A 144,179-nucleotide genomic window follows, 5' to 3' on the forward strand; every position below is an offset into this window, starting at 1 on the left:
AGCGGCCGGCTGCACAAGTGCCCGCAGTGGGGACAGCCTTGTTGGCCCCTGAGCTTCGCTCGTAGAGGCCGTGGCGCGGGCCCCGCCGCGTCCCCCAGCCGGCGCGGGCGGCCCTACGCGCCCGCCACTCCGCTGAGCTGCCAGCACAACATTCCGTTTAAAAATAACACCCACGTGCGCTGGTAAACAAGCGCGCGCTGCTGCTGGTGCCGCGCTCCCAGAGCGAGCCTGTGAGGCGCGCGCGCGCGCGCGCTCGCCCGCCCTCCTCCCGCACGTGTCTGCCGGCTCCGCCCGAGCTGCGCTAGCGCGGCCCAGTCTCCGCCCCTTCGGCGGGCCGCTCACCACCCAGGAGGCCCGAGACCGGCCGCTGCCGGGCCCTAGCGCCCCCCGTATTACCAGGCGTGCCCCGCAGAATGCTCTCCAACTTTCCTTCCCTGATGCCACCTCATCGCGGCTGGACACATCGTCTCAGGTCTGCTCCTTCCCTCCCCTCCCCGGTCTTCTCACGTCCCTCTCCTTTTAACTCTCCCTCCCATCAGCGCGCGGAGGATTGCCTTCTGGTTCGCCCTCTCTCTATCCTCTCCTCCTTCCTTCCTTCGAATTTTACTCGATTGTTTATTATTTGTTGGGGGGCGGAGGCGGGGGGCGGAGAGGGGCGTCTGGGGCCTGGTGACGGGTGGCCGCGGCCAGTCAGCGCGCGGCGTGGCTTGACGAGTAAGCGGCGCGGCTTGACGAGTAAGCGGCGCAGCGAATGGCGACGCGGCGCAGAGATCCCGGGTCACGCGCTTGTGGATACAATGACATCATCTGTTTGTACGCGTCGAACTAGCTTGGTGCAGGGGCGGGGCCTCGCGTCACTTGAGTGACGGGTCCTACGCAAAGCCCGGAGCCTGGATTCGGCCGGGTGGGCGGATTCCTGGGTACGCGGGGTTGGACCTTTTTGTGTATAGGGTTGTTGCGGAGTCCGCTTTGGACTCCAAGATATTTCTAGTGACTTGGAACGATTTGGGGGGTGGGGGCGGGGAAAGATATTTATAAACCAAAGCGGATAGAATTTTGGTGTGCGTGTCGCATGTCTTGCATTCTTAGTGCACAAATGAACGACTTTGGGTACTGATCGTAGGATAAGGAGTTGTGAAGATATTTTTCTAAACCTAAACGAGTAGCTTTCTTTTAAAAGTAAAAAATGCACAATTAGGTATTTCGCCGTCATTTAAAAATTAGACTAATTATTTCCCATTAACAGTTGTTCAGAATTTGTTCTTGCATTTAGGAATGTGGAATAATCTGCTTTTCTCCCGAGTTACACTTCTCCCCTCGTTTGCCGTGAAATTCACGAAAAGTGAAACACGATTGCGGTCAAGCGTCCTAGGTTAGTGCAAACCTCTTGGTGCCTGATCAAATCTGAGGGCATCGGTTTATCGAAGTCCTGAGGGCACCAACATCTTCGCTTGCCAGTATTTTCACGCTGAGGTAACCCTTGCCATCTACGGTCAGCATCTTATCTCGGGTGTTACCTGGTGTCGGGTTCTAATGGGGAACCGGACACCAGGGCGGGCGCAGAGCCTGGCGGAGGGACGCGCTAGCTGAGGACCCCCGGTTCCAGGCGCCCTGCTCCGAGTCAGGGAGGCCACGCGACTGCGCTGGTGGAGGGTTTGGGGCTCTGCGGCCCCCCTCCCCTTCTCCTGGGCCAGCGCCGCGCTTTGTTGTCGTTGAGGCTCGCGGGAGAGAGGAGGAGCCCGGCGGGGACCGCTGCTGGAGCCTGCGGAGTCCCGGCCCCCGGCGCGCGGCCTCACACCCAAGCCAAGGGCTCCGCGGGGCCGGGTCGCGCAGGCGCGCGCGCGCACAGAGACACGCGCGCACACACACGCACACCAGCACACCCGGACCCGCCGCCCAGCCCTCCCCCTGGGCGGGGACCCGCCCGCCCGCCGTCAGCTTAGGTTGAGGCACACTGCGTGTGTCTATAACTTTGTGCTGCTGCCGCGGCCGCCCTGCTCGTGGAAGGGAGGAGGAGGAATGTGGAAGGCAGCAGCGCGCAGGCTGACAGGCGGTTCTTCAGGCGGGCTGCGGCGGCGGCCGGAGCGCCTCTTCTTGGCCGGGGTTGCGCGCCCCCTCCTCGCCCTGCCCCGGCCCCGCGCGGGATTGTGAGTCCTCCCCCCTCGTTCCTGAAGAGAAGGAACCCAGGTAGGCGCCGGAGCTGTGCAGCGGGTCGGCCGCCTTCCCGGTGACTCCGGATCTGCTTCTGAGCTGGGCCAGGCGCTTCCCTTTTCCCTCCCCGTGACTCGGTGTGCGCGCCGCTCTTCTCTCCCGCTAGTGTTTTTAAAGGACTTGAGTGAAGGGGGGAAACTGTCAAGATGGCAGCAGCGGGAGCCAGGAGGTGATGAACGTGCTGGTCCGGGTTTTCTGGCGGCCCGGGAGACTTGGTGCTTCCCGACCTGTTGGAAGATTGACGTTCCGACTTGCCCCCTCCTCTCGCTCTTACAAGGAAGGGGGTGGAGTACACGACGCCCGCGGGAAAATAAACCACACAAACCCCCAAAGTGGCCGTTGCTGCTCGGCTCGACCCTTTGCAAATACCCGCCGAGCTGCTTGCCCCCCTTCTTCCCTCTTTCCTTTTTTTCTGGAAGTGACAAGGGCCCGTTTGCTCTCGGACCCACGTTCACCCTCTCAGCCCGCGGGCGAAGAGGGGAGAAGGGAGATGCCCGCGCCTTCTCCGGGCTTGGGCCCTCCGTTAGGAGGGGGGGTGGCAGGGGGCGCGGAGGCGGCAGGGCCAGGGACTGGGAGAAGACCCGAAGAGGCCACAGACTTTGGCGGCGTCGCCGCGGGAAGCACTTGAGCGGGCTGGAGCGAAACATAAACAAACGCACGCCCGCCCAAGACTCGGGCTCCGACCACGGCTGGGCTGCGCCAGCTCCGGCTGCTGCCCGCTTTAAAGGCGCGGCCCGCGCCCCTCCCCCTTCTTCCCCGCCCCTCCCCCTTCTTCCCCGCCCCGCCACCTAGCCCAGGAGAGACCTGCAGCTTCCGCGGCGGCGGCGGGGGGAGTGGGGAGTGCCCCTTGAGAGCCTGTCCATTCGCTCCAGTCTCCCCAGCGGCCTGGTAGGGGGGCCGCGTCTGCTGCGCCAGGTCCGCGGGACGCACGTCTCCAGGTCTGCCTGCTCCTGGGAGGCGGGCGCGGTGCGATCGGGAAGCGGTGGCCGCGGCGGCGGCGGGCGAGGACTGGGTTGCAGCCCGGGATAACCAACTCTCCTTCTCTCTTCTCTCGTGCTTCCCCAGGCGGCGGCAGTAGCGGCGACGGCGGCGCCCGGGAGCCCGAGTCTTCGCGGCGCCCCCGTCCCTCCCCCGCCGCACCCCGCCCCGGCGCGAGAGGAGAGCGCGAGAGCCCGAGCCGCGGTCGGGCGGGCGGCGAAGATGGCAGAGGCGCCGGCCTCCCCGGCCCCGCTCTCTCCGCTCGAAGTGGAGCTGGACCCGGAGTTCGAGCCCCAAAGCCGGCCGCGCTCCTGTACGTGGCCCCTGCAGAGGCCGGAGCTCCAGGGGAGCCCGGCCAAGCCCTCGGGGGAGGCGGCCGCTGACTCCATGATCCCCGAGGAGGAGGACGATGAAGACGACGAGGACGGCGGCGGTAGGGCCGGCTCGGCCATGGCGATCGGCGGCGGCGCGGGCGGCCGGCTGGGCTCAGGGCTGCTCCTGGAGGACTCGGCTCGGCTGCTAGCTCCGGGAGGGCAGGACCCCGGGTCCGGGCCAGCCCCCGCGGCGGGCGCGCTTAGCGGGGGGACGCAGACGCCGCTGCAGCCTCAGCAGACACTGCCACCGCCGCAGCCGGGGGCGGCTGGGGGCTCCGGGCAGCCGAGGAAATGCTCGTCGCGGCGGAACGCCTGGGGGAACCTGTCATACGCTGACCTGATCACTCGCGCCATCGAGAGCTCCCCGGACAAACGTCTCACTCTGTCCCAGATCTACGAGTGGATGGTGCGCTGCGTGCCCTACTTCAAGGATAAGGGCGACAGCAACAGCTCTGCCGGCTGGAAGGTGCGTACTCACCTGGGGCGGGCGGCCAGACCCGCCGGGCCTCCTGCGCACTGCGAGATGTGCCTTCGATTCGTCGGAGCGCGCCTGCGGGCGCCGGGGAAAGGGGTTGGCAGGGAAAGCCTCCGCTGTGAGGCTTTGGGGGTTCTGTGTGACCCGGGAGGAGGGGAACCCGGGGATGGCAGCGCAGGCGGCGGGAGGGGGAGAGGAGGCTCCTGGGGAAGCCTCGGGCATGGCCAGGTGAGGAGAGGGCGCGAGGGACGCTGGCGAGGGAAGGACAGACGAACAGGAGTGCATTTGCCGGATTCCTGGGTCATCGCAGAGGAGGTAGGTCCTCGGCCAACTTTGGAGTCGATTTCCCGGTAGTGGGTGCACGCGAGGCCGCTGCGGGTGGAGTGAGGGGACGTGTTTGGGAATCGGTGCCCGGAGGTGAGGTTGGATGTGTGGTTTCCAGTAGGTCGCAGGAGCATGGTGTGTTGTGACTAGCTGGATGAGAACCCTTGTGTCCAAGTTTCGGGGTTGTGGGTGTTAATTAATTCCCACAGGCACATCGATCCCATGACAAAAAGCAGTGGTTGTAAACCTTTTCTTGGCCGGTTCTCTTTCCTTGCCTGTGTTGACACCTTTATTCCTCAGAGATGTCTCAACAGCAAACCTGCCTCGGAGTAGCCTCTGAGATGATTTGGGACCTGGAACGGGCCAGCCCTGCCACCTCGACAGGGACTAGCTGCACCTGCTGCTTCCCCTCTGAGGCCTGGACTCTGGCCCTGTCTGAGGCAGGGGGTCCAGGTGTGGAGGACTGGGGCCTGGCGCTTCACCTAAGCCTTTGGGAGGGAGGTTTGCTGGCAGGGCTGGACTGTAATGGCTTCTACCTATTATTATAAGTGAACCCGAAGAGAGGCTCTCTACTGCTCCTTTTCTGCCTCTTGGGGCACTGGACACGTGGTAGGGAGAGAGGTGTGGAAAGGCCTATGATGTAATGACTTCCTGCAGTTGGGCATCCAAAGAGATTAACTCCTGTCCCCCTGCGGGGCTGCTGATACCCAGCTGCTTTGCTCTTGCACCTCATCCTCCTGGTCCCGTCTGCTAAGATATGAATGTGTACCAGGCAAAAGAGAGCCCTGTGCCTTGTGCAGTTGGAGATACATATCGTTTGTCAGTTGCTTCTATTAACAAGTTAGCTTTTTTTTTTTTTTAATTAAAGAGGTAGTTGCTTTCTCCTTCTGTCCTTTCCTTCGTTGTCTTTGGGGAGCCCTGAACTTCCTGGGTTCCAGTGGGTGTGTAAAATAAGAATAATCTGACATTAGGCAGAGAACTGAAACACTGTAGAAGAGTCAGTGTATGAAAAAGCTAAAGAATTTAGTGTTATTAACTTTTAATTCGCTTTAAAAAAATCTTGCAAAGTGCCTTTAAAAATTTTTTTTTGTGGCTAGTATTGGGAAGGGCTTGTTTAGATACTTTAAAAGCAAAATGTGTGCTTTGATATTATTCCACAGATCTAGCTCATCCTTGAACAAATGCTGATATTATGAATTTTACATTTGATTTAATTTTATTGCTTTGCAAAGGAATATGAGTTGTGTGATATGAGAGACATTTATGAAACAGATGAGAGTTCCGTTTCAAAACAGTGCTAATGTGATACCTTTAAAAATTGAGTTTCCAAGTGGATAGTAAGGGTTAATCTCAAGGTTCAGTGTTAGGAAAGGGTGAATTTATGGGATCTAAGAAGATGGATTTTGGGGGGTGGTGGGATATTTTCCAAATTTCTCACACTTGAAATTTAGTTCTGCATATTTTGAATTTGGCAGAAAATCTGTTAGTTAAAAGTTAGCTTTAAGTTAGTTTAAAAGTTAACATAGGAAGGGTCTTTACCTTTCTTATTATTTTTAAGATTATGAAAGTAATTTAAACTCCACAAATAATGTTTCTTGCATCGTGTTTATAGTTAAAGATAATACCAGTTTATAGTATTTGAATTTTTTATAGTATCTGAATTTAAGATTTATGTGAGGAAGTGGTATTACCAAAAGTAGCCATGAGTTGAGACTGGATTAATTATGTTTTCATGTAGCTTGCAGGATTTGCAATAGAGATTTTGGACCTAGTCATAAACTTTGTGGTTTTCTGTCCTATTTTTGGTCTCATGGTTTCTTTTTTCCTTCTCTGTTATCTCATCTTTCTTTAACTAAAATCCTATTAAATATTGTGAATTGAAACTGCCCAGCCCTAATATGTTTAATACAGGGCACATATTCTATGAGTAGTTTTACTTGAAAATTTTACACCAATTCTGTTTCTGAGTATCACACAAAAACTAATCCTTGAAGACTATAGGGATATAATTTAGTTGAAGAATTTTTGTAAGATGACCTTTATCAAAAGATGCAGCCATGCAGGAACTTCCAAATCTTTGATGATGGAGAATGCCCTTTGAAACTGGGGCTGCTGGTTTCACATTCCGATTATGACTAATAGCCAAGCTTTTTTGTGCTTGTGGTTTAGTGGGGGGTGGAAAAAGAGGGACAAGGGAGAGGTCAGGAGCTAATTGTGACCCATTTCCATGCATCCGAGTTTCAGGAGTTGATTTCTATCATGATTATTCATTTTGGAAGCATGCATGTGCATTTAAACCACACTACTTTCATTCTGAGTTATGCATGCAGGTTTTTAACTTCTAAAAATGTCTAGAATTCAGGTTAACCTCTCCTAGTCATGTGTGCACATAGGCATAATATGCAGGGTCTAGGCCTTACTTCTTTTGTAGCTTTTTGGGCTATTGTATTATGAGATCTTTTAACCAGAATTATCACTCTAAGATCGTAGACTGAATTAGAAAAGAGGCCTTAGAGATCAGAATTGAGACCAGTGGCTCAAAATCCTGGTTGCATGTTAGAATTACCTGGGAGCTTTTAAAAAATACCAGTGCCCAGAGAACCTGATTTAACTGGGCTGATGTATGGGCATTGGTTGGTGGGGTTGTTTTAGTTTTATTTTGAAGTTTCTCAGGTGATTTTAATGTACAGCCTGGATGAGGTTTGCAGATCTCCTTCAACCCCCTTATTTTATAGGTGAAGAACTTGATTCTTCAAGTTAATGACTTTTCTAAGGTCACACAGCTAGTTAGTACAGAGGTAGTTAGTAGCCGTGGTTCCAGAGATCTTTTTCACACTGTTTTTCTCTTTAAATTGATCCTTTTTAAAGGTTATTTATTAAATACTGAGTAGTCTTATGTAAGTAGAAGTTGTTTTCCTGAAAAGCATATTTGCCTCTCAATCTAAAAAATCTTGGTTATTGTTTCAGCATCGGAAGATGGATGATTATTGATGGAGGCTGAGTGAGTGCACAGTGTTTTTAAAGCTGTCTGGTGCCTATCAGGATGGGTACTTAGGAACTATGAAGTGACGAAGGAGGCAAAAAAGAGAGCATTTTAACAAAAGGAGGAAGCTCTTGGTTAACTGAAGTTTGTCGGATGCAAACTGTGCCAGGGAGAAAGGTGGTGGCTATCTTGCAGGTTCCCTTACTTCGGGCATGAAAGTAGAAATGAATAATCAGATGTGGTTAAGAGGGGAAAAGGTTACATTTCCTTTAATTCAGATTCAGCTTACTTGCATGGCACCTGTAATTGAGCTGGTGAGTTGTCTGTTTCCACCTGTCTCAGGCAGACCTCTAGGACTCCAGGGTTTACCTGGTAAGGCCCATTTGTTACTGATTCTCCTACACACGCCCACGCATCTGTGGTTCCCGTGGGTCAGGGCACAGTCACGTTAGGCAGCCATGGGTTTCTGTGGTGGTTCCTACGATTTCATAAGCGTGAGATGCTGTGTGAGGACTTCGGCTGCTGCTGCAGAGGATGGTCCTTCAAGAGACTGAGGCTTCCTTCACGTGAGAATGTGTCCTCTCACCAATACTTCCCAAGGTTGGAAGATGAGGGCTGACCTGCCGCCTAAAGCTTGCTCACGTCCTCACTGTTCTAGCTTTTTAGATGAACGCACCCAGTTCCTTTTCAACACACTGTGTTTAAAAAATGTTATTTTAACTGCAACTTTGACGTTTAAAAATATTTTTAACAATTTCAAAATGACAGACTCATAATAATTCCATTTTGGCCTCTAATTTTGACCTCAGTCACCTTTTGGAGTAAAGGGCCAGTTACGGTCATGCCATGTATGAGGAATCTGTCTTCAGCTTGGCCCCTGTTGCTAAAATGCTGTTTTGTAATTTCCTTTGGCAGCACTGTCTTCGTCAGTGATTCTCAACTAACATACTTCCTCTTTCTACAGCAGCAGTACACCAGGGGGACTGTTTTTCTTCTTTTTCAAAGCTGTGTCATCGACCTGTGAGGTGAAGAAATTGGCCCTTTTAGACTTTGATCGGTGAGCCCCGTGTAGCAGAGAGACTCTTTTAAAAAGAAGCTGTTTGTTTTGATATGTTTATCTCCTTCTTCGAAAATGAAATGAAACTATGCAGACTTATTTTTAGGAGTTTTTAGGAGGGTTCTATTTTAAGAGAATGACACCATAGAAGAACATCTTGTAGTTAAACTTTTTAATACTCGTGATGCTTACTTAAAACCTGCAAGGTACTTTTATTTGGAAAATTAATGAAGAAGCCTTGTCCCACTAAAAAGTCATTTACTTGGTTTGCAAAAAGTTTAGCAGATACCATTCATCCAAGGATCTTTATAAAAATGCAAAGATAAGACTTTCTAGGCCAGTGCCTTCTGGGGAGGTACCCAAATTACCCATTGCTGATCAGATTCCAGATTCCCTGGGCTGGAGAGAATATGGGAATTTGTTTTGTTTTCGTGCTCATTCATCTTGTCTGTGAGGAACAGACTTGCTCCTATTTTTGACTCCTCATTTTTCTCCTCACCGTTTCCTGTATCACAAATGGAGGAGCCCTGAAGACCACTTTGGCTTTTTGCTGCTATAGAAGGAGCTGGCGATGACACATATGTAGGTGGGTTAGTATCAGTGGTTGATACAGCTGGCGTACAGTAAGCGAGTAAAAGATTGGAAAGAGAAAACCTTTTTACCCGTTTGCATTTCACGCCGTTTGATTCATTCAGCAAGTATGTATCAACGGCATACAGTGTGCAGGGCGTTCTGCCCGGCCCACGGATGTAGTGGTAGCACAAGGCAGATAAGGTTCCAGTTCATAGGAGTTTGTGTTCTCTTGGGGGAAGACAGAAAATAAACATGCAAATCTGTGCTCTGTAGACTTGTCCCTTCTCTTTGCCTTTTTTCCCCTCTGTACTTCTACTTTCCTTAGTGCTTCGGCTCTCTGCAGAGAAGTTACCAGCAAACAGAAAAGTCGAAGTTGAGATCTGGCTTGGAGCTGGCTTTTAGCTCTCTGCAGATCATCTTCAGCTTGCTTTGGAGATGCAAGACCGCTGTCATGTGGCTCCTGCAGTTTGGGTCTGATTGGGAGAAGCTGGGGCCTTCCCAGGCCCACCCGGATTAGAGCATGCCTGTGGCCCTGGACTAATCTGGGGCCCCCAGTTCTGTCTCGTGGGGCTGTGGTATAGGACCGGCCTCTCGGAGTGGATGTGGAGCCTTGATGCAGTCGAATCATCTGTATTGCTTCTTGCCTCAAATTCAGAACTAAACGAAGTCTTAAAAATCATATAACTACTTCATTTTGCAAGTGAGGAAACAGGCCAGGAGCATGTGAGGGACTGCCTCAGGGACCCACAGCTAGCAGGGGTGGAGTTAAGAATGTCTGTGTGAACTGAACCCAGGGCACTAGTGTTCTGTAATATCTGTTACTAACCGTTGTGGTTTCACAGCTGTTCTAGTCATCTCCATTTCTGCAAACTCTTACTTCATTTTCTCTCCTCTGCTTCCCCTCCCCCATCCTCTAGGCTGGCTGGCAGGACAGTAGCTGTGTTTCTCTTTGCATTCTGCATCAGCACTCTCCGTTCACCTTGCTGGAAAAACCTACTCTCTCAACCCAACCCTACCCTGCCCGCCCTCTGACTCCTGTCTGTTCCTTTTGCCATTTTTCTGTGACTCCTGTATATTCTCAACTACAGTGTAAAAGCCTTGAAAGCAAGGAAGGTGTCTAACAGACAAAAGCATTTCTGATGCTGGGATCTGCTCTTGGGATCATTATGCCCTCAGCCCATGAGCCTAGCCTTGTTCTGGGATGGTAACATTGAAAGGGGATGACGTGACTCAGGAGTGGGGTGACGTCATGTGTGGAATCTTTTGGAGACTTGTAGCTATGAAGGTGGCCCAGACTTCCTAGCGTTGGTGTCGATATGATGTAGTGTAATTATGAAATGATGCTCTGCTATCTAAGGCATTTCTTGTAGTGTCTTATTTCTGCAGTTCTAGTGTAGAGGTCCTTGAAAACTTCATCAGTGCCAGTCACTACCCATCACAGAAACTGAGGGAAACCTGATCTTCGGATGACTTTTCCTTAAGAGAAGGTTGAAATCAAGTCTTCCCTCTGTGTGTGGACCCCGCTTTATGCAGCATCAATATGACTGTCTAGAAAGAGTCACCATGGCATTGTTCAGCCTAAAATGTACATACTTACCCACTACAGGAGCAGAGCTGTGATGTAAAACTAAGTTGTCCATAATGTTCTGCATTTGGGGGTATAAATCCTAGATGTACTTGAAGTTTTTTATTTATGGATTGGAAAATAGAAGTCACATATGAAGGAAGAAGAGATACCGAGCAGTCTGAGCTGGACCTTTCCAGGGCTAGTCTGCAGCTCTTCCGAAGTAGTTTTCTGAATAGGTGGTTCAGATAGTGATTATCATAGAAGATCCCAATTCTGATCGCATCACTGCCCAGACAGGCTCCGCATCTAACCATTTCATTCTTGACTGAACAACTTTCATTTCTCAGTATTGCAGTTTCCCCAGTTGGAAAAAGTATAATAGCAAGCATCTGTAGAATATTGTGTTGTATCACTCCTTCCTGGTAAAACACAAATGTATAATTAGAGTATGTTTCAAGCTGGGCCTTTGTTTTTTCACCCAAGAGTGTGCATTTTCACTTGGACCTTTTTTTGTGGTTTTAATCTTGAGGCTTTTTCTCTGGAGTGTGTTAGTCCCTACTATGGGATAACATTACAAAGTGAAGTAGACTAAGTTCTCTGGTGGCCTGTGGTACCTGCACTAATTTGCTACTTCTATAATTGTCTGTGGTGAAGAAGCCAGGTTATCTTCTGGGGGCTCACTATGCCTGGGTGTCCAGATGCACCCCTGGCCTGCAGTGGAGAGGTGAGCTTAGAGCAAGGAAAGCTGTGGCATGCTTGTGGGGCAAAGCCAAGGTCGGAGGTGGCCCCTGCCGCACACAGATAAGCAAATGCATTAGCTTTCCTCTGGGGTGAACCCGTAATAAACCCAACAGATGCCTTTGGCAGTTTTCAGTATGTGTTTTGTAATTTCTTATTTATTTCTTCGAAGACTTCTGTGTGTGTATGTGTGGGAGAATCCACATCGTATTTTTCCTTGTGTTTGGATGTCTAGTGAAATTAATAACTTGGCTCCTGAAACCATTGAGAATTTTCTTTAAATTTAGAGCCAGCAGAGGGAGTACCCAAGCCTTTAAACTGATCTCAAGTTTTTTTTCCCCCACATAGCTAAAATAATACCTTGGTTAAAAACAACAAAAAAAAAGAACTCTAAAGTGCTTCCGTGTAGGCTTATGTCATTGTTAGAAAAGGATAATTTGGAGGAGGGAGTGTTTAAAAACCCGAGGTAACTTTTTAAAAAGGAAACTTTGGTCTTCTGAGACCCATGGTCCAATTCTCATCCCCAAATAGTTAAATGAAAGCATTTTTAACTGAAAAATGTCTTCCCCTGGCTTACATCTTTTTGCTACTCCACTCTTGATAATATATGTGAATGTTCATCTATACCTGATACCAAACTTCACAGTATGTCAAGTGTCTGGGTCAGTGGATGCTTCTGTGTTTTAGTGCTCTTTTGATTGAGACTTTTGATATTTTCCAAGATTTCATTTTCCTGTGGGTGAGAGAAAGGCAAAAGCTACATTATTCCCACTTCAGATTTAGTAGTTATGGATCCACTGGAGATGATAACTTTGACATTTTTATCATCTAAAGTTCTGTAGTTCTGTGAAGCTGTAATTTGTCATCTCCCTCCACTTTGCCCCATATTTTGGTGGTGGTGGTTTATTTTCATTTGGCAGCTGTACTGGGTTGAATAATGTCCCCCCCCCGCCCCCCCCACCCAATTCATGTCCACCTGGAACCTCAGAATGTAACCTTGTTTGGAAATAGCGTCTTTCCGGGGGTAGTTAGTTAAATTAAGATGAGGTCATATTGGATTAGTGTGGGCCCTAAATCCAATGACTTGTATCCTTATGAGGAGAAGAGAGGACATGGTAGATGCAGAGAAGGCTGCATGAAGGCTGAGGCAAAGGTTGGAGCAATGCAGTTACAAGCCAGGGAGCATCAGACTGCTGAGAGATACCAGAAGCTAGGCAGAGGCCAGGAAGGATCCTCCCCTGGAGTCTTCAGAGGGAGCATGGTGCCGCCCATACCTTGATTTTGGACTTCTAACCTCCAGCACTGTGAGAGAATAAGTTTTTGTTGTTTGAAGCCGCTCGCTCTAGGAAACAAACATAGGAGCACAGGGGTGGAAGAGAGGGACAGGAAGGGTTGTAGATAGAAGAGAAGAATAAAAACGTTTTATTTTATTTTTTTAAATTGAGATATAACTGACATACAATATTATTAGGGTCAGGTGTACAACATAATGATTTGGTATTTATATGTGTTGCAAAATGATCATCACCGTAAGTCTAGTTAACATTTCTTTTTCTTGTAATGAAAACTTTTAAGATTTACTATCTTAGCAACTTTCAGATATACAAATATTAACTACAGTCACCATGCTGTATATTAAATCCCTAGGACTTACTTATTTTATGACTGGAAATTTGTATCTTTTGACCCCCTTCACATATTTTGCCCCCCCCCCAAAAAAAAGGTTTTATTGAGATTAAAATTAAAATGTTAATCATTGATAGGCTACTTTCTGGTAATTTAAATTTCTTCTTTCTTCATCCTGCTTTGAGGCACAGAAGGGAGGCATGAATTCCCCTGATTTCCCAGTGAGAACTGCTACAACTCGTCCCTCCCTCCCTCCCGCTTAGCCTGTACTCTTGGCTCCCTCCCTAACCCTCCCACTCTCCTTACTCAATTTCTACTTTTTGGCTTCTTTCGTGAAGCTGGTGGAATGGCTGTGCTTGTGGAGTATGGACTTGAGGTTTACTCTAAGGCCCTGAGGTCTGGCTGAGCCATTTGGTCTAGGACCGTCAGTCTTTAAGGGCAGGGAGCAGCCTGGGTCCTCAGCGAAAGGAGAGTGAGTTTTGAAGAATTCTCTCTTCCCTGTCCCAGTCAGGCTTGAGAAGATGGAGCCCCATCAGTTTCACTGCCATCCATGGTGGCAGTAAGGCCAATCCAGAATCCCTCTGGAGTCCCCTCAGCTCCTCCTGTGCTTGGTTCAAGGCCTTTCAGAGTCTCAACACACTTGAGCCTTCAGGCTGCCGTCTCCTCTGTATACATTTATGTCCACAAAACCCAACAATTCCGACGGAGCATAGAACATAGAGTGGTTGTCCTCATCCAAGTAGCAGCAGGTATTTTCTAGGTACCTCGTAGGTGCTTGGGCTGAATTATTCAGAAGTATTTAAGAATCAGAATTGCATCTGTTTTTTTCTCATATTTCAAAATGATAATTTTGGGAAAGGGAGCCAGGGTTATAAGTCAACTGGAAGCACAGTTTTGTTTTTACAGTAAAAAGAGGAGTTGACACAAGATATTCTGAAGCCTAGTTATAATAATAATAGTAGTAGTAACTGTGATTTATTGAACACTTACTATGTGCCACTCAGCTAGGTTTTTTACATTGAATATTAATCCTACGTGATAGTCATTTAAATATAAATCCCAATTTAAAGGCAAGAAAATGGTTCAGAGAGGTTTCAGTAAATTGCTTGGGATTCAAACCCAGGTTTCTTTGAACTTTTGCCTTTTCTAGTATGTTCTGCTGCCTCCTGAGTGCGGGTGGGACTTTCGGTAGGGGTGAGACAGCAGTAAAATTAAATAGCTCCCATTTTGTAAGTTGCTACTGTGTGCCACATTCTTTATATATATTACCATCAATCCCATTATTAATCTTTCAGAATACTGTCTTGAATGTTTATCTTCCGAACTGTGGCTGACTCAGGGTAACTAGCACGTCTCTGTGTTGTTGGGGGAGTGGACGGAGACCCATGATTTAGGCTTCTGCCTCTGATTTTGCATGAGCTAATAATTTTAAGAATCCAGACAGTGCCTGGGCTTTTAGTGGGGGAGTTTGATTTGGGGATTCTCATTTCTGTTTGGACACTGCCTTGTGTAACCATGGTTTACTGTGGGTCAGATAAATACTGTATTAGTATTGAGAACTAACAGAGTGATACATGGTGTGTGGAAATCCTTTGGGTTGGGCTTTTGTCTCTGAGAAATTTCTGCCTTGGTAGAACAGAATATCACTGTTTCTGTAGGCTTTGGGTAGGTAGGTGGATGGAGGTAATACCACCAAGAAAAACGGATTTCAGGGGAAAAAAATAAAACATTTATAAGAAGTTTCTGGCGGAATTGTGGTTGCTGAGTCAGATCTCATAATTAAAGGTATTAAGCATATTTTGTGAGGTGGTCGACCCTTTGCAATGCAGTTACTAACAGGTTTAAAGGCAGGTACTAAGACAGAAACAGAAAATGTTGCATAATGCAAGTGGCTGGCCAGGTTAAAGTGTTTATCTTATTAAGGAGCTTACTGCTTTTGTCTTCAAGGTAAAATATGTATGAGTAGGACCTAAAATGATGCTTTTAATTGGCCATAGGAATGTAGCACCCATGCCCCCTGAGATAAAATATGGCTTGCAGAACACTAATCCCATGTGTGTGTTGGAAAAAATTTTAGAACTCTCAGTTTCACAGTAAAGATAGATGAGTAGTGTCTGGACAGTGTCCAGAAGATAGACTGAAACCCCGTGATAAACGTGGAGCAGGCAGAATGGCTCTGCCTGATAGCTGAACACAGCCAGGGTGTGGGGGAGGGTGACGGGGCCAGAGGCAGCTGCGCAGAAGGCGGCCTTGGCCTCTGTGGACTTTTAAAGGCACATCTCTGGGTATAGGCCTGAAGTTGAAGCAGGGCATAAAATTATATCCAGTACAACTTGTTAGATATCTTCTTGAAAATTGGTACTACATTAAAAAGATCAACTGGAGAGTTAAACCATTGATTCGCATAAATCAAATCTCAAAACTGCCTTTTTTCCTAAAGTGTCCTAATAATTAATTTCAAAAATGATAGTTCTTTCATCATAAATTATCTAGACAATTGCCTTGGTTCCGTATTTCACATTAAGCTTGTCTGAGTGATGTTTAAGTCCTCCTGCTCACCTTCCTGTCCTTTCTCTTTTCATTTTTAGTTTACTTAATTTTTTTTTAAAAACTCAGTATAGTTTTTCTTCTAATGCTGTAAGGTTTTCATAAAGTAAAAACACTTTCTCTAGATCTCTCCATTAGAACTTCTTGTTGGTAAATTCCTTAAAAAAATTCTACTTATGGGGATATATGTATTTCGCTTCGTTATAAAGCAGAAACTAACACACCATTGTAAAGCAATTATACTCCAATAAAGATGTTAAAAAAAATTCTACCTAATTTAAAACTCCGTTTTGCTGCATATTTCTTCTAGAATTTTTACCTTATATGATCGCTGTTCTGGGGCTGCGTGGCAGCCTTCATTTCCAAATCAAGGACTTGTTAATCGCACCCTTCATACTTTTTGTTTTTCTTCTTCTTTCCCCAGGCGGTAGGATGAGAAGGGACATACCATTATTCACTAGTTATTTGTCAGAATAGTCCCATTAACAGCATCCATTTGCCATTTATGAATATACCTATCATGTAAATAAACAGTGGCCTATAGAGTACATTTTAAGCAAGGTAATTTTTTTTAAAAAGTAAAAAATTGAAACTCTAGGTCCAAGCATTCTCCTGAATTTCTTTAAAAGAACAGTGATCATATATATACACCACTACTACTACTACTATGTATAAAATAGCTAACTAATGAGAACCTGCTGTATAGCACAGAGAATTGTACTCAATGCTCTGTGGTGACCTAAATGGGAAGGAAATCCAAAAAAGAGGGGATATATGTATACATATAGCTGATTCACTTTGCTGTACAGCAGAAACTAACACAACACTGTAAAGCAACTATACTCCAATAGAAATTAATTAATTAAAAAAAAAAGAACGATGATCAGTTACTTCAGGTGCATCATTTGTGTAACCCTGAGAAACCCGGAGTGTGCCTTGGAAATGTTGTGGGCCTGATTCTTTTAAAGTTGTCTTCCAGCTGACATGGGTGTGAGCATGCTTGCTTTAGCACACTTGGGCTCTTAAGCTCCTGATAGATAGCTTCCTAGGTGAGCTAGTATACTGTTTCTTGAAATTAGTGACCTCGATCAGGCCTTCTATCTACAACCCTGTCCAATACAGATAAGCTTACAGCCTTCTGTTTGAATAGATGCATGTCCTCTGCTGAACTGAATTATCTAAATCAGTCCTATTTAGTGCCCTTCCTTTCCAAGAAAGATCCTTTTTTTCAGGCTGAGAGTCTAGGTGATCTGGGCCATATGTTAGGCTTTACCACATTCAACCTTCATGTTAGTTGCCAAGGTGAAATTTAGCATCCGATATATTTTGGCCACGCTGCATGGCTTGCTGGATCTTAGTTCCCCAACCAGGGATTGAACCCGGGCCCTCGGCAGTGAAAGTGTGGAGTCCTAACCATTGGACTGCCAGGGGAATTCCCTGGCATCCGATTGTAGGCATCTCTTAGTAGGTGTTCTTTGGGAGAAGGGAGAGGTTTATTCTGATAGTCTCATAAAATCAGGGAAAGCTTCAAGTTAATTTGTGGGCAGTCAGTACTGAATTAGGTGAAGTACCATGTGTCAAATTAGGAAAGCTAACTTAAGGTGTTAGTGAAAGCTACCACCTTCCAAATTGATTTTAACATAATGACTTAACAAGTGAATGTTTTTATCAAAAATTACTATTCTCATTTTTAAGATGCAGATTTTCCCACATCTTGGTTTTTTAATCACATCAAAGGCTTTAAATTGATGGATAGTTTTAACTGTTAGCGCAGTGGGATAACATCTGGTTTTTCTCTCTGGGCTCCCAGTGTTTGTCCTGTTGTGAGCAAAGATAATTTTCACCTGACGTCTGTCTGCGTTACCTGCGCTGAGATTCCCTGCTCTGTCCACTGACCACCAACACTGCATTCTTCTACTGTCTGTTTTGTGTTCATCATTCTTCCTTAAAAAGGATCATAAAGCTTTCAGATATCTTTTCCGGCTTGTTACCTCATGCATCTGTGCTTAGTCAGGAAGGAAGAGGAGAAAATAACTCTCTCTTGGTTTTATCATCTGCATCACATGATTTTACAACTTTGAAAACTCACTTGTCAGTGTGGTTACTGGGGAGATAAGTTCGATTACCAAGGGCTCTGAGAGTTACTGCTGCAGTCTCTTCCCTCTTGCCTCCCCTTTGGAAAAGAAAAACATTTAACTTTGCTCAAGGATACCTTTTATTGTTTTTCCGGAGCATGATTTCAAAGTTGAACGTTTAGAGGATTTGTTTGTGAGACATTAAAAGCTCTTTGCCTCAAGTTCCTAGTTATTAACTCTTCTGAAAAAAAATAGTACCGTTTTAAAAAAGGTTTCCTGATATGTCCTTTGGACTGTTGCCATGTCTTTGGCAGTTGAGGGTACTTCCTTGATTATCTAGCTGTTTCTGGTTTTTGAACCTAAGACTGCCAGTGTTGGGTTGATCCTTAGATAGTCTCAGAATCTAAGAGCCTCAGTTTTACTTGTCCTAGGCGTTCCCAGCTACTTTCCCATTCTTTCTTGTTTTGTGTCATTAGACATTATCTAAAGAGGTCTTACTGCCCTTCTTCTTCTCTCTTTCCCATCACCCATTATTTCTCTGTGAACTTCCTTCTGCATCAGTGGTTTTCAATCTTGGCCGTATTTGAGAATCACGGGGAAGCTTTGGAAAACACCAGTGTCGAGGTCCCATCCAAAACCAATTAGGTCAGAACCTCTAGGTATGGAGCCTGGGCATCTATACTTTTTAAAGCTGCCACGTAGTTACAATGTACGGTTAGGGTTGAGAACACTGTCTTAGAAAAACGAGAGATTTTGGCTGTGGAAGCTATCAACCAATTTAGTAATGACTTTTTGGCCTATTTCCACCCTATTCTCCATAGGGAGATTACAAGGTAGACTTTGCTCCCTGGAAGCTCCATATAAAAAGGAAAGAGCACTATCAAATTGGGATCTAAGAGAACAGTTGGCTTCTAAGACACGGGCATCGTTATTTAATAAACTGTGTTTAACTAGGATTTCCTCTCTACTTTCTTTTGTGTAAATGAATGTGGTGTCTTTAAAATTTTCCAGCCCCCACTCATTTTTCTAGTCTCCACTGGACCTTAGTTAACTAATTTAAAGTTTTCAGGCATTCCTAAGAAGAGACAGTGCTATTTCGAGTCATTGTACGTTTCTTGAAATCTGAGACACAGAAACTCACTCTTTTGTGCACCCTAATCTGATATAATAGAGGGTTCTACCATGTTCTGACCCATTAAGCTAGTGCTTCTCAAAGCATGGTCTCCACACCAGCAGCATCACCTAGGAACCTGTTGGAAATTCAGATTCTTGGGCTCACCCCAAACATATTGAATCAGAAAGTCTGGACCCAGCAATCTGCACTGTCACAAGGTGTCCGGTAATTCTGCCGCAAGCTGAAGTTTGAGAACCACTGCTTTTAGACATTTGCTGAGTCCAGAATTCCGCTGGGTGCGGATTAGGAGTCAAAAATCAAACTTTTCGTGCCATCTTGACTTCAGAGGCCTGATAAGAGTAGGAAGAGATGAACAGAGAGCTTGCACTGGTATCTGTGGAGATGTAACAGAGTTCTCAGCCCTAGAATAGACTTTGCACAGATCCTTGTTGCTGTGTAGCTTTCTGCGCAGTCAAGGGCACCGACCTCTCCCCTCCCCCAGACAACAATAATAGACGATGCACTCAGGTGCACAGAGGAAGCCACGTGTTCATCCTAGTGTGTGTACTGTGTTCAGAGGACTCGTGTTTAGGTTGGATTCTTATTGTTTTGTGATCTTTTTCCCGTACTTGTTTGTTTTGGTCTTTGGGGAATGTTCCTAGTTTAAGACCAGCGTTGGACAGGGGGAGTAGTCAGTCGCCTGACTCACCCACAGATGGACGTGGGACATGTGGGAGAGAGATAAGATTAAAATGTGCTGGGCGTAATCAGTGTGAGAGGGCGAGTGAAGGGAAGGGGAAGGTGATGCTGCTTTCGTGCTGAGGTCGAGGCGAGGCATTGGTGAGGAGGCGCCACGCGCATATTGGCCCAGAGTCCTGCAGGACACACGGCCTCTCCCACCGCGAGGTGAAGCCAGGTAAAGAGCAAAAAACGAGTTATTGTTGCTTGACAGTATCCCTGGATTCTGGATCCACTAAACAGGGCCTCATGATCAGCCATATCAAACACAGCTGATGGCTTTAGGAATATAAATAGTGCGAAGAACAGTCGGTTGGCCGGGTCTTGGAAGTTCATTTCAGGACCTCCTAGCAGCTGCTTCAGAGTGTTGCCTGAGATTCATAAATGCTCTTATATCTGACACTTAAAAAACCCCAGCAAACCAGGATTCGTTTGGATTACGAATTCTTCTGCTGTTAGCAATACCTTTTCCTCCATGAAGCTCTATCCGAGATGACGTGGCTAGGGTGCTGAACTTCAGAGGGACAGTAATATGGGTTTTCTTCTTGGGAATGGGGAGGGCAGGCAAGTTAGTCTCCTCAGATTCACCAAGAGTCTTGGGAAGGAGCAAGAAGGCAGGCCCAGGTGCTGGAACATCAGAAGGTTCGCGCAGTGGTGGGGAAAGCTGCATTGGGAAACTTCACGTCTGGAGCCAGAGTTTGGAGGGGAGTCCGAAATACGGTGACCTTAACGCTGTGAGCAGAATTCAAAACTGGGCTCCGGGAGCGCGCAGGCCTTTCAAAGAAGTCAGAGGTCAGTCAGCTGGTGGGAACTTCAGTGCTTGCGACGGTGGGATGCTTCCCAAAGCGGCCACTGCTCACAGAGGAAATGCACATGTTAGTTCACTTCCATTTTGGTTTTCCTAAAGGATGGGCTGCTGCTTGCATGTTTGGGGGATGGGGTGGTGGTGGTGTATGTTGGAAAAAATTCTGCCATTAAGGATGCATTTACAGAGGAGCAAAGTGCCTTAAGGAACAACCTGGCTCACAAGAAAAAGCTTGCCTGGCAGCCGTGTAGAAGGCTTGGCTCCCAGCCCAAGGATCAGAGGGATCTGAGTCCTCAGCTCCTATGGCCCAGAACTGAAGATGGAAATCAGGGACATCAGTCTGCTCGACCTCTCTTCAGAAATCCCCTCTGGGAGGCTGTAGAGGAGGCCTTTGGTTTTGAGGATAAGGTCCCCGAGCCCTGACTTCTACGGGGAAGGTTGTAGTTGAAGTTAGAAAGCTTTTATCCCCTCCCCACAAAAAGGGCAAAAACAGTTGTATGTTAAAGCTGCATTGGTGCGAATGGGTGTGCTGTGTGCAGTCACAACCTTAGGTTGACCTATCATTTTCACGGCTGTAACTAAAAGCTACTGTTAATTGAACAGTTATTATGGGCCACGCGCTGCTGTGGGCTTTATGCTTATCAGCTCTTCTTTACAGACAGGGAGACTGAGGTACGGGGTGGCTTTGTAACTTAGCCAAGGCCATACACTTGGTAAGTGATAGAGGTGGGATACCTCTATCAGCATGCCTCTACTTTGACTAAATAAACTCCAAAATCAATAATTAATCCCAGCTTTAGGGATTTTGATTTCATAAAACTGCCTGAGGCCTCACTGGGCTCTTCTTTCCTACCATATCTCTTATTTTGGTTTAAGAGAGAAAGGAGGGGAGTTTGCATGATCTCTGTTAAAGATGAGGCAGTTGCGTTATACCTGGCTGGTCGCTCTTTCGGAACCCAGGAAGAACAGACTTGAGTGTGTGGTTGTAGACAAGCACCCACAGTGAATGCAGAAGCCTTTTAAGACTTGCACTCCTGTGAAGTGTAATTATTCTTCGGGATGGGACTCTCCGAACTGCCTGTTCTCTCCAGGCTGCAAAGCAGACGTAAGTGATGTTCCTTGCACTCTTCACTCCCAGAGGAAAAAGGAGATACCGCCTTTCTTTCTTTCTTTGTTGGTTTGGCATACGCCGTTTATTCACTAGCCACGGAAGCAAGTGCCTACCAGCTTCATTTAGATTAAATATAGGGCTCATCCTAAACACCTTGTTTTCCAGATGTGAGGGGCAGGCCCAGCAGGCTGTGACGTGTCCTGGTGAGTGGAAGTGATGGGGAAGCATGTGCTAAGAAGGCCACAGCACCCAGCCCCGTGTGCTGGTGGGAGATACTTTTTCATCCCAGAAGTCACGTGGAAGTCTTTGTATCTAGTTGGAAGAACTCAGAAACATCTCTTTTCTTAGTCGTTTGACTAGTAATATTTTTGAAAGAGGTTGGAATTTTTAAAAATGAAAATTTTGCATTCTGCATGTAAACAGAGATGTCCTAAGAGACCTAAAAGGAAATACATGAGGTGTTCGTGAGATAATGCATTTATCCTGTTTAACTTCACACCTTCCAGTTAGGTTTTTGTCGTGCACGTGATGAGTGACTCCTTCAGAGGATGTTAAGGAGTGGGGTTATTTCTTTTCTGAAGAGACAGTTTTTGGGACAGACTTTTGATATTCTCTTTTCCCCTTCTTCCTGGATATTAAGATAGGAAAGCCACGTCTGACCCCCAAAAAGCAGTGCAGTAGATCAAACCACCCCTCGAACTGTTATTCACCACCTGTGTGAGGTGTATCTGCCAGCCCGGTACTCCTGACTCTTAGTAGCGAGCCCACCCTTCTCGGCAGCTCCACTGTAGGTACCTAACATTCCCCTGTTCATCTCACCCGGGCCCTGTTTCCTTAGGGATTTTCTAGGGGAGGACTAATCCGAGAAGCAAATTAATGCTGAATTGATGACGGAACCTCTGAGTTCCGGAACTGAATGCCTTGGATGTCGTCTGACTTATCCCTTTATTTTCTGGGTGAGGAAATTGAGGATGAGAGATGTGAAGCACACAGGGAGGCTACCCTTAGTCGTGCGCTGCCTCAGTAGTCACCACAGTCACTTTTCTGGAGGACAGCCCTCTGCACCGTCTCACAAGGGTCTGTGCACCTGCCGGTACCTGCCTGGACAGGTTCCTCAGTTCAGACAGCCCTGCATTATTCTCTAGGGAGGAATAAGGTGTTTTATTTCACTGTGGCCAGTGTGAAGGCATTCTGTGGAAATGCACCTGTGGGAGACCCGCAGGCAGTCAAAATGCTGCCTTATAAACGTCCGGACCTTGAAGAATGACTGCCTGGTGGCAGCCCTATAATCAGGAGTTATGGGGCCTGAGTTTTCTTAAGCGGTTGTAACTTGGAGGCCTGTGACTTTGGGAGAGAGTTCCACTGCATGCAATGTTTCCAAGAATTAGTTACTTTGTGCCAGAGGAGTGGGCACAGTTAGCTGGAACAGTGGCTTTAACTGGCAGTGGTTTGCTGCAAGGGAAGCTCACGGTTCCATCAGTCTTAATGCTGAGCGGCCCATACGTTGCATACTATTGAGTAGACTTGGATATCTTTTATTGAGAATTAAGTCCCCAAAGCAGCTTTCTGTAACTATTAAAGTCTGATGGATAATGCTAAGTTCTGTTGTAGGCACTGGAGAAATTTGGTAGTCTTTGGAACAAGCAGTTTCTTTGGCTTTGGCCTTGAGAGCAAAAGTGCCACTTCTCGTCACTTTTAATGTTACCAGGAACTTTCAGACTCAGTACTGATTATTGACAGGTTTGTAGCAAATGGGATTTCTAATGTGGTGAATTAATCTACATGTGCCTTAAAGGTGAACTAAAACTACAGCAAATTATCTGAATAAAACTTACGTGAACATAATTTTTTTTAGTCACACAAATTGTTGGAAGCGCTGGTCCCTCCCCAGCAGGTTGCTGGCAGTGGTGCTAGCTTCTGTAGCTTGGGCCAGGGTCTGGGTCTTACCCCAGGGCTCACGTGACGTGGTCATTTAGGGGCAGGACAGTGGGAATGTGCTGCCTGGGTCACAGCCACGATGATTCATCTGCTTTCACTCAGCCAACGTGGTGATACGTGGAAGACCAAGAAGCGGGCATTGCCTCTATGAGTGTACAGTGTACCGAATGATAGGGATGTGCACAGAATGTTGCCCCTTCTCTTCGGAGGCTGCACTGAGGAAGCCCCCTGTGGGCCCAGCGTCTATCTTGCCTGGAAAGAGGGGAAGTCTTGCTGAGCTGTGCATCCTGGCATGTATTTCTGCCCATCCTTCATTATTTTCACCTCTGATAACGACACTTCTGACAGTACAGTGTGTTGCTGGAGTTCACTTTCTTTTGTTGATGAAAGTATTACAGTAATCAAAGAATTCCTTGCAGAACTTTTGCAACCCTCAAAGAAAAGTGATAAAACACAGACCCCGCTTGATAGATTGCAGGGTATGGGGAGGAGGGAGTTGTCCTTCCTTTCATTTTGGCTTGGCTGTTTGTGTAGCTGTGAAAAAACACTGAGTCTGCTTTTTGTAAAGGAGATAGCTTGGCTCATCCCTACCATGCAGAGTGTCGGGTGAATTAATGAGTGGAAGGCACATAATAATATGTGGCACTCATGTAGTCTTTTGATGATTTCACCTAGAATCTTGCCATCTGGAACTTGCATTTACTAGGACGCAGAGCCAATTTTGGCTGATACTGAGTCCAATGTGTACTTAAAAGTGGTTTAGATTTTCATTTGGCTAAAACCTAGGAGGTTGTAGACTAATAGAATAATAATAACGATAGCTTTTCCTAAGAAGCCCTGAATAGCCTCAGAAGCACTCTAATGGGAGGTAAAAGGCAGGAATCTTACTCTGTTTCATAGCAATGAAATAGAAACTTGGTAGCCTGCACAGGGTCATAGAGCTGTCCCTTTTGAAATGAGAAGTTGAATTCACGATCCCTGTGGCTTTGACTCTTGGCTTTGCCCCCAAGCATTGCTGTCTCCAGAGTTTCCAGACCATGAAGAATCTTTGCCGTTTTATTTTCCCAGTCCTCTGGAGTGAAGGTTTCCCACCTGGAGTTTGAATTCTGCTGAAGGTGCCTACATCCAAGCCTGATAGATCTCACAGTGGGTCGGGGTTCACGGGTCACTTGGCCTGGGGACCAGCTGCTGACTGTTGAGTTTGGAGCCCAGCTGGCAGTGCATCCATGACTCCCTCACTCTCCGGGAGGGCCCTCTGCACTTCTCAGCACTTCAGCAGGGTATGGCTGCGCTCTTTTTCCCAAGTCAGCTGAGAGCCTCTGCAAGGTGTGCCACCTGTTCTCCCCCGATTTAGAGATGCCTTTCACCTCCCATTAGAGCGCTTCTAAGGGCAACTTAGGAAAAGCTATCGTTATTATTTATTCTGTTAGTCTACAGTCTCCTCGGTTTTAGCCAAATGAAAATCTAAACTGCTTTACATACGCATTTGATTTGGTATCATCCCGAGCAGGCTTGTACAGAGTGATGGAGTGTGCTGCCCCAGGCATCCATGTCCCTTATGCTGGCCGCTGTCCTCATGCATCCTTTAGGGGTACATGGGAGAGAACTGAGGGGCACAGGCCTAAGTTTGCTTCCACCTCATTCCCATCCCACATTCTCAGCAGGCTCCTTGCCTTATTATTGTCGGTCTAAAAACCAACATAGATCTGCCATTTCCCGGGTGGACTCAAGCCTACGGAAAAGCAAAGACCACGTTTCCCTAAAGGTGTTAATTTCAAATTTAAGTTTGTTTATGCTCCTCTTATACCACAGTGGCAACTTAGAAAGACATCTGCAGTGTGAAAGGATGAAACCTGAGGGCAAAGGACGAGATAGTAGTTGACAGGTGCCGAAGTTAGGCCACACATGTGGCTCTTGAGTTTCACAGCAGCTGAAAAGAAAAGGGACTTAAGATCAGCTTCCAAATTTGTAATTGCCTTTAAATAAAAACAGATCCGTTTCACAGAAGAAGCATGGCTTTTTCTGTTACTGAGGAACTTTTTTCCCTAAGGATGTCATAAAGAGAACACTGATCTAATAGGTGACATTCTCCTATTTGAAACTTAGTTCTCAAAGGTAATGAGCCAGTCCGTTTGTTTTGAGTGTTCTCTCCTCACTGGTGTATTTGTGTGTCTGTCTGTCTAGCCTGGTAAATCCATTTCTGACATACCAGGAGTTTGGTTGGGTGTGTGTGGATCCAGACTTCGGGAGTGACTAGGACTTACAGACGAAGCCATATGGATCAGGTTCTTTGGGAAAGTCCTTGGAGTAGCCCAGGACGGGAAACTGAGGCTGGTGGGAAGACTGAGGAGTGAGGAGAGGCGGGCTGAAGGCAGATGTCTCAGTATAGGGGATTGCATCGACCAAGAAGTCGTCCAGGGACTTAGCAGAAGGGGAACGCCAGGGAACAGTTGGTGGAGTCTAGCCTCCGGCAGGACCTGGGCTGTGAAACCAGACTGGTGGTCAGGACGCAGGCCTCAGGGAAGGGACCAGGGAATCAGTAAGGAAAGCATGTTCAAGTTCATTGAGGACTGTCCTCGTGATGAACCTGAAGAGAAGATGATTCCTTTTTTAGTTGCTGAAGAAACTGAAGCTCAGAGCTGGGTCTGGCCCCAGATTTGTTCAGTGTGCATTTGGTGCACCCAGTCTGCCCCCTCCGCCTCCTGGCTCCCCCTTCTCTATCAGAGGTCCCTGTTATTTAGAACAGTTGCTCAGGGCTGGAATAAGCCTCTGGGTGACAGATGAAGGGATCCTGAGACGGCTTCTCTCTGGGCAAAGTTGGTCCCGGAACTGCTCAAGGGAGTGAGGTAGTTCCATGGAAAGGCGGCAGATACAGGGGTTGAGGGGGGTGGGGCGCCAGGCAGCACCCGGGGCTTTGTGTGCCCACTGGTGGTGCACGTATCGTGCTGATTCTTACAAAAATGTATACGTGTGTACACACAGACACACACACACACAAGTTCCGCAGCTTGCCTTTGAAGTGAAAGCCGGGGCTCGGTGCTGTCCTTGTTTTTCCTCCCCTCCATTTTGGGCCAATCCATGTTCCTGCGAACAGACAAGGCATTGTTGAAAGTACAGTGTGCTGTCCTGCTTTTGCATTGTCATCAGAAACCCTTGACGAAACATTTAATTTCTCTCTGAGGTTATCTGAACTTAGTCGACTTGCCTGATGGTACATTGGGTTCTGGAACCTGGAACTTTCTTTTTACCCACCCCTGTTTCGTTCAGTCATAGAACACAGAGATATTTTTATAGAAAACTTAAGGATTCCTGCACTAGGAGATGACTCAGACCAGTGTTTCCAAACTAGTAATATTAACTGGGATACATGCTGGAGAAGGGCTTCACCTTCTCTTCCCTGCTCTAGCTTTTCACTGGTCTAGCTGTCTGTCCTGTTACCCTGTTTGCAGTAGGGCCAAAGGGACCTGTCTCCTAAGTGTAAGGTTCCATTTAAAAGTGAAGATACTTTTTAAGGCTACTTTAACAGAGTTAAAAGCTTTTAAGTTCTTGTGACAATCTCCTAACCAGCTGCATTGCCTGTGACCTCATTTAAGAATGTTTTGTGTCATCATCTTTTGATAAATTCAACAAAGGTAGAGATGATAGGTGTGAGTTAAGTAGTTAAATTGCTTTTGAACTGTACATTTAAAAAAAATTCCATTCACTTTTTCCCCTCATTTGGGCTTACTCTTTTTGCAGGTGTGCGGATTCATCGGCATGGACCATGGACTGGATATCATAGTATTTTTTTAAGCTGGACTGTATGAAAACTTAAGATTTACAAAAAAAAAAAAAAATTAAAACCCCACATAACTGAGGTTGTTGTACAATTACATTTATTTAAGCAGCTGTTACATTAAAAAAAAATCAGATTTCAGAAATGCAGTTAGAGTCAACTTTACAAGAATGCATTTGTTATACAAAATGAGATGTGCATGCACAGACCCAGACCCAGTTTTCCCTTCTTGCCTGTGGTCAGCACTGCTGCTGCTTTATACCCCCCAGCCTCCCGCTTTCCCCCGCCCTAAGAGGCAGAGGCGAAGAAGAGACTAGAACGTCAGGGCACACGGAGACTGTCCTTGTAGTGTGTGGAGATGAAGCATCCTGCTGGCGGGGAGGCAGCGGTCTGGGCTGGGGAAACAAGCCAGCTCCATGGCGCCTTATGCTGGCGCTCGAAGCCTCCGCAGGGTGCTTTCTGCCCGGCTGGGGTGATTTTCTGCAACTAGGTGGAAGAAAGAAAGGGAGTTTGCTCTGGTGTGACTGGAAAATGGAAAAGCTTGAAGGGATGCTGACAGTTTTTGATGGGAAGTCATGACAGTATCTTAGTTCCTTAACATTTTTTAGGTAAACATAGTGTTGTAGGTTCCGCAGTAGAATAGTTAAAACTTGAAATCCCTGAGGATCATTCCTAAGACAAAACAGCCAACAATGTTTTTGGTCCCGTGGGGTGGGGTGGTTTGATCGGGGCACGTTTTGAGGAGAAGGAGGGGGTGGCACCGTGCGCAGTGCCTGGCACCATTCCTGTGGGCCACTCCACATGTAGCCGCTTGCCATGTTCCTGCTTTGCTGAACTTCTTCAGAAAATTACTGTTTTTGAAGAAAGAAAATCTGAGTGGTGGAGAGAAATATAGGCTGTATTTAAGCTGGCCTTTGTAATTTTTCCTGGGCACACACAGCCCATATTTTGGAGCTCCGTGACGTCAGCGCCCCTGCCTGGGGGTCGGGAGTCTTGACCAGTTAGGCCTTGGCCGCCCTGGGCCACACAGATGCATGCCTGAGCCGGGTCCTTGTTTACTTCCTCTTGATGCTGGGACATCGAGTACTAAGAAGGACCGCATGCCTGCACAAAAGCTCCTGCCAGCACGCTCAGCCCTGCCATTCCTGACTGTCTTGGAAAGCGCTCCATCCTCGAGGCAGGCTTTTGTTCTTCGAGTGCAGGCTTTTTTCCCCAGCTACATACCCTTTTCCAGATTCCAGAGCAGACCCCACGCCCACTCCCCTGCAGCCTAGCCCCCGCGCAGGATTCTTAGCTTCAGCGGCTGTGAACTCTCAGAGCAGGAGGAGGACAGGGTAATAACTTTCTCAGTGCTCTGTGGTGACCTAAATGGGAAGGAAATCCAAAAAAGAGGGGATACATGTATACATATAGCTGAGTCACTTTGCTGTACAGTAGAAACTAACACAACATTGTAAAGCAGCTATACTCCAATAAAGATTTTAAAAAAATACTTTAATTAGAGGAAAGGAAAGAGGTAATGGATAGACAAAATAAAAGTACTTATTTACAGACTATATTGGCCAAGGATTATGGATAGAGAATTGAGGCTGATGTTTCTGTCAAAATTTTGGATGCCATGTTCACAAATTCTATCATGGTTCAAAAAATGTGCAGCCTTTTCTCATTTTACTCTTGGCATTATTTTGGCTCTTTTATGAGACTCATATTACTGCTTTCAGACTGGAGAGAGTATTAGCATTCATTCTAGGCCGGCCTCCTCATTCGATAGAATAAACTGAGGCCTGCGACTTGGGGTGGGCACAGAGCACCCAGCTAGTGGCTTAGGCAGAGCCGGCAGGAAACTGAATTCTCACTCCAGGCCTTTCCTTTAGAATAAGTTGCTGCTTGCCTTTGTGACTGTTATAAAGACCTGCCAGGGGCATGGGTGGGGACTGGGGCCTGGGGGCAGGAGAGTTCCTTGTGCCTCTGGAGCATTTAGAGTTTCTCATTCACAGCCCAGGTGTAGCTGGGACTCACTGGGAGCTCTTTCAGAACCTCTATTTTTCTATTTAACTTTGCACCCAGTAGTGAGGGGCGAAGGGTGGTCCATTTACATTCAGGATGACCATACCCATTACAGCTGGGCAGCCCTCCTGAAGCTAAGTACCACGTGAGGGATGTTCTTTATATCTGTTAGAACAGTGTTTCCCAAACTGTATTCCCCTGAAAATAGTAGTAGGCTTCATGATTTGGGCAGTTAGGTTGAACAAAATTTAAGTGATATATTTTATTTTCTTTTCCTCATAGGACTTCTTGAGGCAGTCTCATCACACCCTTTTGGTGGTAAAGTCACTCGGGAGTCAGCTTGAAACCCCAAATTCTTAGTAATCAGAAGGATGAGAACCAAATATAACGTAGCCCTGAAGTTCACTTTTGGGTCAGGCATTCAGGAAGCAGCACATAAAAATTTGCTTGGATACAGTTTCCTCATAGTTCTTTCCTCATAGTTCTTCAGCAGCTTGAAATAACATCTCGAGGTGGCAGTAAACAAAAATCTCAGGTTATCATTTTTCTTTCCATCTGATTGAACAAGTTATTGTCGTAGGGAGGTGAAACAAAACAAAACTTTGTGTTCCTGAAGCCGAGATCTGCATTTCAGTTACTTGTACGTTCCAGTTACTTTGAAAGAAAGAAATATTGGTATTCTTAAAGAGTTTTATGTACATGTTTTAAAGTTCACCATTGCTGCCTTTTTATTTAGAAAAAAGTTTGGAAAATTGTGGTATCTTGATTCAAAGGAAATACTGCTCAGCAATAAAAAGGAACAGCCGCTGATACAAAACATGGATGACTGTCAAACATGCAGAAGGACATGCTGTTTGATTTCATTTATATGAAGTTCTAGAAAAGGCAAAACTAGCCCATGGCAGCAAAAAGCAGATCAGTGATTACCAGGGGCCATGGGGGTAGAGGACTGACTGCAAAAAGGGCATAAGGGAACTTTCTAGGGACATGAAAACGTTCTGTATAGTTGTGGCGGTGGTCACATTGGTGTACACATTTGCCACAATTCATCTGTCTAGCTGTGTGCTGAAAATGGGTGCATCTTTTGGTGTGCAAATTATATGTCAGTAAAGTTGATTTAAAAAGAAGAGAAAGTTTAGAAAGACTATGATTGGAATTTGTGTAGCTCGAAGAACAAATCGTGCATTTCGGCCAGTTTTTCAGCACTGTAATGTAAGCCTGGCCCTTTGCTTTCACATGTCTTCAGTCATTCCTGTGTTCACGAGGCTGCCCATCTCTTCTGCTTTCCTACTCCTTTTGCGATTTGAGCTTTAGAAATTCTTTCCTTTCAGGAACTTACAGTCTTTGTTCGTAGTCAGCAAAAATGCGTTTTAAATTCACCTGAAATTATTTTTCACCTAGGAGGTCGTGTAAGCATTAGTGGTTTTCTGGAATGGAGGTGTGGTGGAAGCATGAGTGTTTGCGTGTGGGAAGAGGGTATGTGTCCTTAGATAATTGTGCCATGGTTCCTCACACCTGTCTAAGCTTCTGTGTGAGTAGTAAAAGAAGGTGTCATGAACTTTGCTTCTGGCATTTGTCTGCCACAGCTGGGGCCTAGGGTTGCACATTTGTTGTGGTTTCTGAGTCTCTGAGAAGCCATTTGTTGAGAATGGTCGTGCGGCTGATAATTCAGCGGGTGAGGGGCGAAGGATGGTTCTCAGCGCTTTCACCATTCTCCAGTCTTGAATCTCAATCCCATTAGAAATGAGGGCATTTTCCTAGTGTGTTCACAGAGGAGTGGATGCATGCTTAGGAATGTATGATTTAGTGGGTAATTTGAACATCTAGGTATCAGGAATACTGTTGAGTGTTTTTAAAGTTCAAGTCCTCCGTGTATCATCAAACCGGGCTCTAAGAAAGAATGAGCTTGTTCTTAATGGATCACGTTAGCTGGATTTGGTTCAAGTGTTTTTTCTTAGAAGGGAGGATTACGCATTATAGTAACAAGATGTTCTTTTATTTCCTAGTTTATCCAAAGGTGTTGATTGTGAAATAGGGTGTGCAGATATTTTGGATCTTACTGTTTTTAAATAGATGAGTTCAAAAGAGCGAGAAAATGTTGTGTCAGAAGGTGAACTGTGCCAGAGGAGAACTAAATAATTGGGGTTGGGGGAGGGAAAAGGAAATATTCTTTTCCCTTGTTGTGTCTTTCTCTTGGACATCTATTGGTTGTGTGCTTGTGTTGTGTTTTTGTTAACTGGCTTTCTTAAGACTGCGAGGGCAGAGTGGAGAGGTGGTGCAGAGCTGTATGCAGATGTTCTTCCCTCTTTCTGGTTTTTCCCTCCCCAAAAAGTTGTTGGCAAATTAATTTCAAGGGAGCGGGGAGGGAAATGGGCCACTTGAGCTTTTTAGATTGGTGTGAGCTGTGTATTTGTTTACAAAATGAAAGCAGGTGAAGTTTGTGCAACTTTAGAGAAGAAAGGAGAGTCCCCTTTCTCCTCCTTCCCCTTCTCAGGAGAGTTGTTAGAAAATCGAAAGCTTATTTTATGCCCCTGTGGTTTAGAAGCCAAATAGAGAAAACTGCAGGCGAATGAGTGGAGTTTTGGCTTCTTATTAATATAATCAAGATGTGAACCGGCCTCCTGACCCCCGGCAGCGCCGTGCAGGTTCCTGGGGCTCCTGTAAGGTGAGCGGCCTCAGCCCCATTTCCCTCCGTGGGCTCGCCTCCCTCTCACGGCCCTTCTTCCCTGGGCTTGGCCCGGCTGATTTTGTACTCCTGCCCCAGACTCTTAAGAATGTGCATGGCAGACCGGGGCTCTGCGTCCCTGGTGGTGGCCCCGGGAGCCTCAGGGCCTGGCTGGCCTGTCGCAGTGACCAGGTGGGGGTAGTTCAGCACAGCCAGGCCCCGTCCCGAATCTGGCTTTGTTGGCGCTGGCAGAGACCCAGCTCTTTCCCAACCGCCTCCTGCCTCCCTTGTGCTGCGAGATAAGAACTAAGAACGGGCTTCACCTGAGCGGTTTTGTGCTTATACAAACCATTTCGGAACGTGGGTTAGTGGTCTGCAGTGTCAGGGAAAGTGTGTGATTTTGGTGGAGACATTTGGGATCCAGAGTATTTTCATGGTGGTTTCCCAAACAACACTAGCAAGAACTAAGAGTTCAGTTTATCCTCTTGGTATTTTAATATTGTTCTCAAGGAGATTTTTTTTTTTTTTTTTTTTTGAGGCGTGACTTCCATCCTTCCCACTCCCCTCTGCCCCAAGCAGCTGGGTTTTGCAAACCTTTGTCAAGCCACACGTTGTTGAGGTCAAAAGCCTGCTGCTTGTTTTTGCTGAATTTATGAGAGGTGTGAGCATGTAGTGTTTTTAGGTAGTGCTGTGGAATGCAAATTGAGTTGTCAAGAATACTGGAAGTATTTCTGAAGAAGGAGATAGGGTGAAAATACTTTTCATTATAACTGTCACCTCTCTAGCTCTTCAACTTGAGCTGAATTTAACAATATAGAAAAACTTTGGTGCTTATTATATTGAATTCATTTCCTAAGCACTGTCATTGTTTTATATGAAATACAGCATAAGTTTCGTTATTAAAAACTCAACAAATGCTGTTGGGTACGGGGGACGCTTTTGCCCTTTCATTATTTGATGTTTTCTCTGTCTCAGAAACATGTCTTTCTAGAGGGGAGGGCAAGTTTGTTAATGCAATTCCCAAAGATTGGCTATTTACTCTAGGACAGAAAGGCATAGTGAGAGCAGAAACGTCATAGAAATCAGCCTTCTTATGTTCTCCATTCCTAGGACTTCAGGATAAAACCTGCTTTTATGTTTACAGTAACTGCTGTCTAAGGGAGTTTTTGTACACATGTGAAATCATAATGACCTCTGTAAGACCACGTGTTATGAGTGCCTTGCTGGTGTTACCATGCCAAGCTGCCATTTTATCTTGTTAGTGATAAGCTTCATAGTTCTGCTGGAAATAGATTTTGTGTTAAGGCAAAATATAGGGTCAAGTATAGGATATTTCAAGATTCTAGTAAAATAAATATTTTATTTTACTTTTTAAATTTTTATTTATTTTTTGCCCGTGCTGTGTGGCTTGTGGGATCTTCGTTCCCCAACCAGGGCTTGAACCTGGGACACAGCAGTTGGAAGCGCCAAGTCCTAACCACTGGACCTCAGGGAACTCCCTAAAATAAATATTTTAATGGTGGCAGCCTGGTTCTCTGTCATTCTGTCAGACTCTGCCGAGACCCTGGTTCCTTCCTCCTGTCCTTTTTGTTTAAGCTAACCTTTTTGTTTTTTTTCCCCTGCAATGTTCTCTTTTTTTAGAATGCTCCCCAAACTTATAATCTGTCAGTATGTATTATTTTACCGTAAAGGTCAAATGCTTTATTTTCTACATGTCTCCTCTCCATTCCATTATCCCATAGCATTGAAAACATTTTTATAATACCATTTTTGCTATTTTTATGTATTATTAACAGAACCCTTTGAGAAAGTTGTACTGCCTACTGCAGAAAAATGTGGTTACATAAGACATTTTGCATGCAATTTGCATATAATTTCAGGGGTTTATGAATGCGCTAAGTCCCATCCGTGGACTTCTGGTTAATACCCTAATTTAAAAAAATACATTGCTCAAAGTAAAAGTAGGAATGTGGACTTGGAGATATAGGGGAAAAAAACCATGTCCAGATTACTTGAGAGTTATGGGTTGATGAACGATGAACATCTCAAGTATGTTTTGTAAGCAGGGAAGCAAAATGTTTGTTTGTGAAGGGGTGGGAAAATTTAAGCAGGAAATGGAAATCTCAGATAGGAGCACTGAGCAGGGCCATTCAGGGGAAAGAGGAGGTCACTGTGCACCTATCTAGAGGCAAAATTATAGGGTGTTTGGGAGAATCTAGAACCCTAGCCTAATCACACATTTTATTTTTTAAAAGATTTGTGGTTAGATGAGTTTGGAATATAATACACTATCACCCTTCAGGATCTTCAAGATACATACATATCAGCAGGTTGAAGTCCCGGAGGACTCCTGCAGTAAAGAACCCTGTTCTACATGGTTTAATCCACCATCTCCCAGACAGTTTTAGGTCCACAGGATGCTTTCTGCAGAAAACAGTTATCAGCAGAACACATGTTGGAAAGTGAAATACCGGACTAGATAAACGTGTCCTTTCTAAGTTTTAGAGTCTGAGGTGTGGACAGTATCCTGAACCACAGTAAGCAGAGAAAATCCCAAAAGATTAGAGAGAAAGTGTCACTGTGGAGGTGGCAGCAGCTAAGTGAGAACATAACTAGGCCATGCAGTTGTCTCTTCACATTGGCCCAAACGGGACGTGCTAGAATGTGGGTGATGCCGTCGGACTGTGTTGAGAGGCACACAGCCCAGAGGTTGTGCGAGTTCCCACCATGGCTCCCTGAGAAAGGGAGAGCAGACCTGAGAGTGTCCAGTTCCTTTAGAAACGATGTCACCCATTAAATCCAGAGTCCACCAGGCTGAGACTAGGTAATACACTAAGGTAGAAGAAAATTGCTTGTGACTCTGAGTGTAAAAGGCATTTTTCTTTTCAGCTGTGTGGATGCTCACGTAAGAGAAATTGCTTTCTTATTAAACAAAATGATTGTGCTGTGTTTAATGGGATCAGACATCTCCGTGCTGCCTTGTGGTGTTCATACTATTCTGGATAATGATTATGTGAAATTATGGATTCCGTGGGCTAAATTTAAGCCAAGCAGTACAGGACAAAGGGGTCCTTTGATTCTACTATGCATTGTTATCAGTCTCCTGGGTAGGTAACCCACGTTTTAATATGTTTCAAGGATTTTTTTTTTAACACAGATACTCTGCAGTATTAATAGGCTTTGGTGGCTCATACTGTACACCTGTATGTGGCTGGGTTCAGCCATACCATGGGTGGTAGCTGGAGAGCTTTTTTGGGAACAAACCTCATGTTTCCTCTAATTTTTAATAAGCACATAGGTCTGCCTGGCTCTTGAGATGTGTCACAGAGTCCATCACATGCCACCTACTACAGTTCTAAAGAGGTACTAAAATTAGAATTCATGCTTCTTTTTTTTTTTTTTTTAAGTTAGTGATTCTTCTTCCTTTGCTGAAACTACTCCTGGTCAGCAATATTTGTTAAATAACCTCTTCTAAACCCATAAATTCCGAGCTAGAGTTTGTGAACCTTCAACCTAAAGCAAGCAAGAAAAAACTTAATATAAACAATAGAAACAAAATTCCTCTCATAGAGTTTTGAGGTTCCCAATTATTTGGTGAGGCTTGTATTTCCCTTTAAGGATCTGGTTCCCAAGCAGTTCATAATAATTCAGTATTGTGGGTTCTCTCTGCTTTAATTCTTGCCTTCCTCTGGATCCTCCTTTCTTCTATCTCCCCCAATTTAGTGAGGGACCCCCCCCCACCACCTTGCTTCTCTCAGTTTGAAGCAGTCTTTTCGCCCCAGAATTGTGTTCTTCAGTGGATTCTTCATCTTCACTTGATGTGACTCTAATCTTAGTCCAGAGGAGGAAGGGATTGGCTGAATTCTGCTGACTCTTTGCTCCCCAGCTCTGTTGATACGGACACTCATAGGGTGGGGATGACAGGGGATTACCAAGCAGTTGCTGAGTGATAAACTGTAACTGAGGCAACCACAAGCAGGATGTGCAAAAAAGAGCCCCTGAGACACACTGACCCATTGCTCTGAACCAGCTCTCTGCGCTGGGCCTGCTGGGAAACAGGAGGAAAAATCTAGAGCTTTCTCTTGAGCAAAGTTGTTAAGTACAACATGAGTCAGAAGCGTAATTCCAAAAGGTTTGGGGCCATCCGGATTTGGGGGTGGGGTGGGGGAGGAGTGTTACACATTTTCTGGCGACTGACTTACTGGAAATTCACCATCATGGAAACAGAAATTTAGGGAAGGAATTCTGAATATTTTCTGGGAAGACTCCCATTCATGGAATTGGTTTGGCAGTCAAATGGCTTCCAGGAATGCCAACCAGATTTATAGCAAGATGAAGATGGTTGATAGTATCTTTTCCTTTTATTGCAACCTGGTGGTGGCTGGAAACCTCCAACCTAGGACAAGGGCCCTCTCTCTCCATACGTGAACCTCCACTTCTTTATTCTTGGCTTTTCACTATGGCCAGGGAGAGATTTCTCAGAGTCTCATCTGTGCACATTCTTTTTCTCTCCCTTTTCTTTTTAGATGCAATTAATAGAAAGATTACTAACAGTTATTATATAAGAAACTTGAGATGTAAACTCGAGATGTAATAAACTCTAATAAATTTGAGTTTATTAGAAAAATTGAATGAGACCTGTTTGCATATTCCTAGATCAGAATAACTTTGCAAGAGTAGGTTGTTTTTTATTTCCTGTCCACCATCTTCCTTTTACCCTGATATTATTCCAGTTAATAAGTAAATGACCCTTCTGAATTGCAGCAGGTTTGGGAATGTTCTTTAAAAGCATAACCTTTTTAAATGGGGATTTTGTTTTAAACAGGGCAGTTTTATATAAAAAGTATAATCCTGCTAGGTACTAACTTTATTGCTTATTTTAGGACCCCCAAATATTTAATTTGTATATATCTGTATGCTCTCAGCTATGTCTAGAATTGTGTGTGTGTTCTAGAAATTGTGTGTGTGTGTGTGTGTAGATATCACAACTAGAGTTTGTGGATTTAAGTTTTGAATTCAATAATTTTTCCTTTTTTGAATGGTGTTTACTATTTTGTTTAGGAAGTAGCATAAATATTTTGAGATTATAGGCTTTTCATAATGCTTCTCATAATGATCTTTTATGCAGTATGTGCCTTGCCCTGGAACTCGATGGGAATTTTGTGTTTCTACAAAGATGCTTCTGGTCTTTTCTCTTGGTGATCTGGAACAGAAGCCTTTCCCAAGTTTAATACATTTTTGACTGTATTTCAGTGGGTTTAGTTTTGTAAAACCCTTCTCCCACCCTCGAAAAATAAGTATCTGGGAAGCAAGCTCGCTCCACATCCGCCATATGAATTGTTTCTGTTAAGGGCTATCCCATTTCTTCAGACAGATTCCATCCTCTTCTTTCATCCCATTTATTTTTGACTGTGGTTGTGGATTGTCCCATTTCAAGTTTCCTTTCAGAGTGTAGCCACATTCCAGCAAGATGTTGGGTAGCTGGTTCTTTCCTAAAAGACCCACCTGGCTATACCAGCCCTCTGTTTGGGCAAAAGATTGAGTTGCTGCCCAGCACCACTTGCCCCTAGATATAGCTGTCTTTCCAGGCTTCTGAGGGGTAAGCCATTTACTTACTTAATTTTTTTTCTTTCTTTCTTTCTTATTGAGATATAATGGACATATAACATTGTATTAGTTTTAGGTGTACAACATAATGATCTGATATATGTATATCATTTTGAAATACTACCACAATAAGTTTAGTTAACTTCCATCACCATACATAGTTGTACTTTTTTTTTTTAAAGCCATTCACTTATTCAAGAGACTACTGACAAAACTGTATTACCTGGGAGGATTAGCTTAACACAAATTGGTACTGCAAAGATGTAAGCCTTTTAAAAGTTTATTCTCTTTCATTATTAAAATATATGTGTTCGTTGAAGAAAATGTGAAAGCCATAGATTGCAAAAATGAAGAAAATAAAAATCACCTGTAATACTGCAGTTTATTGTTAACATTTTAGTGTACTTATTTTCTGGTTGTTTGGTTGGCTAGTATTACGTATTATACCTATGGCCTTGAAACCTGGTTTTTCCTGCAAGCCTCAGGGACTTCGTGGTTTGATGTCTTGGTTAATTTTCATAAAAGGGGTGGAATTATTGATACTTTTCCGTGTCATTAACAATCCTTAATGACTTCATTTAAAAAATTAAACATCTTATTTTGAGATAATTGTAGACTCACATGCAGTTGTAAGAAATAATACAGAGACATCCCATGTGCCATTCCTAGATTCCCCAATGGCAATGTCTTGCAAAACTGTAGTGCACACAGCCAAGTTAGTGACATTGATAAGTCAAGCTATAGAATATTTCTATCACAAGGATTCCTCCTGTTACTCTTTCTTTTATAGCCATACCCACCTGCTTTTATCGTCTCCACCCTGACCCCTGGCAACCACTCATCTGTTCTCCCTTTTTATAATTTAGCCATTTCAATAATGTTATATTAGTGTATATAAGAACATATGTGTGAACATAAATTTTCATTTTACTGGGCTAACTGTCCAATGACTTCATTTTAATGATGGCATAATATTTCATTATCTCACATTGTTTTTCATTGTATGTTTTCACTTAGCATAATGCCCTCCAAATCTATCCATGTTGCTGCAAATGGCAAAATTTCATTCTTTTTTTTATGGCTGAGTAGTATTCCATTGTGTATATATACCACATCTTCTTTATCCACTCATCTGTGATGGACACTTAGGTTATTTCCATATCTTGGAAATTGTAAATAATGCTGCTGTTAACATTGGGGTGCAAGTATCTTTTAGAGTTATAGTTAAGTCTTTATGCACATCTCCTTTTATTTCTAAAAGTGGGATTGATGCATCAGACTATGCATAATTTTAAAGCTTTGCTTTTCTTCCTAGTATCTCTCTTTTTTTCTTTCATAAAAACCTGCTAGACTGTTACCAGCAATGCCCATTTCTCATGCCCTTGCCAACACGGAGCATTATTACTTTAAAAAAGTCTTTGTAAATTTCTACCTTACCCCGATAGCAGCGTAAACACAGCTTGACTGTTGGCTTTCCAGTCCCACTTGCCTAAGAAAGTCTTTTAGAATAACCAAGTCGCCACCAAGACCTTGTTCTGTGTGAGGTTTGGGAATCGGCTAAAGTGGTTTTGGAGAGCCTCAGAAGACTTGGTCTAAGATAGGTACAAAGAATTATAAGAAATCACTCTGAGTCCACTTGTTTCTATATGTTGTCTTCTGTTGTACCTCATATTCACCCAGAAGAACTAGACAGGACCTTAAGAAAAGAAAAACCTTTGAGATGTGAAGCACTGTTTATAAAAGCTGATAAACAATATAGGAGTATGTGTGTGTGTCTATGTGTGTTATGCCCATTTGAAGCTCTTAGAGATGAGATGAGATTTAAGGGAGCTGTTAAGTATATAGAGAGGTGAGATGCTTTTCTTTCTCCTTCTTACACTAAAGTATTTTCGTGTTTCTCTCAGTGTGACTAGGCAGTGATTTTCAGGGAATAAGATGAGGTTAAGAATATATATCTACTAAAACCCAGGAAATGTATTTGTGTCTTACTGAGATAAATGACATCTTTGGTTTGAAGATTACTTTCTGGTTGGAATGTGGCAAACTGACGTTCCTTCCAGTGTAAGACTTTTTTCCTTATTGTGTTCCAAGCTCTGTAGTTATTTGTTTTCTTCTTTACCGGTGGTACCATATATAAGATGAATCAGACTGATTTCAGTAAAAATTGTTTTACTCTTAGAATGGCAGATCACTCTTACAGAAGGTTGGGTGATTTCAGAAGAGATTGTGCCCACTAACTCATTTGGTGCTAAATTAATGTGACGAAGACAGACCCCATTCTTACAAATAAATGAATAAAGGAGGCTGGCAGAATCTGCCATTTCTCTTTTTAAAGTTATAAGAAGTTCTTATTCATTTTGCCATTTAAATACCTTATACAGCTTCATAGCTGAAGACTAGTAACGAGTGTAACAAAATGAGTAGATTAAGTAAAGTGACCTCCATGAAAACTGTTCACTTTTTCAGGGATGATAAAGAAAACGTTCTCTTTCCGTGTCATATTTTTCCAATTTATCATGATTCTTAACAGCATTGGTGATCTTAAAATTAAGTATCTAGAACATTCACATGCACTGTGGCCTAGGAAAGAAAATAGAGTATTGAACATCACGTGGTTTGTTCTTATCTCTAGGTATATATAACCTGAGAATGCAGGAAGGGGGCTCTGCTTAATGGGGGAGAGAGGGGTGATCCCTTGGGGAGTTTTGGGTAAAGTACAGCCTTTCCCAAATTGAGTGTGTATCATCATTTTCCTTCATGGCAGTAGGAGGAATCTGGAATCTATCAACTTAATTGAAGCTCAGAGCTTAGTTCTATTTTTGAAATTAAAATTTTTCTCTACATGGTACATTATAGGCAATTTAAAAATTTTAACAGAAGTATTTTTGTAATGATCATGAAAATATCTACAGGTCTGAGAACTCCTAGAAGAATCTTTGACTATGAAATTGACTAGGAATGGTGACTTAAGCTACCCTGAAAGAGTATGATTTGCTTTTGATCAAATGCAAACAGCAGTATCAGACTCTCAGACCATTTTGACTAAAATGATGATGTTTGATTCTAATCTGAGTGGTTATTAGGAGATGATTCAGCGTCATGCAGAATTAGTTTATTGAGGAGGTCAGAAGGTGCTAGAGGAGATGTATTATATAGATATTTCAGGAAAGTTTTGCTTATGAAAATCTAGAATTATGGTGGATGTAATAAGTAATAAAAAGGAATGGAAAGACAGCAGTACATATCTTGGTGACTAAATGAGGTAAAAATTTTTGTTTTCCTTTGACCTCTTCAGTGAGAGGTTAAATTGTTGTGGATTTTTGTACCTTTGGATGACTATGTGGAAGACTTCCTGACATATTTTTTTGTTCTTGAATTTAGGTAGCATTTAACAGCATCGTGCCTTTGCCTGAAGTGAGTGAATGAATAGTCCTGTTTTAAACTGTATTGGAGTGTGGAGGTTTCACATGATTTATTAGTACATCATGTTTGACATTGACCTATTTGTCAACAAGGAATATTCAGTTCACATTCATTGTTCATTATTGTGTTCGAACAACAAATAAATGTTACAGTTTTAGGGTCTGTGCTTGAACTGAAGTTGAACAACAGCCTGTGACTTCAGCCAGAGAAAACAGTATGTAGTATGAGGTTGAGGTAGGACAGAAAATTATGTTCAAAGGAGAAGTCACAAGATGCAATTATTTTGTAAAATGTGGTACTTTCATATCACTCAAAAGACCGGAGGACTTCCCTGGTGGCACAGTGGCTAAGAATCCACCTGCCAATGCAGGGGACATGGGTTCGAGCCCTGGTCCGGGAAGATCCCACATGCCGCGGAGCAACTAAGCCCGTGCGCCACAACTACTGAGCCTGCGCTCTAGAGCCCGCGAGCCACAACTACTGAGCCCACGTGCCACAACTACTGAAGCCCGCGCGCCTAGAGCCCGTGCTCTGTAACAAGAGAAGCCACTGCAATGAGAAGCCCACGCACCGCAACAGAGTAGCCCCCGCTCTCCACAATTAGAGACAAGTCCGTGCGCAGCAACAAAGACCCAATGCAGCCAAAAAAAAAGACCAGAAAAAAAGTTTTTTTAATCTTATAATGTGAACATGTGATGATTGATAATTAATTTGCTTTGCAGATTGTCTTTGGTAAAATGTTTTGGATTTTTTAAATATAAGAATTACAAGTAAATTAAGACAGTTTGTGTCTTAACAAACTTTGGTCCAGGCAAGTTTGGTCTGAAACGGAACAATATAAATTTAAGAGAGGTGGGGCAGGATGGGAACACAGCTAATTTGGTATTAAGGGTTTGAGGACCAGAATTCTGTGATCAAAGCCTCTTTCTTGGTTGTCAATGATGTTCTTCTCAGTTAATGACTAATTGCTGCTCTTGCCTAGAAATCCAGAAACTCTGGAGATGAGGAATTCTTTCTGAAACTAATTCCACAGTACATCACCCCTTTTGTTCACTGCCACGGACTGTACCCTGGCTTCTCTTCCCAAGGGCAGTTTGTTGTTGGCACGTCTGTCTGGGAGGGTGGTGTTTTCTGCATAGTAATCAGGCTTCTGCAATTGTGACCTTCCTCCCCCTCGCCTTAAACTCTTTGGGTTCTTGACACACACCTTATAAACTCTTCTGTTCTTGCCACGGGTAGAACAAAAATCAAAAGGAGAACAGGAGAAAAAAAGTTTTCTCAAATTTGATGTGTCTGCATAGTTCTGCCATGCTGTGATTAAGGAAACCCCATTAAAAACTTCCTTCTTCTTCTTCCCAGGAAGCAGCCTTGTGAACAGGCAGGTTCAGAAAGCCAGGGAGCCACAACTTTTTCCAGTGCTTTTACCAGCCAGTCCTACTTCTACCAAGGGTTTAGTGATCGTTCTGCATGTTTTAAGTAGTTAAAATGTGTATTTTGATCACCGTTAGCACCTGCTGATTTGCACAGCTGGCTACTTGGCCACTGTTGTGTGTGATTTTCATTTTTGTTACCCTCTGTGACACCAGGGGGTCAGGATGAGGGTCCCATAAAGATAGCTCAACGGGAGTATATTGAAGAGGCAATGGTAATTCAACCAGCAAGTGTTCATGTTGGGCTTTGTTTTTTGTTTTGCTATGTTTAAAAAACAAATGAACCCCCCCCAAGGTACTAGAATATTGAGGGGCAAGGTATTGTCATAGGTTTTCAGGCTCATGGAATTTAGAACTGGACTTTTTTTTTTTAATAATTTTTTTTTTAAAAGAAGATGTTGGGGGTAGGAGTTTATTAATTAATTTATTTATTTTTGCTGTTGGGTCTTCGTTTCTATGCGAGGGCTTCCTCTAAGTGTGGCAAGCGGGGGCCACTCTTCATCGCGGTGCGCGGGCCTCACTATCGCGGCCTCTCCTGTTGCGGAGCACAGGCTCCAGATGCACAGGCTCAGCAGCTGTGACTCACGGGCCCAGTTGCTCCACGGCATGTGGGATCCTCCCAGACCAGGGCTCGAACCCATGTCCTCTGCATTAGCAGGCAGATTCTCAACCGCTGCGCCACCAGGGAAGCCCTAGAACTGGACTTTAATTTATAGTATGTTTTGTCTTTCCTACCCAAAAGGACATACTTAGGAGATGAAAGGTTTGTTGTTTGTTTTTGTTTTTAAATCACTAGTTGAAATACTGTAGAAGAATAATATTTCCTACATTCCTTTATCAGAAACTTGTTTCGCTAATACCGTGTTTTCTGATCCTGGTAAGGTTTTATGTCTTGAAGATTGGATTGTAAGATGCTTTTGTTTCAAACCCTGTTTGTCTTGCTCTATTCAGATGCCCAGGTGACTGTGGATGAATTCTGCTCAGTCTCCAAAGCCTAAGGGAGGCTCCATATTCTTGTTTGTCTGCCATCCTGACATGTAGTAATATATAAACATCCTTTAACGGCTCACAGATTAAGTTCTCTGGATGCTTTACTTCAGATGTTAAGGGAGAAATTTATTCATTCACTCAATAAATGTTTATTGATGCCTACTATGTGGCAGGCACTGAAATGTGTATTCTTTGACAGTGGCTTATCCTGGAAGAACTAATCTTGATCATTACCAGTGTCTTGGTTCATGACAACAGCAGTTTGAGAGTTGATGGCAGGTCTGGCCTTCAGTACTGTTTATCCTATTTGCTGCCATTTTCCAAGGACCTTAGTATCATAGAATGTCATAGTTGAAAGATATGTAGAAATTCTAATCTAGTTCCCTCATTTTATTCATCAGGGGTAATGTAGAATTTCATAAGCGTGGTCCCAGTTGGCCTCAAGATCACCTTAAGTTTCTCTGTTTTAAGCATGTCTCTTTTATACTCAGAATCATCCTTAAAATGCTTCAGTTGAGTGAAATCTCTAGTTCAGCCTCTTGGAAAACTTGATGCGTGGATAAATGGGCACTCCTACTTAAACATGATTGAGAATTGGCTATCACAGACCTATTTTCTAGTATTACAAGTAGTTCTACCAAAGAGGCTTATTCTAACTGGGAATTATCTTTTTTCCTCCAGAGGGAAATGGAACATGGACTGGATTAGGAACACAGTCTGAACAAAAGTAGGAGGCTACTCAAAGAACTTTTCAGAACTTGGGTAAAGAAAAGAAAAGCCAGCCATTTTCTGATGCTCCTGCAGTTCTCCATCAAAAACACAATCCAGAAACAAAAATACCCTGACAGAAATCAGGAAACCAAATATCCTACCTGCTAGCCAACTCTAGAGGTTCTGAACAGAGTGTACCATTGAGGATCCCTTTTAGCTGTCTTTGGGTTTATTTGAAAACCACTCCAGTGTGTGTTTATAAGAGGAAAACAATTTAAAAGCTCTTCTTTTGGCCTTGATACTTTTATAGGGTTTAGCATTGCTAATCGTCAGTTCTTCAACGTTTGAAGAGAAGCATGCTATTCTCAGAGCAAAAAAAATAAAATAAGAAGCTTAACTTTTCCTTTACTTCTATCCTCCCAGGGTCAGAAACCTGGCCCTGAATTCCCTGGACAGATTTGTTTCAACCTCAGGATAGTAGCTTCGGCAGTTAATGCTCAGCAGTATAGTGTGTTTCCTTTTGTTAACACTGAAGTAGCCAGAGTGCTTCCTCCAGCTGTGAGTGTCTGTTCGCTGGACCTCAAGATTTTGCCATAATCCAAATGGACAGTTACCAGGGGACATGATGCAGAAGAGGTTATTGCAGGTTTGTTCTTCAATGTCTTTAAGATCAGCCTACCGTAATTCATATTCAGTAAAGCGGTGGTTTATAACTGGTAAGCTGAGTAAATGGATTATCTCTGAGCCTTATTATTTTTAGCTTTTCCCCCAAAATGAATTGTGAATCATCATGTCACTTCCAAAAGGTTTTGTTTCAGTGAGGGCTTAGAGACAAGACAGGTCCCTGGAGTTGTTCTGGAAGAAGGCGATGGGTAGGATTGGTGGTGCTGACTGGGGGTAGTGTCCACCATTCATGGAGAGTACCCCGGTGTCCACAGGGCTGGGTTCTAGGCCAGGCACAGCTGCTTGGTAGCTGAATGATCTCAGGCAGAGTTGTAAAGCGCTGGGTCTTGATCTCTTTAGGTTTTTTTTAGGGTTTTTTTTTTTGGTAATTTTATTTATTTATTTATTGGTTGCATTGGGTCTTTGTTGCTGCGCGCAGCTTTCTCTCTAGTTGCAGTGAGCGGGGGCTGCTCTTGGCTGCAGTGCGTGGGCTTCTCATTGCAGTGCCTTCTCTTGTTGTGGAGCATGGGCTCTAGGCACACGGGCTTCAGTAGTTGCAGCACGCAGGCTCAGTAGTTGTGGCTCACAGGCTCTAGAGTGCAGGCTCAGTAGTTGTGGCGCACAGGCTTAGTTGCTCCATGGCATGTGGGATCTTCCTGGACCAGGGATCAAACCCATGTCTCCTGCACTTTGCATTAACCACTGTGCCACCAGGGAAGTCCGTCTTTAGTTTTAACATTAGCCCAAACACTGTCCTGTCTATTTCTTTCAAGGTGGTGATGAGCATAGAGTATTGAGATTGAAGGTGGTTTTGTTAAGAAGGGAAGCAGAGGTACCAGAATAGGCAAGTGAATTTGTTCTCACTGTATCTCTCTCTAAATAACTTTATGGATCACTTTTAGGGTGGAGGTATTTGTGTTTCTGGGTCAGCCACATGGACCAACAAAGTGACCTCTTAATTTGGAAGCAGTGTTGTTCTCACCTGTTTCTTCATGTCAAACCCCTTTAGCAGTACACATCATCACAGGTTCTTCAGTTGTAGCTTAGGGCTGACAACATACGTACGTGCCGGTAACATGCCTAGAGGACTTGACTGTTGACCACAGGGATGCTTGTTGCCTAGGCTAGAGTCCTTTCGTTAAGCTCAGGAAACGTGCACCTTGGATTTAAAAAATATACGCACAGTCAGACAAAGACAAATACTGTATGATGTAATATATGGAATCTAAAAAATAAAACAAACTAGTGAATATAACAAAAAGGAAACAGATTCACAGATATAGAGAACAAACTAGTGGTCACCAGTGGAGAGAGGGATGGGGACCTGATAGGGGGAGAGGATTAAGAGGTACAAACTACTATGTATAAAAAAAAAAAAAATATATATATATATATATATATATACACACACATATGTACTGTACACTTTTGAGAAGAAAAATGTTGGGGTGGGGAACCTTTTATAACCCTCCTATTTTATGTGAGTTCCTTGCAGATTTGATCATATGCATATTAAATATTTACTTAGCTACATTAAGAGAGTTTGTTCTTTGTTTTATGTGTTTTGTTTTTATCCGTACGTGGGCATCATAATGACTTTTTTTTTTTTTTTTGCGGTAAGCGGGCCTCTCACCGTTGTGGCCTCTCCTGTTGCGGAGCACGGGCTCCGGACGCGCAGGCTCAGCGGCCATGGCTCACGGGCCCGGCCGCTCCGCGGCATGTGGGATCTTCCCGGACCGGGGCACGAACCCCTGTTCCCTGCATCGGCAGGCGGACTCTCAACCACTGCACCACCAGGGGAGCCGTTGACTATTTTAAATTATTACTTTAACAGGACAAGGATTGGATGGATTTATAATGTTTTTTAACTATTTCCCTGTTGGAGAGCCCTTGTTTTTTTCCCCTTTATTTTAGTATTCGTTAATATTATAGTTATTGTTTTTTGTAATTTTAAAATAAAAGGACTGCATCTAAGAGTCTTGTAAATTGCTAAGTTTCTAATTGGGGACTCCTGATCAGGAAATTAGCTGCAGGGCAATTTGGCCCACAAGAAACGCAGTAGAATTAAGAGAGGAGAATTCAGTGTTAAGTCTGTACAGATGAGAGTCATGAGACTGGACCTCTCAGCCTAACAGGCTGAGTCTCTTCACCTTTGTGCTCTGAGTCAAAGAGGAAAAGAGAATAGATAAAGGACTGGTGGCGGGGGGAGGGGGCAGGGGCGGGGGATGGTTTTTGAAAGAGAGAAATACTTTCCCGTTCTGTGTCCTTTACAAGTAGATATAAGGGATGGGGGTAGGGTGTGGGCATATAAGAGCAGTTCAAACAATTCAGAGAACAAGCCCCACATTTTTCTCGCATTCATGTTTTTTGTTCCTGTTCCCTAACGCCACTCCCCACCCGCACCTACACCAATTTGTGACCCAAGGAGGATAAAGATTTTTTTCCCTACCATCCTGCTGTTTGAAGTATTTGTATAATTTTACACTGAAATAAAATTCTCTCTTAAAAAACAAAAACCTATGGTGATTTAGTTTGAAATTCACCCATGGAAAAAATTCATCAAATGTATTGAGTTGTATAATTTGAATAAATTAAAACTTTAACAATTTAAGTGTAAAATTTGTGTTTTAATAAATGTGTACAGTTGTGTAACTAACATCACAATCGTGATGTAAAACATTTCAAACATTTTTATCAACCCCCAAAAGTCCCCTCATGCTCCTCCTTTTTTTGAGTCCCCTGCCCCTACTCCTGTCCCCTAGCAACATCTGAGCCTGCTTTTTGCTTTTTCTAGAATTTTATATAAACAGTCATACTGTATATAGCCTTTTGTGTTAGCTCCTTTCATTTAGCATAGTGCATTTGAGATTCATTCCTGTCTTTTATCAGTGGTTCATTCCTTTTAATTGCTAAGAAGTATTCCATTGTGTGAATATTCCATTATATAAATATAGCATAATATTTTATCCATTTACCAGTAGATGGACATTGGACGTTTGAGTTGTTTCCAGTGTTTTTTTTTTTTTTTTTTTTTTTTACTATTATGAATAAAGCTGCTAGGAATATTCATGTTCAAGTCTTTTTGAGGAACATGTTTTCATTTATTTGGGGTAAATAGCTAGGGAATAGGATTATGTATAGCGTATGCACCTTTATGAGAAACTGCCAAACTGCCAGACACCAAACCAGCCAAGTTTGAGAATTCTAGTTATTTCCCATCCTTTCCATCATTTAATTGTCAGTTATTTTACTTTTATCCATTGCAGAATGTACTAAGTGTGTAATGGTAGATATCCCATAGTTTTAATTTGCATTTGCTTAATTAATAATGTTAAGCATCTTTTCATGTGTTTATTTGTATTTCTTCTTTGCTCAAGTGTCTGTTGAGATCTTTGGCCGTTTTTAGAACTAGGAATATTTGTGTTTATACTATTCAGTTACAAGAGTTCCTTATATTTTTTAATACAATTTTTTTTTCAGAAATAAAATTTGCAGTTTTTTTCCTGTCTCTGATTGCTTGCTCATTTTCTTAACAGTGTCTTTTGAAGAACAAGTTTTTAATTTTGGGCAAGTCCAGTTTGTGCATTTTCTGTTGTAAGAAATTTTTGTCTAATCATGATGGTTTTTCTCTCTGTGTTTTTTTCAACGAGGTACATAGTTTTAGCTGTTAATTTTAAGTCTCTGATCCATTTGGAGTTAGTTTTAATGTATTGTTAATTTATCCATTGAGCTACCACCTTAGTGTATTTCTGGACTCTTTTTTTCTGTTTTATTGATGTACATATCTTATACCAATACCATACTGTCTTTATTACTGTGGCTTTATAATAAGTCTTGAAATCAGACAGTATAAGCCTTCCAAATTAGTTCTTTTTCAGAATTGTTTGGCTTTTTACTATTCTTTTGAGTTTTTTTTTCTTTTTAAAAATCATGATTGGATATTGAATTTTATCTGATGCTTTTCCCACATTTATTGAGATGATTTTATGGTTTTTCATTTTTAGTCTTTTAATATGATGCAATACATTGATTTTCAATGTTAAACCAACCTTGCATTCCTGAGTTAAATCCCACTTGGTCATGATATGTTATCTTTGTTGCTAGAGTCTCTAGCAACACAGAAAGGTAAATTTTGTTAAGAATTTTTGTCTCTGTTATGATGAGAGATATTGATCTGTAAGTTTCTTATACTATCTTTGTCTGATTTTGGTATCAGGGTAATGGTAATCTTGTAAAATGAGTTGGAAATTGTTCCCTCTTCTGCTTTCTGGTAGAATTTGTATTATCTTTTCCTAAAATGTTTGGCGGAATTCACCAGTGAATCCTTCAGAGCCTGGAGTTTTCTTTGTGAGGTTTTTAACTACTAATTTAATTTATCTAATAGACAGAGTTGCTATTATTGGCTTTTCTCTTTTTTCTTGAGTGAGTTTTGATAGTTTGTGTCTTTTCATAAATTTGTCCACTTCATCTGACTTGTCAAATTTTTGAGCATAAAGGTGTTTATACTATTCCATTATTATCCTTTTAATACATGTATGATCTGTAGTGTTTTTGTTTTCATTCCTGGTGTTGATAATTTGTCTCATCTTTCTCTTTTTATTAGTCTGGGCAGAGTCATATGATATTATTGCTCTTCTCAAAGAATCAGCATTTGGTATCACTGATTTTTCTCTGTTGCTTTTATGTTCCATACTTTCTGCTCTTTATTATTTGTTTCCTTTTGCTTGTAGGTTTAATTTGCTCTTTTTCTGATAACTTAAGATGGAAGCTTAGATCATTTATTTGAGACTTTTCTTCTTTCCTAATATAAACATTAAAAGATAATAAATTTCTTGCTAACACCTGCTTTAGCTGTATCTAACAATGTCTGTTTGTTTTTACACTCGGTTCAAACTATATTCTAATTTACCTTGTGATTTCTTCTTTGACCTATATAGTTTATTTAGAAGTGAATTTTTAAATTTCCAAGTGTTTGGAGGATTTTCCAGAAATCGTTCTATTATTGTTTTCTTAATCCTTTTGTGGTCAGAGAAACTACTTGGTATGATTTCAGTCCTTTTAAAATTTATTGCGAGTTGTTTCATGGCCTAGAATACGATCTCTCTTGGTGAATGTTTAATGTGTGCTTGAAAAGAATGTTATATGCTATTTTGACTGGTGTGTTCTATAATTGCCAATTAGATCAAGATGGTCAGCTTCATTTTGGACCTCTTGTTCTGTCAATTGCTGTGAAAAAATTTTTGAAATATCCAGCTGTAGTTGTGGGCTTGTCTCCTCTTTTCAGGTCTATCTGTTTTTGCTTCTAGTATTTTGAAATTCTATTACTGGCAAATAAACATTTAAGGTTATTATATCCTCTTGAAACGTTGACTCCTTTGTTATTATGGAATGTCCCTCTTCATCCTCACTATATATATATATATATATATATATATTTTTTTTTTTTTTTTGCGGTACGCGGGCCTCTCACTGTTGTGGCCTCTCCCGTTGAGGAGCACAGGCTCCGGACGCGCAGGCTCAGTGGCCGTGGCTCGCGGGCCCAGCCGCTCCGCGGCATGTGGGATCTTCCCGGACCGGGGCACGCACCCATGTCCCCTGCATCGGCAGGCGGACTCTCAACCACTGCACCACCTGGGAAGCCCCACAATATATATTTTTTAAAAATTTTTATTGGAGTATAGTTCCTTTACAATGTTGTGTTAGTTTCTACTGTACGGCAAAGTGAATCGGCTATACATATACATATATCCCCTTTGTTGGATTTCCTTCCCATTTAGGTCACCACAGAGCATTGATTAGAGTTCCCTATGCTATATACAGTAGGTTCTCATTAGTTATCTATTTTATACATAGTATCAATAGTGTATATATGTCAATCCCAATCTCCCAGTTCATCCCACCCCAATATTTTTTGAGCTGGTATTAATATAGTTACTTCAGCTTTCTTTTGATTAGTGTTTGTGTGATACAGCTTTTTTCACTCCTTATACTTTTAGCCTATCTGTGTCTTTGTATTTAATCTTTCTATATGTATGTAGATAGCATGTAGTTGGGTCTTGTTTTTGTTATTGCTGTTGTTTGATCCAATCTGACAATCTTTGCCTTTTATTTGGAGAGTTTTTTAAAAAGACCATTTCATATAATGTAATTATGACTTGTCTGGGTTTAAAGCTACCATGCTGTAATTAGTTTTCTATTTTCCTATATGTTCTTTGTGTCCTTTCCCCTCTTGCCTGCCTTCTTTAGAGTTGAGTTGTTGTTGTTTAAATGAATCCCTATTATCTCTACCCTTGGCTTTTTAGCTGTACCTCATTGTTATTTTATAACGGTTGCTGTAGGGTTTGTACATCTTTAACTGACTACAGTCAATCTTCAAATATACCACTTTACATAGAGTGTACGATCCTTGAAACAATAAAGTGCCTTTCTCCCTTCTATGTATGTTGTAAACCCCATAATATTGTTATTTTGCTTTAAATAGTCATTACCTTTTAAAAAGATTGAAAATGAGAAAAAAATCCTTCGTATTTACCCAAGTATTGATAATTTTTGCCTCTTCATTCCTTTGTTTAAATTCAAATGTCCATCTGTATGGTGTCATTTTCTTTTTGCTTGATGAACTTTCTTTTAACATTTCTTACAGTGCAGCTCTGCTGGCAGTGAACTCTCCCAGCTTCTGTTTGTCTGAATAAGTCTTATATTATCTTCATTTTTACTAGGTATAGAATTCTAGGATGACAGCTTTTCTCCCTCCTTTGTTAAGGATGTTCATTCATTGTCTCCTGTCTTAAAATAGTTTCTGAAAAGCAGTTTGCTCTTGTTCTTTCTTTATTCTTTTTAATGTGTCTTTTTTTCTGTTTTTAATTTTTTTCTTTATTGCTAGCTCTGATATGGTGTACTTTTGTGTGGTTTCCCTTATATTTATTCTATTTAGGGTTTGTTAAATTTTCTTGGATCTGTGGGATTATAGTTTTTAATCAAAATTTTTAAAAATTTAGCCATTATTTTAAAATTATTTTTCCTGCCCTTTCCCTCTCTCCTCTTTTCGACCCCGATTTCATGTATTGACAGCTTAATATGGTCCCACAGGTCACTGATACTCTGTTCACTGATACTCTGTTAATTTGTTTTTCCATCTTTTTCTCTCTCTCCGCTTCATTTTGGATAGTTTCTATTGTTGTGTCTTAAAGTTTACTGATCTTCTGCAATGTCTAATCTGCTATTAATCCCAACCAGTATATTTTTTATTTGAGATCTTATGTTTTTCTTCACTGGAAGTGCCACTGGATTTGTTTGCTTTGTATCTATCATTTCTCCACTTCCTTTTGCTCTGCCTTCCTACTACATGGAGTATGTTTATAATAACTTTTTAACAGCTTTGTTGAGGCATATTGCACACTGGTATATAATTTATCCACTTAAAGTGTAGAAATCAATGGATTTTAGTATATAAACAGAGTTGTGCAACCATTGCCACAATCAAGTTTTAGAAAATTTTCATCACCCCGCAAAGAAATTCTGTACCCATTAGCAGTCCCTCCCCATGTTGTCCTACTCCTCTCTGGTCAACCACTAATCTACATTCTGCCTCTGTACATTTGATTATTCAGGACACTTCATATAAATGGAGTCATATAATATATGGTCTTTTATGACTATTTTCTTTCACTTAGCATAATGGTTTCAAGGTTCATCCATGTTGTAGCATGTATCAGTACTTCATTCTTTTTATTGCTGAATAATATTCCATTGTATGGATAATTCCACATTTTACTCATGCATCAGTTGATGGACATTCGGATTGTTTCTACTTTTTAACTATTATTTATAATGCTGCTATGAACACTTGTGTACAAGTTTTTGTGTGGACATACAGTTTTATTTCTCTTGAGTATATGCCTAGGAGTGGAATTGCCGGGTCATATTGTAACTCTATGTTTAACCTTTTAAGAAACTGCCAAACTATTTTCTAAAGAAGCTATGCCAGTATAATAACTTGTTTAATGCTCTTATCTGCTAATTCCGTCATCTCTTGTCATTTCTGGGTCTGTTTCTATTGATTGATTTTTGTGCTGGTTATGGGTCATAATTTCTTCTTCGTTTGCCTGCCTGATGGTTTTTGCTTGGATATCAGACATATATTGTTTGGGTGATAGATTTTGTTGTACTTGTTTAAGTAGTGCTGGACTTTGTTCTGGCATGCAGTTAAGTTACTGGCACTTAGTTGTATCATTTTGAAGCCATCTTTTAGGCTTCGTTAGGGTGGGTCTGGAGCAGTTGTTAGATTAGGGATGATTTAGCGCCAGTACTAAGGTGATACTCTAATGAGGATTTTTTTCTGATGCCATGTGTATTATTAATGAATCACTGCCATTTTTGTTGGTGGAAACATGAACTATCCCTAGCCCTGTAGAGCTCTGGGACTTCTTAGACCAACTGCTTTCTGGTGCTTCTCTTCCCAACTTCAGGTAGTCTGCTGTCACACAGATCAGAACTCAACCTGACTCTAGGGGACCTCTGTGCTGCCCCTTCCTCCCAGGTGTGCTGCTCCCGCCTCCCAGGTGTGCTGCCCCTTCCTCCCAGGTGTGCTGCCCCACCAAATCTAGCCATCTTGGCCTCCCTGAATACTGATCTCTACCCTTTGACTCAATGTGACTACCATCTTCTGAGCTCCCCCTTCTCTGTGCTGTGGCTTGGAAGCTGCCTCCTAGCAATAAGTTCAGGCAATCATAGGGCTTGCCTCACTTGTTTCAGTCTTCTCAGGAATTAAGTTCTGTGCTGCCAGTTGTCCAGTGTCTGAAAACAGTTGTTTCATATATTCTGTCTGGTTTTCTAGGTTACTCCCTCATGGCTGGAATCCATGATAAATGTGATGTCTGTGCCAAAATCTTTTACTACATTAACTGTTCAGAGCAGAGCCTGTTATAGGGAATAAAAAAAGGAGTCAGTATCACTGTGGGCCCAAGGCAGAAAGCATTCCACCTATATACAGAAGTGGTACCTTCGCTTTCCAACTTAGGGCATTTGTGATTTAAAGAAGAGATACCTGGATCTTCAGTGTGCTAGTCATTGTTTGAGTAATGGCCTCTTTTAGTCATCCAACTAATATTTATTAAATACCCACTGAGTACTTGGTGCTCTGCTAGGCATTACTTCTCATTATTCCTACTTCTTAACAGTTAGAGTATAGCAAACAAATGAAATAAAAATAATTTTCCTATTCTGGTTACCAGTTGTATTCTTGGATTTATCTCTCAAGCTTTGACATTCAGAAACTGGAAGTGGAATATGGTATATTCTCAGCTGTAAAACTGATCTTATTTCTTCACTGGCCATCTGTTTATTTGTGTTCAAGAATAGCAAAAATTTCATAGCCACATCTGTACTATTTAATTACTTAGAACAATGAATGGGCTGGACCATGATTGCCCCACTTTTGAAACAATTCCTCCTATAGGCTGTTGAAGTAGGATGCTAATACCTCTGATGAAGAATAAAGACCAGACCTACATAAGCATATGTTGTATGACTGTATCTGAAGTCATGAGGGTGTGATTAATGGTCCTTAAGAGGGTTCTTTTTTGTTTTTTTCTCTTCAGTTCCTTTTTTTAAAAATTTATTTTATTATTTTATTTTTTTTAACATCTTTATTGGAGTATAATTGCTTTATAGTGGTGTGTTAGTTTCTGCTTTATAACAAAGTGACTTAAGAGTTTTACTTTGACATGTCTTACTCTTAAATCTCACTTAGGCTTGGTTGCAAAGCCTGACAGATGAGTCTTCCGTACATGCCAAGCTAAGACATGTCACTGCCTTCTTGGGATCCCATTTCCTAAACCCGCCTGGGTTTCTCACAGGTTAAATTTTAGGACCAAACTTGCACGGAGTCATAGGGAATCTCCACAGATCATTCTTAGAGCAGAATAGTTAAATAACATTCTTTGCATGAGAGCACGGTTTATTTCCCAAACCAATTCTAACAGTGTCCTCTGTTAGATCTTTAAGTTAATTAAATCCTTTCATTATATTTTTGAGTTAGAAAACAGACCATGCTTGTATTCAGGAGCCCAGAGATACACAGCATCATTGACTGATTCCTGTCTGAGAAGTCTTGCATGGTTTCATGTTGCCTTTTTTATTTGTTTTTATGTGTGAAACATTTTCCTTAACACATTTAACAGTACTTAGTTATTTTGCCTGTCCTTTTCCTTAAGTAGGAGGAAAATATTTGATGGTAAGTAGCCTCAGTTTATTCCATCTGGAATCTAGATGTTTCCCGTAGAAACTAAAGTTACCTGCTTTTTGCAGACAGGGCCCCTGTATTTCTTTACAGATGGAAGTACTTTATAGTGTTTTATAGGCGGAAGGGGCTGTGTGTGTTTGAAGGCATGATGCTCTTCTGGTGGAACTGGAATCATTTGTATTATGAAGCCGTGTTTCTGAGTCTGAGGATAGAACACCAAGTTATTTATCTTGGACAGAACTAGTAATTTGTTTATAGTAAGAGTCTTTTATTTTTCAATAGCAGCTGTTGTTGGCAGCTTATTACTAAAGATTTCAAGTTGTAGTCTTTAATTTGGGGTTGGAGTAGGAGAGAACAAAATTAAAATTATTAATGTTTTTACTTGATAAAAGTTGTTTTATTTGATACAGGGCCTAGCTGGTGTCTTTGTCACATAGTGTTTTATTACTGACACTCAGCAAATGATTCTGTCTGTGCCTGTGACCTGCCCCAGTATCCCAGATGTAGGCATTTCTTAAATGTTTGAATGAAGGATACAACCAAAACGATTAAAATGCTTATTAAAATCATGTCTTATTTATATCTCCACTTCCAAAGAAAATTTTGGGGATAACTAGTATTTCAGTTGTTCACTTAGGATAATTCTGTTTGGATGGAGAATCTATGTTCTTATGAAATTGGAGTTTATGAAATAAGATTGGGAAGAAATAGAGTGTATAGCTGGGCACATCCTGTACTGCTTAGTGAATCAGCAGACTGGTGTAATCGCCATTAAGCATTTTGGAAGCCAAGCTTGTATGTCCTTGCTCTGTCTGAATAGCTAGGAAGTTACCCATGAGGAGCAGCAGTTCATCCAGGATGTAGTTATCAGGGTGACGGAGTGGAGCTTCTGTTCATGTAAGCAAGCGGCTGCCTTACTCACTAACTGCTTGTGTGAGTCCCAGAGACATCAGATGCCATCAAAACCAAATCGGGGCCCTTCCTTGGTCATTTTTAAGGCCATGTCAGGAGTCACATTCAAAATACAATTTGCAAGGCAACACCCAGAAGAAAGAATTACATATATGTGTAGTGCATGATATACCTCAGCTACTACAGGGAAAAAAATCACTAGAATGAATCTCTCACCTCATTGGCCAAATTTAGTCCAGTACAGACCCGCTTTGGAAGGAGTAGATGGATCATTAGGAAGAAAATGCCTGAAAAAAGTGAAATCCAAACCTAGGGCCAAATTAGGGATTCATATCCTCCTGCCCTTGTAAAGTATAAAGCCTTTTAAGTGTTCTTAAATGGTATGCAGAAGACTGTGCACATGGACATTTTTCTGGGAAGTGGCGGTATAGCCTTCACCAGACTCTCAGAAGAGTCCATAACTCCACAGGATGAGGATCCACTGACCTAGAGCAATGGTGTGGTTGTGAGAAGAAAGTTAAAGCTTTGAGCCCATCAGAAAAATTTTGATTCCTTCCATTTATCCCTGGAAGAAAACCCAGCATTTATTGGCCTTCAGCTGTGCCTGCCTGCAGAAGCCCCTCATTCCAGCCTCTAAATCCTTTGAAGGAAAGACTATGATTTCCCTTGTGGGCAGCAACGTTTCCAATAGCTGATCAGGCTGCTGTGAGACAGGGAGCTAATTTTTAAAGACCTTTTTGCTTTGGAAGCACTTTTTCTTCTCCTTTGCCAACCCCAGTTCTTGGCTTTCCTTGAGAATCCTGGCAGTCTGCCAGTCCTCAGCGCTCTGGCCCTTTTGCACTCCTGCGGTGTTGTGGCCTTTAGCACAGCATTCATTGTACATTGGTTACATAGGAGTCTGGAATTAAAGGGATCCATATTTGAGACTCAGCTCCATCACATATCAGCTCTGTGACTTTGGGCAGGTAGTCACTTTGAACCTCAAGTTTTCAGCTATAGAAGGGAGATGGTAATACTCCCTATATTATAGTGATGTTGGGCAGGTAGTCACTTTGAACCTCAAGTTTTCAGCTATAGAAGGGAGATGTTAATACTCCCTATATTATAGTGATGTTGTAAGGATTGAAAGAGATAATGGACAAAGTGACTTGCACAGAGCTTGGGATTATAAGCTTCCAATAAACTTTAGCTGTTGCTGTTAGATGGTGATGACGATGAATGTGTAATTACCCTTTTCTTTTCTCAACTTGATTGTCAGCAACTTGAGGGCAGGAACCATGTTTTATCCTTTTGGATATCATGTAGAACTCCTAGAATAAGTTGCTTGTTGCTTATTCAGTGTGATTTTGCATCCCTGTGAGTCCACCATCAGAGTCATTCCACATCGTAGGCTTCCGTCTCACCTGTTCCAGTTTTCTCTGTGGGCACCAGGACGCTTGTCCAGGGCTCCTAGAGACAGTCCTCAGGCAGAATGTTGGAGTTGTTGGCTTTGTTTCAGTGGCCAGGTCCAGTTTCACCCTTTGGTCATGGGTGTTTGGTGAGGTTCAGACTTTCTGTAGTCCTGGAGCTTCTTACAGAGCCAAGCCTGTATTCCTTGGGTAAGACAGAGAGGTGGATTCCATTCTGTTCCCTTATAAATAGGGGGATAGGGAGAGTGGGAGGGAGGGAGACACGAGAGGGAAGAGATATGGAGATATATGTATATGTATAGCTGATTGACTTTGTTATAAAGCAGAAACTAACACACCATTGTAAAGCAATTATACTTCAATGAAGATGTTAAAAATTTTTTTTAAATAAAAAATATCAGAAAGCCCAATTAAAAGTTGATAAACTCACATAACAAAAAACTGAGAAAGGCAACCTGGGATTACTTACAATAAATAAATGAATGAATGAATGGAAAGCAGCTTCAAGTCCCTGCTGCTAATGGGGAGTCAGCTGTTTCTTTTTATACCGTGTTTCCTACTGATGGCATCTCCATTCCCACCTCCCCGCCTCAGCCCTGCCACAAAGGCCGAGCCCTCAGTGTAATTATGTCTTTGTCAGGCTGTACTCCTCTCAACAAAGATTAATTCACACTGGTCTTAGTCACTTGTAGCAGTTCATGTCTTACTTCTCCCCCTAAGAAAACAGGAATTTACAAAGAGAATACGCAGAAGTGATATCTTAAGCCAGTAGTTCTCAGCATGAGCAGGGGACCTGTGTGTGTTTGTCAGGGGAAGAGGTTTACCCCCAGGGGACATTTAGACACCTTTGATTGTCACAACTGAGGGACTGCTCCTGGAGTCTGTGGGTAGAGGCCAGGGGGGGCCGCTAAACATACTCCAGTGCACAGGACCACACCCTCACAATAGAGAATCCTCTAGCTCAAAATGTCAGTAGAGGGCTTCCCTGGTGGCACAGTGGTTGAGAGTCCGCCTGCCGATGCAGGGGACACGGGTCGTGCCCCAGTGCGGGAAGATCCCACATGCCGCGGAGCGGCTGGGCCCGTGAGCCATGGCCGCTGAGCCTGCGCGTCCGGAGGCTGTGCTCCGCAGCGGGAGAGGCCACAGCAGTGAGAGGCCCGCGTACCGCAAAAAAAAAAAAAAAAAAAAAAATGTCAGTAGTGCCAAGGCTGAGAAACCTTGCTTTACACCTGACAGGGGTCCAGGCTCTTTCACAACTCGTGGGGGAGAAAATTGGAGGCGAGAGGGCTTTAGCTCCCCACGGTCAGGCCACTCAGTGCTTGCCAGCCAGGCGATGCCTAATGGCAGGGCGTGCGAGGAAGACTTCTCCTGAATTTGGCTTCAGGCTCATGCAGTCAGGTTTATATGACATTAGGGATGGTCGTGGGCCTCATGCCACTGAGGAGTAAATCGCAAGTTCTGTCTGCAGAGTTGGGAAGAAGGAAGCAGAGGCATCTGAAGCTTTGAGGAGTGGTTGGGGCAGCTCTCCTTAATTTCCTCTTGGAGGGCAGGAGAGCTGGGGAGAGTGGAAACTTTCTGTCTTGAGGTTTGCTCTGTTCCTGAGAGTCCACTTGAATCAGCCAGGAGAAGGCAGAGGAAAGAAGAAGGAAGATGGATCTTGTCCAGTGTAATTTCTGCTTGGGATCAAATCAGAGGAAAGAGTCCCTGCCCCTTGGAGAGTTATGAGAATATGGTTGAGTTGAGATTATTTTCCCCACTAATATATTTTTTTTGGGTGTTTTTTGTTTTTCAATATCTCTCTCTCCTTCCCTTTCCTGGTATCTCCCCTGTTCCCCCTTCTCCCCATAACTACACAGGCATTGAGGGGAGCCTTTCTGCCCCTCTGGGGAAGGAACCAGCATGTGTGGAAGCAGCAGCAGGCATTCTTCCTGGACCACTCCTTCCCCGTTGCTGTGGTGATCACACATCCAGTTTCCACGGATGCTGTGTGGGTCCATTTGCCTTACTCGTTTACTCAGAGCAGGGGTGTCAGCAGCAGACGTAGATGAAGTGACTCACTTTGCAGATGTCTGTGGGAGAGCTGGGGCCTCCCGTGTGCTGTGTCTCCCATTCAGGCATTCTTTCAGAAGCGTGCTTCTCTGGAGTCCTAGAATCATGCGGGCCTTAAACTGGAAGTGTTTCCCCTTCCGGAGAGGCAGTGGAGGGCAGCAGGAGCATCGGCCGCTTCCCAGGTCTGAGAGGCCACAGAAGGAGTCTGAGACGGGCAAGTGCCACGTGCCCATCTCTGCTCTGTGGCGTGGTTCCCTTTCTCATTGTGGGCCCATCATAGGACCGAAGCATGCCTCAGAAGCCTACCAGAATCTGCGGATGCTTTCCACTGTCCAGTCTGGGGAGGATTCTGTGTGCTTCTGGGCTAGCCCCCAGGAGGGGTCAGGGCAGACATCCTGAGCCCTAGATGTCTCTGGAGTCTTCCTGACGAGCTTATAAGCTGTTTCTTGTCCTGGTTTCTGGGTCATTGGTGAGTGTGGATAGGAGTTGTAGGACATTCTGTGGGTGAGTAGAAGATACTTGTGGTAAGTAGGTTTTCGTGAACCCACCTGCACATGCAAAGCTTTCCTTAATGTCTCTCCTCCTCGCTTTGGGTGGAGACGCTTGCTACCTCCAGGTCCCTCCCTAAGGACAACTCAGCCCTGTCTCAGGCACCGAACTGACAGACACTGGCTCAGCCCCATTGTGGCCGCCGGGCCTGGCCCTTCAGTTGTGGAAAAGCCTGTTTTCACCCTGGGTAGGCCTCGTTAGACTTCTTGCTCCTGGGTATTTGCTTTTTTGATGTCATTAACAATAAGAAATCACAAAACCTTTTTCCAGGAAGGCAAAGGAATATACCCCTGTCTATCTTCTGCCCTTTGTAGAAAACACAGTTGTAACAAATCAGGTATTTATACGAGGTCGTGCTGATTCATTAAGGAGTAAAGAATATTGGCTAATAAAATTCAGATCTTAGGCTGTGGGTTCCTATACTGGTCTAAACAAGAAAAGTCTTCCTCCTTTCATGATATTGACTATTCTTAATGTTTCCTCTTCGGCGATCAGTTGATACAAGAGTTTCCTCCTTTCACCAAAAAAAAAAAAAAAAGAGAGAGAGAGAGAGAACGACCTGCAAGTTGCATTGGTTCGTTTGTGAAATGAATTTTGAAGTAATGGAGAAATCTGTATTCCTCAGTGAAGATAGGTACCAAGTTAATGGGCAGGTAGGAGCCATCATGCCACCAAGGTTTTGACATCCGGATTGCATACAAATGACAAAGACATCAGAGGCTAGTTAGTGTTAGAGCAGGGAAATTTCCTTCTTCCAGTGAGAACCTGTTTGGTATTTTGGGAATGTTCTGGGGAAAAAGTTCTCTCACTTGCTTGGAGAGCAAGATCCAGATCAGATCGTACCCGTGCTTCCCAGGCACTTGTGTCTGAGCTTGGAAGCCCATGGATGATGGAATTTAGGGTGTGTACCTCCTTTCCTTGTTTTGAAGAGACATTTTTTTAGGGTAGACTAATGGTAAAAAAAAATCTCTTGGTTTACTCTAGAAGGATTTACAGCTCTTTGGGCACAAATCCAAGGAAGTTCAAGTAAAAGGGTTAGGTTTTATATTTCAAGATGTGAAGGGGGAAATTATCAAGTTTATCAGACCAGTAGGTTGCTTGCTTAATAAATAGTGGCAAGAATGAAGCTATGGGTCTAGGATGAGTGCACTTTTTAGGAAAGATTCGTAGTTGCAGGGTAAATACTGTATGTGGACTTGGAAAGAAGAATTTACATTGCCACTTTATTTTGGCAGGAAATAATCAAAATGTAAAAAGTTAAAGTTGGTGTTGCATTTTGGTAAAGCTTTAGATGTGCTTTGATTTCTTAAAAAACTTTTTTTCTTTGTGTAAAAGTGAGGATCAAAGAAATCACAAGTGCGTCCTCAACTGAGTGGAATTGGGTGCCGGTGTTTCTCATGTTTATCATATTTTTTGCAGTTACTTAACATTTTTATAAGACCCCGACTAAAGAGTATTAACTGAACACATGCCGTGTGTAGAGGATTAAATATTTTATCTGGTATTTGTTACAATTTAATCAAGAGTATTGATAAAACTATCTATAATGAACTGGCATGTATGTGCAGTTATGCTTTTCTTAATTGTTGTTTAGTTTCCTGCGAAAAATTTAATTTCTAAATATTTTCATGCTTCTTGGTGAGTTTGCTCAATCTTAAAATAATGATTGAAGTAATAATTTTGTTAGGTTGTTAGGTGAGTGGTCTCCCCTTTTGTATGGTCATAGCAATTAGTTTCTTCCTTTAGGTTTATTGATGAAAACTACAGTGAAGATCCTAGGTTGTTCACAGCACCCCAGTTAAAGGTGCCTTCTTGTGTCTGGTCTGAGATACTTGTCTTCACTGTATTAATCATTGGTACTAGCCAATGACTTTTAACTTCTAAAAGGTACAACGATAAAAGGAATTCTTTCTCTAAAACTAAAGAAATCCTTACTCTGGGAGGTTGTGGTGAGAAGACTTCGAAGCTCTACAGCCTTTGTCAGGATCTTCTGGCGAGATCATCACTCCCCGGTGACTCACCTTTGGTGTAATAGAGGGGTGATGTGACTTGGAGTCAGAGCTGGGACCCAGCCCCACCCTGCCACCTACCAGCTGTGAGAGCTGGGGTGAGCTACCCACTTTGCCAGGACTCATTCATCTTCTCTCTGAAGTAGAATAGTATTGCTATGTGCTGGGCTGTTTAAATGGGGTTATGGAACGCTGAGATGGTGCCTCTCCTGCACGGGCGCTTCGTACATGATGGCTTCTTTCCCTGCCTCTTGCCTCCTTGTAAGGGAGATCAGAGCAGGTTGACTTAGAACTGTGTCCAGATTCAGCCGGTGTGTTGCATAAGCTTAGTTATCTGCTTTTCCTTTCAGTTCTTCCTAGGTAGACAGCTGGTGCGGGGGAGGTTGGCGGTGGGGGGAGGAAGCCGCTTGAAGCAGGCTCTGAGGAGGGGACATAGTATGAGGCTGTTTAGTGTAGGTGCACGCTTCAGTATGACCCTGGACATCCAGAAAGTGTTAATTTATGTCCAGTACACTCTCTTAAATTGGCTAACATTTTAATGTTTTGGCATTGAGAAGTAAACGTTAGTTTATGAAAATTTCACTTATGCGTGATCCCTGTATTTTCCTGTGGTATGAGATAGGTAAGGTATATCAGTTGGCCTGGGTAGAGTTTAAATCACTGTTAACTCCAAGGAGGTGATCTCCGAGGATGCTAGCTTTCTTTCCTGGGGTGTCAGAACTCATTGGTCGCGTTGCCAGCTCAGATACCCGTGGCACCTTGTCCTCCTAGCAAGTGGTCGCTGTTTTCTGGAATATCTGTCACTACCTTAAGGCACAAGCCCCATTATTTTAATCCATGTTCCTAGGTTACTTAATGACCTGAGCACATATATCAGAGATGCACAGGCAGGCCATTGATTTTTTTTTTTTCCTAATTAATTAATTAATTAATTTATTTATTTTTGGCTGTGTTGAGTCTTCATTTCTGTGCGAGGGCTTTCTCCAGTTGCGGCGAGCGGGGGCCACTCACTGTCGTGGCCTCTCCCGTTGCGGAGTACAGGCTCAGTAGTTGTGGCTCACGGGCTTCGTTGCTCCGCGGCCTGTGGGATCTTCCCAGACCAGAGCTCGAACCCGTGTCCCCTGCACTGGCAGGCAGATTCTCAACCACTGCGCCACCAGGGAAGTCCCGAGCCTTGAGTTTCTTTAGGTGAAGAGGATGGATAAGTTCCGTGAGGGCAAAGACTTTGCGTCTGTAGTTCACCCTGTATTTCCAGCCCCTTACAGACAACCTAGTGTATGGTGGGTGCTCCAGAAACAGTTGTCAAGGAGTAACAACCACAGACAAGTGGGAAGAAAGGGAACAGGTCCGCCCAAAGGTCAGGACAAAGGGTGTGTTCTTTATGCAACAGGGCAGGAATGGTCAGTAGATGCCCTCTTGCATGCTGACCTGCTGATTAATGGTGGCTTCTGAGGTCACTCCTGGACCTGGTGGGAGGGAGGGCTTCAAACTCTTGTGGACCTTGGGTGGGGGATGGAGCGGGATGGAGCAGACGTCCAGTTGCTGTGCATTGCTTCCCAGTGGATTAGAAACGGGGAGTAAAGGAATCTGACCTTTATGTTAGGCCAGTTGCAGTCTGTACCAGTCATCCTTCGCCTATCCCCAGAATGGGCCCAGGCAGGTCAGGAGGCTTTGGGGACTGCTGAGGTGGGAGGAGCTAGAGGCCTGGACCCAGGCAGTGGAGCTGAGTGAGGCACTCTCAGCAGTCAGATCCATCCCTCTGTTGCACCAGAGTCGATTACAGTTGACCCTTGAACAAGGCGGGCTTGCACTGCATGGGTCCACTTATATGCAGATATTTTTCGACAGTAAATATTGCAGTACTGTGTGGTCTGTGGTTGGTTGAATCCGAGAATTTGGAGGAACCATGGATTCAGAGAGCCAACTGTAAATTATACATGGATTAAACCACCCACCCCGCACGTTGTTCAAGGGTCAACTGTATTTACTGATGACTCTGCCTTAACCGGTTCATAATACTGATTGCTGAGTAGGATGTGTAGAGTGGTCCCTGTTCTCCAAGAGTTTGCAGTCTCATTGGAGAAATAACAGCAAAAAAAGAAAAAAGAAAGGTAAAACAAAAACCCAGGTAGTATGTTTTGCAGTATAGTTCAGCAACGAGAGCACAGATGGTGGAGCCATGAGTGCCTAGGTTTAAATCCTTTTATTTATCAGCTGTGTAACCTTGGTCAAGTGACTCCCTCAGTAAGTTTGCTCATCTCTTAATAGTATCACCTACTCCTTTAATCTTTACAGCAGGATTAAAGGAGTCAGTATATGCATATTTAAAGTGCCTGGCACACAGTAAGTGCTGTATAATTATGTTGGCGGTAGAGTCCCTAAGCCTCAGTTTCCTTTTTATAATAAGAACTTTACAGGGTTATGAAGGTTGAGTGAAAAATTGTCTATAAAGCATCTAGCACAGAGCTTGGAAGAGACCGAGTGCTCAGTCACCAGTAACCATTATCAGTCTTTGATACTTGCCCCTTGGTCCAAGTTTGTTTGGTTCTTCCTCCACAGAGATATGGGAAGATGCCATGTATTTTAGTTCTCTGTTTTTGCTTTCAGTTTCAGAATCTACTTTTCAGTACAAAATATGTGTCTTCGTGCTAAGAAAAACGACAAGATTACCTCTGTGTACTCTTCTCCCCTCCTCCAAAAGCCCTGTATGAACTTGAAGTCTCTGACTTGCATATTTAAGCATTAACTAAGATAAAGCATGAGCTCAGCAGGAGCTTTCTAATGGCTAATCCACAGTAACTCATTTCCTCAATCTTTTTCTCCTACACAAGAGAAGCGCTAGCGGGGGGAGAGGACATTTGTGTGGTCCTTTGAAAGGAATGTCACTCAAAGGGCTTGGGTGGGAGGAAGTGTGGCGTTTCACCATGGAGTTTTGTCACTTGGTTCATGACTCTTCTCTGGTCCATTTGCTTCATCCAGGACATGAGGTGGGACAGGGAGGAGGAAGGAGGCTCCATCAAAGTTCGAAGTAGGTGCCATGGCGTTGAAAGCATTTAAACCCACACTCTCCGCCAGCTGTAATTAGGAAGAGGTGGGACAGTCCTCTATTCTGGGTTGGGGTGGGGAAGACGCCTCCTTCCTCCCACACTGGGCATGGCAGGCAGAGGCAGAAGGTGGGAGGACCCATGGGTGGGTGAAAAAGTTTTCACACAATGAGTCTTCTGATCTTTAGGGGGCTTTGAACTTCTGCAGTTGGGATGGGGTCTTGGAGGATCCTTTTTGCCTAAGGTTGTGTCATGGTTTAGATTCTGGGCTTTAGGACATACCTGGGTTCCAGTCTGAACTCCTTGACTTGCTGGTAAGACCTTGAGCAAGTTCTATAACCTCTCTGTGCCCCCATTTCTCATAGCTAAAATCCCAATTGAGGATCACATTCAGGTTATGCAAATTAAGTGCTTAGCACAGTTCCTAGCAAAAAGTAATTCTTTACTCTTGGTGGTGAATAATAGTAATCGCCAACAGCAGTCTGAGGTGCCAAGGAGGGCAGATAGATCAGAAGAATCAAGCAGCATTTTCAAGGACGAGGGACCAGAGTTACCTTCTATCTAGATTGTGAAGGGCCCCTCTAAGACCTTCTCCCAGTTCAGCTCTGTAGGAAAGGCTAAGTAAGACTGAGGATGAGGGTTGTGTAATTTTCTGGCGCCATCTTACTGTGGTGTCTTAAGATCCGAGACACAGTGGAGTCATGTGGTAAAGTGGTGACGGGGTGGGGGGCTTGCAGGGGAGGACTGCCCATAGGTAGAGGTTTGCGGTATCAGTTTACAGGGAGGTTTTTTATTTTTTTCTCTCCTTTTACCGCCTTACCAGCGTATTGTACTTTGATGGCATTGCGAAGTCAAAGGACGATAATGTTACAAGCAAATATTCTATCTTTTCAGAAGGGATTAGGAGGAGGTAGAACATTTGCTTCATAGTAAAACCTCTCTTTCAGCGGTATTATTCTATGATCTTAAAAAACACCTATTTTGGGCTTCCCTGGTGGCGCAGTGGTTGAGAGTCCGCCTGCCGATGCGGGGGACACGGGTTCGTGCCCCAGTCCGGGAGGATCCCACATGCCGCGGAGCGGCTGGGCCCGTGAGCCATGGCCGCTGAGCCTGCGCGTCCGGAGCCTGTGCTCCGCAACGGGAGAGGCCACAACAGTGAGAGGCCCGCGTACCGCAAAAAAACAAAACAAAAAAAAAGAAAGAAAAAAAACACCTATTTTTTTTTCTAGCAGGAGACGTTAAGTAAGTGAGGTAACTGCTCTTTCTGTGCTTTTCTCAGGCTTCCTTGTGAATAAAGTAGCACTTGTCTTTAAGCACCTTTGAACGGAATTTATCAATAGATAATAAACCAGTGAAGAGAGATCTTTTCGTCTATAAATCCCTGTGGCCTTGATGGTGAACCCGTGATAAATGGGTTAGAAATGCAAACCAGGATATTAATTTGGATACATTTGCCTGGTTATATAAATTCTCCACTTCAGGCCCTAAAATTGGAAAAGCCCACCTGAAGCTTTGGGGGCCTTCTTACTACATCCAGGTCATCCTTGAAGATGTTAAAAACAATCTTTAACGTGACTAATTTTTAAATATTATATTGGTTTAAACCTCACGTTGGCCCTTTCTAGGAGAAGATTGTTTCCTCTGGTTTAGTCAGATGACAAGTGGCTTCAGAACTGGCTTCTAGGTATAGAATGGAGAAGAGGAGGAAGTGGCAGGGACAGAAAGTTCAAGTGGGAAACAGGAGTGGGAACCGTTGTAACACAAAGCATGAGAAAGGTCTGAAGAGGAGGGGACAGAGAAGAGGGGAGGAGAGGAGAGCAGGTTGGAAGGGAAAGGGACAAAGAGGGCAAAATGGTGAAAATAGGGAATACTGAACAACCCCGAGAGGATGGCCAGAGATGAGGTTGAGACAAAAGGGGTAGAGGTAGATAAATGCGGGGAGGGCAGGGGGAGATGAATGCATTAGATTTGAGGGAGATGGAGCCTGAGGGATGCCTTTGCGGCTGTGAGAGTTTCAAGAGAATTTGAACATTTTGGTGGGGAGGGTGACATTCAGAACCTGGTTGAACTAGGAAGTGGTGGGGCCTCTGTGCCTGATGGTATCACCTGCACTGCGCTTTGGAGTGGGGAGGAAACAGAAGAAGGCAGATCTGCCTATCCTTTTATGTTAATTTTCTTGTGATCTTGTGACTCAGGCCTATCTTGTTGGGTCAGCTAGCTCTACATTTCCACCTCCTAAGTTAGATCGATTTGTGCATAGGTCTTGCCACTTTTCTCTCTAACTCTTGCTGACTTGTTTCACTTTAAAAAGAAGAAAAAGCTTTATTAGACTTTCTCAAACTCTGCTATTCTTCCTTCTTTCTCACCTGTTACTATCAAGGAACTATTCCTCATATCCCTTCTCAGGGAGGCATTACAAAAAGACTGCATTTGTTAATTAATTGATTAGAATGCATAAAAGAATCATGAGCTTTAGGATCTTTTATTGCTTTTCATTGGATAGAGGTTTTTGTATGTGTGTATGTGTTTTAAAAGTATGTATAAGTGCCTAAGCCCATTTATTTTATACATTTTCATAGTCTTTCTAAAATATATTAAATTGTACAGCTTTCTTAAACTAAATCTATGGAACTTAGTTTATCATCATGGACATCAGTATTTTCTAAGCCTTCTGGTTTTGAGAGGACAGAAGACTGAGGTAGTTTGGACTGTAGCTATATTTACTCACATTCCTTTGAGTGTGTTATCTGCTGAGCACCTGGGGATATGTTGGTGAGTCTGTAAATTCTGAATGATGATGCAGACCAGTAAGGATGGAAACTATCGGTTTTACTTGTTAGGCTGTCTCCAGATAAATGGGGTATTTCTCTTTTTAGGGACCTGACTTACACATGTGGTCATTTCCACCTCTCTTCTGCAAACATCTAGCCTAGCTGACTTTCACATACCTGTACTCCCACTTTCTCCTTCCCTGAAGTCTTAGGGGTGAGGATCTATGAACAGTATGCCAGTTTAAGCTACTTCCCTGATAGGCGTGAAGATGCGGTCAGAGAGGTTTGGAAATATTTGCTTCATTTAGGCATAAAATTTTAAGTTACTGCTTTTGAGCCTCCTTAATTTAAAAACTCATGAAAAAGTTCAAACATGTTAAAAAATATGGAATATATATTCAGCAGTTATCAAGATTTTGCCTCATTTGCTTAATCTACCCTTTTTCTTTTTTCCTTTCTTGAGAATTTTAAAGCAGCTCCTAGGCCAGTTATTTCACGTCTACATACTTCAGGGTGCCTCTTGGAAAGACACAGACATTCTTACATAGCCACGGTGCCATTATCACAGTTATATTTATTGTATTCTTTGGTATCATCTAACACCCAGTTTATAAAAATATTTTTTGTGTGTGTTAAAAAAACGTTTTTTTCCTTTCTTTTTCTTTCTTTTTTTTACAGTTATTTTGTTAGACTCAGAATTCAAACAAGGTCCGCACATGGCATTTGGATGTTATGTCTCATAATCAAGACAGCCTCCACCTCCCCGCCCCCTTTCTTTTTTCAGGCCGTTGACTCGTTGCAGAAACTGGGTCAGTTGTCCTGCACAGTGTCCCACATTTTGGATATATCAGTTTTCTTGTGGTGTCATTATCTTGTTCCTCTATCGCCTGAATTTCCTGAAATTGGAAATTAGCTCTTGCTCTAGAGGCTGGATTCAGGTTCAACCTTCTTAGTAGTGCTGTGTCCTTCATGTTGCTTCACAGCAGGGAAAGCCTTCTTAATTTAATTAAAGATAAATTTTTATTAGTGAGCCCTGAGTTTGGTTTAGACACAGTACTAGGCACTCTGGGGACTGCAGAGATGCCTCACATTTTTCTTTGGAAGCAGACCCTGACCAGCAGCATGACACAGGGTAAGTAAAGTGTAGCCAGGGACCAGGAAGTCAAGAGTTAGGCGGTGAAACCTTGTATCAAGAGAAGCCTTAGAAGCCTTTGAAATTTTAGCACTCTGAAACAGTTAATACAGAAACATAATACTTTCTCCCATACAATAGCACCTACACTCTTTTCTACTGCTAGTTTTATTCCCTGTAAGTCTTTCTGAAGTAACTTTTATCTCTCCCTAACCCGCTGTGTATTGCATTATTCAAGGTACTGTAACTTTGCTGTAGCTGCCTTTTAGTGCATCTGGGACAGGCATCCCTATAACTTTGTGTATCTGGTCAGTGAGACACACAAAAGGCAAGTGAAGTTCACAGTAAAAGAGAAAGCTGGTGCCATGTTTTTTTGTTGTTGTTTTTTTTTGCGGTACGCGGGCCTCTCACTGTTGTGGCCTCTCCCGTTGCGGAGCACAGGCTCCGGACGCGCAGGCTCAGCGGCCATGGCTCATGGGCCCAGCCGCTCCGCGGCATGTGGGATCTTCCCGGACCGGGGCACGAACCTGTGTCCCCTGCATCGGCAGGCGGACTCTCAACCACTGCACCACCAGGGAAGCCCGTGGTGCCATGTTTGAACTGGAGATCCACCGGTGTCAACTGCCTCTGTTTCTCCACCTTGTCCTGCCCGACCCATGTAAATTCAGAGCACAGAAGCAGTACAGCATAAAAAACTTGCAACTTTCTAGTGAACACCCTCATATTTCTTTTCCTTCTTTCTCTTTTTTTGGAGGGATATTATGGAGAGGCTTACACTTTATCAAGAATGAAGCTGGAGGGGACTTCCCTGGCGGCCCAGTGGTTGAGAGTTAACCTTCCAACGCAGGGGGTGCGGGTTTGACCCCTGGTCGGGGAGCTGTCCCATATGCCTCGTGACCAAACAACCAAAAACATAAAACAGAAGCAATATTGTAACAAATTCAATAAAGACTTTAAAAAATGGTCCACATCAAAAAAAAATTGAAAAAACCTTAAAAAAAAAAATGAAGCTAGAGCTTTGAAACTGTTTATGTGGCCTTTATAGAACTGTCCTTTTAAACCCTATGAAAAAGTATCTGTTACCATATTATGATCTTTTTACCTGTCTCTACCCAATCTCCACCTCTTGTAAATTTTTCCCATGAGAAAGTAAAATTTCAACTGGATGTCCTCTCGACTGAGCTTTGTCAAGAACTTAAGCAAAAGAGCAAATTTCTCTATATATTCAAATTAAAAGCTCTCAAGGAGTATCTTGTTCACTGCTGTATTTCAGCATTTAACATAGTGGTCAATAAATGTTCATTGAATAAATAAAATGAGACATTGGTACAGTGGTGTGTACTCTTGTTTAGAAATTTCAAGTAAACAATATGACCACAGTGAAAAATCGTAGTCCATTTTGGATAAGGGACTTTGGCTTGGACACTAGGGGGTGGATAGGGAGGAGAGTGTGTGTGTGTGTGTGTGTGTGTGTGTGTGTGTGTGTGTGTGTGTTTTGCATTGGCAAATAGAAGGATTTATCTGCTGATTTTTTAAAAAAGATTGTATGTTTATAAACAACGCAGCATTATATATATATAAAAGCAGAAGCAATATTGTAACAAATTTTATGTTCCTAAAAAGCTGCTGAGTGAAATTCTGGATTTTGTTCTTAAAAGAAAAATGGCATTTCTCCCTTACAAACCAATTTCTGTTATGAATGACCCAAAATTGTTAGGGACCAAACTTGATGCATTTACTGCATGAAGGTCAAGTACTTAGATCATTATAATTCTGCCCCCTTTTGTGCCTGCATTACAGTGAGCTCTTTGATATGGCGATGCCCCATTCTCAAGATGAAGAAGGTCACGTGTTTTCAGGCATTAAGAGCATGATCTACTCTTTTTTCAGTTCCCTGTTATAAGTGGCTGTTGAGGGTAGAGTTGAAGGGGGAGGCTGGCCTCATGAATGGCTTTTATCTACCTATGTACTGTTTTTTAGTTTTCTTTCACGGAAGTCAATTTGATTGCAACCTCTTAAAAAGTTGAGTGTCGTGGAGCTGAGAAGTCCACAGATAGCCTTCAGTCTGGCTCAGTTACTCCAATTTTTATCACATACTTGCTAGTGGAGTTTTGATTGCCTCCAAATGTTCAAGCATGTGGCTTCTTTATATTGCACTGGAAACTGGTCCTTCTGCTAAGGAGGCCATGGGGGTTGTTATGTGGGCCCTGGAGCCATTCCACCTCGGTTCAATACATGGCTCCACTTGTTAGCTATTTGGCCATGGGGAGATTATTTAACTCCTCTGCTCAGTTTTCTCATCTGTAAAATGGGTTTAGTGCAACCTCAGGCATGAAAAAAATGCCTGGCACAAAGAAAGCACTTGGTAAACGCTAACAGCTATTGTTACATGTGTATGTGTAAATTTATTTAGAGATGCAGTTCAGACATTGAGCATGAGAAGGAGGGTGAGAATGGGGTTTCTCTCTAGGTGACAAGAGGATACTATCTTGAGCAGTTCAAGTATTCAGAGATAAGACTGAGCTGGGGTTGAAGGCAGTAGCACTGGAAAGGTTCAGGGATGACCTCCTCCCAACCTCACAGCCAATGGGAAGGGAGAAGCTTATGCTTTGACTGCTGGGCATTCTTTTTTGCCCTGTCAGATGCATTTGCTAATGATTTAAGCTATACAGTTGTCCCTCGGAATCCATGGGGGATAGGTTCCAGGACCCCCGCAGTTTCCAAAATCCACAGTTCCCAAAATCTGTGGATGCTCAAGTTCCTCATATAAAATGGCGTGCTATTTGCATGTAACCGTGGCACATCCTCCTGTAAACTTTAAATCATCTCTGGATTACTTATAATACCTAATACCATGTAAACGCTATATAAATAGTTGTAAATACCATATAAACCTTGTATAAATAGATGCTGGTGTGCAGCAAATACAAGTTTTGCTTTTTGGAACTTTCTGGAATTTTTTACTCCAAATATTTTTGATTCAAGGTTAGTTGAATCTGTAGATGCAGAATGCACAGGTAGGGAGGGTTGACTATAATTCCTAGAGTGGTTGAAACCAGGTTGTGTATTTGGATTTTTTTCCCCTTCTGCTTTGGCTTCTCTTTGGAACAAAAGCCAGCTCCAATAGAAACTAGACCGTTAAAAGTTGTGCATGTATGGGATTTGTTTCAGAGTAATTGGGGGTGGCAGAAGGGGGATTGAGTGGGTAGGGGATAGATATAATATATGTATACAGTATGATAAGATTGCTCATGAGGCTGGATGATGAGTAGGTAGGGGTTTATCATAACATTCTTTCTACTTTTGCATATGTTTGAAACTTTCCATAAGAGTTTTTTTAAAAAATTGAGCAAAAAGTGCAAGTTGCGCAACAATACAGACAGATACCATTTATATGAAGTTTTAAAATATGCAAAGAATATTATGTCATATTTATACATATATACTTATATAGTAAAAATTTAAACTTTTATAAAAAATAGTAAATACTAACTTTAGGATAGTGGTTAGCTCCAAGGGAGGTGGAAGAGAAGTGAAATGAGCAGGGGATACATGGTGTTTCACCTGTATCTGTAATGTTTTATTTATTTTTTAAAAAAAGTTATTTGAAGCAAGTATGGCAAAATATTAAGATTTGTTAAAGTTGAGCAGTGGGCACATGGGTGTTTGTTATATTCTGTGTAGCTTTTTTTTCCTGTTGAAAATATGTCACAATAAAAAGAATAATAATGCTATGATTCTGTATCAAGAAGTGTTCTTAGACATGTCAGGAACCAAGCTTCAACGGGGTTGAGCGGCGCTTTCCTTTCTGTTAGAGAAACACAGCCTGACACAGCATTTCACGTTGTGGCGGACATGGCCCCTCATATGGCTGCACAGGGGAGAAACCCTCATGAGTCAGGAGAGACAGACAGAGGTAGGGGATCGGAGTGAAAGGCGGTCCGCTATGGCACTGTTTTCTGGAACATGCTGACTTGTTGCCTTCATCAGAAAGTTTGGGCCAAGTCATGGGGGATGAGTTAGTTACAATGACTTGAGTGTTTAGAAGCAACAAAGAAAAGGGAGATTTTTTTAAAAAGCATATCTTTTGTGTATAATTTAATAACTGGTTCCCTTGATAAGACTTCTCAGTAAAAAAGAAAGCTGGTTCTACTACTGATTTGTTGTCTGAGTGGTAATCTTGTCAGCCTTTCCACACAAGGCAGGATTAAGCTGTGTCACTCCCTTGGCCTGGCAGGCAAGCCCTCAGTTTGGAGAGTAAGATCAATTGTTCTGAGGCCTGGGTTCATGGCCTACTTCCAAAATGTGACCCGCACCTCCATGCCTCCCCACCTGCTTCTGGGAAGGAAGGCTCGGAGATGGGAGCGATCCCTGTGCCCAGGTCTCATTCTGTGTGTGACTTAATGTATTTGTAGATGTTGGGGGTAGTGAGTGTGCAGTGTACACACGTAGAATGTTAACTTGGTCTCGAGGGGAATGCAGATGTAAGATGTTAATTGCTGTGGTATTTTTGTTCACTAAACCTATGAATAGGAGATCACTTGTTTCCTATGCTCAAGAGAGGAAAGGATAAACCCAACATGCCCTACAGGTTAAACTTTCTGCTAATAGAGCAAACGCTGTGTTAAGGCTGCATGGAGGTGGGGAAGGGGTGCATAGTAAGGGGACCAAGCATCTCAGAGACCCTGCTTTGAGCCCCGTGGGCTGGTATCCTGGAGTCTGAGGAGGGAGGTGACGAGAAGAGCAGAACAGCCCTTCACCACCCGTCTCGGGGAATAGCCTCCTCTAAATAGAGATGGAGGTCTCTAGTGTGTGTTCTGGAAGTTTGTGACGATGAACATAGATGTGAAGGGACCTCCCTTTGGTGTGTATTCCTGGCGAGAAAGCACAGGAAGCAAAGACTAGCAGCCACCAATGAGATCTGTGTTCCCAGGGAGGACTCACTTTATGTGCCGTACCTGTGCAGCCTTATTTGCATTCCCTGGAAGAATTTGAGAGGTTATGAGACCCAGGTGACATGGGCAGCTCTGCAACTTCCTCCCAGTCAGACCCAACGACCTGCCTCTGTTTAAATCCCAGCTGTTCCAAACGAACAGCCCTGTGGATGGATCTGAAGATCTGATGAGCAGAAATGGATGGGGTAGACTTCTGCAGAGTGAGGGGTCCCTTAGTGCTGGGCAGTGTTCTGCTACACTGCCTTTGTCCTTTATTTTAGTTTCCAGCTTTGTTGTCCTTTAATAACGTTTTCTTCAAAGCTGGCAAAAAATAAAATAAATCGCAGTATTAAAAGAACATACATATAATTGAGAGGTTATTTTGTGTTACCTATTTTTGTCTTCTGTAACTGTTTGGCCAGTAGTTTAGCACCACTTGGGAAAAAGTATATTTAAGTTTGATGAGTCCGTGTGAGCGTGCGAATCAGTAGCTTCCTGAGGTGCTGCTGGGTCCAGTGGCAACGTCTAGAACACAGTCAGAAAGCCAGAAGCCGCCCGGCACGAGGCAGCGGGCTTTGTCTTAGAGTCCTGCTCCTCTTGTACCTTGTTATGGATTTTAAAGTGTCTAAATCCAGCTGTTGGTTCTCTTCCAGAATAGTGGGGGCCATAACAGAATGGTGTAATTCACCTCTGAGTGTTTTCAGGGATGTATAAAAGTGGTATTAGATGAGTTAAGCCTGTATGGGTTTACTATACATATCAGACTCTCGATAAAGTTGGAAATAGTTCATTTTCCTGGAGGTGCGGTTCTCTAAGGCTGCCTTTCCACCAAGACTTTCCTAGCGCCGCTCTTTCTTTCCCGCTGAGTTTTTCTGTGAAAGTCGACGGTGTGTCCTGTCCTCTAGTCCTGGTCTTTTCCGCCTCCTCTTCAGTAACTTTTTGGTCGTCTGCTCCTTAGCTAATATTATCTCTGTTAAAAAATATCTTTTCCTCACTTCAGTTGAATGATTATAATGTCCAAGTTTTCTGACATATTTCCAAAGGTAGGCACTTATCAAAAACATTCTGAAATTCTTGTGTGTTCATAAAAATTTAATTTGTTAAGCAAATATATGTCCAATGCCAAGTCAGTAAAACAGGACAGAAAATTATGTTTTCAAATTTGTTAAACAAATATACTTAGAAGAAAACAATGAAAATAAAATACGTCGAACTGTCAGCAATGGTTATAAGTTAGCGTGGTTGGACTATGAGTAACCTCCTTCTGTTTTCTGCATGTTCAGGAGTCTCGTCATTTGTGTGCTTATATTTGCCACCAGTCCATCTGGCATTCTCCCGTGTGTGGGACAGTGGAGTGTAAGAGCAGTATTTTTCAAATGCAGTCCCAGGAGACCCCAGGGCTCCTCAGAGGAGCTGCAGGCCCGGAGAGAAGGCCGGGGCTGTGGGTAGGGCCTCCGGATCTTCTAGCCCCACTTTATCCAGAGGGTTGCCACTTCGATTTGCTCTGTGAATCAATGTTTGCCTAAGGTTTCATTTAGGGAAAGGATTCTATTGCTGAGCATAAGGTTTGAAAACCCCTGCTGTAGAGAGAAGAGCAAACCCTGGCATCGGAGCCGGGAACCCTGGGGGTGGGCCCTGGCCAGCTCTAACCAGCAGCAGGTGGCCTTGTGTGTCCCTTCAGTTCTCTTCACTCTGGTGTTCCCATCTCTGAGTTGAGGCGTTAGGGTGAGGTGGTGTCTGGAAGTCCCTTACGGCTCTGGCACCTCAGAACATTCCACACAGGTGATGTAAAAAAGGAAAAGGGAGGGCTTCCCTGGTGGCGCAGTGGTTGAGAGTCCGCCTGCCGATGCAGGGGACATGGGTTCGTACCCCGGTCTGGGAAGATCCCACATGCTGCAGAGCGGCTGGGCCCGTGAGCCATGGCCGCTGAGCCTGCGCGTCCGGAGCCTGTGCTCCGCAACGGGAGAGGCCACAACAGTGAGAGGCCCGCGTACGGCAAAAAAAAAAAAAGGAAAAGGGAAAGAGAGCCGTGATTCTCAGCCTCCTCCTGCTGCCCACACCTGGAGGACCAGAGACCCCTTTAGCAAGCGCCACGTTTGGGCGTTTGGGTTTTAGCTTGTGATTTGTTTTCTAATAGGAGTGTGTGGCTAAAGACGAGGGACAAGAGGAGCCAGCGCAGTGACGTGCGTTGCTGTTTTTAGATGAGAGGTCTGGGCTCTTTAGAGAAAGTGGATGGTGATTACTCTCAGTTTAAAGTTATTCCAAATTGACAGTAGGAAAGAGGCCAGAAACATGCACCTTGTCCTGGCTGACTGGTCTGGGGTGTTCATTTTCAGAATTCCTTCCTGCTGCTATGTCCATACTATCTAGATGGTCTCAGATGGGTGTGAGGAAGCTGCACTCCCTCTGACATGTGGGCTGTGACAGGAGACTTTTCACATTGATGGACCAGGAGGAAAGGTCACCTCAGGATCTGTCCTTTCTTGCTGGAGAGGCCTGGAGCCCAGGCACCAGCTTGCTCCTCTGACCTGAAGATAGGGCGCCCTCCGTCAGACCACCTCTCACAGCCACCTCAGGTGAGGCCCAGACCCTGCTTGCTTTCGCAGGCAAGGCATAATCTCTTCACCAGGAGCCCTCTGGGGAAGGAAGAAGGACCTCCATTGGTGGCTACGCTACTTATGCATTAGCTTTTTGACTTTGGGAAAAGCTTTCATCTCCATGGTGTTGTAAATAAAATCTAAAGTTCAGCTTGTTGGTCAGAAGTGCATTGGACTGAAATGTGAGAAAGCCAGGTGAGGCTGCCTTGTTTCTTACTCTACTGTGCTCAGAAAGCATTCCCTGGGACAGAAAACCCTGCTTAAGCGTGGGTGCAGCGACCCCCGGTGACAGCAATGACGGGGCCCTTCAGAAAGGAGCAAGTGAACCTGGACCCTGTTTCACGCAGGTTTGGGTTTGCTCCCAGGATAATTAACACTCCCTCCTATCCCTATCCCGTCCCCCCAGAAATCCAGCTACTGCAATTACCTAGGCACCGTTTTAAAAAATTTAATTTGAATAAATTAAGTATGGACTAACTCTCCCCGAAAAGTACAATGAATTTTAAGAGGACAAAACTTGGATCATCAATACATTGTGGTCTCCGTCCTATAGCACAGAATTTTACTGTAGATTTTACTTTCTAAATATTGCTCGAACACCACACTGCATTCATCAAACCATTGTCGGTCACTCTGAGGTACAGGAAGAGTAGAAAACTCACTTCTTGGCTCTCGGAGTTTACAATCTACTCGAAGAGGCAGCAGCAAACAAAACCATAGTTCAAAACTGAAAAGCACTGAGTATAAGATAGTTGCACTTTTAAATATGGAGTATCTGTCCTTGCAGGCCCACAGCAGTGATCTGAATGGGGTGGAGCCAGCCTTGCTGCGGGCAGTGAGCTCTGAGCTGGAATTTGAAGGAAGGATGAGTGTGAGGGGGCAGTGAGGCAGTGCTCCTGGAGGGATTTGTGGAAGGAAGCAAGCAGATTGCTTTCATTGGAGGAGGAAGGTAGAGGTGAGGTTGTGTGTTAATAAAAAAGGTTGAGGGTTTGAAAGCATGTGCACAACAGCTGAAAAGCTTAGCTGCACCACAGTAGACATTATGGTCATCTTTGGCAGGAGAATTTTTCAGGTGCCGTAATTTGGGCAGCAGTACATATAGGCTGAACTGAAATGGAGATACCCCTTAGCCCTCAGGTTGGCCATGTGCTTCCCCATGTAGGCCTCTTATGTTAGATCACCAAGTGCTTTAACAGCAACACACTGTACTTTTATGCACCTTCAGCACATATTAAATAAATTCACAAAGATATGCTTCATCAGTAACAAAAAATGACAGAATTTCATGTGGATGTAGTTCCGTTTATCCTGATGTTTAATTTTTTTCTATCATTTTCAGCTGTGTGAACTTCTTAGCATCCACTGTGTAGCCTGTTTAAGATATTTAATCAATTTGAGTTTTTTGGTCCTTCACAATTTCATATGTACAATTAGTAGATATGAAATTAGTTATTAATCATACAGCTCATGAATGCCTTCCAGACTTCCTTCCTACTTACTGCCTTGAATGATTTTACTCTTATGTGTTTGGTTTTTCTGCAGAGTTGATGGATCCCATTCATTCATAAAAGTTCATCCAACAAATATCTATTTGGCCCTACTGTGTGCTGAGCACTGCTCTAGGTATTGAGCTCCCAGTTGTTACTGATTAGAAACAAAACTCAGTATTTCAGTATGATAGGATTGTTTTAGCTCATGTTGGTTTCCTTATGATGCCTTTGAAGTTAAGCTATTGATTTATTTTGAAATATTTCATCTAATAGCAAAAAACAAGCAGTCTTACTAATGCTGTTAAAACATTTCTGAAAATGTTTTAGAAAGTAATCAATTTTGGTAAATTCGCCACATTGAGTGTTGGTGGGTTGGTCTGCTTCTCCCACCTAAGGCCCTAAAGAACCAGAACCTCTACGAATCCACTAAGCAGTTTGGACACAACTGGGTTAGCTGATCTCTGAAGTCCCTTCCCATTCTAAAATTCCATCTTAACTTCTTTGTGCCATTTTTCTCCTGTATTTAATAGGATAGGAATAACATTTAACTTACCAAGTAGACAGAGTTGTGATGACTACTTGATACAGACGTAAGGTGCCATTCCCCCTAATCCATTTTTGGGTCTTTTCCTCCGTATAGTGGCTTGGTTGCCCCCATAGCAGCAGGATGGGACCTGAGGACTGGGGAGTGCAGAAGCAGCCATGGAAACACGAGGATGTGGGGTGGAGGACATGCTCAGGTGTGCTGTGTGCGGTGGGTCTAGAGCAGTCCCCAAAAAGACAGAACAAGTAGTACCCTACAACCAAAATCCCTCATGTGCTTTGCTTGTAAAGGGTAAACTTTTCATTATACCTTGAATACAGATGCCATTCCTTGTATTAAGACCTGTCTAGGGCTTCCCTGGTGATGCAGTGGGTAAGAATCCGCCTGCCAATGCAGGGGACACGGGTTCGATCCCTGGTCCGGGAAGATACCACATGCTGCTGAGCAACTAAGCCCACACACCACAACTACTGAGCCTGTGCTCTAGAGACCGGGAGCCACAACTACTGAGCCCGCGGGCCTAGAGCCCGTGCTCCGCAACAAGAGAAGCCACCGCAATGAGAAGCCCACGCACCGCAACGAAGAGTAGCCCCCGCTTGCCCCAACTAGAGAAAGCCTGCGTGCAACAACGAAGACCCAATGCAGCCAAAAAAAAAAAGACCTGTCTGTACAAGCGGGCCAACTGGAAGAGCATCCTGCATGCTTATGTCCTGCATTCTGCATGGAATTTGGGGAGAAGAATGCAAGAGTATATGAAACTTGAAATAAAAAGCCTTAATTCAGACCTTGAGAGCAGTACCCAAACTCAATAATGAATAATACAGGTCATTGAAGTTTTAAGAAATACATTTAAGAGGGCTTATTGACAAGAGGCCCTGCTTATTATAAACACAACATCAATTTGGGGAAAACATCAGGAGTGCAGGGTGTTCACATTCATATAAACAAATATAGAAAATAATAGCAAAATCTACAAAGGTTGTGTCTGGAGGGCCGATTATGAGATTTTTTCTCTGCTTCACACTTTCCTAATCTTCTTAGTTTTTTAGAATAAGCACATATGACTTTGGTAATCAGAGAAAAGTTGAAGACGAAACAAAAAGGCTCAACAGCTTTTACCCAATTCAAGGCTAGCAAATAACCAAGATCTTGGAAAATTAGAGTAATTTGCATATGGCAGGAGTTGCAGTCTAAGTTACGTTAGTCCTTTCGCTGAGACTAGAATTTTAACTCTTAACTTGCCTTGTTTTAGACAGTTGCTGCAAGAGTCACAGGTAGGATTATCTGATCCCTGTCTGAGTAGCAGGATGTCCAGTTACTGGTCCCACGGCTCATTCATCTCCAGCTAATGCAACTTCAGTCTTCGTTATTGTTGCAGGCTGTTTTTAGTCCTTTGCATACAGGTGGAGCTCATTTGTAAGACTCCAGAACATAATGCATGTTTCACATGATCCAATAAGTGCATTTAAACTTCCTAACTAAAGAATTTCTACATGTTCTTCACTTCCTGATCTAGAGACTAACTCATACAATGTTAAACAGGCTTCTAGACTCTAGTTTCCCCCCACCCTTCGGTAATCTCTACGAAAACTTTACTGTAGGAGGAATTTTATTTCACCTCGGTTCTTGTGTAGTGCTATTCCACAGAGGATGACTTCATTTTTCTTTCATTCTTGTCATTTTACTGTGTAAACAACAAGTACCTTCTTTATCCAGGGCCAGCTTGATGTTTTCAGACTTAGTCTACATTAAACTGTCTGAGGGCAGAAGGGACCAGGAAGGGGCAAGGGGACAGGAAGGCTTGGGGAGGCCACCCAAGGACCCTAACTTACTTAAATTACTGTTTTTGACCATTTAGGTCGCCTCAGAACTAGCACGCACCCTCCCAAGTACCTAAAAATGGCGCTAGGTGGAGGTAAAGGCGGTGGGAATGCCAGGTCCTGAAAACAAGATGAGCAGACCTCAGAAGAAATCCACGGCTGCTCTATTTTGCTTACGTCTGTATGTTTATTTTCCTGGTTATGGATTGAAAGGGCCGCTCAACAGCAGTCTAGCAGTCTCTCCTCGTTGCTCAACTTTCCCTTCTGGCTAAACTGTAGGAGAGAGGATACATCCAGTGTGCTCTGCTTTGCTTCGCCCCTGCCCAGCCTGTGGCGGTGGGGCCCGTTGCTGGAAAGCGTGTGGTCCAGAGCTGAGGTGCTGAGTTATGGTGTGGAGCAGGGGCAGTAAGGCCTGAGATCAGCATGGACTCCAGCTCTGTTTGCCCCTCAGGGCGTCTCTAAGTGGAAATACTTGCCAGGGGTCTCACAGATGGACAGTGGAAAAGCAAGTGGGAAATTGCAAAGTGCTTACTCTGGGATATACCCTTCCTTAGATAGTCATTATTTTCCCAAGGTGGAAGGATGGTCCTGTGGCCACTGTACCCAGTAGAGCCTGCCCAGCCGTGTCCTCTGCTGGGAAAGGCCTGCATTAGACTCAAGGGCCAGGGCATTGCCAGCCTCTTCCCACAGGCCCTGGGTCTTGTTCCCTTTCACCCCTTCGATGCATAGTGTTTGGACTTGAGCCAGACGCCTTGAGATCTGATCTTGGACCCTCCATGCACAGCATGCAGTCTTGAGCAGATCTCCTCAGGCTTCAGTCTTCTCATTTGCAAGATGGGGGATAATATGACCGCCATTGTTAGAACAGTGCTTAGCACATAATGAGCACTCAGTAAATGTTACCTCTTTAATTATGATTATGACTTGTGATTGTGATTTATTATCTATTATCCCTTGCTGGCATCTTCCCTAGCTTCTTCCCCGAGCACTCCCAGTACAGCTGTTACCAAGGCCACCAGGGATACCTCTTTCTTGCCAACGCTCATGGACAGTCTTCATCTCCTCGTCTTTCTGCACCTTTCAGCAGTGCCTGCTGTCTCCTTCTGGAAGATTCTCACAGTCATGGCCACCACACTCCCTCCTGTCTGGTGGCTCCTGTTCATTTGGGTCCTCATTCTCTACCTGACCTCATGTTGCATGACTTCAAGGAGAACATCTCAGATTCTTTCTTCCTTTTTCTCTCTAGGTAAACGCGTCCACCCTGATGACTTTCACTGCTTGGTTGCTCATCCTCCAGTTCATAGGTCTTTCTTGACTTTTCAGTCTAAATCTTAGGTCCATCCAACCCACCCCATTATTTTCTCTCATGGTACCCTGTTGCTTTCCTTCAGAGCACTTTTCACAGTTTGTAATTATGTATGCATTTGTTTTAATTACTGTCTATCCCTTGTCTCCCCCTCACCCCACAAAATTGTAAAATCCATGAATGAGACCAGGGACTGTCTTGTTCACCTGGTACATGGAAGGACCTCGGTAAATACCTGTTTGAATGACTGTGTGTTATGTGAGGCCCCTCTATTTCTTCCTCCACTACTCCAGCCCTGACAATTCAGATGAGGCTGGTGGGAGAGGCTGCCCCTTTGTTGTTATTCCTTCCACTCCCTGCCATCCTAGATCCACCCTCTGTGTCAGGGGGAGTCTTATGGGATTGTGCCATTTCCCTTTTACCTCTAGCCACGGTCATCTTCAAGTGATAGCATCCTCAAAGTTAACCATCAGAAGACTAACATCAGCACCAGTGGCTAGTGCTGGGGAAGCCATCAGGATGGGACGTCCTGGGGGGTTTGCGCAAATCCCTAAGCCAAAGGAAATTGGGACGGTGTAGGACATTCATACCTAAGGACAAAATGTTAGTAAACTAAAATCACTTTCCAAAACAGCTGTTAGTCCATTAAACATTTATTGTGATTTGGAGGGGTTTTCTTCCCTTTTAAAATCACGGTGGTTGCAGTTTAATGACAAAGAGTGCCCAGCCCTGTGCTAGGAGTTTCAAGGGAGACACCAGAGAAGTTGGTGGTCCTGGCCCAATGGCATTGCCCTCTAGTAGGATATTGATGCCACAAACCGCCCTTCCAGAGCCAAGACTTCATGAGTTTGTTTATGAAGTGCCAGGAATGAACTCAATAGCATATCACGAAGAGGTTAAAAGATGTTGAAAGGGACAGTTTAAACTCTGAAATAACCCTTTACATCCCACACAGGCTTGGAGAGTAACTATGTAGTATTTATCAGTGAAATGTATGTAAGATGTCCGTTACGAAGTAAGCTCCTTTCCTCTGAGTAAATCACCCATCTTTTCTTCTCCTGCGGATGGCTCCCTTTTCACCAACAGTCAAAGACTACCAACCATAGTGCATACCTAACTGGGAATATTCAAGACTCTTTCCCCAGCATGTTTTTTCTCACATATTGGTGAAATTAGGCAGCATAATTAAACATTTGTAGTGCTGTCCTATTAGGCCTTCATAGATGCAATTTTTAATATCCAGCCTTTAGACATGAAAAATTGAGACAGTCATGTGGTACCTTAATGCAGTAAAGTTTCTATTCTTGTGTAGCATTCATTATTCGGAATATTGGAATAGCTTTGTGACAGATTTCTTCATTTACTCATTCCCTGATTTTTGAAAATTCATTTTAGGGATAACTGACCACAATTTGGTTCAGTGGGAATAGAGAGTTGTGGTTGTTCTTTTTAATACTCGTACTGGATGCTATCCCACACTGTCCAGGTGTGAGACTGTTGGTTTTTTATTAGATAGCATTTTTATTTTTGGATTTAATGCTCTGGGCTTAAGTGGAGATTGGTATATCGCTATGTCTGCCTTACTTTCCACTCATTTCACGTTGCTCCAAAGTCAGGAGAGCAAGCCTTTGTCCAAGTTAGAACATTTTGGCGTGTTGTAGATATTCTTTGCTTACTGGCTGTTGATGTTATTTCTGATAGGTTTGTAAAAATCATTGCTAAGGTGTGGCCCTGCATAATTCCCACGATTGGTAGATATAGCTTTATATATCACTGTGAAAGTAATTCCTAGAAGCTGAGACCATATGTCTCTCTGAGCCATAATTCCCACAATTCATTTTTATGTCTTGAAACTGCAAAAGTGCTCTTTCTCTTGAAATACAGGTGTACCCAAAACAAGCAGTGTTAAGAGCCTCACCATAATACAGCCTCCTCACTTGCGAATGTGCTGACTTCCTCTCCTTAGTGGCCTCCGTATCAGAACTTCTAAAACTTCAGAAGAGGCCGTGAGGTTTACTGTTTCCTCTGCCAGCCTTGTACCACTGAAGGATGACATTGTCCAGCATGTACACAATCATTCATTGAAAAGCACTTTCAAAGTGCCTGATGACACGTACATCAAGGTGGATGGGAGACAGGCACAGAATGGCCTTCCTTGCTAGGTATTTCTGTTGCATTGTTTACCTGATGTGATTAGAGACCTCTCATTACCATTATTAATAATTGTAATTTTGTAATCACCTATTTTTTGTTATCAGTCTAATATATGCAAAAGTTGAGGGAGAGAGAGAGTGTGTGTGTAGAAGGGTGTATCAGTAAGATTAATTCTTAAAAATAGAGTTTCTGGGTCTATCAGTTAGGATTAGGTTTGCCTATGTATAACAGGAAACCCAAAATTAATAGTGAACTATTTTCATGTAAAAGAAGTCTAGGGGTGATATGGTCACTCTAAGAACTGACTGACGATCAGTCTCCTCTTATATCCTGTCCCACCTTAGCAGGTGGTTTTCATCCTCAAGGTTCCCCCTATGGTCGGTCCATCTAGATGTAGGCCAACAGGAAGAAGAAAGGCAGAACAAAAAGGTCTCTCATCTGAGTCAGCTGCTTTTAATCTTGCTGGAAGTTCCACGGAACTCCCACTTCCATATCGTCACCCAGAACTAAGTCACACGACCACATCCAACTTCAAGGAAGGCTGGAGTATTTTGTCTCTTTTTTTTCTGGGCAGCCATGTGCTTAGCTAAAAATCAGTGTTCTGTGGTAAGGAAGAAGAGGAGAATGGAGTGGCCTGTTCTACTAAGTCAAAGGTTATTTACATCTTTAACATCAATAGATACTGATTTTTTTAAGTTTGTACCCACTTAATACTTTTGCCAATCAGTCCAAAGGTTTATTTTCCCAGTTACAAAAAAAAAAAAAAATTCCATGAATCTTAATTAAAAACAAAATGTTCTCTCCTGCTATATTTGAATTGTGTAGTTCACTTGAAGCATAAGTATGATTTCTAATAAAATGAATAATATCCACGTTTTGAATTTCTGAGTGCTTCTGAAGTTTACGGCAGATGTCTTAACTTTATTTAAATCTGATACTTTATTTACTGTGATTTTCAATGCTAAAGGTAGACTTCCTTGGAGATGGAGAACCTGGGAAAAGAGTCTCTACCTCTGTAATGCTGGGCTTCCTGGATTGTTTTACAGACGCTAACCTTACTCAGCATGGTTTACTTCAAAAGAGAAAATAAAGGGGGAGTTCATTTGTCCTTTCAAGAAGATGTATTGACAGACTTCCATGTGTCAGGATAGAAAAAGGGACGTAGTTGTGCTTTCTTTTGCTATTTAACGCTTCCCAGTTTTTCTTCTATTAAAAGCTTATGTAACTTCTTCATATTTTTATGCACCTTTTCCCCCCAAGAAATATTTTAATAATTATCACCAAACATAGTGCCACATAAGAGAGAGCTGTCAGGAGGAAGGACAGAAAAGCTATAGGACTTTTTAAATGTCCAAGTGGTATCTAAATCTTAAACCGTTATTTTTTTTATATTTTTAGACCTCCTATATGGATTTAGAGAGACAAAATAAAACCTATTTCCTATGGTGAGAATACCTTACTGTAGCTTAAATTGGTGTTTTTAAAATGGTGGTTTTTGCCATATTCTTTGGGCAGCTACTCTAGACTGAAAAGCACTAAAAATTGATTACTTGCAAGTTGTTGCTAATAGTTCCTTATTTGTGTAGCCCTTGCCGGAGCCCAGGTTGGGGGCCCGGTATAATGTTAGTATCTGGAGTGTCTGTGTGGGAACCTGCTGCCCAAGTGGAGTGAGTTGACTCTAATTTACTCCTGGATGTCGCATTCTTTCCACATAGGTCCACAGATAGCGTCAGATCAAATTAACATAATTTTCTGATTGATGTAAAGAGAAGCAAAGAAAGCTTGTTGTGTTTGGTAGCCAAACTACTACACAGTGTGAGCAGAGTAGAACTGTGGGCCCACTTTATAGCACTCTAACTGATAAGTATTTCTCAAAGGGCACATTATTTGGCCGGGTGGCAGCAATCCACCCGGCACTGGACGTGTAGGTGCATGTGGACACTGTAGTAAATATATGCCTCCTTTTGCCAAGAGTGGAAGTAGGTTATCCAAGAGGAAAGGGAAGGGAAAAGAAAATACCAATTTCGTACGTCCCAGAACACGTCTGGCTTAAATCAGTAGTTGAAAACTGTAGAGCATGAAATCTTGTAAGGTTTTTATATTTCATAGTAGAGGCTCCTGGTTCATAGTTAATAAGCTAGAAAACTAACTCTCTTTTGAAAACTTGGAGTGTATAAACATGTGTGTGCGTGTGCTTGCTCTTGGTTCATGGGAACTGCCTAGTCCGTCTTCCTTTCCACAGGTCTGAAGCTGCTAAATACTGTCTGAAGAATGAAGAAAGGGCATGTGGGAGAGCTAGCATGGAAGGAGGAGGGAACCCTGGGCTTCTGCCTACGTGACAGGTGGCAACAACAGTCACTGGGGCAAGGAGAAAGACCTTGAAAGCATTTCCATCAGGATTAGATTTGGGGCAGCCCCTAGGCAAGTCAAGGGGATGAGGGAGAAATTCTTCCCTCTGAGAATGGCCCAGGGCTCCCTGATGGAGATCGGGCCCCTGCAGAGACTCAGCAGATGTTCCCTGGAGGACATAAATGTGGTTTGCTCTTGTGTTTGGTAGAGGAGGAAGGCAGAAGCGACAAACCCAGACCTGCGGCTCGCTCCGCTCTGCTCTTACAAGCAAACCGCAGCGCTGAGCAACCACTGAAAAAGATGGTGACGGATGCAGACAAAACACTGCAGAGTGACTGTATCAGGAGCTTCTCCGTTCCCCCTGCCCCTCTCCCTTTATTAGTGGTTTGCTTTCATAAAGGCTGTGGGTCCTCAGCAGAGCCAGGTCAGAACATTCAAAATGCTGGAGCCATGTGCCTCTGCCTCGTACTTGTGACCTCATTTTCCTCCATCCCATTGCCTTGTGTTCTTTCTTATTCATGTAGGGGTAGAGAAGAAGGTTAGCTAGAGATGAATCGCCCAGTTTTATCTGGTGCAGTTAAGGAAGTGTCAGCAGTTCATAAACTAAAGCAGTAGACTGTCAAGAACTGGAAGGAGCTGAGATTTGACCCTACTAGCCATGAGATTCTTGGGTCAGAGGCAAAGGAATTTATTACTCACTGGTGACCCAGCAAGTAGCATGAGCAGCATATTTTCCATCAGGTCCATCCTTGCTCCCGAGTGTCCCATGGGAATGAGTGACACAGATGAGCCTAGGTTGATGCTTGCACGTGCAGTGGGTTCTGTTAATGGGAGAGGAACCCTGAGTTTGGGGATCCTAAGTCTCTTGTAATGAGCAGTCAGCATATCTCCCCTTTGCTCTGGAGGGTGATGCTGTTGCTGTCTTTCAAGGCTGTTTACTATGCAAATGCAGACATCCTTGAAAGATAACCCAGCACTAAAGGCCATCAGTATTTTGCTTGCAAGATGTGCAGAATCATCAGAGACCGGTGTAGAATTGTCTCCCAACTTGAATTTGTTAACCTTATAAGAAGCTTAATGTGATTTCCTGTTCTATCCACAAATTAACATCAGGACTTGGCTGTCTCTTTCACTTGGGAAGACTGCTGAGGTCATGGCTGTTTGAAAGAACCCAATGAACTTGTTCCTGGAGAAACAGGTATATTGGGTGATATTATTCCACGTAATGCCACAGAGAGTCTGAAGTGCGTTACTTGAAGCTACCTTTGCACCTAAAAATGGCTCAGCAACATCTGCCCTTGGGTGTTTTTCCTCCCGTGTCTTGATGTGAGGGGATTAGTTTCAGCAGGCCCCGTACGTACGACGATTTGTCAAGTCTTAGGGAAAGACCTAGGACCTGGTTGTGCTGTGAGCTCACACACATTTCTTATTAGCAAATGAACAACCTAAGGGGGAAGAGTTAGAAACTTCAGGAAGTCCAGATGATGAGCCCCAGGAAGTTGGGGGAGAGAATCTGAGGGCTAAACCTGCCAAGTCAGACTCCACCAGGGAGGCAGTTGTAGAGCCCAGGGGTCCTGCATCCTCAGAAGTGGCTTTGGAATCACTGACAGTGAGTGTAGGGGAACCAGGAGCCCTGGAGCACTCTGACACCTGCTGGGTGAGGCGTGGGCTCACCCCCCAACTCTCCACCACACACTTAGAGTCTCATGTCTTACAGACTCTTAGTCTCCTGTGTGACTGTCGTTGCCAATGAATATTATCCCTTCTGCCCTTTGGGTGATAGATTAATATCTCCACTGATGCTGGTGCTTCCAGTTTCTTAAGTGCTTTCAAGCTTACCTAGCAGTGTACGTGAAGAAGATTATAGCCTGGTACATAGTAGTATTAAAATACTGCATTCTTGTCGTGGTTTTTAGAAACACTGAGATTTATCCCATGCGTATTGAACCCACTTCATCATAATTTGGGGAATAGTGCTAATATTAACTTGCACATTTGAGAACATCCTAGATTATAAATTAAAATGCATCCTAGATGATACATTAAAATACGAATGGCTCAATCAGTGTTTACTTCAGAAAAATGGAATGAATTCCTGGCTCTTTGGTGAGTGGAAATGTCCTCTCCTTTCTTTGATCGTTTCATGTGGAATTTCAAGCTGGCTGGTGCTCATCTGTGCATGTAATTGGCACCCAGGAGTGTCCTGGAATAAATGGTTGATTCACTCAGCATTTAGCAACATCATTATATTGGTCATCAGTCACTTTTGCATCATGTGGTTTTTAAACAAGAAGAAATCTTGCAAAACCAGTACAGTGAAATGCTGCACATGCAGGTGAGGTTTTCAGGTAGAGGGAGCAGTTCCTCAGACTCCTTGTTAACTGAATTTCCCTGGGGTGTGGAGCGGAAAGAGGGTACTGCAGGCCGGAGTCATTTTGCAGAATTGACTGTTGTACTCTTTATTCCCATAAAGAAAAAGTCCGTCAGTGGTGTGTTTGCAGTAGCCAACATGAAATACTCTGTTATGTGTCATTTATTTTCTTTTTCTGCTTATTTCAGCAGTAACACCTTGATTTTTGATGACTATTCGAATAATTAACACTGACACTTGGAAGGCAGCCTGCTTCCAGATGCATATACACATGTCTGTTTTGTAAATACTAGCCCCTACTTTTTCCTGCCCTAGCTGAAAAATGTGCCTCCACCCCTACCAGTCTTTCCAGGGTGTGGGCCCATGTGTAACTGTGTGACTGTGCCCACACACTGGCATATATTTCATAGCTACCAAAAAGAGATTCGTTGCTCTTGAAATAACAAGACAAAAAAGAACCATTTTTTCTGAACCATAACATCTGAAGAGCTGGAAACAGTCAGTGTTTGTATGTGTGACGCTAAAGCCAGTGAATTCCATGTGAAGGGAGGGATTGTAAACTAAGAACAGAAAGGCAGTTTTCCTGGATTTCAGATGTCAAACTCTCAAGCTGTTTAACTCACCCACTCAGCACTTCCACATCCACCCTTTTAATGTGCTTGCATTTTCAATGATTTCTGTTTCTGTAGGATTTGATGCCAGAAGACAAATAATAAAATAGCATGCATATGAAGCCTTAGAGCAGTTTTCTACCAGAGTTTTTGATTGAGGCTAAACAGAAGTAACCTGATTGTGCTGTCAGTTGGCAGGCAAAAGGCATCGTATTTTAAAATTCACATAGTTTGAAAGCAAGCTAATCTTTTCTGGCTCAATAATAAACTAATTACATGTTTTAAATAGTATAGAGCTGAGTCCCTGTTTCACATTAAGCCTTGGAATAGCAAGGTCCAGGGCAAAGCAGACGTTTGCCTGATGTCTCTGGCTTCAGGACCTGTAGCAGGGTGCCAGCTATTGGGGGCTAGAATAGGCCTGCCAGGGACAACCAGGTAAACTGGCTTGACTCAGTTATGGGGTGATGGTCCCTGAGCACAGAGGCCACCAGATGTGCCTCTGAGGAAGGCCTGGACACTCAAAAGTTTTGGGCAGTGATCTTGTTCGGTCGTTCCCTGGAATAGTGATCCCAGGTCAAGGTAGGACATGTCCATAGTGTCCCTTTTGGGGAGTGTCTGAGAAGAAAAGGCTCATTTCTAAAAATGATCCAGTTCCAACAAGGCTTGTTTCATAGCTAGTGCTTTTTCCACCTTTCCCCCCTACCCGCCTTTCATAGTCCTAGGGACCACGTACAGGAACTTAGAGCTGGGAACACTTAATTCAGTGGCTGGTTTGGGTAGTCTTGAAAGCTTCATGTCACTTGTGAATGGTGCCTCTCTCCTTGGGCACTTCAGTGACTTTAGAGGGGGACACACAGTGCAGTGGTGAGAGCTTTGCTGTAGGAGTTAGCCTTGGGCTGGATTTCCGGCACGACCGCCTATAGACAGTTACTGTTTTGCCCCTCAGTTTCCTCCTGACAGGCGTGCCATGAAAGTAAAATGAGATTAGATTTGTCAAGCACAGAGTTTTGGCTCTGGTTGGCACCAAACACAGTAAGTTCCTTCAGATTGCAGGTGAAGTAGACTCTATTTTGGATTTCTCTTGTTGCCCCTGTGCCTGCTTGGAGGAGACTTAGAACCAGATGTGTTATCTGTGGTTTCAAGGATGCCTCTGAGCGCTCTGGGCCCACTGCATTACCAAGTAATGGGGGCTCCATAACATCCTGAGACAGGTGGAGAGTCACCTCTACACCCTGGACAGACCTGAGACCATTCTGTCGAGCCCTTGCTCCCCCGAGTAGCCCACTTACTATCCTTCTGCCCATCTGTATAATATTATTACAGAGAACCTTAAGCCTACTTACTAGACTGTATCATCTTGGTTTTGGAAATTCAGTTGTATATTGAAGTTAATACCTGAGGCTGAGACTTGTCAACTTTAGAACAACCTAGATGCTCTTTCACATTTTACAATGGAAGCTTACTTCCATCTTTTCATGTTGAGGATCATTCACTGGTGTCATGTTTTATAACATTTCATTTTAAAGTATAATTCCGGCCTGTTTTGTGGCTGCTGCCCCGTTCCCATTAATTCATTGATTAGAGAAATATTTTTGAGCACCTACTCTGTGCCAGCCCCATGCTAGGTGATAAAGCTATAATAAGACATGGCGTCTGGTCGTAAAGAGTTCAGTATGTGTTAGAGGAGACAGACTTCTATTCCTCAAGTTGTAAAGCAAGGCAGACTGAAGTTGGATGGATGGATGGGTGGATGGGTGGATGGGTGGATGGGTGGATGGATGGGTGAGTGGATGGTAGATCTTACCATCCTCTGTGCTCCCTGCAGTTCACCACTTCAGTTGTCATGGTAATCCAGACACTGGGACTAATGGTGTTTCTGGATGGTATTACTATAAAATGTCAAGGCCAGGAGATCTGAGTTGTCTCAACTTGGCTGTCACCTCCTAGCTGATTGAATTTAGGTATGCCTTGTATCTCTTTGGTCTTCCGTTTCTTTCACTGTAAAGTTAAGGCTGCTTGTTACTAGATGGGTTTCACAGCCCTCTCCATTTTCCACAGTATTAAATTTTTCCTGAACTTCCTGCCCTGATGATCACTTATATAATGCCATGAAAGTGATTAGACTCTAATATATTCCTGAATTCTGGATGTGTATTCCCAGTGCCCTTTTATTCTCTCCATTTCCACCCACAATACAGTTTCAAACTGGAAAAACTTGCAGCTTTATTTTTTTTTTAATCTAAGTGAAAAGTATGTTAATAATAAAACTATTTCTGTTCCACTTTGCTCTACTTTGCAGAGTCAGTCTCAGGAAGGTGCTGAAACTTCATGGTTTTTAACCCTTTGACACATCCATTTGGTGTGGCTAGTCCTGCATGGTCTTAAAGGGGAGTTTAAGGTGTGTGTTTGCCGAGCTCCTTGTGGGAAGGGGAAAGGATTCAGTCACACCAGGATTCAAGCCTGGAGCAAGAGGGCAGGGGTGGCCCAATGCTGCAGCTTTGACCTGCTTTCTGGAGACTGTCTTTCTGTTGACTGCACATGCCCTTAGTTGCTGCTTCCTCGGGTGGTGGGGAGGAGGACATGGGTCTGGAAGCAGGGGGTTCGGGTGGTGGGGAGGGTGCTGCGGGGAGTGGGTGTGGGCAGAGGGCGCAAGGCTGCCAGGGTTCTCTGTGTGCCGGAAGTGCAGGTTTGGCTGGGAGGAATGGAATGTTCCCTCTTGCCCTCCAAGAGCAGAAACAGCTGTGGAAGGGCTTGAAAAGATCACTAAATGAAAAAAGTTTTAAAGTTAATATGAAAATAAAACCCACCCTGGAAAACCCAACAAAACTCTCTGTAATAGTGTGGTAGCTCTTTAAGAGAACTTTCTTCCCATCTAGGATTTCTTTTTCAATTGGGGACAGAACAAATTGTCTGCCTGGCCCTTCCTCCCCTAAGAAAGCTTCACGTATCTTGGCTTGGGTAGGAAATGGGTTCATTTTGTTGATCACCAGGTTATTATTATTTTATTCCTCCAAAGGAGGGGCCAGAACCTGCTGCTTACTGCATGCAAACGTGAAACAAATGTGAGTTTTCCAAGGAGACCTCTGCGGGTAGAGGATGGTCGTCAGCAAGTGTAACAGAAATCTTGTTTCTAGCTGGAAATTTAATCCTTCAGGCAAATTCCCGACACTATTTATTTTAGAACGTCGTCTTTTTAAATAAGTCCCTTAATGGTTTGAACTTTTAGTGTTTTAGACAAAAGTAAGACTGGAGCTAGCCTGGACCTTGTCTTACACATCAGGGTTGATTATGCAATCCCGTATGTGAATGTGTAAGTTTTCTTCTCTGTCTGAAGACAGGGAAGCTGGGATTCCATATAGTCGGAAATAGTAACTCACGAGCCTGTTTTATGCTATCATACTTTGCATACTTGCTTTCGAACAAGTTAGTCCCGGAGTAGATAAAGTGTAGTGGAAGAGGATAAGCCAGCTAAATGTCTAATGTCTAGTGAGAAGGACCAGCCCTGCACACTTCTCCCTCGGATGGTGGCACTGCCTGGCCCTTTGCAGTATCCCCTCCCCCTACCCCACCCAGGGCCTTTGCAGTGAGTGCGGTGAGGTAGTGTTTTGTACAGTCGAGGAAGGAGAAACTGTGTGATTGTTACTGAGGCGATCTGCACGTGTACTTTGCTTCTCAGGGAAGTTCATTAAGTAATACTTTGCTGTATTCTTAACAATGGAAGCTAATAAGTACCTCAGGATTGGGGTATGGCTTTTTCAGTGGTTATTTTTATGCAGTCTATCTTTCTGGCATTTTGTTTGAAGGACAGTCTGTTATAAAAGAGATTATGTGAGGTTTCATGCTAATTTGGGGAAGATTCTGAAAATTACAGGGGTCAGTTATGGTCCCAGCCCATTCCTTCTTCAGCCTATATCATCAGTTCCTACTTTTGGAAAGTCCACTTACCCTCTTTTCTGTCCGTGTCTATCCATGCTGGGTAGAGAAGTGGCACAGAGCAGAATGGGTGACCATCTACAAGGCAGTGCAAGGTCAAGGACCCTTCCCCTTACCGTTTTTTTTTTTTTTAAAAGAAAAAAGATATCTGGACCCTAGTTATTTGATAAATTACTCTAACTCTCCATTTTACTCTGTACATATAAACACAGCTTAAATCTGTGAGCCCGATTCTCATCCTTATCTTCTGAATGGTGGAAACTTGGACTTAAAGAACATCTGCTGTGCACCAGACCTGGGAAGACTGGGAATCATTATCTTAGAGTCTCAGCCGGTAGAAATGTAAGGGGGACATTCCAGTGATTCTCAGCTCTAATTGCACATTAGAATAATCTGGGGAGCTTTAACGATGTACCTCCCCAGGCCTTACCCACACCAGTCTCTATGAGTGAGTACTTAAAGTCTCCCCAGGTGATTCGAAGAGGCAGCCAGGGCGGAAAACTGATGCCTAAGAGCAATCAGGGCATCATCCAGAGAACTGCCTTTGAAAGAGCCTGTCATTATAAATCAGAGGCGTCTTCCCAGGCCCTCTCCTGAAGCGGTGTCTCTGTGTTGTTCTGCTGTGGCACACAGTCCCCTGGGTCTCCCCAGGACTCACGGTTTCCATTGGGCTTTTCACGTGACCTTTATCATCTCCTGTTCAGCAGTTGCATATATTAGGATTCAGGCCTTTGGCAGCCTCATTTTGAACTGTCGGTGCCAACAAGTCAAAGCAAGGAGACCTACTTGAAGTGCTGGTCCTGTGTGCAAGGTAGATGAGTCCTGGATTTAAAAGCAGTGCCTTATAGATCGTCCCCACTGAAATCCCTCGTGAGGACCAGGGCAATGCCTGCAATCTGCTTGGTGGGAAGCAATGGGTCTGGCTTGGGAGTTGACAACCATAATTCATTTTGAGACAGCAAAAAGAGAGAGAGAGAGGGAAAGGTAGAGGCCTTTAAGAGTTAAATTACACAACTCCCTTTTTATTTTTAAAGTCAGTGGATTCCTTGTTGCCTGTTGCTGAGAAAGATAAATTGATACCACATGTTGCTTCCAGACAAAACCCTCTCTGTGTTCCAGGGGAAGCACATGCAGCTGGTGTCTGGGTTAGTGGGCAGTCTTTACAAGGTAAACATGGGTTGGAAGGGGCTGGAGCAGACATAGGGTAGCAATAGTTGGGAAATTACCAGCTACTCTTGAGTGGCACAGCACCTTTGAAATACTTTTAAGAGTTTGAAATCTCTTCCTGGAAGGAGCCCGCCCTCTCACCTTCTGGCTTCAAGTATATGATGCACGGAAAACAGTAAGTGAACATTTGTGATGTCACTGCTTCCGTACGTGGGACCTGACAGTTGAGAGCCTCTTTTGTGCTTGGCACTCGATGAGTAATTTGCATGCGTACTTTCATTTAATCTTCCCAAAGATCCTAGAGTTAGACAGAGAGGGTGTTTTATCCCCGTTTTATGAAAGGGGCAACTGAGGTTAAGTCAATTGCCCAGGGTCACAGGACACATGCCAGGGCCACGACTCCAGCTCCGACCTGGCTGACATTGAAGCCTGCCTCCCTCCACTGGCCACATTAAATTGCATGTGTGAATTAGCCACTTTGTAAATATTGGTGGAATACTTATTCATTTCAGGCAGCTTCCCCCTGACACTTAATCTAATCTAATCTGTTTGGGGTCCATCTGTCTTCACAACCAGTTGGCATAACTGTAGTGACTGTGCACTCTAGCATTAGGGATAAAGGTATCTTGCATTAGGAGACTGTCTTCATTATAGCAAGAAAAAGAATTACCGGATTCGGATGAAGACAGTCATCTTTTATGCTGGTTTCTTCAAGGAGAGCCAAGCAAAGGGATCTCCAGGCTCTGACCCACACGGCCGCAGTCAGCCCAACTGTGAAATGTGAGTTCTATCAGGCGGCCTCCTTCGTGTACCTGCACATCCCTGCTCGAAGGATTAGGCCACTGATGGCAGCTGCAGTCACACAGGACAGGTTTGACAGCTCTGTTACTAATTACACCTAAAGTGTTTACTGCCCCAGTGCAGGCCTTGCTTCAGTGTAAATCTTCTTCGTCTCATTTTTATCTCTGCTCTCTCTTCAGAGACATTGTGTTACAGTTGCTTGCAGGGTTTTCTACATCTTTGGGCCCAAGTTGGAAAAAAAACTGGCATATTTGTCTCTGACAAAAGTTTCTTCCTAGAGATGTTTGGTTTGCTGTAATTCATCAATCTCTGGATTTCTTAGTAGTGGATTTAAATAACCAGAACTATTTACAGGGTTTTGGGTTGGGGTTAGAGTAATTTATTGGCTCCTTTAGTAACCAAATGTGATGACGGAATGGCCTGAGCTCTAGCAATGGAAGTCTTGGTTGGTTATATTTACCTTATCACTTTAGCCTTAAGGAAAGCACACCCAGCCAATTAACAATGGTCTGCCTCACAATGTATTTCAAAATGTGTATTTAGATGTGATTAGAAAAATCACTCTAGTCCTATCAAACCATTCCTCCTTTACTGTCAGCTCTCAACCCCCAAACTAATGTTACATCTTACAAACTTAAGACGATTTGGTATGACAGATGAATTAGTGGAAAACCATAGAATATTTTTGATGGTAGTTTTATAGTTTAAAATGCACACAGTACTTTGGAAACTAATTTAGAGCCCCCAGTGAAGAGGTCTTTAGAGAACTTAAACTACAGATCATAAGAAGATTTTATAATTGGCTTGTCTCATTTTATAAATTCCATGTCTTCATTCCTGGGATTGAGGTGAGGGAGGGGCGGTTTGAAATCTTACAGAAATCATATCACCATTAACTTCCGTTATCAGGGAAGGTGCTGGGGAAACGTTGTAGTTCTGATATTTTCTCTGGCATTTATTCACCTTCTCCTGTTTCACCAAAATTTAGTTAGAGAACCTGGTAATTAGAATCATGACCTATGAGGCAAAAAGGCAGAATACATTTCTGGTATCTGACCATATTAGGGTGAGGGGCATTTGAGCTAGAAATAGACAGGGGGCCACATTGGATGGCCTTTGTCAATGCCCCCCCTGCCCTTCAGATTATGCATTTTATAAACGGAAGGCTGGGGACTGTGAGGTTGGTGGTGACACAGGTTTTTGTTTGCGTCGTCTTAGTAATGGAACTGGAAAAACCTGTCCGAGTGTTGGGTTGTAGGTAATATGCCTTAGGGAGATGTATTCTGCCACTAGCAACCTCTAAAACAAGAACTGAGCGAAGATTGGACACTGAAGCTAATCACCCATTTAATAAGTTGGGTTTTGTTTCAGAATCTAAGGGTAGTTTATATTGGTTTGTATGGTAACCACTGTCCTCTCTTTAGGATGAATGCTACGATGGCCACCTTAGTAAAGAAACACAAATGCGGGCTATAGGATGAGCCTTTACTTTCAGGCTTGCTCTTCTAAAGACTTTCTTTTAAAAACATTTTTAGGAAAGACCTACCAAATTATTACCCTTAACTATTTCACAAACAAAATTATAGTCATAGGATTGTGCCTTTGTATCCTTCTTCTTTCTTAAAAGTTTCTTTTTTTAGATGTCAGCACAGATAGCACGATGACTTCTGTCTAATTTGGTGACAGACCTGGGAAAGGTTGCAGAGGAAGCATTGGAGTGGACTTGGGAAAACAAGTTTCAGTTTTGGTTCTTATAGACACTAGCTGTGTGACCTTCTGTAAGTTATTTAATTTCTCTCAGTCTGAGCCTTCATATATATGATGAGGGCACCAACTTGGCCGGTTTACTAGGAGGATTAGAGTCGAGGAATCTAAAACCTCTGGCCCAGTAACTGATGGTGCTGTAGTCAGGCAGGCTCTCCACTCTTCCCTCTTGCAATTAGGGACCTGGGCCCTGACAGGCTGTGGTTCTGGTCCTCCGTGTGGGTATTCCAGCCGCTTTACCACAAACCCCTACAGAAGCTTAATTTCTCTCTCCAAATTCCTAACCAATGGTAGCTTGTAATTTTATAAAATTACACACATACATTGTTGGGGTTTAGAGTCGTAGAAACAGATGACCATTAGAAAATCCATAGAGAACATTTTGGAGGTCTCTAAAGTGTTTCATTTTCTTTCTTACTTGGTTTGGAATTGCGAGACTAAAAATGCATTAAAAAAAATCTCCAAATGCTTTTTAAAGGGGGGGGTGGATAACTGGGTACTTATGATTGGTCATTGTTAATTCTGGGTGTTGGTATGAACCCTTTCCAAAATCTAGAGCAAAGGGGGCTGGCCAGGGGAGGCGTAATTGGGCTAGCGTCTACATTGCCCCCACAGAGCTTCAGGACCACCCTGTTTTTTCAATGAGAAGCTTGAGTTTAAGTTTTTAGTTAATATATCTAGTTGTCTGAGTACTCAGGAATAGAACCACCTCGCACTTGCCTGCTTGTTGAACCCTGCAGAGTGAGTTTTAAGAGCATGCTTCATATCTTTATTGAGAAGGTGTTTTACTTTTTAAAGAAATGTGATTTCTGAACCATTCATAGAGATGCCATTATTCTTTTAAAAACCATAAGAGTAAAAGGGAAGCAGGATATAGTCTCATGGGCAACATTTGTCGCACCAGATACGCAGCACGTTGCCTGTTTTCTTCTCTCAAACGCGTCTTTGCGGCTGTTGTAGAAATGCCGAATTATGACCCATGGTTGCTGATGCTCAATGCCCAGCCGGAGCTGCTGGGCATCCTTGCATGGGAACATGTACACGGGAAACACTCTGAGTATTTTGGGTTATTTACGTATGGTGAAATCCTGCTCACTTTCTATGTTTTAAAAACATTCTGGTAGAACACATGTATTTGTATCTTCTACATAAATACAGTTGGTGATTGCCAATTTTTTTTTAAACTACGGTAGCTTTTAGAATGGTTTGTATTTAATAGACAGCAGCAGGCAATATCTTCTGTCTTTTTAACTTGCAAATAAAAACTCATCTGGCCTGCAGGTGCTATTCCAGGTGTGGCAAATACCATCAACTCCTCTCTTTTACTGCACATGAGGCATTTTCAGATGAGAATGAGCCCTCCCCAGGCGATGACCCTGTGCTTTATAATAGCAGTAAGAGCACCCTGACTTGGCAGCGTGACTGGCTCCTGAAGTATATTATCATATATCATCCTTACGTCATCCCTATCAGGGAGGGACGGTCTGGATGTTAGGGCTGTAGTGAAGAAGAACTGAAGTTGTTGCAGACAGATTAAACGATTTGCTCAGGTCACATGGTTGGTCGGTGGCAGAGATAGGACTGGATCTGGGTCATCCCTGTTAACTGGGCTTGTCTACCAAGCCAGGAGGATTCTTGCAAGATGGGTGCAGTTGTGAGGTTTTCCAGGATATTTTGCCCTTTTTCTTTTCTTTTTTTAAATAAACCTTTCAATATAGAATCGTTTTAGATTTACAGGAAAGTTACAAACCTAGTACAGAGAGTTCTTGATGTTGGGTATCCACGTCAAGTCTCCCCTGTTGTTAACATCCAATCTTAGTTTGGTACATTTGTCACAACTAATAAACCAATGTCGATACGTTATTATTATTAACTAAGATCTGTGCTTTATTCAGATTTCCTTAGTTTTTGCCTAATATCCGTTTTCTGTTCCAGCATCCCATCCAGGATACCACATTATATGTAGTCACCATGCTTCCTTAGGCTCCCTGTGGATCTACTGGACAGGCATTTAAAAATGTTCCTTATCTGGGATTTGTCTGCAGTTTTTCTCATGATTAGACTGGCGTGATGGGTTTTGGAAGGAAGACCACTGAGGAAGGTGCTGTTTTCATCATATTATAGCGAGTGCCTGTTATCAACCTGACTTTGCCCTGTTGATGTTGATCACCTGGCTGAGATGTCAGGTCTCTTCACTGTAAAGTTACTCTCCCCCACCTCCTCTTTCTATCCTGTACTCTTCGGAAGGAAGTTATTGAGCTCAGACCACATTGCCTTGAGGAGGGAGTGTCTGTATAAATTATTTGGAATTTTTTTGAATGGGAAACTTGCCTCCTTCTGTCGACTCAGCAAATCCTACTTTACCATTTTTTTCTTATGCTTGTGAGACAGGTGTGAAGTTGTGGCAGGAGGAGATGGAGTCGTAGAAAGGATCGGTAACAATTCACACCAGTTCTGGGTTCATGGAAGTGGTTAAGAAAAGGTAGATGCTGCCTCTGTACTAGAGGAGGAGGGGACCAAAATAGAATAAAATAGCCCCCTAAGTGATTAATTATCCTTAGAGAGCCAGGGAGGTTTATTGCAAAGTGCAGGGAGAAATGGTGTGGTAATACATGATAAGTGTGAACTTCAGTATAGGAAGTACAATTACAGAAAGGACAATAAAACTTGGGAATTTAAGAAAAACAATGCCAGTGAGCGCCTACATCCCCAGCATTTCCTGGATATGAAACCATCTCCCACCCTCTAAATATGGAGCTTGCCATTTTCAATACTGTCATTTAATACCAAGCCAAGGAGGGTCATGCAAAGCCTTTTTATTTTTTTCCTTAGCCTCTGAGGTTGCTTTAAAAAATGAGTCTGATTAGTAACTGTTTCTTCTGAGTGCTCAGTTTGGACCATTCTGGCTCATCTGCATTGTCCCTTCTCTCTCTGCAGAACTCTATCCGGCACAACCTGTCGCTGCACAGCCGGTTCATGCGGGTTCAGAATGAGGGGACCGGCAAGAGCTCATGGTGGATCATCAACCCCGACGGGGGGAAGAGTGGGAAGGCGCCCCGGCGGCGGGCCGTCTCCATGGACAACAGCAACAAGTACACCAAGAGCCGGGGCCGTGCAGCCAAGAAGAAGGCAGCCCTGCAGACCGCCACCGAGTCAGCAGACGACAGTCCCTCCCAGCTCTCCAAGTGGCCCGGCAGCCCCACGTCTCGCAGCAGTGATGAGCTGGACGCGTGGACCGACTTCCGCTCACGCACCAATTCCAATGCCAGCACAGTCAGTGGCCGCCTGTCCCCTATCCTGGCTAGCACGGAGTTGGACGATGTTCAGGATGATGACGCGCCACTCTCCCCCATGCTCTACAGCAGCTCGGCCAGCCTGTCCCCCTCCGTCAGCAAGCCGTGCACCGTGGAGCTGCCCCGGCTGACCGACATGGCGGGCACCATGAATCTGAACGACGGGCTGGCCGACAACCTCATGGACGACCTGCTGGACAACATCGCGCTCCCTGCGTCCCAGCCGTCGCCCCCCGGGGGGCTCATGCAGCGCAGCTCCAGCTTCCCATACACCACCAAGGGCTCCGGCCTGGGCTCCCCCACCAGCTCCTTCAGCAGCACGGTGTTTGGCCCCTCGTCTCTGAACTCCCTGCGTCAGTCTCCCATGCAGACCATCCAAGAGAACAAGCCAGCCACCTTCTCTTCCATGTCGCACTACGGCAACCAGACACTCCAGGACCTGCTCACGTCGGACTCACTCAGCCACAGCGATGTCATGATGACCCAGTCGGACCCCTTGATGTCTCAGGCCAGCACCGCTGTGTCTGCCCAGAACTCCCGCCGGAACGTGATGCTTCGCAGTGATCCAATGATGTCCTTTGCCGCCCAGCCTAACCAGGGGAGTTTGGTCAATCAGAACTTGCTCCACCACCAGCACCAAACCCAGGGCGCTCTCGGTGGCAGCCGTGCCTTGTCAAGTTCCGTCAGCAACATGGGCTTGAGCGAGTCCAGCAGCCTCGGGTCAGCCAAACACCAGCAGCAGTCTCCTGTCAGCCAGTCTATGCAAACCCTCTCGGACTCTCTCTCAGGCTCCTCCTTGTACTCAGCTAGTGCACACCTTCCCGTCATGGGCCATGAGAAGTTCCCCAGCGACTTGGACCTGGACATGTTCAATGGGAGCTTGGAATGTGACATGGAGTCCATTATCCGTAGCGAACTCATGGATGCTGATGGGTTGGATTTTAACTTTGATTCACTCATCTCCACACAGAACGTTGTTGGTTTGAATGTGGGGAGCTTCACTGGTGCTAAGCAGGCCTCATCTCAGAGCTGGGTGCCAGGCTGAAGGCTCACTGAGGAAAGGGGAAGTGGGCAGAGCAGGTCAGTGCCCAGTGCTATGGCATAGTAATAACAGGGGCGGTGGGGGACAATGGCTTTCATTTACGTGGTGTACAGTAACCTGGCTCCCAACCAGTTCATTCTGAGTTGTACCAGCAAAACAAATGGGGCTGTCAGGTGCCCCTCCCCACAGTTTGCTGACAGCTCAGGAGTTTTACTGCCAGTAAAAAGAATACACATTCAGAGGTTTCATTTTTCTTTGTATCCAGTCACCCTCGCTGACCTATGACACAGGTCCCCCTACTGGATGGATGGATGAGGATAGAAGGGATGGGAGGAAGGGGACCTTAGGCCACACAAACATCAAGGTTAAGGACGCAGCCAAAGGGCTTTCTTAGGCTCTCAGGTCCAGCACTGCCATTGTCCATCTTCGATGCTACGGTTTCTATATCTTTTTTATCCAGCAAAGTAACAATTTTTAGGTGCTTCTAATTTGACAGTAGACTGTGCTTTCTGGGCTCTTTCATACAGGAGTATTTCCACCAGAAGCAAGATCTGTTAGATTCTTCACCATTAGTACTAAGCAATCTTTATTAGCACTCAGCATCTAAGCATTTAAAAGAGCAAAAAGAATTAAATAGAAAACAGAAGTTTTTAATGTGAGAGAGCACTTACTCATGTGCTTCTTTTTCCCAACGTATAAATGGTGTCAGATTCCAAACGGTGACAAGAGTTGTGAATGGCGACAGAGATTTTTTAAATTGTGGCATTTTAATTCTGTTGGAACCAGAGAGATCATGCAACATGATGTGGCAACAAAAGAGAAGCATTTGACTGGAATCGGAAGTTGAGGGTTCGGTTCCACTTCTACTGCTTTCTGGTTGCTATTGGGAGTGTGTCACTTGGCCTCTGAACCTCAATTTCCAGTTTTATAAAATGAGGATAATAGCCCCTGTTACTCCACAGGGTTATTGCAAGAATCAAATGCACTGAAGTGTGTGAACGTGCTTTGTAAAATTGCAGTGGGCTGAAGTATGTGCGGTGTTATTAGGTACACATACTGACTGACACATGAGTAAGCAGGGAGCTCAGAGAGGTTAAGTGGTCTGCCCAGGGTCACACAGCTGGACCCAGAATCCCTATTTCTGGAATGGCTTGAACCATAATCGTTCTTCCTAATTATCTCTAGATGGTAAAAATGAGAAGTGCTCTGAACCGGAGCCAGAATCAGTAGGTAACATACAAGCTTGCCCCAGAACTCTCCTCTTCAAGTAGCAAGATGAGCACTGGGGTCTTCTGCTATAACACATTTGTACCCCCAGACCCTCCCATGTTCAGGGGCTCTTTTTATGCCCCAGTTCCTTTTTTTTTTTAATATCAGCAAGCTACTTACACTCTTCTTTATTAAGTGGTGTGAAAGAGAAATGGGATTCAAAGCCATAAAAAGCTGAGCCTTGTTTAACCCTCTGCCCTGGTGAAGGAATTATAAGGGTCTCCTGTGATGAGCTCATCCCGTTCATGGGTAGTTGTCGAAAGTGGAATGTCGAGAGGGTTGTGATGCTCAGCTTCTCCGCTTTCCCAGGCAGAAGCAGGTCCCTAATGGCACTCAGACATCTGTTTCGAGTCATTTAATAGCCCTTGAGACGGTAAAAAGACTGCAGCAGAAGCTAAGAAGGGTGACACACTTCCGTACTGCCAGAACTCGGACTGGTGGAGACTTGCCTTGAGAAATTTAGATATTTGGCTTTTAGAAGAACAGTTTGTCTTCCTTTAAGAAGAGGAATATGATTGTGGCTTCTGAAGACACAAGTAGGTTTTAATTTTGGTTTGGTTGTAAGGAATCCACTTTCTAGTTCATTGAGAAGAAAATGTACCATCAATTTTTGTCTTATTTTTCAAGTGTAGGTTTTCCTTTTAATTCAATAGCAGACTTTTCTTGTGTGTGTGTGTAATTCTAAAAGGTGGTATAAAAATATTTTAAGGGAGGGCTTCCCTGGTGGCGCAGTGGTTGAGAGTCCACCTGCTGATGCAGGGGACACGGGTTCGTGCCCCGGTCCAGGAAGATCCCACATGCCGCGGAGCAGCTGGGCCCGCGAGCCATGGCCGCTGAGCCTGCGCGTCTGGAGCCTGTGCTCTGCAATGGGAGAGGGCACAACAGTGAGAGGCCCACGTACCACAAAAAATACATATATTTTTTAAGGGAGATTTAAATACTTATGTTTAAAAAAATATATTTAGTGAATTTTTATTTTGATAATAAGTAACTACTTTTAAGAGTACACATTTTATTATTATGCCCTTTTGGAGTCTTAGGGTAATTTAGTCACCTTTTTCTCAAAATATTTTGGGTGAAGTGTTTTTGAGGAGATATTTCTTAAGTAAAAAATATGAAAAGTCACCAAATTTTCCTGAAAGTAAACCAGCTCAGTATGACCAGAGCAAGAGAAAGAAACATCCTGAAGACTGTGAAGGGCCTTGAGGGAGTCTGGTTTCTGGCTTTAGGATTTCCATTTTGCTTTGGAATAAATTGCTCCACTATATAGCCAGGAGCATGTGTGGCCTAATGTATATTCTTACTTTTACAGTAAACTTGTGGCTATCGCTTTATTGAAGATTCTCCTGAATTCACAAAACAGGACTTGGGTCACAGTCTCAGAATTCACTTCTCCCAAATTAAGCACCTCAGCTTCCCAAGACTTGTTCTATAATGACTTTCTTGGTTTGACTTTTTTTTTTTTTTAAGCCAGTAGTTGTGGTATTCTCTAGACTCACTTCCTGCCTTGCTAACTGAAGGTCATGTGACCCTGAGTGGGTGCCGGAGCAGTTCTGTCCAGTTGACAGACAGTCTTGCTGGAGAGCTGTGGTGAGATGCTTCTCTGGAGGGGTGGGTGTTTCACACATGTCATTCATTTTAGATCACGTGTGAAATCCTTTGACCTACAGGTCTATCTGGAAAAGGAAAGAATAACTGTACCTCTTTGTGAGTGCCAGCTACTGGGGTATGAGGGGCACTTGCTTCTCTCAGGCACTGGGGAGGCTTGGTGTGCATGTGTACAGATTGGCAGCAGGCATGGCTGTGAGCAAGTGTGGTGGTTTCACTGCTGTGCCTCCAGTAAGCCCTCCTGAGATTGACATGTGTCTGTTCTGGCAGGAAAGCAACGTCAGTTTCACTGTAGCTTTGATGTCAGAAGATGCCTAAGTTCACATGCTTTTTCGTTCATCTTCATCTTTTGGCATTTGGAGACCCCATTAGGGAGCAGCCCCATATTTAGTTGCGTTTTAAACAACTTTACGATAAGGATTGGAAAATACTAACTAGGAAAAGCCCGGGTGGAGAGGAGAGAGGTAGTTCTCTTCCTGTCTGTGCCACTGGCCATGTCACTGATGAATCTCTTAGAATAGTAGGTTTCTCATCTGTCACAAGAGGACAGAATCATAGAGTTGGTTTTTTTGGTTTGTTTTGGGGTTTTTTTGTTTGTTTAACCAATAAGATTTATTTAGTTTTTTAAATTGAATTGTAGTTGCCATACAATATAGTGATTCACAGTTTTTAAAGGTTATACTCCACTTATAGTTATTATAAAATACTGGCTTTATTCCCTGTGTTTTTCAACATATCCTTGTAGCTTATTTTATACCTAATAGTTTGTAACTCTCAATGCCCTACCTCCATCTGGCCCTTCCCCTCTTCCTTCTCCCCACTGGTAACCACTAGCTGTGAGTCTGCTTCTTTTTTATTATATTCACTAGTTGTTGTATTTTTTTAGCAAAATCATAGAATTTTAAGGGTGCATAGTATGTATAATTTTAAACCTGAAACCTAGCATTCTGTCTGTGAACTTGCCACCGTAAGGGACATGCGATGACATGGAACTGTAAAGGAACAGTGGTATACTAGTGTGGCAACAGCAGGTCCTGGTGTTGGAGGCCGTTGAGAATTTAAATTTAGGCTACTTCCCAGAAGGAACAAATCTTTGATGCTTGTTGGACTGATGTTTAAATGCTGTGATTCCATTATGTCTTTAAATATTCATGTTGGGGGATAGGACTGATTCTAACCAAATACAGACAATATCATAGGCTACTCATGTGATGTTTTTTCTTGATGTACTGATAGATATTTCCATTAGGGGATATAACGTGCGGTACGTACTGCGTGGAGAACGTACTCTGTTACTTGCACTTGTGAACTGTTGTCTAGTCTTTGGTTATAGTGTGCTAGCCTCAAGAATTCTGTACCTGCAGGGATCTTTATTCTTACTTTTTAAAAAACCCAAAGTCTGAACTGTCATTCATGGAGAGAATGGCTGCCTGGATGTTCCTAGTGTTGACAACAGTGAAAGAAAATTGACAAGAGCCCTGAAAAGACGTTTTCTGTGCAGAGGCTGGTACACTCCTTACATACATCCCTTTCCCTGGAAAGCAGTGACGTCCAGCACTAAGGCTGCTCTTCCTGGGTCTGTCGGGTTTTTAATGCGCCTTTGCTCACCACTGGCCAGCCTGCTAAGCATGGGGACAGAGCCTGAGTGACTGCTGCTCTTCATGCAGTAGCATTTATAGATGGCTTTCTGGCAGGTCTCTTTTGGCCACAGAGCTTGTGTGGAACATAAATAAGTGGAATGAAAATCACCAGAATTACTACTGGAACTTCACGTACACTTTAAGCTCCCATTAAATGCTTCTTTTCAGAGTGTTCATAATGCTCAATATTCATCTTATAAATAATGTTCTCTGTAAGTAGAGTCTTCCCCCAGGGGCCTGCTTCTCATAGGCATACCTTTCTGTATAGAGATGGGAGAAGGGGGCTTGTTGGGACCTGCCTCTGTGCCATGGCCAGAGAGGTTGGCCTGTCAGAGGTCCCCCATGGCCCTGGGGCAGGTAGAAGGATGTTTGTTCACTGCTTTCTCTTCCCAACTTGGAGACACGTGTCTTAATGCTGGATTTTCATTCCAAGATGGAGATTCCCCACCTTGCAAGAGACTTCACCCTGGTTTTGTTGGTATGTTCATTTAATTTGAAAATACTGCTTTCCCCCATCCTCCAAATTATTTTGAAGTTTAAAATTTTAAAAACTAAAATGAATTAGAATTTTGTATTGTGAACTAGTGACAGACGCTTCAGATATTTAGAGGTCCCGTGGGTCGGTGTTTCTCAAAGTATTTCACAGGATACTCAATCCTCAGGATATTCATGGGTATTAAGTGGAAAATAGATTCTGTGGTCAAATGTCTGAGGAATGCCATGTTAAATAAAGTTAAATAGGGTTGTTTCCTGCAGGACTTCTCAGAGCCTTAGAAGTTAATGTATGTTATGAACCTTCTAGGATCGGATTGCAGTGTCTCCTAAGTTTATCTGACATCTCGAATCAAATCCTTCTTCTCCCGGAAACCATAGGACCAGTGTCCTAAGGAACCCCCTAAAGAAATCCTGAAAGAGGTCAGCAACCTCTTAAGAACTAGGGATTCTTTGCCCTTTTTCCTCTTGATTCTTACTGGAGCTTTTTGTACGACCTTGTCATACATCAAGCCTTTCTCAGCCACAGAGTGGGTTCTACTCTTGGATGAGCTAGCTGCCTGGCAAAATGGTAGGTCCCACGTTGGTAGAAGTGCTCAGGAAAAGTCTGAATTTATTAAACAAAATTTGTTTATTGAGTACCTGCAGTGTGCTGGGCACAGGGGATAGAGGAAGATAAAATAGGGTCTCACCCTCAAGGTGTGCGTGGCCTGGCTGGGGATGTGGTGCGGTGGTGGTGGTGGTGGTGGTGGTGACGGTGACCATTGTCCCAGGGGAAGAGACTGCTTTCCATGCAGGGGTGGAGCAAAGGACCCATGGGGCAGTGGCAACCTTGCATGCTTGGTTTTCTGGGACAACCCTGCTTTTTCAGATGTTCTGTTCCGTTATCACGTGGTCTGTTCCACCTGTCTTTGGGGGATAAAAACATAGGCTCCATGCTGATAGGGCAGAGTTCAGACTAAATCCAGATGCTGGTTCATGTTAAAAGCCCTGCAGGAGACTTGCTTTTATGTTTGATTTCTAGAACTGGTTCATCATCACAGTTGAATGTGAGCCAGCCACCCACTCCAAGATCACTGTCCCTGGGGCTCTGCTCCGAGGGGAGACGTGGATTTAAAAAGCCTCCCCTGCAGCCCACCCCAAGTTAAATAATGTCTTTGTGGTACAGCAGAGGACCTATGAATCTGTAGCAGAAGGCTGCCATTTTTATGGCTATGTGTCATTGAGTCAAGCCACTCCATTTCTCTGAGTCTCAGTTTGCTTGTCTGTAAAATGGGGCTAAAACGAAAACCTACCCCACAGAGCTCTTGTAAGGACTATCTCTGATATGACCTAATGTCCTTTGTCAACTTTTTAAAAAGTTACTTAATGTTTATTGTTACTTAAAATGGTTCCAGAGGTTAATGCAGAATTAAGGAAAGCACCAAGCCAGTCTTATATTGTTGGCACAAAGAGCAATTACTTTCCTCAATAAACTAGAATCAATTAGGTTTCTTTTCATTAAAAAGGTATAGCAATTGCCTGTTGTGTGAAACCTTTGATGTCCCCTAGAAGTCCTGCCTGCCAATTTAGGGGTACCCAGGACAGGGGCTATATTTTCACTAACAAAAAGGACCTTCTGCCACAGACGGATTGGGGAGGTTCATATATGGTACCCAGGGTGTTCCATTAATATCTTTAAAGGATTGCCTGAGAAACCCTAGCTGTCTGGCCTCTGCTTTCTTTCCTTAGGGAGGCTGTCATATCCACTCTGTGCTGAGGGGGGAGCCTCGCCCTGCCCCGTTTCTGCTTCCTCAGCGTGGAGCCTCTTCCTGTTGGGAGGGAGCCTGGAAATCTGATCTTCCCTCTCCACTGCCAGGCCACCGTGGCCACACAGAGAAATAAAAAGCTGCTCCAGTTCTCCTAGGACTTCTTGGGAGCAGAAAGATTGCCACACAGCGAATGGCAGGATGCTGGCAGCGGTCTGGCCGTGGACCCCACCTCCCCAAGAGCTGGTGGTTTACCGCCCCCACCCCCGCCGTCACTGGCTAACGTAACACAATTTGGGGTTCAGAAAATATGGTCACTGTATCTTTAAGATCTGCCAACTAAGTTCAGTGAAAACCCAGAGAAACTGGGCTGTTCTTCTCCAGGAGCTTTCCTCCCAGAGAAGCGAGACCAAGCCTGGAGGTGAAACATACCACCCAGAAGAGCTACTGCCCACTTGGTTGCAGGTGTTTTGTTTTGTTTCTGTTCCCAATAACAGATGTGAACCTTACTCTGTAATTCTAGACTTTCCTGTTTTTTAATAACCTCTTTTTTTGCTAAAGTCTATGACATTCATTTATTAAAGGATGAGAATTACTTAGTCATGAAGCCCTCGGAGCATAATTCCAGTGTTTCTAAGGATAAAACTTTAACTGCCAGCCCTGGTTTGATTGATGGTTTGCATATCAGTATGTTCTCTCTCTCTGTCTCCCTCCCTCCTTCTCCTCCTTCCCCTCCTTTCCTCTCTCCTCTGTCCTCTGTCTTTCTCTCTGTTGAAAGACATCCGGACCATAAGATTTTTTTGTTTTAAGTATTCATGTTTGTGTGGAGTGTTCAGTTTGACTCCTTAGTGGAAATTAATGGCCAAGAAGAGGCCGGAAGTTCTGAGCTTGAATTTATAAATTAATTTCCACTGGGCTTCTATTGGTGTACATGCCACTGTAATTAATTGGAACTTCCATTGATCACTTGTGTCTTCAGAAATGATTGGAAAGCAATAGAGCCCAACATAAGTAATCAGAAAATATGTGTTGACTGATAGACCTGTTAGAAGGTATCCCGTAGTTGGTAGTGTCCCTACTGCCTGAATGCACTCGCTGCCCAGCCCCAGTCAACTCAGGTTGTCCTGCTGGCTGAGGTCGGGGTGGGGGGTGGAGAGCCGAGGTGGGGAGCTCCCAGCACGTACCGCCAGGTGCTGGTCAGGCTGAGCGGGGAGAGGAGGGCCACCCACCATGTGGATCCACCTCACTCCTGGGTCTGCACTCCCACCGGACTGCCGCCCTCAGGACAGACGGGCCTCTGTCTCTGTCGATCTTGGAGCTACCCTGAGACCCTCCTTTCTATTCCTTCTTGGTTTCCTTCCTCTGTTGCACTGGTGTGGTTGCTGCCTCTTGGCTGCCATCTCTGTTACCTGCACGTCCTGGTCATACCTCACAGGTGGATGAGTGGTTTGGACTATTTGGGGAACTAAAATAGCTGATTTTGTGTTTTCGATTTCAGAATCACTTCTGGAAAATTTAGATTGTCTTCAAAACCCTGCATATCTAAAGCAGGAAAAAGAAGACTTTGGAGACCTCCCTCTTTTGTGCTTGGTAGCTGGACCCTTAGACGGGCTGGAGCATTACGGCCACACTTGCACTCAGTCCCAAGGGAGGTAGGGCATCCCAGCCCAAAGGGGTAGCTGCACACTCCCAATTGTCCCCATACCTCCTCTAGCCAGTAAATGCAGTGAGGAGTCACACAGGATGGGGCCACACCCAGTAAACATAAACATTGTGATATTCAGGTCGTGGTTTATGGCTCTAAGTATTTCCTCCTGGAAATACTTATTTCCTCTAAGTATTTCCCTTGTGTTTCTAAATGGTGAATCACTTTAGCAGTGACAGCAATTTGAGAGAGTAGCGTGACTCTTAATTCGGGGGGCTGGTAATAAAGAATGGGTTTGGTAGGATGGCAGAAGGTAAATTCTTTATTAAATCCTATTTAAAATTTTATTTTAAAAATAAAATAATTTGGATGTTAAAACTGCGCCTTGTATTGGTCCTTAGGAGGTTTCATCTTATAAGAAGTATGAGTTTTTTCTCATATTCTTCTGAATAGAAACTTCATCAGAAGCCATCCTCCTCCCAAAAGGGGATCATTAAAATTCTAGGTCTTGTCCCATAAGCAGTAGGTACTGCTTGGATTCAAACGAGATTAACTCTTAGCAAATGCGAGTCTGTTTAAAATGCTTTGTGGAAGCTGTAAGGCTTAAAAGGGTGTTAAGCATTTGAATTGGCAGAGAGGAAGAGAGGGCTGTTCCAGAAGTTGGCTCATTCATTTATTCAGCCAACATTTATTGTGTGCCTCTCCTCTGTTTCAACTTTCCAGGCTACTTGGGACATCAAGAAAATGTGTCCCTGCTGGAATGTGCACTTCTTGTGGGTAAATACCATGTCTAAGACAGTGCTCTTGAAATAGTAGATGCTCCGTAAGTGTTTGGTTTGATTTGAAGGCTTTGCTCTGCCCTCAATATATTGGGACTTCAATGTGTATGAAAAAGTAACCATTCTGGGCACTATGTGATGAGGTGCCAGGTAAGTGGCTTAGGAGTTTAGCAGAGGACAGCCTGGGTCCGGTGGGGCTGGAAGAGCCATCTGGATGTTTGGATGGGGAGAGCAAACCAGGCAAAGGCACTGAACCTGACCCATCGGATCAGCAGGAGTGGGTGTTAAAGCGTGTTAAGGGCAGCAGAGCCAGACCCCCAGGACTCTGCCAGCCAGGGTTTTGGAGTATTATAATTAAGGCTAAGTAACCATGCATCCAGAAAGGATCCAAAAGCCCCTTAAAGTCTTTGGCCTTAAAAACAGTTCTTTAAAAGATTGTAATCCAGAACTTTGCAAGTTGTGCTGTGTGGTTTGAAAATCTAAGAATCTTAAGAAAATCGGAAATCTCTGCGACTTTGCTCTTGACAGTAAATTAACAAGTATCATGTTTCTGCTATTGCAGTCACCATATCTGACCCCGGATGCACAAAGAATATTGGTCACCATAATCTCTGCCCCAAAGTAAAGACAGAGACAGGACATTCTTAAATTTGTATTAATCATCATTAATCCCTACAGTCTGAGCAGCAGGAAGTCTGCGTCTCTGTGCAGGTCACTCCTGCTCTGTGTCCCTCAGCTGTGAAGTGCCAGGGTGGCAGCTTCTCTCCTATTCCTGTGTTTATCAGCACGGCCAGTCCACACTAGATCCAGGTCCTGAAGCGTCCTGGAGGCGACAGCTCTTCAGTGGCCTGTCGCCAGCCTTCACGGACAGGCTTCAGCTGCCACCTTGAGAAGCCCAGGAATTACAGGAGGTAGCTGCAAGCAGTGCTTACACAGGTCACGCTTTTACACAAACTAGGCTTTAAAAAAAAAAAAAAAAAGCCTAGCTGAGTGTCTTTCCAGTATCTTAGCTTTTACACAAACTAAGCTTTAAAAAAAAAAAAAAAAGTCTAGCTGAGTGTCTTTCCAGTATCTTAGCTTTTACACAAACTAAGCTTTAAAAAAAAAAAAAAGTCTAGCTGAGTGTCTTTCCAGTATCTTCCTGAGTGTCACCTTTGCCATGAAAAGTTTAAGCTTCCCTGTAACATCCCACGTTCTCCATAAGTACTTACTTGCCCCTTAGAAAGCCTGTGAGCTGCCCTTCCTAGAAACCTGATTTTCCTTCAGGGAGGCTCCTCAGCTGTGTACCAATTTGGCCAGAATTTCCATACCTGTTTTCTTTCCCCTCGTAAACTATTCAGCTTCTAAAATGGCAAGTTGACAGCCTTTGCTAAAATGGATTTTTATAGAGCTGCACCTCCTAATTCCCCTTCTTGGGCTGTCTTGGAGGATGGCTCTGTTCGGCCAGCCTTGCAGGCAGAAGGCTGCATTTTAATCAGCAAGGCCCCTACAGTCCCTGAACCCCAGGTTGGTTTTCATGCACTTCCCTAAGCCCTTGTTATCGCCCATTCCAACCCAGAAGATTTTGAAAAATTAACCAAATTAAGCCAAAGTGTCATTGCCCATTAGGTGTTTCTTGAGCTGCTTCGTGTTTAGGCCGTGAAGATGAGCTCCGAGGGAATTGCTTTTATTTTGGCTCTCCGACACTGGCCGTGGCTGCCTTACCCAAGCCCTGCAGAAATGCTGTTTTTCCTGGGGTGACACCAACAGAAGCTTGGATGCTGGCAGTTGTGGCCTGTGATGGACTGGGTGTCCCTCAGACCCCTCTGGGGGGAAGTAGAGATGGTGGCAGGCAGGCATTTCTTTGCCCTCTACTCGGGTAGAAACATTCATACTCTGAAACCCACACCTGTTCTCTGAACTCCACATGAAGTTTCCCTGTCAGATCAAGTGAATATCAATTCATTTCCTTTTCTATCCTAAACGTTCCATATTTAGTTCCCAGCTTGCCCCAGGGGTTGCAAGTTTGGCTTAAATTACGTTTAAAGAGTGAGGAAAGTGATATTTCACTTTAATGTTGAGTTTCAGGCAGACTTTCCTCCAAAGATCTTTCAGTTTTAGCTAGAACGCCGTGAATAACCTGTATGGATTTGCAGATAGGAGAGTTTCATCCCTGTGGCTCTTTTTCCTTCCCTGTCATATTTGGTATTGGGGTCCTATTCCTTTCCTCTCTGCCAGGAAGATGAAAACACTGCTGAGAAATCCAGATTTGTCACAGTGGAGTTGAGCTGTGGGAGGACAGCAGCAGGAACATTTATGTTTTATTCCCAGTTTAAAGTTGATGGGGGTTGTTACGTTTTGTGTACAGTTTCTTGGAGGTGCTGCCCTTTCTTAGAACATCATGTGACTTAGTGGTGATAATTTGGTTTCCCCATTTCATTTTCCCTGCATCAACAGCCTGATTTCAAACTTAAGTGTCGGGCAGGGAGAGAGAGGGAAGAGATTTTTCTCCCTGTTAGTGAAAGTCGCTGATGGGACGGGACGGTGTTCGCGTATTTCTTGTTAGTTGGCCCCATTGCCTAGTAACTGTGAAGTGATAGCTGTAATTCCCATCAGCTGTAGGCTTCTTTTTCCTTCCAAAAGTTTTGCTTAATCTGATGTGTTTTTAGACTCATAAGGGCATCAGCATACACACGTAAACTTCACAGTTAACTAAAGCGTCTTACTCGAAAGAATGTCAGAGTGGTGAGGGCACCAATCAGAAGCAGGGAACTTGCATCCAAACGAAGTATCGTTAAATCCCATTAATGTGCTCCCTCCATTTTTTCAGTCCTTGATGGAGTCAGATAAACATGTGCAAACACTGAGCCATCAAAGAGAGGTTAAAAATCTAAGGCAGGTGAGGGGCCGCTGTCCTTGTGACGATTTTTGATCATAAGGTCTTCCTAGTGAATGGTGAATCTGGTGTTCCTCTTAGAAGGGTGATTGCATTTCCTTTCTGTTTTCACAATATTTTACAAACAAACTGTTTGCCTTCTATCACAGAGAAACAAGTTGCCTTTCTGTCCTGTGGAGTGGGGGTTTCTCTGTTAATAACAATTTGTCCTCTGTGACAAATTTAAACTTCTAAACCTGGGCCAGGTGTCTCCCAGTTGAACCGCCAGGCACAGGCCGTTTCCTGTGAGACCTCGGGGGAGCTCCAGGATGTAGTGCCACAAGGGGCCCCAAGCCCATTCTGCAAAGAAGGAAAGAGTGACGATCAGTGCATTCCCTTCTTAATGATGAAGTTCCCTGAAGGTTCTGGACCTTTGGATGAGACTGTGATGGTTGTTGCTCTAGACTGCCCACTCTGGCCTCCTGCCCCTGGTTTCAGGGCCAATGCCCTATTCTGCTTAGAACGATGCCACGTTGGGGGTTGTAGGTGCCCTCTGCCTTCTTCCCTCCTGTGCTGACCCGGCGCCAGCATTAGAGCAAGCTGCGTGCCCTGCCTTTGTACTTGAAGAATGAAGTGTGTCACCTTCCCAGCATGCACTGGTTTCTGTGGCTGAATAATTAACACCAGAGGGAACCGGGGGATGGGGTCTGGATTAGGTAATACTTTACGCCTTCTCTCTTGGCACTTACAGTTAAGTCAGGATCGGGACTTGGGGACCATAGTCACCTGATGACTAATTGCCTGGTGATCTTAGGTTGTGGTTTATTAAGTGTTACTGTGAAGGAAAGAACCAAATCCCCTCCCAAAGAACCATGTCTACACCCCTGTTTCTTCATGCCTCAGGGGCCCCAGGTAGAGTAGCTAGAATAGCACTGGCTCTGGCAGGTTAAATACCTCACAGATACTGAGATCTGATATCGTTTTATTACCTTTTCTCCATCTGAAATCAACAAGCCATTATTTTATAGTCTAGGACGATATTGTCTAGTATCATTACAAAGCAAAGAATACCTTCAAAAAAAGCCATCAGCCAGGGAAACGAAATACTTGGGGAAGGGGTGGGAAGAAGGGGCCTTTTCCTGTTTTACTGTCTCTATCTCTAATAAAACAACCTAAGTTCTTCTGTTTGGAGCTATAGCAAGGGTAATTATGACCGTAGGTATGTAATATTACGAGTACCAAGTCCTGCTGTCTTTCTGAATATTGGTGGTGAGAGGTAAGATTGCCAAACAGTCCAGCCACAGAACAGAATTGTACACTTGTGAAACCTCCAGGTGAATTTAAGATAATATCTTTTTTAAAGGAGAGAGAAGCAGATGTACGTAACGTGTGTGTGTGTGAGTGTGAGAGAGAGAGAGCTTATTGATGCATTTTTCATTACTTGTTCACCTTATCTGGTGAGAAGATCCTGAGGTTGCTTCCCTACCACTTTTCCATTTCTTGGCCTAGAGCCATTTTTTTCCTACCATGACAGCTGACACTGTCTCCATAAACAAAAGGTCTTGAGGTCTGTCATGTCAGTTCCTTTAGCTACATCTCTATGAGTATGTGTGTGTGTGTGTGTGTTTATATATATATATATATATATATATATATATATATATTTAATTCTCTAACTTTTCCGGGCTCAGTGGTCGCAAGAAATCTGATAAGATTTGTGTAAATTCAGATGCTTTGAGAGGATTTACCGTTTGAAGGTGGCTGAGTGCATAATAATAATACCAACAATAATAGTGTTGTTAATTTTTAAAGGGATGTTTTGTGGGAGGTTTTTTGGGCCATATGTATGCGTGATATGATTGTTTTTCCTCTGCAGATTTTTAATATAAAAAGCAAATTCCTAGGACACCCCACTTAGAGATTACTTCTCCTTTTATAGTGAGGGAAGTCAAGATTACCCCAACCCAGCAGTGCAGACCGATGAAGCCTTTGTGGAAAGTGGCCATTTTCACTCCCCTGATGTTGGGATATCAATGGGAAGGGTGGTAAGCAAGGTCACTTAGTCCTCATAGCCGGGGGAGGGGGAACCAGAAGAGCATAGCTGGTCGGCTTGGGGTGACCAGCTCCCCTGGTTTTAGCATGCAAGTCTCGTGTCCCAGGAAGCCCCTCAATCCAAAAATCTAGAGTAAAACCCCATCTGCACCCCAGGCCTCCCTAACTTGGAAGGGCCCGCTGAGGCACCCCGATTTGCCTCGCTTTGTTAACCTCCACAAGTGAATGGCCCCATTTCCTCGAGGCTTTTTAACGTGAGGGCGTTTTGTTATCAAGCACGGAAATAAGGTAAGTGATCTCCAGGCTTCGTCCTTAGGTTTTCAGCCCTTTGAAGCTAGTGCAGCAGAACAGCTTGACCCTTGGCCCAGCTGGCACCCCTGGCCCAGAGGCAGGTGAGGGACCGGAGGCTGAGGAGACGTGACCTGGAGGGCGCACTGCTGCTGTTTGAATGTCCTTAACCGTCTCTGGTTTTCTTCTCTCCTCCTTTAGACCCTCAAACTGACACAAGACCTACAGAGAAAACCCTTTGCCAAATCTGCTCTCAGCAAGTGGACAGTGATACCGTTTACAGCTTAACACCTTTGTGAGCCCCTGCCATTTCCTACCCCAGCAGAGACTGTTATCGGCCCCTTACCCCGGGTGAAGCACTTACCCTCGCACAGAACTCTCTCTATAAAGTATGCAAAACCTTCCTTGTACGGGGTGACAGCCACCTGCCAGCGAAGGACAGCACCCTGCCAGCACCACCCACCCTGTTCAGAGCACACCGTGAGCCCGCGGGCCATTCTGTGGTGTTTTAATATCGTGATGGTTTATGGGATGTTTTAAGTGTTGTTTTTGTGTTTGTTTTCCTTTGACTTTGAGTTTCTCACATGCATTAACTTGCAGTCTTTTTATGTTAAAATATTAATCATGCTTCCCCTGGCAAATTTAAACACAGAAGGAAAATGTTGTACCAACTACTATGCTGGCTTTGGGTGTCACAAGCATTCGAGCCCGTAGAACTCCCCAAACTAACACATTACATAAACTAGAGGGGGGTTTTCTTTCTTCTTTCGTTTGGTAGGAAACTATCCTTTTCTAAAAACTGAACAGTGGCACAAGTGTTTTCTGTGTGCACCGGTCCAGGACAGAGCCCTACATCGGCAAACCTGGCTCAGAACCAAACCACGTGCTTGGCTCTGAGTCAGGGTGGTCGGGGGATGAGACCCCGGCACCTGGTCTGCAGTTGCCAGATCAGTAGGGCCTGTGGTCTCCTGTCAGTATCCTCAGCGAACACAGTCAACAGTGATGGTATGTTGGTAGAAATTACAATTTTTCAAGGAAGAAATCAGCTCAGCTGTCCGCTCATTGCCAAATGCCACTAACAGGTTTAGTTTTAAGGAGAAAAGAAAAGAAAAAAAAAAGTAGTCGTGTTTTTCTTTGCAGAAGAAGTGAACTTACAGGTGAACATTAAGCCTGCAGTGAGAAATGTGTGGAAAGTACAAACCCGAGTCACTGTTTTTCTAAACGTGCACCCTTGATTATTTTCAGTCTTGCTCTGTATAATCTGATCTAGTAGATGTGTATGAGTGACAAGCAATAGCATACAAACTGATTTCTTTTTAATATAAATAAGCTTAGATTGTAATTGTACAAGTGTCACAATGGAAGTACAAGATAGGGCAGTTTTGACCTCCCCCCACACACTTTTCCTGCTTCTATGGATTTCATTTTTTTTCTTTTCAAAAAGTTATGGTGCTGTATAGGTGCTTTCTGTTTAACCTGAAAAGTGTGATTATATTAGTTACCCTCTTTGGTAGACAGGATAGTTGGGAACACCGTTGGTACATATGAAACTGGTGTAATGATGCCCTGATTAGCACAGCATATGCATACTTCTCCAAAGTGATATATGAAGACTCTTTTCGTTGCATAAAAAGCATTAGGCATAGAAATGTATAAATATATTTTATCATGTACAGTACAAAAATGGAACAGTCTGCATGGATGTTAGGGATACAGGCTAGTATTTCAGCACAGACCTCCCTGCATGAGTTCTCGCTGATGCTTGCACCGTGCAGTGGGCACTGATTCCCTTCCACCAACACAGACGTGCCACCCGACCCCCTGCACCCATCACCAGCCACCAGGGGCCCCTTTGTGCACCTTTGCTTCCTGATTCCTCTGGGGGTGATATTGGTGGTGATAACAGCTCCTAGCATAATGAACGTTCCATTTGGTGTTGCCACTTGTCTCTCCCGCCTCGCTTGGGCTGTCATGTTTGAGCGATGGCCCCGTTGATTTCACCCTGCTCCCTACTGAATCTGTAAATTGTTGTGCAATTTGTGGTTATAGTAGACCTGTAGCATATCACCTTTTCTAAACTGCTACAAGTTTATAATCTTCATTTTGAAAGTACGTATAATTTTTAAAAATATGTATTCTATTCACGTGGTCTGCTTGTCAGTGAGACGGACTTTTGCTTACTGTATTCTTTTGTAATAAAGCTAGCCACTTCCTTGATTTCTTTGGTAGTCTGCTGTACACAAGAACTGTCAAGTGTCAGCAAGAGAGGACTGCCTCTCTGGGTCCCTAAGTGGTGCAGCCCCCTGGGTGGAGACATAGTTCGGAGACAGTGGCAGCAGCTCAGGGACGGGGGCGAGTGGCAGAGGGGTGTTGGATATAGGGGAGAATCCGAGTGCTTCCAACACAAGGGCCCTGAGAACTTCTCTCCTGAGCTCAAAGAAACAAGAAAACTAACAAAATAGCTACTTGCCTTTGCAGTTTTATACACTGTGGGAAATACTTTGGGAGTAAGAAAGGCAGCCCTCAAATGTGTTTTGACTTTTAAAGTGTTGAATTCCTTTCAGACATGTGGCATCTCATTTATTCTTTTTTTTCCCCCCAATGTTTGTTAGATTTCAGGCAGAATGTTTTACAAAATGTCCTAGAACCGGATTCTAATTTAATCTAAAACAGCTGAGGGAGGGACAGAGAGGTATGAGAGCAGGATAGCCACAGAGCAGATCAGGAAAACGGAGAGGGAGGGGTGCTTGGAATTTTTTTCTTTTCCTTTTTTTTTTTTTTAAGTAAGTCAGCATCTACATGTGGAGTGTCGCGGACAGCTGAGATCAGGGCAAAGTGTAGCGCCAGCATCAGGCCTAGAAAGGGTCAGGCAACAATGGGATAGTTAAGCCTGTCCAGGATCACAGCAGGTCCACTCTCACCCTTGGCCGCCCACCCAGAGGCCAGGATCCCTTAGGCTAACTGAGTCCGAAGGCAGTCAGACAGGGCAGAGGTGCCACCTAAGCCCTCTCCCTCTTGTATTTGAAGACCCTGCTTTCAGGAGGGGCTTACCGATGGCCACCATGTGGAGTTCTGAGTGCCAGGGGCCCGCACAGGAAGTCTTCTGACCTGGAGTATCTCAGTGGAATACTTGGTAGTCTCCGGGAGTCTGGCGGTTGTAATGTTTGCATCCTGATAAGAACTTTTGGAGTCTACACTCAGCCTCTAAATAAGCTAGGGAGCCTTCCACTTTTTGATGGGAAATTTAGAAAGAAGAGTAACGATGTTGAAAACATGACCCGAACTCCAGGGTTCTATTCTCTTCAGGGCTCCGGAACCAGATACATTTTACCAAAGTTAGAAAAGAGCTTTATCACAAGCCTTCACTGTCCTGGCGTGAGTGAGGCCTGACCGCCAGGTTCAGAGTATCCCATTAACTGAATGAATCTGAGGTCGATTTCCTTTATCCTTTATTGCATCCCCTGCAATGTAATGACTGCCGAAACATATTTTTTTAGATTTCAGAAGTTTGTCTCTCCTGTTAACGGGAAGAGCGTGCACACACGTGTAGTAATGGTGGACTCTGTGTGTGTGTGTGTGTGTGTGTGTGTGGTGGTGAGTTTTGCCCTGTGTGTGTTGCTCCCCCACCCTGAGGAGAAGACCTCTTGGCTCACTGGTCAGGACAGGTATGCCCAGTCTCAGGGTGTCATTTCAGGCGGCTTCTGAAATTGTTAAAGATGGTAGGGAGTCTATCTAATGAACCCCACTTAAAGAATAAGGAATATTTGAATCTCTTGGAAAGGCCGTCAAGAGGAAAGCAGTCAAACACCCAGGCCCAGTTTTCATGCTGATGCCAAGGGCTGGTGAGGGGAAATTTAAAAGTTACCCTTTCTCTCTGAAAGCAGAAATAAAATCCTGACAGCTCCAAACTCTGATTTCTTCTTTCTCGGTGTATTTGGGGAACATTGTACGATTAGGTATAATGTATTCTTTTTTAATTAAGAAAAGCAAAAAACTTTGTAGAAATACAATCACTGGCAAAGAGGTATGAAAAAGCCAGCCTCTCCTGGAGAGCAGGGGCGGCAGGGCACAGCGAGGGGAGAGTGAAGTCCTTGTGAAATCATGTCTGTCGGACAAGATCTTAACGCAGATGCTCAAGTAACTGAAGAGTGCGGTCGGCCCTCCGCATACACGGGCTCAGCATCCTCGGATTCAACCAACCACGGATCCGTAGGGCCGACTGTACTACACCATTTTATATAAGGGACTTGGGCATCCACAGATTTTGGTATCTGTGGAGGTCCTGCAACCAAACCCCCACGGATACCAAGGGGTGACTGTGTATTATATTTGATCTAGATCTCTAGTGGGTAACATTTTATGCAGTTCGAATGAATGAAATGTTTTCCTCTTGTTTAGTTTTATTTGTATGTATTTTTCTTTGTTGAATGATTGGTTCCGAGGCCTCTGCCACACTCCAGAAATATTTGTGCGGCTGCTTTAAAAAAAAAAAACAAACAACTACATGTCTGGTCACTTATTTCTCTAAAATTATCTCATTGCCTGGCAATCAATCTTCTCTCAATACACTTGTCCTAGTACATTATGTACATGCAAAATGTAAACAGATGTGAAGGAGGACCAGAAAAATTAGTTAATATTAAAAAAATGTACATTTTGGCTTCACATGTTTAACTTTTTTTTTAAGAAAAAAAGCTGCATGAATGGAAAAAAAATCTGTATACAGTATCTGTAAAACTGTCTTATCTGTTTCAATTTCTTGCTCATAACCCATGCAAACTAGAACTCATTGTGGTGCCTGGCCATATTCAAACACCTAAGAGTCATGCAGTTGATACTTTGGTTTAAAGCACCTCATCCTTTCTTTCAAAGCGAACACTATCATATTGCATTCTTACTGAGGATTGGTCTATCCATATGTTGCCATGAATTATCTCTACCACCTTTCCTCTTAAGAATCAAAACCAGTTTGATTTGGGAATCTTCTCCTTTCCAAATGAAATAGAGATGCAGTACTTAACTTTCCTTGGTGTTTGTAGATATTGCCTTGTGTATTCCATTTAAAACCGTAATCTAGTTTGTAAAAGAGATGGTGACGCATGTAAATAAAGCATCAATGACACTATCTTACTCCGAGAAGTTTTTTGTTCTCCTTCCCCCTTTCTTTAACCCGAGGAGTGAAATAGCTGAGTTTATCTCAAGGTCTTCCTGTGGAAGAGGCACAAAGCTGGAAGACTCTATCCTGAGATCTCTAAACTAAATGAATCCTGCAGACTTTTTCTCTGACCCACTTTTGACCTTCACAGGCAACCGTACAATTTAATAAAGCAGATTTATGGCATTGTTCATGGTGGCTGATAGCCACTTTTGGCCTGCCCTGAGTCAGGTTGCCCTGGAGGAGCTTTTACATAGGGAGGCGGGATTTAAACTCTGTCTTCCTTGGGTGTCAGAGGTTTTGACCTGTCACAGTTTTGGCCCTAAGGAGGTCCTGCTCACGTGAGTCCAACAGATGAATGTCCGTCATCACGGTGCCCTCCTTCACACCAAAGTCAAACACAACGCCTAAGGCTGCTGGTGGCAATAGCATAAATATTTCCTCTTAGCTAAGTTAGGGGGAACTCCACCCTACTGTAAAACTATACTTAGTAGCCTGGGTTGTGGTTTTCCTATTAATAGACGTTATAAAAATCATTCAGCTTTTGGGTTCAAAGTCCTAAGCAGCACGATGGACTCTTACTTCAGATCAAGTAGGTATAAAAGATTTTAAAGTTTGCCCTTTGGGATAAATTCTACATTGGTGAAGAGTCATGCTTTCATAAGTCTGTCCTTATCATTGTTTTAATTTCCTGTACAGGTAAAACTTCATCTTCTAATACCAGAGCCAACTAGGAGAAGGTATTTCGTTTGCGATTGCTTTCAAGTTTTGATTCTGTCTCCCAAAAGGTTAAAGATGAAAATCCAAAACCAGCTTCACAAGATTCTCAGTAGAGAGTTTTCCCAAACCAGGTAAAAATTCAACTAAAATTAATTGAAGTTAATGAGTCAATTACTAAGTCAATTTCAAGTGTGGCAGTGGGCCAGAGGCTGTGATGGGCACCAGTAGAGCTAGACCCTGCCCTCCATGAGTTTATACTCAAGATATCATCTATCTGCTCCACCTTGAGGAGTAAAGAGTTCATTGTTGCCGGCTCTCCCTGCTTCAGCTTCTTGTTTAAAAGAGGAAGAATCTGAACTGGTTAATCTTGCTAACACTTTAGGGAATTGATTTCGCAAATGTTTGAGTAGTGAGGGCAAACCTTTAATACAGCACACGTGACGTGTATCAGCCAAGCCACGCACATCACAGCTGGAATACAGAGGTCAAAGGTGGAGGAAGGTAGAGTTCACAGCCACGGTCGATCTGGCAGACACTCCACCCCCGTCCCCATGACCACTTCCCTGGGACATGGGGAAAAAGGGTGATGGCTGTGGTGCCCTCAGCTCAGCCCATGGTGGGCATGTGCAGGGGAGTGTGTTTGAAGGGTGGAGGTGAAGAGAGGAGCATCTAGAAGGGGACCTACCCTCCCTCTGCTCCATTGCCGTCAGAGAGAAGCTTTGGTTCTGGGCCCTGAGGACACCTTTGGAGCTGAAGGAAGAGGGGTCCTTCCCCTTGAATTTTCTTTATTCGAACATTAAAAGAGGAGGAGTCTCAGCAATATTTAAGACCTGAAGAAAATTAGATTGTGTGTGTGTGTGTGTGTGTCTGTAGTTCTGCCTAGTGTCCATCACATAGTAATGGCTCAAAACTTCGTTTTTGCCTTCTTTCTCAGAGGACTTACTAGACACATTACAAACATCCCCACTCCCACGCAGGGAAGAAAAGTCTCGATGCTCTTCTTGTCTTAGCACAGGCTCACCTCTGTGAGTCCTACATTCATCCATCCCACCAGCACCAGGATGTGCCAGGCACCGCGATGGCAGAGAAAACTGCTCCCATCTCGGCTTCTCATAGCCGCTGGCCAGAGAGGCTGCCCCAAAGGCTGAGGGGTCAATAGCTCGGCACCCCTGTAACTTCCCAACCGAACTGAAAGCCCTGATCTAGAAGAAATCACAGAAAACTTGGTAATGGTTCAGTCAAGGGACGGATGCAAGGGACTTTGGCTTTCAACTCTTCTCCTTATATACTATTTTAAGTTATCAAAATGGGAGAGTGTTACTAGTATGAAGATAAATATGGCTTCTAAAGAGCCATGGTGGAGAGGCTGGCTTTGACTCCTCTTCTGAGACTGGAAGGAATAAGGTGGGAGAAGGGGGTTAGGGAATAAAAGTGGAGATAGTGAGATAACTATACTGTTTGAAAGGAATCTGACTGATAAATGAATGATATCATTGCAAAGTTGTGTCTTCATAACTTTGGGTTTCCATAATTTCCTCCTATTAACACCTTGAATATCAGTATAGGAGTCACCTAATCAGAACAAAGGAATTTTATGCACCTGTTAATTATAAAAACTATATGCTTATATTGGATGCACTCTTAGAAATGTAATTATCTATTGCTCTTGTAACTTTTATATTAATATAAGAAAAATAAAAAGCAGAATAGAAATAGTATATGCCAGTGTAAACTGTGGCTGAGGAGAGGTACTAAAAGGTAAAATGCTATAATTGAAATAATTCTTGTGTCCTGGACACTTCTGGCCTCAAAACTGGACTCAGGACCTCAACTGTTGCCACTGTGAATAAGCTAACGCTGTTCCTTGGCCACTCCGAGTCCCGCTCCAGTGGGGGAGAAGGGGTTCTTCTTCCCACCAAGATGCGACCATTGGGTAAATCCCCAGGTAGAAGGGTGTTCTCATGCCAGGACTTGTTCCCAAAAGACAAATGTCCATTGTAGCTGGCAACTGGTTGTGGAATTTTCTGTCAAAATTATCTTCATTTGTTGCACTGTATTTTTGAAAGGTAATGCGTTCACATGATTAAAATGCTAGAAAGCATATCGCGATACACACAAAGGGAGAGTTTTCCTCCCACCCCTGTCTAGTTCTCTGACTAGTTCCTCCCACCCTAAAGTTTCTTGGGTATCCTTCCAGAATCTCTGATGCACCTACAAGGAATAAAAGCACAAACTATTACTTTCCCCTTTTTATTACACAAGAAGTACATTATACACACTGTCAGATATCTTGCTTTGTTAATGATTTTCTCACACATGGAGGAAATATCAGTACGTAGAAAGCCTCCTCATTTTTAGAGTTGCATAGTATTCCACTGTTCATTGTATCCCAGTTCATTTAACCAGTAGTCCCCTATTGATAGACATTGGACATTGTTACTGAACATTTGTTATTATCAGCAACACTGCAGCGAATAACCTTATACATGTATTACGTACACAGGTCAGAATCTTTGTAGGATTAATGCCCAAACGTGGAATTACTGGGGCAAGAGGTACATATACATTTGCAATTTTGAAAGGTGGGTCAAACTGCCCTCGAATGTACCAATTCACAACACCAAAATCTATGCGAATCCCTGGTTTCCCACAGCCTCGTGTTTTTAAAGTTTAAAAAATTAACTTGCAGGTCTGTCTTTGCCTTTGCCCCTCTTAGCTTCTTTGTTTTAAGTCTGTACCTAAGGCAATGAGGGCCTGGTGAGAGTGAGGGGTGGAAGATGGGAGGGGCTTGGGAGGCAGACTCAGGGTGGCCTGGTGACTGCCAGGGAGGAAGAAGAGCTCCCGGTGTCATGCTGCCAGCCTGCCCATCCAGTCTGGCCACGGGCCCCTCCCCTCACGCCACCAGCTCGGAGCCGCCCAGCTCAGGGTCATCAGCCTGACCTCGCAGCTGTGCTCCCTCACCTCCCAGAATTCCAGAGGGGAGCTGTCACCCGAAGGAATCAAGTCTGGTCTCCTTGGCACCAAACCACACACCTAGACCTATTCATAGCAAGATTGCACAACCGGCTGGAGAACAGCCTGGCGGGGCACAGGGAGAACGGTGCTACTCCTTAGCCGGGCCCTGGCCCACTGGTGCCCCTGGGCAAGGCTTCCAGCTCTCAGAGCGGGGCTGTCCCCAGGAGGGGCGGTGGGGGGGTGGGGCTGGGGGCCTCAAGGGTCTCAGTGGCTCCTCCTCACAAGTGGGGGGAACACACTCCTCCAAAGGAGAAGCTCTGACACTGTCCCGTGGGCTGGTGCCCCGCCAGCCCTCCTCCTGCCCTGCTGTGCAGGTTGGCACGTGGGGTGAGAGGGGGCTCTGCTTAGGGAACGCAGAAGCCAGGAGGCAGGATTTTACAAAGAGGAAGCGGAGTCATTTTATGAAGAAGCCCTTTCCGTCTCTGTGGGGAACCGGTGTCACGGAGTAGGGGAGGGAAACAACTTTGGAAGGGACAGGCCTTGACTGGAGCCAGCCCTGCCCTTCACTAGCTGAATGGTGATAGGCGAGTTCCTTCATTTCTCTGGGCTTCTGTTTTCTCTTTTGTCAAATGGGACAAGGCTGCCTGTGTCTCGGGTCGTGAGGATGACCTGAGAGGGCACGTGGGAAGTACTGCAGCGCTTTCAGCAAGTCAGCAGCAAGCCCTTCGTGAGAAGTCCTCTCTTTACACACAGCCCACTGGCTCCACACCCCGTGGGGTGCTGTCTGCTTTTCTTTTTTAACATCTTTATTGGAGTATAATTGCTTTACAATGGTGTGTTAGTTTCTGCTTTATAACAAAGTGAATCAGTTATACGTATACATATATCCCCGTATCCCCTCCCTCTTGCGTCTCCCTCCCCCCCTCCCTATCCCACCCTCTAGGTGGTCACAAAGCACCGAGCTGATCTCCCTGTGCTATGTGGCTGCTTCCCACTAGCTATTTTACATTTGGTAGTGTATATATGTCCATGCCACTGTCTCACTTCATCCCAGCTTACCCTTCCCCCGCCCCGTGTCCTCAAGTCCATTCTCTATGTCTACGTCTTTATTCTTTGATGGCTTCTCATGACATAAAACAAAATTCGACATGGTAATGAACCCTGTCAGTATAATTAGATTGCACAGCAATTAAGGTAACCGACCTGTAAGATTTTTCTGCTCTCATCTTCTTCAGGACCTGTTGGCAGCAGCCATGCTCGTGGTCCATGTCCTCTGTGCTGTGTACCATAGAATCCTCATCATCACGAAGAACTCAAATGTCATGGCAAGACAGGATTGCAAGACTTGTTTCTGGCCCTGGCTCAGCCACTAAACGCTGTGTGGCCTTGAGTGAGTCATTTCCCTCTCTAGGCATCAGTTTCCCCATCTGCAACATCCACTTCACGAACCCACCGGACTTCATAAGGCATCAGGACCAGCCTGGAAATGGAGCACGTGCTTTACAAACCACAAAGCAGGTATCAGAACCACAGACACTGTTTTGAGTTAGGAAATTGGCAAATGTTCATACATTCATTTTTCAGAAGGGAAACTGAGGCAGAGTCCAAAGTGGGCTTAAAGGTTCATGGTTTCTGGTTGTAACCAACCCCTCTGTTCCTCCGTCTCCAAAGTCACATGCTTAAGGCAGTGAGGCCCTGGGGAGAGAGGGGAGAGAGTGCATCCTAAAGAGATAGGGAAAGAGATGGAGAAAGGGGAAAGGATGGAAGAGGAAATGGGAACTGGAGATGGGGGAGGTGGAAGGGGGAGGTAGGGTGTGGGGGGAGGGTGGCTTGCCCTGTGGTGTCTATTTCAGAGGAGGTGGTGCACCCTATGGAGATGTCAGCCCTGTAACCCATCTGGTGTTACGTGAGTCTCTCCAGTTTCTGTCCTGAAGAAGTGAGATGATACAGGGGCCCACAAGGGCCCAGCTGGAAGGTCTCTCAGACACAGACAGGAGGCCAGGGTGACCCGCTGCTAATTTGAACGGTGCAGGGAATGGCAGCAGGCTGGAACCTGCCCTTGTAATAAAGGGAAACTGCCTCCTGGCAAGTGTGTGTGTGTGTATGTGTGTGTGTGTGTGTGTGTGTGTGTGTGTGTGTGTGTGTGTGTGAGAGAGAGAGAGAGAGGCCCTCTGATGTTGCTGTCTCCAGGATGGGCCAGGATGGCCTTTCCTCAACAGACCCCTTCCTGCCCACCGGCATTGTTGTGGCTCTCTTGGGTGTTTGGAGGATTAAAGAGAAGCTAACCAGGTAGTTTGAGGCTTCTACCTGCTGTTTTTGTACCTCCCTGAGTGTAAAAGTTCAGGCCCCCCCGACTCCCACCCCTTGGCTATACACAGGGGTCACTCCACCCTTGGAGGTGGAGCTGCCCCTCAGGCTTTAGAAAAGAAAGGAGCGGGATGGATAGGCATCTGGTTTTGCCTTTGTAAGTGATTTGCCTTAGGTAAGGAACTTAAACCCCTGTGTCTTCATGTTCGCATCTGCAAAATAGAGATGATAATAATAATCATACCTTGTCATGTTATTGTGAGGATTAAAGGAGATCGTGCATGGACACCTCTTAGAATGGACCTGGCACATAGTAAGTGCTTGCTACACCTAGCTATGTTTATTAGTACATTGGAATTGCTCAATAAATCACAGATCATAGATTTTGTCATTAAGTTGCTAAAATGTAGCCACTATACTCTGTCCAAGACAAAAGACAGCAGATCCTTCAAAATGTGCTCCTTGGATCATGTCTATCAGGAAGGCGTTAGGGAGCTTACTAAAAATTCAGATTCCTTGGATCCATTCCAAAAGTGCCAAATCAGAATCCAGCGGGGCCTAAAATTCTGGCTTTTCCATGATTCTAAAGTACACTAAAGTTTGAAAATTCCTGAGGGTAAAAGGTAAGAATGCTCATCCATTTGGGGCATCCTCTGTAGTAGGCAGAATAATGGCCCCCCATAGATGTCCATGTCCCACTCTCTGGAACCTGTGGATGTCTTAGGTTATATGGCAAGGGGGAATTTAGGTTGCTAATTAAGAATTTCAAAAGAAGAAGATTATCTGCCCAATGTAATCACAATGGTCCTTACATGGAGTAGAGGGAGACAGAAGAGTTGGAACCAGAAAGATGGCATTGTGAGGAATACTCGACTGGCCCTGGAGATGGAGGAAGGGCCACCAGTCAAGGAATGAGGGCAGCCTCTAGAATCTGAAAAAGGCAAGAGCCTCTAGAAGGAACTCATCCCTGCTTGATTTTAGCCCATGAAACCCAACCTGGACTTCTAACCTCCAGAATCATCAAGATAATAAAATGGTGTTATTTTCAGCCACTAAGTTTATGGTGATGTGTCACAGCAGCAACAGGAAACAAATATGTCCTTTTCAACCAGGTTGGATTCATGCCACTGGATCTGGAAGACCTGAGAGGTGCAGCCATGGGCTAGGGTGGGAGCCCTTGGCTGAGGGGAGCTACAAGGGAAGGGGGACCAGCTGCCAGGTTCACAGGCTGTCCTCACAGCTTTGCTGACCCTCCTGCCATTTGTACCTTGTTCATTTCCACTCTGGTGCTCAGAACAGCTGTTGAGCAAGATGCTTGTACATCACGGGGGCTCAGAGTGTCTATAAATTGCAAACAATCCAGAGGCCCAAAGAATCTGTATCATGTTTCCCACCCCAGCCAAGAGGGCTGGAAGCACCTGGAAACAGTGCAATTGGTTCTTCTCAGATCCCCAAGGAAAGGGGAGGAAACATGGCAGAGCCTCCCGACTGGAGTGGGGTGCCCCTCCCCCATACCCAGATTCTCTGGAGATGGAAACACAAGGGCAGTTCTCACACCCACACCTTCCCCGAGGGTGGGCATTGCCTGGCTTCATTCTCTCCCTGGGTTCTTCCTGCACTGGACGAACCTTAGGCCTGTCTCTCGCCCATTCCCTGCCCTGCCATCCTCACCTCCCCTGCTCTCCAACCTACTGAGACCTACTGAGTAATAGGCACTGTGCTGGTCTGACACATACCATCTCTTCTTCCTGATTTCATTATGAAAATTTAGAAACATATAGAAAAGTTGAAAAAATGATTACCCACATGCCTGTCACTTAGATTCAACAATTCCTAACATTTGCCATATTTGCTTTATATATTTATATATTAGGTGTATATGTGTGTGTGTGCGTGTGTGTGTATACATATATATGTTTTTGTTTTGCCAAATCTTTTGAAAGTTCAGCCATCACAGCTCGTCCCCTCGAAATACCTCAGCATGCATCTTTCAAACCCCATTAAGATCCCTGCAAAGTACAGTTATCAGCCCCACCTTACACCTGAAAAATTCGAATGTAAGAATTTGAGATTCAAAGAATGAAATTACTTGCCCAGAATCACACAGATGGTCAGTGATGGAACAGGGACTTGACCTCAGGTTCACATTCTGTCTTCTATTTGAATGGTTCTAGAGCTCAGAATTATAGTCATCCCAGGAGGACATGCCTCTGACTTTGGATTTCTTTCTGTGAGAAAACTCAAAGTATTTCAGAGAAACAAAATTTCATCTTAACAGTATCCCCTTAAGGTCAAAGCTACCACTTCCCAAGAGGTAAATTCCAAGACACCAGGTTACAGGAAAAGATGTTCAAGGTACAGGCCCCAGAGGCCAAGCCTACTGCCACTGAATGCAGGTAACAGTGTTGGAGCACCCCCAGCACGTACCTCAGTGACCTGCCATCTCAGATCGCTATAAAGCAGGAGACTGGTGAATTGTCCCCATTTTACTGGTGGAAACACCAAGGCATAGAAGGGACCTGCTCACAAAAGAATTGAATTCCCAAATAATGAAGAAAGGTCTGATAGTGGGCCTCCAAGTATGGGCTGCTAACCACCTGAACCAAAACAACCTGGGAAGCTTGTTTAGGATGCAAACTCCCAAGTTTACCCTGGATCCAGGGAATCGGATCATCGAGGGGTGGGGGTCCTGGACTCTTAACCCCTTCCCCAGGCCATCACTGCCAACTCAAGGTAGAGAACCAGTGGCCAGATTCCTAGACACTACCCTACCCCTCGCTGTACACTACATGACATTGTGCTACACTACACTCTACCGCTGGACTCCCTGTTAAATTGCGCTACTTTCTCAATGATCCTTTTGTAAAAAAATCTCGGAGTAGTTTAGTTTTTAATCTTTAAGAATTTGTCTGAATTTACCTACAGTAAAACTCACTCCTTTTTTATACAGTTTTTTTTTGTTTTTTTTTTTTGCGGTACACGGGCCTCTCACCGTTGTGGCCTCTCCCGCCACGGAGCACAGGCTCCGGACGCGCAGGCCCAGCGGCCATGGCTCACGGGGCCAGCCGCTCTGCGGCATGTGGGATCCTCCCAGACCGGGGCACGAACCCGTGTCCTCTGCATCGGCAGGTGGACTCCCAACCACTGCGCCACCAGGGAAGCCCTTTTATACAGTTTTAACAAATGCTTTGAGTCCTGTAACCACCACTATAATCAAGATACAGGACAGTTCCACCACCTGGCAGGAACTCCTCTGTGCTACCAACCCCCTTCTAGTCAAACCCTTCTTGAACACTTACCCCTGGTGACCACTGATCTGGTCCCATCCCTGTAGTTCTGCCTCTCCCAGAATGTCACTTAACCATACAGTCATATAATACACACCCTTTGGAGTCCGGCCTCTTTCACTTGGCATAAAGCATTTGTGACAGGTAACAGTATTTCACTCCTTTTGTTGTTTTTATGAAGGTACCAGAGTCATTCAGGGTCAACTGAAGGACATTTGGGTGGTTTCTGGGTTTTGGTGATAAACCTAATGATGTTAATGATGTAAATTATTTTCCATGGAGGAGGAAAAATCTGACATAGCGCCAGTGTGGTAAGAGGGGGTAGGTGGTGAATTAAAGACAGTGGTTTACACGTGGTTCCTGCCAGTGGGTCACCTTTTTAACAGGCTAGGTTCAGCCAGGGAGGACTTAAAGTTTGTCATCATAATAAACCTCTGGTCCTCCAAAATCATAAAAATAACAGGGTCTGACAGAGTGCCTCAGAGTCCGTTTCTCACAAATGAAATGAAAAAGCCTTGGAACATCAGGCCCCCAAATTCACTCTGAAACCATTGGGGTGAACCTCTCTTCTCTTAGAATGTGTTAGGTCACGTGGGGAGGTGGGGAGGAGTCCTCGAGTGTCATAGTCCTTCTTCCCTACAGTTTATGATGCTTTTGCCCAACTGAATCTATTTGATCTTCCAACAAGCCCAAGAGGAAGAAAGGCAGATATTTTTACTTGCATTATTATTTTTTTTTTTTGCGGTACGCGGGCCTCTCACTGTTGTGGCCTCTCCCGTCGCGGAGCACAGGTTCCAGACGTGCAGGCTCAGCGGCCATGGTTCACTGGCCTAGCCGCTCCGCGGCATGTGGGATCTTCCCGGACCGGGGCACGGACCCATGTCCCCTGCATCGGCAGGCGGACTCTCAACCACTGTGCCACCAGGGAAGCCCTACTTGCATTATTTTGAAGATAAGGTTGTGAGAGCTAAAGGAAGATGGTGTTTGTCCAAAGTCAACAAGGGCCCTTGGTTGGGGAGAAAACCCAGTTGTTCTGATTCTCAACCCGGTGTTTTCTGGTTTTAAAGTTTTACAACCTCTACAGATGGACAATGTAAGAGTGGTGATTATCTCTTTAATCCACACAGTGAAGAATCAACTCTTGCTCAGAGTAAGTGATAGGGTGGGTAGCAAGAGAACAGAGCAAGTTTAAATCACGTCTCCTTGCTGGCCTTGATGTTCTCATCCATAAGATGGGTGAAACAATTCCTACCTCCTACTGTGTTTGCAAAGATGAGAGGTCTCAGAGGGGCTAATAATGCAAGTGGGTAAGGCATACAAGGCACCCCGCAAATGGTAGCAATGATTAATTATTTGGTTTATCAGGAGAAACATAGATCATGCACACCATGAACTCCGTGCAGTGGGTACCCTCTGCTCTGAGCCCTGCACGGGATTTCTGAGGCCTCAATTTTTTCTGGAAACGATGGAGGAAACCAAGGGGTTAAGGAGGAGGCCTGGAAGCTGGCACAGCTGGGGCCCATTAGCTCCTAATGAGGGCCCAGCCCGGGGAAGGAGGCCTAGCAGCGGTGAAAAGGGGCGCTGAGGATGCCTCCGTGGAGGAAACTTGGGCTGAAAATTGTTTTTCTTCATTCTGAACTCGGTTTTACACTCCAGAGGGGAGTTCTTCGTGTCTGAACTTGGGTTTTGAGCCCTGGCGCTGGTGGTTTTTGCAGTAAATGGCTTGCCGCTCCTTGTGGGGCAATATTGCTATTGATGTTGGGCCAAGGTGGTTAGGAAACGGGATCTTCCAAATGGGGACTTTGTGGTTTGGCCACACGGAGCTGCGTTCTCCACAAGCGCAGTTGGGGGTTGAGACAGTTACCCGCAGGGTGGGGTCTGAGGGTGAAGTGGTGTTTCTCCTCCGCCACTCCACTCTCTGCCCGCTTCTCGGCATTATTATTATTGTTGTTGCCCCAGCGTTGCCCATATTGTGGCCTCAGGCGCCACCAAGAGGAGGGGCTGCGTTAGGAACAAGCGGGCCCCAGAGGAGCCCCCTGAGAGCAGGAAAGTAGGAGACCGGGGCACCAGCGGGTCTCTGGAGGATGAAATGTGTCCTCTGACTGCCCGTCTGTCTCCCATGGCACAGGACTCCCTTCCTAGACCCTTGGTGCTGCGGGGTTGGAGAAGTGGGGAGAGAGCAGCAGAGGGGCAGCGGCCTGGAGAAGGCCCAGGGACCCTCACCCTCTCCAGGGAGCCTTCCAGGACTGCTAGGCAGCCGTAGGCGCCTTTGCCGTGTCCCCCCTCAGCCCCCGTCCCCTCCTCGTCACGCTACATTGTAATTGTCACAGTGTGTTGTAATTACTCGTGTGACTGGCTGTGTCCCCACTGTACGGGCCACGTGCAGCTGTGGTAGCTGCTCTGAACACCCTCATGGAGTGACCCAATGCATTTGAAGAGAAGAAGGAACTCTGAAGACATCTCCAGGAGTGAGCTGAAGGGGCTTGTGTCCAGGGATTCGCCCGCTCGGCATTTTTGTCCTGCTGGAAAAGCTCTCACCAAGGAGTGGCAGGTAAGAGCCCTCACTCCTGCCCTTTGAGTCTGATTTCCTTTGAGTTGCGCCTTCCATTTTATTCCAACCATTCCACAGGAGCATTCCAAAGCTAAGCCAGGAGCAGCAGTACTGGCTTAGTTTTAGGCACATGTAACGTTTGTCTTCACGGCCACCATCGGCACAAGAGGCCTCGCCCCAGGTCTCCTGTCCCTCTGGGTCGTCCAGGTGTGCAGATGGCACCAAATAAGCTTGTTCCTTGAACTCATTTAGCTTGTCCTTGGTCATGGCTTCACGCCCTGCCTCTCTGATGCTGAGGTAAGAGTGCTGATGACCATACACATCAAATTCAGTCCTGGCTGTTACAGAGGGGAGGTTGAAAAGGAACAAAAGCACTTAAGCCAGGAGCCTCCAATGCGTTGGGTAGTGGGGGAGGGGAGGAAATAATACAGAGCTTCCGTCCATGTCCATGGTGTAATCTGGAGGCAGCGGACAAGGGTACAGTGTGAGAGGAGCTGGGATGGATGAAGTGCGGAGGAGTTGCCCAGATGGTGAAGCTGATGACCCTCTGGACATGCCCTAGTTCACACAGCCCGCCCCTCTTGTTCACCTTGACTGGTGTGGTTAGTTGTCCCCTGCCTGTCTCCCTCAGCAGGCTGGTCTCTCTCGAGACTTCCAGGCAGGCGTGGGCAGGTAGATGCTCAGGACCCAGTCTGAGCCAGTAATACATTCGGTTGACTCGCATAAGTTTTTATTTCCATGTGTTCACTTGTTGATGTTTTTCCTCATTGCCCAAGAGGACTGATTATGCATGAAACCGTGATGTGCCTTCTACGATCTGCCTAGAGAATCACCTCAGCGTTGGCCAGAGCTCAGCATTCTTAGCCACACAGGGCTCAGAGATGCGTTCAGTGGGACCCAGAACTCCTGGATGTCCTGCAGGCCGGCAGTCAGCACAGTCCAGAGGAGTGGCCAGGATGCCAAGTTGAGATGGAGGGTCCAGGATAGCCTGTCCCCCAGGCTCCAGTCTCCCTCTCCTGCTTCGCCCACTGGCATCTGCACCCCTGCGCCTCCGTGCGCTCCCGGCTCCTGGTACCCCTGTGCTCGCCCTCCCACAAACCCCACAGTCCTGGCCCGGAGGTCGCTGCAGGGAATAGGGGTGGGCAGTCTCACAGCTCAGGCCAGAGAGAGGAATCCTGGGCCCCAGCTATTTTCAGGGCTAAAATTGAAGCCCATGGTTTATTTGCTCAGCACTTAATTAGACTCCAGTGCGGCGCGAGGCTGCCTCGTTCCCGCCCACGAGCGAAGGCCTGACCAGTGGGTTTGGTAGCTGACGCCATGTCACAGGCGGGAGGTTGGGACCTGGAGTATTTTTACAAATGCGAGGCTACGGAGAACAAAACCGCTTGGCCCCCAGCCAGTTAGCCTAAGTCGGTTGGGAGACGGAGGGAGCAGGAAAGCGTTATATCATCCTTCCTTCTTTGAACCGCATCGTAAATCTGCCAGACAGGAAACGGGGATCTGGAGGGGAGGGGCGACGTGGGGGTAGCCAGCGAGGCCGGAGCGGGGCCACGTTACCAGCGCCCCGGGCGCCTGGCTCAGGAGGGGCCCCGCCCGCGGGGGAGCAGACGCACGCGGAGGAGGACGCTGGGGGAGGGGAGGGGCCGGCACGAGGGCGCCGCGGGGGCGTGGAAAGCTTCCTGGGTCAGGTCGGAGGGGGAGGGCTGTTTGTGCCTGAGGGTTTCTGGGCGCCCTTCAGGTCCTCCACTTAAACCTACTTTTGTAGAGGTTTAGAGCTGGAAGGGATTTTAGAGACCCTTTAAGGCGGATGTTGAGGGCAACAGAGGAAAAATAAATTACCTGAAGCCACACAGCTAATGAGACCTGGCAGTGGTGCCAGGGGTCTTCTGACTCCTAAGTTGGCTGTCCACTAGCTCCCCTTCTTGGTGCTGTCCTTTGGCTTTTATGGAGACACAGCAGAGTGAAGGTAAGGCAGAATGTACAAATGCATTTGGGTGAAATGACACATTAATTCAATCCACATTAAGAGGTAAATAATTGATGTTTAATACTTTACTGAGGAGAGATTTTGATGAGGAGGCCCCCGAGCTCTGTGGTGGAGCACTTCTGACCATCACGGTGGGGAGGCATCGTCTTGCTGCTGACCAGGGTTCTTGGCCTTCCCAAATCAATAGAAATTGATAAGAGACCAGACAAGATATTCAGGCAAGGATTCCTCGGGGTTCCTGCTGCAGCAGGAGGGAGCGAAAACAGGTAACAGGTTCCCTTGCTAGCTCCCTGAGGGGGGACCAGCTGGTTCCTTATAAGGGAGTTCCAGGGGTTGGACCAGAGGGGTGGCTTAGGTGACTTGCCTACCCGTTTGGTGGTGTTGTGTGCATGGGGCAGGCACGGTACCCTGCTTTTGCTCCCGGCTTTTCAAAGTGGCAGTTGGGTTCTTGGTCTTTTTGTATCTTGTTGTCCATAATTTGCTCCAAATGAGCATGCATACAGCTGTTTTTAGTCCCCATATAGTTTCTTTGTATTTTGTTGCTTGAGGAGACGTGTGTCCAGGTGCAAGTACTGCAGCAAAGGGTCCCAGATCCCAGGTCCCAGCCTGTCTCGATCTGTTCGTGATCAATTTAAGGCCATTCCAGCCTTTGTGTTTCTGGAGGGCATAGGTGGGAGGAAGCTGAGACCTGTGATGTCTCTGAAGTAGAATCAGTTTCCTCCCAGGGAGGAATGATAACAGGAAATCTAGCTAATGACCACCCATATTCATAAATTTTGCAACATTTCTCTATAAAGATCTAGATACCAGCCTTAGAAGTACAATTACTGTTGGATTAAACTTATGCTCACCCATGAAATCACAGAAACGCCTATGTTTTCCACCTGTTCCTTCCCCTCCCACAACACTCCTGAGGCTGCCTCTCAAATGAGGAATCCAACAGATGAGAATAGTATAAGCTCTTCCTACGCACTACAGGACCCTAAATTAAGTTAAATAATAGCCATAGCCAACATTTATTTATTTATGTTTTGGCCAAGTGCTTCACAAGCATTACCTCATGTCATCTTGATAACTACTATTGTCATCATCCCCACTTCACGATGAGGATATTGAAGCTCAGAGAGGTTAAGTAATTTGCCCAAAGTAACCCAGGTAGGGCCAAGACTTGACCCAAGGCAGACTTATTCTGCAGCCTATGTTTCAACTACCCCAGACTGCTTCCACGGGTAGAAACAAAATTTTTTGGCATATAGAGGGAGGTAAATAGAATTTTATCCAATAACAAGAATGAGGCCCACACTGTTTATTACCCAGGCTAGAGGATACCAAATGGTGAGGAGTATCAGGCCCTGGAGAGTGTCTGGCTGAGAGCAGAAGTTAGGCTGGGATTGCCATGTTCTACGCCCTGTGCCTGGTGTTTGGCGTACATTTCTGCTTTTCTGGGCAAATAGCCTAAATAACTCCTTCACTTCTCTTTGGTGGAGCCTTGAGCCATCAGTACCATATCACCTCCACTCCATTTTTGTCTCATATCTGTCACCCAGCCCATTTCCATGGCCTAAACCTGCAATTATTTGGTGTCTGCTGAATGCAAATGAAGCTGATTCTTGATACCCAGTGGCAGTTGATTTAGGCTCTTAGTTATTCCCTCTTCTCCTTCTGTTACTTCTTTTCTGCTACTTTAGAAATTTTATCACCTCCACCAGGAAGCACACAAGTGGAAGGAAAGCATGCTCATTGTTAGTCTTTTGTTGTCAGCTAACTCTTAGTTAGTAGTTACCACTAGAAAAAGACTAGTGGGGAAGAAGTCTGAGGCTTGTAGATTACACTTTTGCCTGTGCATTCCCTGTAATCTGATAGCCTAGTTAATGTCTAAACTTTTTTCTTAGTTGGGCCTTGGCTGTGTTTCTTGAATTATCTGTCATCTTTCACCCATGGCCCACCCTTGGTCAAATTCTGTGATTGAGGAATATGGACAGCGCTAGGTTTTCACTGTCTCTCATTTAATGAATTAATGCATGTAAGGTCCTAGGACATTTCCTCACCCACAGTAAACCCTCAATAATTGTTGGTTATAATTATCGTTGACATTATAACATATTGTTTGAAAAATAATACTCAACATCCAAGGCATCAATTATTTTTGTTATCCTAAGATTTTTACTATAGCAACTGAGATTGAGTTTTATTATTATTTTTTTTTTTTTTGAGATTGAGTTTTAAAGCAAAGGTTCCTCAAGGGCAGGAACCAAGGATGATAAAATAGAGCAGTACTAGTTATAAACTCCTTAGGGGGTGACTTCTGCTTCTAGACACGATGGACTAGCTTGTAGCAGACCAATCCTCCCTACGAGAACAATTAGAAATACCTAGATTTAAAAAAAACTGTAAAATATCTATTTGGAAGCATTGGAGAGCTACAAAGACAGGGTCTAAGATGGTAGAGAAAAAGGAAACACAGAGAGGTGAGTGGCTCAACATACTGCTGCTTTCTCCACAAAGCATTTGCAGTTCTGAATGAGTACAGAGATGCCGAGCAGCTGAACAGGGTTGTTGGCAATTTCACAGGGCTAAGGAAACAAAGATTGGGATTTAAGTCTTTCCAAAAGGAGGGGTTCTAGTAAACATCCCAGTCTTTTAGCTGGAAACCTTGAAGGCTATATCCTGGTAGTAAAGCTAGCCTGAAAATAGACTAGCACTCACAGAGACTAAAACTCAGATCTGAATCAATTCAATCTCAGAATAGATTAAGGAGATATTCTCCTAGCTAACTGCCTGCCAGAAACCAAGTAAATCCTCTTTGGAGGAAGCTAACATCATCCAGAGCCTCAAATTATCACTACAATTTTTCATGCACAGTATGTGCTTTAAAAAATACCAGGCATACAAGAAGATAGGACCAAATAACTGAAAACTAAGAGAAAAAAATGATATAATTTAAACATATATGTTGAATTTCTTTTAAAAAGAATCAAATAAGAATTCTAGGACTGAAATTAAGAACTTATGGAAGGGTTTAAAAGCAGATTACACACAACTGAAGAGATAATTCATGAACTTGAATATAAGCCAGAAAAAATATGCAGACCTCTCTCTAATTACAAGATAAAAAGTTTATGAAATATAGACAAGAGCCTACGATATATATGGAACCCAGCGTAAACTTTGTATAATTAGAGTCCTGGAAGGAAAGGAGAGAGATAATGTAGCATAAATAAGATTTTAAGAGAAAATTATCTGAGAATTTAAAAACTGACAAAAAACATAACGCCACAGATTCAAAAGGTGCTACAAACCCCAAGCAGGCAAATACAAAGAAAGTCATAACTAGGCACGTTATAGTAACTGAAAACAACCAAAGAAAAAACTGTAAAAGCAGCCTATGTTAAAAAACAAACAAACAACAAGAAAGCTACGCTTTGCTTAGAGACACAATAAGAAGATAGCCAATTTTGAACAAAAACAATGGAAGCTAAAAAAATAATAAAATGACATTTTTAAAAGGCTAAAAAAACCCCTGCTAACCCAGAATTCTATAACTAGAGAAAGTATCATTCAAAAACGAAAGTGAAATAAAGACATTTTCAGCCAAACAAAAACTGAGATGGTTTCTAGCTAGCTGACAGACACCAAAGGAAAAAGTAAGCAGAGTTTTTTAGGTAGAAGGAAAAGAATCCCAGAAGGAATCAAGAAAATGCAAAAAGGAATATCGCATTTTATATGTGTGTGTGTATATATATATACCACATCTTCTTTATACATTTATCTGTTAGTGGACATTTAGGTTGTTTCCATGTCTTGGCATTGTATATAGTGCTGCTATGAATATTGAGGTGCGAATTAGAGTTTTCTCTGGATATATGCCCAGGAGTGGGATTGCTGGGTCATATGGTAACTCTTGTTTTTTTCAGTAGTTTTTTAAGAAACCTCCATACTGTTCTCCTAATGGCTGCACCAATTTACATTTCCACCAACAATGCAGGAGGGTTCCCTTTTCTCCACACCCTATTCAGCACTTATTATTTGTTGACTTTTTAATAATGGCCATTCTTACTGGTGTGAGGTGATACATCAATGTGGTTTTGATTTGCCTTTCTCTAAGTTAACGATGTTGAACATCTTTTCATGTGCCTGTTGGCCATCTGTATGTCTTCTTTGGAGAAATGTCTATTTAAGTCTTCTGCCCATTTTTTGGTTGGGTTATTTGGTTTTTTTTTTTTTAATATTGAGCTGTATGAACTGTTTGTATATTTTGGAAATTAACCCCTTGTCAGTGCACTGTTTGCAAATATTTTCTCCCATTCCATAGGTTGTCTTTTTGTTTTGTTTATGGTCTCCTTTGCTGCACAAAAGCTTTTAAGTTTAATTAGGTACCATTTGTTTACTTTTGTTTTTGTTTCCATTACTCTAGGAGGTGGGTCCAAAAAAATATTGCGGCAATTTATGTCAAAGAGTGTCCTGCCTATGTTTTCCTCTAGGAGTTTTATAGTATCCAATCTTGCATTTAGGTCTTAATCCATTTTGAGTTTATTTTTGTATATGGTGTTAGAGAATGTTCTGATTTCATTCTTTTACATGTAGCTGTCCAGTTTTCCCAGCACCATTAAGTGATACACTTCTAAATGATCTGTGGATCAAAGAAAAAGAGAAAGTATTTTAACTAAATGATAATATAATATAACATGTATTATATATAATCAAAACATGTATATAACCAAAACATAAGGGATTCTGTTGAAGCTGTGCTTGGGAGTTGGGGGCAGCCATTTATAGCATGAAAAGATATGTTAAAAAAGAAGAAAGGCTGAAAATCAGTTATGTAGGAATCTATCCCAAGAAATTAGGGGGGAAAAACTCAGCAGATTAAACCCAAGAAGGTAGAAGAACATAATAAAGATAAAAGCCAAAAATTAATAAAATAGTAAACAAATGTATAGTGAGAGAGTCAACAAAGCCAAAAGTTTGTTCTATAATACAAAAAGATCAATAATGTTGATAAACCTCTGGCAAGAAAAATCTAGAAAAAAGAGAGCAAACAAAGTATTAACATCAGGAATGAAAAAGAGCACCTCAGCACAGATCGTACAGATATTTAGAAGAGAATATGAGGAGGTGATAAATAAGTTTCTGCCAAAAACTTAGAAAATATGAAATGGATAAATTCTTCAGAAAGACACTGTACTAAAGCTGAGACAAGGAAAAACAGAAATCTAAATAGTCCTATATATATTGAATCTATAATTTAAAACCTGCCCTCAGGGAAAACTCCAGGCCCAGATGGCTTCATCAATGAATTCTTCAAGTATTTTGGGAAGAAATAGTAGCAATCTTACATAAACCATAAACTCTCCTAGAGAATAAAGAAGGAATGGTTACTACCTTGTTTTTTTGTATTTTTGTTTTTTTGCGGTACGCGAGCCCCTCACTGTTGTGGCCTCTCCCGTTGCGGAGCACAGGCTCCGGACGCGCAGGCTCAGCAGCCATGGCTCACGGGCCCAGCTGCTCTGTGGCATGTGGGGTCTTCCCGGACCGGGACACGAACCCGTGTCCCCTGCATCGGCAGGCGGACTCTCAACCACTGCGCCACCAGGGAAGCCCTACCTTGTTTTATGAAGCCAGCTTAACCTTGATACACAATCCTGGTAAAGGTATTACAGGAAAGGAATATTACAAACCAAACTCTCTTACAAACATAGATGCAAATATCCTATTCAAAATATTAACCTAAAATATATGAAAAATTATCACAACCAATTGGAGTTTACTCCAAGAATATAAGGAAAGTTTAACATTCAAAGCTCAGTTAATGGGACTTCCCTGGTGGCACAGTGGGTAAGAATCCCCCTGCCAATGTAGGGGACACGGGTTCAAGCCCTGGTCCTGGAAGATCCCACATGCCACAGAGCAACTGAGCCCGTGTGCCACAACTACTGAGCGTGTGCTCTAGAGCCTGGGAGCCACAATTACTACTGAAGCCTGTGTGCCTAGAGCCCGTGTTCCGCAACAAGAGAAGACACCACAATGAGAAGTCCATGCACCACGTCAAAGAGTAGCCCCCACTCACTGCAACTAGAGAAAGCCCGTGTGCAGTAACGAACACCCAACGCAGCCATAAATAAATAAACAAGCAAATTTATTTTAAAAACTCTAATTCTGGCAGATACCATTTTAATCAAGTGATCAAGGTTAGCATTACCAATAATAAGAGGTATCATGTACCCCCTGATGTGATGCACTGGGAAGAGCACATCATCTCTGTAGTATATTTCTCAAAAATGCAAAAATCTCAAAGTAAGAGACTCTCAAAGATTAGAGCGGACTGAGGAGACATGACAACTAAAAGTAATATGGGATCCTGGAACAGAAAAAGAACATTATTTGAAAAACTAGAAAAATCTGAATAAAATATGTAGTATAGTTAAGAGTATTGTACTAGCTTTAATTATTTAGGTTTTTTTGCGGTAAGCGGGCCTCTCACCGTTGTGGCCTCTCCCGTTGCGGAACACAGGCTCCGGACACGCAGGCTCAGCGGCCATGGCTCACGGGCCCAGCCGCTCCACGGCATGTGGGATCTTCCCGGACGGGGGCACGAACCCGTGTCCCCTGTATCGGCAGGCGGACTCTCAACCACTGCGCCACCAGGGAAGCCCAATTATTTAGTTTTGATAATTGTCCCATGGTTATATAAAATGAGCATTAGGGGCAGCTGGGTGCAAGGTATATGGGAACTCTGTACTATTTTTGCAGCTCTTCTGTAAATCTAAAATTATTTCAAAATAAAAAGCTAAGATAATTCAATTAATGTAATTTACTGCATGAACAGAATAAAGGGGGAAATCTCATGATCATCTTAATAGATAACAGAAAAAACATTTAAATAAAATTCAACATTCATTCATTATTTTTAAAACATTCTTAGCAAACTAGAAATATAAGGAACTTCCATAATCCTGTAAAGGGCACCCATAGATAACCCTATAGCAAACATCATATCCCCCCTAATTTGGAAATGAGACAAAGATGTCTGTTATCACATCTATTCAACATTGGACTAGAGGTTCACAGCTAGTGAATAGGGCAAGAAAAAGAAATAAGGTATGAAGATGAAAAAGGAAGAAACAAAACTGCCATTATTCATCAGTATCATGGATAATATATAGAAATATATATGAATATGTATGTATATACATATTATTTATATAGATATAGCTATAGAGAGAAGATCCAAAAGAACCTATAGACTATAAAGTAGTAAATGAGCTTAACAAGCTAACTGGATGCAAGATCAATATAAAAAAATCAATCGTATTTCCATATGCCAGAAATAGTCAGAAAATTAAATTTTTAAATAATGTTACAGCATTGCAATAACAGCATAAAAAAACTATACATCTCTAGGGGAATAAATCCAATGGAAGATGTGCAACACCTTTGTGCAGAAAGAATAACATGTCATTGAGCTAAGTTAAAGAAAACCCAACTAAATATTCAGGGATTAGAGCGCTCAGTATTGCACAGATGCTCTCCCAAATAATCGACAGATTCAGTGTGGTCCCATTCAAATTCCAAGAAATTGGTAAACTGATTCTAAAATTTATATGACAATGCAAAAGGCCAAGAATGTCAAGATAATCTCAAAGAAGGACAACATTGGAGAACTTGCACCAGAGGTTGTCTGGATTTATTTTAAAGCTACAATAATTGAGACAGTGTGGTATGGTGCTAAACAGATGTTTGATTAAGATGAAGTGGTGATGCAGATCAGTGAGGCAAAGGCAATCTTTTCAAAATCATACTGGGTCATTTGGGTATCCATACCCAGGAAGAAAATGAACCTTAATAGCTACCTCACACCATCCACTAAAACTAATTCTAGGTGGACTGTAGGTTTAAATGTGATAGGTAAAAATTTATAGCAACTAGAAGAAACATAGATATCTTCATTATTTGAGGTAGGCAACTATTAAAAAGACACAAAAGCACTAATCTTAAAGCAAAAGGTTGATAAGCTAGATTACTCTAAAATTTAAAACTTTCTAAAATCAAAATACATCATTAAAGGTGTGTGTGATTCCATTTATATAAAGTTTAAAAACAAGCAAAATGAATCGATGGTGTTATGGTCTGTGGTAGGCCAAATAGCACCCCTCCAAAAGACATCTACATCCTTGTCCCCTAAACTTGAGACTATATTACCTTTTATGGTAAAAGTGATTTTGTGGATGTGATTTAATTATGGATTCTGATATAGGGAGATTATCCTTGATTTTCCAGGTGAGCTCAGTCTAATTATAAGGGTCCTAGTAAGAGGGAGCAGGAGAGGCAGAGTCAGAGCTATGATGCTGGATTTGAAGATGTAGGAAACGGGCCATAAGTCAGGTCAGGAAGTGCAGGTGGCCCCTAGAAGCTGGAAAAGGGAAGGAAACAGATTTTCCTCTAGAAGCCTCTGGAAGGAACCAGCCCTTCAGACACCTTGATTTTAGCCCAGTGAGACTGATTTCGGATTTCTGTTCTCCAGAGCTATAAGAGAATAAATAGGTGTTGTGTTAAAGCCACTAAGTTTGTGGTAATTTGTTACAGTAACAGTAGGAGACTAGCGGCCGGAACACCGGTTACCTCTAGGAAGGAGAGGAGGTGTCATGTCGGGAAGAGGCACAGGTAGCTTTTAGGGAGCTGATAATGTTCTATTTCTTGATCTGGGTGGTGGTTACATAAGCATAGTTATATTGTGAAAATTTATGATGTGTACACATTTCCGAATAGAAATTATAATTCAATAAAAATATATATATTGAAAAAACCCAAAAACTCCTTATGGGGAAAGTATTTCACATTCTCCCACTACATTCAGCACAGATCTTTGCTAAGAAGAGGCATTCGGTGTCTGTCTGCTGAGAGAACTGCTGAGCAGAAGCCTAATTCCCAGATATTACTTAAGGACATCACTAGCAGGAGCATATATATATATATATATATTTAAAATTTTATTTATTTATATTTTTGGCTGCGTTGGGTCTTCGTTGCTGCACACGGGCTTCCTCTAGTTGCGGCGAGCGGGGCCTACTCTTTATTGCGGTGTGCAGGCTTCTCATTGCAGTGGCTTCTCTTGTCGCAGAGCACGGACCCTAGGCACACAGGCTTCAGTAGTTGTGGCACACGGGCTCAGTGGTTGTGGCTCGCGGGCTCTAGAGTGCAGACTCAGTAGTTGTGGCGCATGGGCTTAGTTGCTTCACGGCATGTGGGATATTCCGGGACCAGGGCTTGTCCCCTGCATTGCATTGGCAGGCGGATTCTTAACTACTGCGCCACCAGGGAAGTCCTAGGAGCATATATTTAATTTTATGGAAAGAGGAGGCCTGTGCTCAAGTTAGAACATAGCCTTCACTTGTCTTACCTGTAAGGATAATCCTCCCTCCTTGAGAAATTTATTTTTTCCAACATCCTAATTTTCAATCAATATATGAAAGATTTTTACAACAGGAAGATTTAACTTACAGACCTCATGCCAAGTGGTGATACAAGATTAAAATAATAAATCATTTTTTTTAAGTTTTAGATAAATTTGAAGGTGTTAGATCCATAATTGGCTATTAAAGAGAAGCAGGACGCTTGGAGTATGGCTCTGGCCTTTAAAGCTGACCCCTGTGAGGACAGCCATGTGCTTCTACTGTGGTGGACCTTGGGTCTGACTCAGTGTCACCATTTTTAGGTTATTAAAAGGCAGCAGGTCTGGTTCAGAAGCATAGGCTTTTCAGCTACCAGTTGAAGGCTCTGAGGATCCACGCATCAGCCTCGTAACTATTCAATTAGTAACACTGTGTCTGCATGTGGGAGCGGCCAAGGTCATAAAACTTAACATGAGCTGGGAGCTGGTGACCTGGTAGTCCCTAACTTTAGTTGCAGGTCTGCCCCTCACCAGCTGCGAGACCACGGGCATTGGGCGTGCCACTCAACGCATCTGAGCTTTGTCTGTGCGTGGGGATACTGCTACCACCCACACAGGGTTGTCTGGGAAGCTGAATAAGAAGTGATACAGGGCT

General features: G+C 43.9%; 1 protein-coding gene across 10 annotated transcripts; it reads left to right on the plus strand.

Moving 5' to 3' along the window:
- Positions 1-330: 330 nt before the first annotated feature.
- Positions 331-120,299, plus strand: FOXO3 (forkhead box O3). Of its 10 annotated transcripts, none has more exons than XM_089921909.1 (4): positions 331-472; positions 3,277-4,029; positions 99,402-100,837; positions 115,376-120,299. In XM_089921909.1, exons 2-3 carry the CDS (start codon positions 3,412-3,414, stop codon positions 100,800-100,802), a joined length of 2,019 nt encoding a protein of 672 aa, XP_089778035.1. In that variant the 5' UTR covers positions 331-472; positions 3,277-3,411; the 3' UTR covers positions 100,803-100,837; positions 115,376-120,299. The 10 variants fall into 10 exon arrangements, with proteins under 10 accessions (XP_089778035.1, XP_089778042.1, XP_089778033.1 ...); XM_089921907.1 differs by lacking the exon at positions 331-472 and adding an exon at positions 1,021-3,149; XM_022553973.3 differs by lacking the exon at positions 331-472 and adding an exon at positions 1,021-2,187.
- The last annotated feature ends 23,880 nt before the right edge of the window (positions 120,300-144,179 follow it).

The sequence above is a fragment of the Delphinapterus leucas genome, chromosome 12 (assembly GCF_059928025.1).
Source record: "Delphinapterus leucas isolate spDelLeu-1000000601 "Yukka" chromosome 12, BTC_Dleu_Yukka2, whole genome shotgun sequence".
Lineage (NCBI taxonomy): Eukaryota > Metazoa > Chordata > Mammalia > Artiodactyla > Monodontidae > Delphinapterus > Delphinapterus leucas.

Coding starts and splice junctions, on each gene's coding strand:
- FOXO3 (XM_089921909.1), top strand. CDS start 3,412: ATGGCAGAGGCGCCGGCCTCCCCGGCCCCGCTCTCTCCGCTCGAAGTG. Junction 4,030..99,401: donor ACAGCTCTGCCGGCTGGAAG/GTGCGTACTCAC, acceptor CTCTCTCTGCAG/AACTCTATCCGGCACAACCT.